Source organism: Salmo trutta, chromosome 28 (assembly GCF_901001165.1).
Source record: "Salmo trutta chromosome 28, fSalTru1.1, whole genome shotgun sequence".
In the NCBI taxonomy this organism is placed as follows: Eukaryota; Metazoa; Chordata; class Actinopteri; order Salmoniformes; family Salmonidae; genus Salmo; species Salmo trutta.
Window position 1 is genome coordinate 14,921,294 of NC_042984.1, and position 144,179 is coordinate 15,065,472.

General features: G+C 42.3%; 3 protein-coding genes across 7 annotated transcripts; all 3 read right to left on the bottom strand.

The window, feature by feature from the left end:
• Positions 1-26,228: 26,228 nt before the first annotated feature.
• Positions 26,229-82,356, bottom strand: LOC115165591 (nuclear factor of activated T-cells, cytoplasmic 2). 4 transcript variants are annotated; one of them, XM_029718799.1, is made up of 10 exons: positions 76,445-76,938; positions 74,871-75,804; positions 74,488-74,656; positions 63,878-64,080; positions 63,361-63,533; positions 59,704-59,844; positions 47,521-47,576; positions 47,136-47,268; positions 46,216-46,932; positions 26,229-26,760 (listed from the first exon to the last, which is right to left on the bottom strand). In XM_029718799.1, exons 1-10 carry the CDS (start codon positions 76,587-76,589, stop codon positions 26,705-26,707), a joined length of 2,727 nt encoding a protein of 908 aa, XP_029574659.1. In that variant the 5' UTR covers positions 76,590-76,938; the 3' UTR covers positions 26,229-26,704. The 4 variants fall into 4 exon arrangements, with proteins under 4 accessions (XP_029574659.1, XP_029574660.1, XP_029574658.1 ...); XM_029718800.1 differs by lacking the exon at positions 76,445-76,938 and adding an exon at positions 82,117-82,356 and having other exon boundaries at positions 26,694-26,760; positions 46,210-46,932; XM_029718798.1 differs by having other exon boundaries at positions 26,694-26,760; positions 46,210-46,932; positions 74,871-75,801; positions 76,445-76,939.
• A 10,335-nt stretch (positions 82,357-92,691) lies between these two features.
• Positions 92,692-132,217, bottom strand: LOC115165593 (probable phospholipid-transporting ATPase IIA). Its single transcript, XM_029718801.1, has 28 exons — positions 132,030-132,217; positions 125,254-125,398; positions 123,323-123,436; positions 123,076-123,184; positions 121,111-121,169; positions 119,341-119,392; positions 118,320-118,414; positions 118,067-118,147; positions 117,827-117,902; positions 117,254-117,330; positions 116,791-116,951; positions 116,408-116,550; positions 115,584-115,696; positions 114,519-114,728; positions 112,195-112,356; positions 111,411-111,503; positions 111,133-111,216; positions 109,889-110,059; positions 109,525-109,623; positions 108,132-108,221; positions 107,639-107,783; positions 107,178-107,242; positions 106,464-106,619; positions 103,044-103,108; positions 102,544-102,652; positions 102,252-102,309; positions 100,979-101,182; positions 92,692-94,951 (listed from the first exon to the last, which is right to left on the bottom strand). Exons 1-28 carry the CDS (start codon positions 132,095-132,097, stop codon positions 94,815-94,817), a joined length of 3,141 nt encoding a protein of 1,046 aa, XP_029574661.1. The 5' UTR covers positions 132,098-132,217; the 3' UTR covers positions 92,692-94,814.
• Positions 132,218-133,043: 826 nt separating this feature from the next.
• Positions 133,044-141,241, bottom strand: LOC115165594 (sal-like protein 4). Of its 2 annotated transcripts, none has more exons than XM_029718802.1 (4): positions 140,983-141,241; positions 136,004-138,553; positions 135,567-135,877; positions 133,044-135,369 (listed from the first exon to the last, which is right to left on the bottom strand). In XM_029718802.1, the coding sequence occupies exons 1-4, from the start codon at positions 141,047-141,049 to the stop codon at positions 134,950-134,952; spliced, it is 3,348 nt and encodes a 1,115-aa protein (XP_029574662.1). In that variant the 5' UTR covers positions 141,050-141,241; the 3' UTR covers positions 133,044-134,949. The 2 variants fall into 2 exon arrangements, with proteins under 2 accessions (XP_029574662.1, XP_029574663.1); XM_029718803.1 differs by lacking the exon at positions 140,983-141,241 and adding an exon at positions 139,765-139,935.
• Between the last annotated feature and the right edge of the window lie 2,938 nt (positions 141,242-144,179).

The window sequence follows — 144,179 nt, forward strand, 5'->3', positions numbered from 1 at the left end:
GAAGAACGAGAGGCAGCACCCCAAAAACATTTTGGGGGGGCACACGGGTAGTTTGGCTGGACCAGGGGTGAGGCCTGAGTCAACTACCCGTGCTTTTTTGCGGTAAGCAGGTGCCTGCCTCTCTCTTTCTCCAGTGCGCCTGCCCAGCCCAGTACGTCCTGTGCCTGCTCCCAGAGCCAGGCCTCTTGCATGTCCCCCCAGTCTGGGGAGTACTGTGCCTGCTCCCAGAGCCAGGCCTCCTGCATGTCTCCCCAGCCTGGTGAATCCTGTGCCTGCGCCCAGAGCCAGGCCTACTGCAAGGCCCGCCAGTCCGGAGCCGCCAGAGCCGACCGCCAGTCCGGAGCCGCCAGAGCCGCCCGCCTGTCCGGCACAGCCAGAGCCGCCCGCCTGTCCGGCGCAGCCAGAGCCGCCCGCCTGTCCGGCGCAGCTAGAGCCGCCCGCCTGTCCAGGGCCCGCGGCGAGGGTCCCCATTCCGGGGTCGGTGGTGAGGGACCCCGCTCTAGAGGCGCCACCAAAGTGGGGCGAGCCAGCGGTGGAGCGGGGTCTGCGTCCCGCCCCTGAGCCGCCACCACGGATAGATGCCCACCCGGACCCTTCCCTACAGGTTTAGGTTTTGTGGCCAGAGTCCGCACCTTTGGGGGGGGGTACTGTCACGCCCTGGCCATAGAGGGTTTTATTCTCTATTTTGGTTAGGCCAGGGTGTGACTAGGGTGGGCATTCTATGTCCTTTTTGCTATGTTTTTGTATTTCTTTGTTTTGGCCTGGTATGGCTCTCAATCAGGGACAGCTGTACATCGTTGTCGCTGATTGGGTGCCATACTTAGGCAGCCTGTTTTCCTTTGGGGTTTTGTGGGTAGTTTTCTGTCTTGTGTTTTTCACCTGACAGAACTGTTGGCTTTCGTTTTTGTTTCTTTGTTTTAGTGTTTCGTCATTTATAATAAATTATGACCACTAACCACGCTGCATCTTGGTCCCCTCTTTCAGATGATCGTTACATCAGGTCAGTACACAGACGGGGATCAGGTCAGTATACAGACGGGGATCAGGTCAGTATACAGACGGGGATCAGGTCAGTATACAGACGGGGATCAGGTCAGTATACAGACGGGGATCAGGTCAGTATACAAAGGGGGATCGGTTCAGTATACAAAGGGGGATCAGGTCAGTTCACAGAGGGGAATCAGGTCAGTATACAGAGGGGGATCAGGTCAGTGTAGCACACAACATGCCAGTAAACAGAGTGGGATCAGGTCAGCGCGGTTCATATCAAGGTACTTCAGGCGCCTCAACCGCCCCTTCAGGTGGGCGAAGGACCTCTCTATTGTGCACCTTGTGGTTTGGAGTGAGGTGTTGAATCTTTTTTGAAGTCCTGATAGGTGGTCGTTTTCTTTGAAGGGAACCAGGAGCCATGGTTGTGGAGGGTATGCTGGATCCCCCAGGATGTGGATATGTTTGGGCACCATAGACTGCGGATCAGCAGTAATCATCTGATGCAGGTCTGAGTTCCGATACACCCTTGCATCATGCACTGAGCCAGGATAGGCACCAAATACACTGGTGAAAAGCATTTTGTCATCGCAGGCGGCCTGGAGGTGCATAGAATGGAATGACTTTCGGTTGACATATGTCTCAGGGTATTCTCAGGGGGCCTTGATGGGAATGTATGTTGCCTTTGTTAAGCCACTGATGACCTCTTGTACTCTGGCCCCTGTTGGCCAGACAATGACTCGTGCAGACAGATTAGATACTGCTTCGATCACCATCTGGAAGCAGGCATTGACCGTAGATTTAGAGACATCGAACCTGTCGCCGATTCCCCAGCACAAAGGAATATGATATTATATAGACGACCAATTCTTATAGCTTTTAGCCGTACCCTCATACTTATTCTTCTCTGCTCCTCTGGGGATGTAGAGGTGAATCCAGGCCCTGCAGTGCCTGGCTCCACTCCTACTCCCCAGGCGCTCTCTTTGGATGACTTCTGTAACCGTAATAGCCTTGGTTTCATGCATGTTAACATTAGAAGCCTCCTCCCTAAGTTTGTTTTATTCACTGCTTTAGCACACTCTGCCAACCCGGATGTCCTAGCTGTGTCTGAATCTTGGCTTAGGAAGTCCACCAAAAACTGTGAAATCATCATCCCTAACTACAACGTTTTCAGACAAGATAGAACGACCAAAGGGGGCGGTGTTGCAATCTACTGCAGAGATAGCCTGCAGAGTTCTGTCCTGCTATCCAGGTCTGTACCCAAACAATTTGAAATCCATCTCTCCAAAAACAAGTCTCTCACCGTTGCCGCCTGCTATAGACCCCCCTCGGCCCCTAGCTGTGCTCTGGACACCATATGTGAACTGATTGCCCCCCATCTATCTTCAGAGCTCGTGCTACTAGGCGACCTAAACTGGGACATGCTTAACACCCCAGCCATTCTACAATCCAAGCTTGATGCCCTCAATCTCACACAAATTATTAATGAACCCACCAGGTACAACCCCAAAGCCGCAAACTCTGGCACCCTCATAGATATCATCCTAACCAATGTGCCCTCTAATTACACCTCTGCTGTTTTCAACCAAGATCTCAGCGATCACTGCCTCATTGCCTGCACCCGTAATGGGTCAGCGGTCAAACGACCTCCACTCATCACTGTCAAACGCTCCCTGAAACATTTCAACGAGCAAGCCTTTCTAATCGACCTGGCCCTGGTATCCTGGAAGGATATTGACCTCATCCCGTCAGTAGAGGATGCCTGGTTATATTTTAAAAATGCCTTCCTCTCCATCTTAAATAAGCATGCCCCTTTCAAGAAATTTAGAACCAGGAACAGATATAGCCCTTGGTTCTCCCCAGACCTGACTTCCCTTAACCAACACAAAAATATCCTGTGGCGTTCTGCATTAACATCGAACTGCCCCCGCGATATGCAACTTTTTAGGGAAGTTAGAAACCAATACACACAGGCAGTTAGAAACGCCAAGGCTAGCTTTTTCAAACAAAAATTTGCTTCGTGCAACTCCAACTCTAAAAAGTTCTGGGACAATGTAAAGTCCATGGAGAATAAGAACACCTCCTCCCAACTGCCCACTGCACTGAGGATAGGAAACTCTGTCACCACCGATAAGCCCACTATAATTGAGAATTTCAATAAGCATTTTTCTACGGCTGGCCATGCTTTCCACCTAACTACCCCTACTGCATTCAACAGCACTGCACCCCCCACAGCTACTCGCCCAAACCTCCCCCATTTCTCCTTCTCCCAAATCCATTCAGCTGATGTTCTGAAAGAGCTGCAAAATCTGGACCCCTACAAATCAGCTGGGCTTGACAATCTGGACCCTTTCTTTCTAAAATTATCTGCCGAAATTATTGCAACCCCTATTACTAGCCTGTTCAACCTCTCTTTTGTGTCGTCTGAGATTCCCATAGATTGGAAAGCAGCTGCTGTCATCCCCCTCTTCAAAGGAGGTGACACTCTTGACCCAAATTGCTACAGACCTATATCCATCCTACCCTGCCTTTCTAAGGTCTTCGAAAGCCAAGTCAACAAACAGATTACCGACTATTTCGAATCCCACCGCACCCTCTCCGCTATGCAATCTGGTTTCAGAGCTGGTCATGGGTGCACCTCAGCCACGCTCAAGGTCCTAAATGACATCGTAACCGCCATCGATAAGAAACAATACTGTGCTGCCGTATTCATTGACCTGGCCAAAGCTTTTGACTCTGTTAATCACCACATCCTCATCGGCAGACTTAGTAGCCTTGGTTTCTCAAACGATTGCGTCGCCTGGTTCACCAACTACTTCTCTGACAGAGTTCAGTGTGTCAAATCGGAGGGCCTACTGTCTGGACCTCTGGCAGTCTCTATGGGGGTACCACAGGGTTCAATTCTTGGGCCAACTCTTTTCTCTGTATACATAAATGATGTCGCTCTTGCTGCTGGTGAATCTCTGATCCACCTCTACGCAGACGACACCATTCTGTATACTTCTGGCCCTTCTTTGGACACTGTGTTAACAACCCTCCAGATGAGCTTCAATGCCATTCAACTCTCCTTCCGTGGCCTCCAACTGCTCCTAAACACAAGTAAAACTAAATGCATGCTCTTCAACCGATCGCTGCCTGCACCTGCCCGCCCATCCAGCATAACTTCTCTGGACGGTTCTAACTTAGAATTTGTGGACAACTACAAATACCTAGGTGTCTGGTTAGACTGTAAACTCTCCTTCCAGACTCACATCAATCATCTCCAATCCAAAGTGAAATCTAGAATTGGCTTCCTATTTCGCAACAAAGCATCCTTCACTCATGCTGCCAAACATACCCTCGTAAAACTGACCATCCTACCAATCCTCGACTTCGGCGATGTCATTTACAAAATAGCCTCCAATACCCTACTCAACAAGCTGGATGCAGTCTATCACAGTGCCATCCGTTTTGTCACCAAAGCCCCATATACAAACCCACCACTGCGATCTGTATGCTCTCGTTGGCTGGCCTTCACTTCATAATTGTCGCCAAACACATTGGCTCCAGGTCATCTACAAGACCCTGCTAGGTAAAGTCCCCCCTTATCTCCGCTCACTGGTCACCATAGCAGCACCCACCTGTAGCACGCGCTCCAGCAGGTATATCTCTCTGGTCACCCCTAAAGCCAACTCCTCCTTTGGTTGTCTCTCCTTCCAGTTCTCTGCTGCCAACGACTGGAACGAACTACAAAAATCTCTGAAATTGGAAACACTTATCTCCCTCACTAGCTTTAAGCACCAGCTGTCAGAGCAGCTCACAGATCACTGCACCTGTACATAGCCCATCTATAATTTAGCCCAAACTACTACCTCTTCCCCTACTGTATTTATTTATTTTATTTATTTTGCTCCTTTGCACCATATTATTTATATTTGAACTTTGAACTTTCTTCAAACTACAAATCTACCATTCCAGTGTTTTTCTTGCTATACTTTATTTACTTTGCCACCATGGCATTTTTTTGCTTTTACCTCCCTTATCTCACCTCATTTGCTCACATTGTATATAGTCTTGTTTTTTTTTTTCTTTATTTTTTCTTTTTTTTCTACTGTATTATTGACTGTATGTTGTTTACTCCATGTGTAACTCTGTGTTGTTGTATGTTGTCGAACTGCTTTGCTTTATCTTGGCCAGGTCGCAATTGTAAATGAGAACTTGTTCTCAACTTGCCTACCTGGTTAAATAAAGGTGAAATAAATAAAATAAATAAATATACATTATGATATACATTTATAGCACTACTCTGAACCTAAGTTCACTCTTTGCCAACTAGGCCTATCAGTCATGATTCGGGATCAAATCCAAATGATGCTGCAGTAACATGCAGTTCATCATTACCACCACAAGGTGTCAGCTAACATGTGCCTTTTGATATAGTACTTTATGACAGTTGAAAGGTCATGTCAATATCATGTAAACAAAACCGATTGATCATTTAGCAGGATGGATTTCTAGTGAGTTTTATTGTAGATCGCTTGCTCTTTTATTTTATATCTTTTGAAATGTAGTGTCATACTCCTAAAAGAAACAAATAAAATACATTGTACTGTAGCAAGTTAGCTATCTTGCCATGAATAGCCTGCTATGTTACTAAGTCAGTTCCGTTATACTACTCAAGCTATTGCCATTCCAGCTGACAATCAGCAGATTGCACTTGCCAACGTTAGCTAGCTTGATGTTACAGTAGCTAAAAAGAAGGGTAGTGACACACTGACAAGCCAAATGCATTTTGCAAGGCCAATGTGTTAATCTTACTGTCCTCATCACTGTCGCTGTCAACCAGTCTCAAAAATGGATGAAACATTGTTCACTACCCAAAAGAGAGCAGTCACGCCTTCTCTGTTTTCGGCAATTTTTATTTGAACAGTTTTATCGTTCGGAAATTTGTCTTTATCAAGCGCTCTAGGATGCTTGAACCAGAGCGCTCGCATTTCAGAGCAGAGCGTCCAGAGTGAATTTCAGAATGCACCCCATATTAGAATTTTTAAAAAAAATGTTATCGTAAATTATGTATTATGTGAGATATGCCTGTGGAGATTTGTTCCTACATGATTAACTATAAGAGTGATGCTTTTGGAGAGTTCATCCTAAATGATTGACTGTATGAGTGATGCCCAATTAAAGAACACTAGTTTTTCTGACAAAAGAGATACACATACAGTACATTTTGTTTTACGTTTGAAGCAGTTTCTATGGATACAGCATTGTTGCTATGTGACAGATTTGATATGTGACATGAAGTGGGAAGTGTATGTGTTTTCCATGTATGGTGTACATGTGAATGATTGGATATTTGACCATTTTCTGTGGTTAATGGAATAACGGAAGTCACGGCCATCACTCATACCCTATTGGTAATAGCCACAGTCCCTCATGGTGCAAATTACATTTTAGACTCAACATGGCATGGAAGATGAAACCAAACAAGAGGCCTTTGGTGACTGGCTTCTTTCAACTTGTCAGATTGAATGTTTTTCTTTTTAATAAGCTCAGGATCAGAGATAATATGGACTCTCAAGGCATAGCCAATTTGGCATTAGTCTGGATATTTGAAAATGAGTAAAGCCCATGGAGTCAAAACAACAATGAACAAACCAAAGACTGCACGCAGTAGCATACTTTTGCATGGTTTACACGTTCTTCTGCTTTTTCACCTCAGGTGTTGCGCTCTACTTACGATTCAAATCTCTTGAGGGGGTTAACCTTGATTACTTGGATCAGGAGGTGTATAATTAAGGTTCCCTCTCAATTTGGCCTAATCAGTGTCCTTTGCTACATAAGTGATAGAGATTTCTACAGGAACAAGGTTCAAGGGCATGTTGAGGTTTGGTCACAATGGGTAATTATAGCAGAGTAGGGCAGTAGATAACTGCTTGGTGGGTTTAGTTAGGTTAGCTAGGTGTCATTCAAATAAGGTTTGAGCAGGTACCGAATCTGTCTAACCCTAGCTTTATGCCCACATCCTTGCTCAACTCTAGCCTCAACTCCAACCCTAGCCCTACTGTAGCTTCATGTCCACATCCAGGTTCCATCCTAACCCTAGACTCAACCCTAACCCAGGTTCGTATCCTTTTCCCACCCCTAACTCTAACCCTACTCCTAACCTTAACCTCACCCCATCCCTAACCCTAACCCCATCCCCATCCCCAACCTCATCCCTAACCCCAACCCCATCCCCACCCCATCCCCACCCCATCAACCCTAACCCCAACCCTAGCGTCACGTCCAAATCCTGACTCAACCCCAACTCTAACCGTAACACCAACCCTACCATCAACCCGAGTCCCAACCCTAATGTCACGTACACATCCAGGCTCAACCTCAACTCTAACCCTAACCCTAACCCCAACCCTACCATCAACCCTAACCTCAACCCTAACCTCAACCCTAACCTCAAGCCTACCATCATCCTAACCCCAACCCTAATTTAACCCTAACCCCAACCCTAGCGTCGCGTCCACATCCAGGCTCAACCTCAACCCTAACCCTAACCCCAACCCTACCATCAACCCTAACCTCAACCCTAACATCAATCCTAACCTCAAGCCTACCATCATCCTAACCCCAACCCTACCTTTAACCCTAACCCCAACCCTAGCGTCGCGTCCACATCCTGGCTCAACCTCAACTCTAACCCTAACCCCAACCCTAACCTCAACCCTACCTTTAACCCTAACCCCAACCCTATCATCAAGCCTAACCCCAACCCTACCATCAAACCTAACCCCAACCCTATCATCAAGCCTAACCCCAACCATAGTATCATCCCTAACCCCAAACCTAGCATCACGTCCACATCCTGGCTCAACCCAACTCTAACCGTAACCCCAACCCTACCATCACCCCTAACCCCAACCATAGCATCACGTCCACATCCTGGCTCAACCTCAACCCCAACTCTAACCCCAACTCTACCATCAACCCTAACCCCAAACCTAGCATCACGTCCACATCCTGGCTCAACCCCAACCCTAAACCCTACCATCATCCTAACCCCAACCCTACCATCAACCCTAACCAAAAACCTAGCGTCACGTTCTCATCCTGACTCAACCCCAACCCTAACCGTGACTCCAACCCTAACATCAACGCTAACACCAACCCTAATATCATGTCCACATCCTGGCTCAACCCTAACCCCAACCCTAACCTCAACCCTAGTGTCACATCCACATCCGGGCTCAACCCCAACCCTAACCGTAACCCCAACCCTACCATCAACCCTAACCCCAACCTTAGCATCACGTCCAAATTCTGGCTCAACTCCAACCCTAACCGCAATCCTACCCTTAACCCTAACCCCAACACTACCATTATGTATAGATCCTGTGGCTATTACCTGACCCCCTTGTCTAAACTGTAACCACTCCTGAGCTCTAACCCTAACCTCTCTGACGCCCATGCCTAACTTTAACTACTCCGGAGGCCCGAATCCTAATCCTAAATCCTTGGACTCATATGCCTAATGTTAACCATTCTTGAGACTTAATCTTAACCGTCTTGACTTTCAGGTCTAATCCTAACCATCCCCAAGGCCGGAATTCTAACTCTAACCTCTTTGATCCCCATGCTTAACCTTAATTAACCACTTTAGAGCCTTAACCTTAACCTCTCTGACTTCTAGGTCTAACCCTAACCATTCCTGAGGTCTGAACCCTAACCTTAACCTTTCTGACCCTCATGCCTAATCTTAACCATCCCTGAGACCTAACCCTAACCTTTCTGATCTCCATGCCTAACCTTAACCATTCCCGAGGCCTGAACCCAAATCTTAACCTCTCCGATCCCCATGTCTAACCCTAACCACCCTTGAGACCTAACCTTAACCTTTCTGACCCTTATGTTCAACCCTAACCATTCCCGAGGCCTGAATCCTAACCTTAACCTCTCAGACCCCCATGCCTAACCCTAACCACCCTTGAGCCCTAATCTTAACTTTTCTGACCTCTATGTTTAACCCTAACCATTCCCGAGGTCTGAATTCTAACCCTAACCTTTCTGACCCCTAGGTCTAACCTTAACCACTTTGGAATATACCTAAACATAAATCCTCTCCTTCTTTCCCCCCTCTTCTTTTATTACTTCCCCTGTTGGGGACCCAATTGTAATGTCTTGTCTCTCCTGTTTTTTCCCTCCACACCCCCCTTCTTCATTTTTTTATCATGTTTTTTGATTTCATTAAAATATATTGGAGGAGATATATATAGCCCCTGTGCTCGTGCACACTTAACACCTATTCGGTATTAAGAATTTGTCCCCAACCTAACCCCAACCCTAGCGTCACGTCCACATCCTGACTCAACCCCAACCCTAACCGTAACCCCAACCCTACCATCAACCCTAACCCCAACCCTAGCACCACGTCCACATCCTGGCCCAACCGTAACCGTAACCCTAACTCTACCATCAACCCTAATCCTGACCCTAGCATCACGTCCACATCCTGACTCAACCCCAACCCTAACCGTAACCCCAACCCTACCTTCAACTCTAACCTAAACCATAGCATCACGTCCACATCCTGGCTCAACCCCAACCCTAACCGCAACCCTTCCATCGACCCTAACCCCAACCCTACCACCAATCCTAACCCCAACCCTAGCGTCATGTCCACATCCTGGCTCAACTCCAACTCCAACCCTAACCCTAACCCCAACCCTACCATCAACCCTAACCCCAACCCTAGCGTCACGTCCACATCCTGGCTCAACCCCAACCCTAACCCCAACCCTACCATCAACCCTAACCCTAGCACCACATCCACATCCTGGCTCAACCCCAACCCTTGTATTCCTTTACAGCTGTGGACTATATTATAAACTTAAGAATGTGTAAGAGTATATAAACTTTTCATAAGCTTTTCTTCAGGTTGTTTAATTAAATTAAACAGGAAAGGAATAATACACATGACACCACCAGAAGCACGTCACCACCAGGAGCACGACACCACCAGGAGCATGACACCACCAGGAGCATGACACCACAAGAAGCATGACACCATCAGAAGCATGACATCACCAGGAGCATGACACCACCAACAGTAGTAAAACCAAGGGAAATGGAAATGTTGTTTACGTAGGAGTAAATGGGCTTCTCACTAATTGGACCGTCCTGTCTTCCCCTATCAACAGAACACAGCCGAGAATTTTGTCAACACATATTTTATTTTGTTCAGAGTCAGTCAACTGAGAAATTACAAATTGTCAAAACATCCACTATCAACCACTAATGAATCTTCTTTTTTGATGTTTAGCTAACAGCATCTGGATATGCATATTAATTGTATATTTGAGTATGCATAGAGTTCAATAAACTACATTGCATGATGATTTCACAGAACAAAGGAGAAAACTAAGTATGTGGACGTAGACAATGGCCATCATTACCTGTTAGCTGGGAAGCACGTGGCTGGAATAGAAGATCCAAATCAAATCAACATGTATTTGTCACATGCGCCGAATACAACATTTCACAGTGAAAGGCTTACTTACAAGCGCTTAACCAACAATGTAGAAAATATTTACTAAATAAACTAAAGTAAAAAATGTAAAGTAACACAATAAAATGACATAACAATAATGAGGCTATACGCAGGGGGTACCGGTACCGAGTCAATGTGCGGGGCTACAGGGTAGTCAAGGTAGTTTGTACATGTACATAGCGGAAGGGTGCAGAGAAAACAGTCAATGACTTGGGTGACTGGAGTCTTTGACAATTATTTGGGCCATCCTCTGACACCGCCTGGTATATAGGTCCTGAATGGCAGGAAACTTGGCCCCAGTGATGCTGAGCAGTTGCCATACCAGGCGGTGATGCAACTGGTCAGGATGCTTTCGATGGTGCAGCAGTCACTGTTGTTGTCACCATTTCCCAGAAAATACAGATCTCTCTCTCTCTCTCTCTCTCTCTCTCTCTCTCTCTCTCTCTCTCTCTCTCTCTCTCTGTAGCCACAGATATCAATCATTCAGCCGACAGTGGAATACTACACCATGCTGTCTATCTGTCTATCTGTCGATCTGTGTAGTAAAAGCCAGCAGTGTTATCTCTTCATTTCTTTCTCATTTCCTCTTTTCCTCTCTGTTAGAAACCCTAACCAGAGGATCTCTGCTCTGGCTAAAAGCCATTAGTCACAACAACAAATCAGTTGTTTTCAGTTGACCCTATTACAAATTACAAAAGGAGTGAGGAGTTAGCGAGTTGATATGCAACCGTGTGTTCTACAGCAGTGCAACATGTACACAACAAACAGTTGACTCCGAGTAGTATTCGACTGAAACTCAGGCAGTAAAGCATGAGTAGTGATCTTAGATGAGGGACCTACTGTATGGAACTGGAAGAATCAGGTTATTACTCTATATAGGGCTTTATATGGCAGTACCGAGCAGAAAGGTCATCCTGACCTACACTCACAAAAGGCCTATAGAGACCCATTATCTCTGGGCAGACCCGGGCTGTGAAACATTGTGCAGGAAGATCCATCTCTAGTGCATAATGGATCTAGCATAATGGTGATATAATTCACCTTTGTCATGAACAAACTGTTCTGTCCATTCTCATTGACAATGGGTCTCCTTTTGGTAATTTCCACCATTAAAAAATGGCACGAGTTTCTCTTTTGTTTGATGTTATTCAATTGTTACCATGCAATTGAAACAAGATAGCTCAGATGTGCTAGTGCCTTTTAGAATTTTGAAACATTACAGAATAGGAAAGACTTCACTGAAATATGCTATTGTACATAAACTACAGGGTCATATGGTACAGAGAGCCTCTTGAAAACTGTATAGCTTCTGAGATCTGAGAAGACGGGAGTAACAATATTGACATCCAATTGGTATTTAAGTTTCTCCCACACAGAAAAAGTCAGAATGTTGTCAAAACTATGCTCCCAAACCATATTATCAGTCACATGGCTGTAGAGGTATACTGAAAGAGCACGATGGAAGCATTATGCTAAACATGGATGCAAGTCTTACAGCAGGAGCAGGGGACTACAGTATAGAAATTAACTCCAATCTCCAAGTTACATGGGAGTCAGGAATATTTACAGTGGAAGTATCATGGAAGTTCTACTTTATACTGTAGCTCGTTTGAAATTTAAGGCCATGTTCCCTCGTATACGGAGACGGTCAACGCTGCATATGTCGACTCAATCGGAAATTACTTTTACATTTTAACACAGAAACTACTTGCCTGGCTACCCAAACTCATTGCGCCGGACAAACGCCACGCCCACAAACGTTTCTTCTCCGCAATGAGTATGGATTTGAGTACCTTCTTGAAATTTATGGAACGCAAAGACATTTGAACCGTTCTAATTGGTCCTAGGAACTGTCGTGTCTTTGGCTATGCCGGATTAAGTGATATGACATGCTATTCTATAAAATGTTTTTTTTCTGTAATTAATATTTTAAGCTAATCAGGTAGATAATTAACTAGAAGGTCGGGGCACCACGAAATAATGTTTATAGAGCTGTTATCTTCCGAATAAACTCTTAAAGACCTAGTAATCTTTTACATCAGTAGCAGTCAATATTTAATCCTCACCTTATTTAGTCTCATCTGAAAGTTGTAAATTCTTGGTTATCTCCACGAACCCTGGCTAACAACTTGAATCAGCAATACAACATTTGGTTTAATTATTTATTTACTAAATACCTAACTAATCACACAGGAGCCGACATGACGGCTGGTTACACAAAGGAAAGGGGGTTGGGTTTGAGTGAAAGAGCGGGAAGACTGAGTAACAAAGGGAGAAGCTATGCTATCGTAAATACAGTATCTTATGCATTCTAAATTACCATTTCAAAAAGGAGAATACAATAAATTTTTACTCTGAGCTGCGCTTCGGTAGATTGGTCATAGATCGTAGGCCGGGTTGTCCAGCATTGATCTCTGGTCCTCTGAAGACTGTTTAGTGGTGAACTGGAGCGTGGTAGGATGGATACTCTGTCCGTCCTCTCCTAGCCCACGTTTAGCGGGTGGAGGGGATGGCACTTCTTTAGTGAATAAGAGTTCAAAGTTCATGCTATATGCTCATGCTATATTCTGGCTGGTATAGGCGAAATTCATCTTTCCGGCATGTAGGTTGTCACCTTCACATTGAAATTCGATGCTAATTTCGTTAGGTTCTCTAAGGTTAGCTTAGTTCTGTAGGTGGTCTTTGTCCTTTCAACGTGGGGACCTCAAGTCCACACGTCCTTGGAACAGGAAGTTACATTTTCGTCAAGGGGCTTATATAGGGGGGGAGAGAAGGGCATGTTTCATAGTTTATAACCAATGTCTGTTCACATGGGCAGGGCCACTGAGTTGAGCATAGTTCACTCATGAAAACCCAAATCTCTCATTTGGAAGCTAAAATTGCATTTAATCTTTTCACAAATAGTTTCATATTTAAAGATTTAAATTGCACAACAATTCCATGTGAAAAAGAATGTGTAGACTTTCCAAGATACAGTTTATGTCGTCCTATCATCAGTAATAATGTCTCAGACGCATATTTTCAGCTGGTTGGATTACCGAAATATGGTTCCGTTCCCATTTTTTGATGTCACCAGACTCTCTATGTTAACAAAGGGATTTTCAATAGTCACATCGGTAGAGTAGAGAGAGGAAAAAGGGGAAAGGTATTTATGGGGGTCATAAACCTCCCCCACTCAGGCCAACTTCATGACAGAACTGATGGGTTGGGCTAGAGCCAGGACAGACGTGGGTAAAGCAGCGTTTTTAAAATGTTCTTTGTCATTTACTTTGATACTCTGATTGGCTAGAGACGATCCAAATGCCGATGACTTTGTTTTTTACACCACCCCTCATTTTGACATCACCACAAACGACTTCAACGATGGCAGTCTTAGACTGAAGTATGCAGCGGGCATAGAGCAGCGGAAGAGTTCAGTTTGAGTTGTCAGGCAACAATATTTCCACGATAATAATGAACCATTCTAACAGCCGACCTACAGTACAGTAATGAAACAGTACAGTAATAAAGCACATAGATAGGACCAATAGATAAGACAAATTAAATAACTCAAAGGAAAATAATTGTGTGACATTGTGTTCACTCTTCTGTATGCTTATATACACAACTGTGGCCATGGACAGATAAGGCAAATGCAATAGTTTAAATACAGGGGAGAAATTGTGTGTCATTGTGTATGTGGTTATTCTTCCGATAATGTTTGTTTGTGTATGTGGAGGTTGCACATACACTGAGTATACCAAGCATTAAGAACACCTTCCTAAAATTAAGTTGCACCCCCCCCCCCCCTTTTGCCCTCAGAACAGTCTCAATTCGTCAGGGCATAGGCTCTACAAGGTGTCGAAAGAATTCCACAGGGATGCTGGCCCATGTTACTTGCCACCACAGTTGTGTCATGTTGGCTGCATGTCCTTTGCGTGGTGGACCATTCTTGGAACATACGGGAAATTGTTGAGTGTGAGAAACCCAGCAGCGTTGCAGTTCTTGACACACTCAAACCGGTGTGTCTGGCACCTACTACCATACCCTGTTCAAAGGCACTTTGTCTTGTCAATTCACTCTCTGAATGGCATACATACACAATCCATGTCTCAATTTTCTCAAGGCTTAACAATACTTCTTTAACCTGTCTCCTCCCCTTCATCTACACTGACTGAAGTGGATTTAACAAGTTACATAAATAAGGGATCATAGCTTTCACCTGGATTCACCTGGTCAATCTATATAATGGAAAGGGCAGGTGTTCTTAATGTTTTGTATACTCAGTGTGCATTTTCATTTTCAGGTATGAGTTTCCATTGTTAAGGCTGGGCAGCATCTCCTACTGGACAGTTGATTTATCTACAGTACACTGTACAAATGGGGCATCTGTGAAGGGTTTTAGCATTTGAATAGGCCTACTTATTCTTGACCGACAGATTATACAGTGCAAGTGTATGTTCTCATGCAACGTTCATCATTTCTTCATCAGAGAAAATGTTCATGTAATTACATTTTGCAACTTGCAGAATTCCATTCAGACAGATAAAAGATCTGGAATATGCTACAAAAAAAGAAGACGAACAAGACAAGAGCATATTACAACAGGACATCACACAAATAATGTCACCTGGCAATCCCTTTTCTATGTTTATTCCATAGAAATGAATGACTTGCATATGGGAGAGGCTATAAGGACACTGGTGACCTGCAAAACGACTAACTAAATTCTAAAACTGACCCTTAACCCTAACCTTAACCAAACCCTTAACCCTGACCTTAACCCTGACCATAACCCTAACTTTAACCAATTCTGAAATGAGATATTGGTTTGCAGGTCAGGAGTGTCCTAAAGCCTTTTCTTGTGCATACAGCCCTGTTGTACAAGTTAACATCTCCCTCTACTGGGCATGTTCAGAGTATCAGGCCTCATGTTAGTCTTCTCTTTATTCGACACTATTAGTCGCTGTAACTAAAACAAGGTACAAACGTGTGCAAAGCTGTCATCAAAGGTGGCAACTTTGAAGAATCTCAAATATAAAATATATTTTGATTTGATAATTACTTTTTTGGTTATTACATGATTCCATATGTGTTATTTCAAAGTTTTGATGTCTACACTAGTTTTCTACAATGTAGAAAAAGAAAAATCCTTTATTTATACACTACTGTTCAAAAGTTTGGGGTCACATAGAAATGTCCTTGTGTTTGAAATAAAAAACATTTTTTGTCCATTAAAATAGCATCAAATTGATCAGAAATACAGTGTAGACATTGTTAATGTTGTAAATGTTGTAGCTGGAAACGGCAGATTTTTAATGGAATGTCTACATAGGCGTACAGAGGCCCATTATCAGCAACCATCACTCCTGTGTTCCAATGTCACATTGTGTTAGCTAATCCAAGTTTATCAATTTAAAAGCTAATTGATCATTAGAAAACCATTTTGCAATTATGTTAGCACATCTGAAAACTGTTGTCCTGATTAAAGAAGCAATAAAACTGGCCTTCAGTTTCTTGGCAATTTCTTGCATGGAATAGCCTTCATTTCTCAGTACAAGAATAGACTGACGAGTTTCAGAATAAAGTGCTTTGTTTCTGGCCATTTTGAGCCTGTGATCGAACCCACAAATGCTGATGCTCCAGATACTCAACTATTCTAATGAAGGTCAGTTTTATTGCTTCTTTAATCAGAACAGTTTCCAGCTGTGCTAACATAATTGCAAAATGGTTTTCTAATGATCAATTAGCCTTTTAAAATGATAAACTTGGATTAGCTAACACAACGTGCCATTGGAACACAGGAGTGATGGTTGCTGATAATGGGCCTCTGTATGCCTATGCATATATTACATTACAAGTTTGCCGTTTCTACCTACAATAGTCATTTACAACATTAACAATGTCTACACTGTATTTCTGATCAATTTTATGTTATTTTAATGGACATAAATGTGCTTTTCTTTCAAAAACAAGGACATTTCTATGTGACCCCAAACTTTTGAACGGTAGTGTATATATATTACCATCTTATTCAAGGGGAATGTAAGTATTCATCAGTGGTGGGAAAAGTAACCAATTGTCATAATTAAAGTAAAGATACCTTAATAGAAAATGACTCAAGTAAAAGTGAAAGTCACTCAATAAAATACTACTTAAGTAAAATTCTAAAAGTATTTGATTTTAAATATACTTACGTATCAAAAGTAAATGTATAAATCATATCTAATTCCTTATATTAAGCAAACCAGACGGCACCATTTTCTAGTTTGTATTTAATTACGGACAACCAGGGGCACACTCAGACATAATTTACACACGAAGTGTGTGTGTTTTTTTGTGAGTCCCCCAGATCAGAGGCAGTAGGGATGACCAGGGATGTTCCCCTTGATGAGTGTGTGAATTGGACCATTTTCCTGTCCTGCTATGTATTCAAAATGTAGGAATATAGTGAAGTGAAAGTATTTTGTCAAAAATATATAGTAGTCAAGTAAAGTACAAATACCCCCCCAAAACTACTTAAGTAGTACTTCAAAGTATTTTTACTGAATTACTTTACACCGCTGGTATTCATAAGGGATAATTTGTGTGAATTAAATCATTTGTAAAGGCTAACTTGTCCACAGTTTAGTGTTGTATATGTACACATCTTACATGCGCGTGTATGGCTGTAAGCCCGGCAGGAAACTGACTAACGTCTCTGAGGGAGAACAGGATGCAGGTTTGTGAGGAGTGCATTTGCCACTGGACAACAATCACAACATTACACCACAGGCCATCACTGTTGGTCAAGGGCCCTGCCATTTTTATAGACAGAAATTCTGGCCTCTGAGGTGGTCTGAGTAGTAACTTACCTGACCCGTCGTACCTGACCAAGCTCAGATAAGAACTGAAAATGTACTATTGATTGCCATTGACTATCAAGTAATTTAAAAACAAAAGTTTATATCTTAATTACTTACATTTCTATTACATTTACTGTATCATACCAGGCACACTAATCAGATACATATTTTCTTAAACATTTGATTTGCACTGAAAGTGTCATTGATACTCATATGGAAAGGTATACAGGAATTTAACAAAATTCAATATAAAATTCAATCTACGTATGCCATCAAATACTTAGAAGATTCATAGATTATTTTAGTGTCTGACTTATATGGGTGGGTAACATTGTATTATATAAAAAACATACATAAGACATGTAAATTAAGCCTTGCATGCCACTGTCTGACGTCATTGACACAGGCAATGTGTCACTTATTGAAAAAATAAGGAAAGTCTGCCAGTGAGGAGGAGAAGGGGGGAATGCAGGAGGAGGAGAGGAAGGAGGAGAGGAAGGAGGAGGACAGGAAGAGGATGATGAGGAGGAGAGGAGGAGGAAGGGGAGGAGGAAGAGGAGGTTGAGGAATGACTGATAGCAGCAGTGGATCTATTTAGTGGAGATCTCTCAACAATCATTCTCACGATATGGCTGACCCTGTAAAACAACACGTCACTGCGCCTATCCGGTGACATTAATAAAACATTGTATTATATCATTTTTATTATAAACTTGGTGGTTCGAGCTCTGATTGCTGATTGGCTGACTGACGTGGTGTATCAGACCGTATACCACAGGTATGACAAAACATTTATTTTTACATCTCTAATTACATTTATAATAGCAATAAGGCACCTCAGGGGGTTGTGATATATGGTGTGGCAGACCAGGGGGTTTGGTCAAGACGTTTACATGGATCAGACACGGACAGAGTAGGATTAGCTCGGTTTCAAGGGTGTTTATTTAAATAATAAATAAAAAAGAAAAGGTCTCCCCCATGAGACCCTCTCCGGGGTAGCGTCTTCTGGGCTCCGGGTCTTGCTGTATCCTGTCAGGATCAAAACTGCACTCACTCCTGTTACCTCTGTAATCATCCCCAACTATACAGGAGTCCTTTCTTTTCTCTCCTCTCCTCTCCTCCTCCTCTCCTCCTCCTCTCTCCTCTCCTCTCCTCTCCTCTCCTCTCCTCCTCCTCTCCTCTCCTCTCCTCTCCTCTCCTCTCCTCTCCTCTCCTCTCTCCTCTCCTCTCCTCTCCTCTCCTCTCCTCTCCTCTCCTCTCCTCTCCTCCCCCCCACCACTCTCCCTGTGTGCTGCACTTCTGGCAGCTTTATGAGCCTTGCACAGCTGGTGAGCAATCAGCCCTTGATTACTCACAAACTCCCAATCAGCCCCAATTAGTCCTGGCCGGAGAACCCGTCGAGACCTGGCACGTCCAACAGATGGAGCCATCGCCTCGTGATGTATACACCGTCTGTCACCAGGCCTCGACTAGTCTCCCCCTGGTGGCTGACCTGCTGTACCTCTACAATGGCCAATATACCATGGCTAAGGGCTGTGTCCAGGCACAGGCTGGGCTTGGTTAAAACCCTGGATGGGAGACAAAGGCATAGCTGTAGATTAATCAACTGTTCAGTAGGAGGTGCTGCCCAGCCTTAACCATGGAAACTCATACCTGAATATGAAAATGCACACTGAGTATACAAAACATTAAGAACACCAGCTCTTTCCATGACATAGACTGACAAGGACAATCTTATTGATGTTAAATCCACTTCTATCATTGTAGATGAAGGGGAGGAGACAGGTTAAAGAAGGATTTGTGAGCCTTGAGACAATTGAGACATGGATTATGTATTGTGCCATTCGGAGGGTGAATGGGCAAGACAAAAGATTTAAGTGCTTTTGAACATGGTGCCAGGCGCACATGTTTGTGTCAAGAAATACAACGCTGCTGGGGTTTTAATGCTCAACAGTTTCCCGTGTGTAACAAGAATGGTCCACCACCCAAAGGACATCCAGCCAACTTGACACAACTGTGGGAAGCATTGAAGCCAACATGGGCCAGCATCCCTGTGGAGCGCTTTTGACACCTTGTAGTGCCCATGCCACGACAAATTGAGGGGGGTGGGAGGGGGGGGTGCAACTCAATATTAGGAAAGTATTCTTAATGTTTGGTACACTCAGTGTATACAGTGCCTTCGGAAAGTATTCAGACCCCTTGACTTTTTCCTCATTTTGTAATGTTACAACCTTATTCTAAAACAAATTAAATCGTTTTTTCCTCTCATCAATCTACACACAATACCCCATAATGACAAAACAAAAACAGACATTTAAATAAGTATTCAGGCCCGCTACACAGTACTTTGTTGAAGCACCTTTGGCAGCGATTACAGCATCGAGTCTTCTTGGGTATGACGCTACAAGCTTGGCAAACCTGTATTTGGGGAGTTTCTCTAATTCTTCTCTGCAGATCCTCTCAAGCTCTGTCAGGTTGGATGGGGAGCGTTGCTGCACAGCTATTTTCAGGTCTCTCCAGAGATGTTTGATCAGGTTCAAGTCCGGGCTCTGGCTGGGCCACTCAAGGACATTCAGAGACTTGTCCCAAAGCCACTCCGGCTGTGTGCTTAGGGTCGTTGCCCTGTTGGAAGGTGAACATTTACCCCAGTCTGAGGTCCTGAGCGCTCTGGAGCAGGTTTTCATCAAGTATCTCTCTGTACTTTGCACTGTTCATCTTTGCCTCGATCCTGACTAGTCTCCCAGTCCCTGCTGCTGATTAACATCCCCACAGCTTGAGGCTGCCACCACCATGCTTCACCGTAGGGATGGTGCCAAGTTTCCTCCAGACGTGACGCTTGGTTTTCAGGCCAAAGAGTTAAATCTTTGTTTCATCAGACCAGATAATCTTGTTTCTCATGGTCTGACAGTCTTTAGGTGCCTTTTGGCAAACTCCAAATGGGCTGTCATGTGCCTTTTACTGAGGAGTAGCTTCAGTCTGGCCACTCTACCATAAAGACCTGATTGGTGGAGTGCTGCAGAGATGGTTGTCCTTCTGGAAGGTTCTCCCATTTCCACAGAGGAACTCTAGAGCTGTCAGAATGGCCATTGAGTTCTTGGTCACCTCCCTGACCAAGGCCCTTTTCCCCGATTGCTCAGTTTGGCCGGGCGGCTAGCTCTAGGAAGAGTCTTGGTGGTTCCAAACTTCTTTCATTTAAGTATGATGGAGGCCACTGTGTTCTTGGGGACCTTCAATGCTAGAGACCTTCAATGCTGTACCCTTCCACAGATCTGTACCTCGACACAATCCTGTCTCGGAGCTCTACGGACAATTCCTTTGACCTCATGGCTTGGTTTTTGCTCTGACATGCACTGTCAACTGTGGGACCTTATAATTGACAAGTGTGTGCCTTTACAAATCATGTCCGATCAATTGAATTTGCCGCAGGTGGACTCCAATCAAATTGTAGAAACATCTCAAGGATGATAAATGGAAACAATGTGCACCTGAGATCAATTTCGAGTCTCATAGCAAAGGGTCTGAACACTTATGGTAATAAGGTATTTCTGTTTTTTTTATATTTAATACACTTGCAACAATTTCTAAAAACCTATTTTCACTTCGTCATTATGCGGTATTGTATGTAGATTGCTGAGATTTTTTTATTATTTAATGAATATTACAATAAGGCTGTAACGTAACAGATTGTGGAAAAAGTCAAGGGGTCTGAATACTTTCCGAAGGCACTGCATACAAATATTGTATTTTTTTTATAGTATACAAATACACCCGACATGTAATGAAAAACATACAAAATCTTACCAGATCCTTATTAGATTTTTGTCCAAATCTTCTTCTACCATACAAGATTCGTATTTGATTTTCATGATTCTTTTCCTTGTGGGTAATGGTGATGTATTTACAATTTTGCGTAAGGCTAACTCAATAATATTATAGTCTACGGAGTCAAGTAATGACATCAGAGTGTAATGAATTAAATTCCAATCACTCTAAGGCTCTCATGATATTTTTGCTCTGGGTCAATCTTACGTAGTCAATCAGTACTATAGCGGTCTGATCTCATTATTGACCCATTTGGAAAGAAAGGGCGCATGAGTCACAGGCCACGGCATGTCTCTAAGAGTGGGGGTGAAAAACACTCATCCAGCTAGCGAGCCCATCTAGTCCACATGCTGTGTTTTCTCACACGTGTTATGATGTCATAGGCAGAGTCTTCCTGAATACAGGGTGCATTTACAGAGTCCTCCTCCAGCGAGTCCTGCCACCAAAATTAGGCTCCAAACATGCTGTCTCCTTGCAACGGGGCTTACAGGGCTATAGTGAACCCCTTTGTTGTTATTTGTTTCAGGGAAGGGTGGGGTTGTGTGTGTGTGTGTGTGTGTGTGTGTGTGTGTGTGTGTGTGTGTGTGTGTTTAACTATAGTTTTTTGGAATAGTAAACAAACCAAAATTTAACCAGGTCAAATGCTATTTCTAGGGGGTTTAGGGTTAAGGTTAGAATGAATGATAGGGTTAGAATTACATGGAACCCAAACCGGCTGCGCTCGTGCGCAAATGTACTTTGTCGATCACGACACGCAGGTTAAAATATTAAAACAAAATCTGAACCAATTATATTAATTTGGGGACAGGTCAAAAAGCATTAAACATTTATGGCAATTTAGCTAGCTAGCTTGCACTTGCTAGCTAATTTATCCTATTTAGCTAGCTTGCTGTTGCTAGCTAATTTGTCCTGGGATATAAACATTGAGTTGTTATTTTACCTGAAATGCACAAGGTCCTCTACTCCAACAATTAATCCACACATAAAACGGTCAATCGAATCGTTTCTAGTCATCTCTCATCCTTCCAGGCATTTTCTTCTCTTGACTTTATATTGCGATTGGCAACTTTCATAAATTAGGTGCATTACCGCCACTGACCTCGTTCATCTTCAGCTACCCACGTGGGTATAACCAATGAGGAGATGGCACGTGGGTACCTGCTTCTATAAACCAATGAGGAGATGGGAGAGGCAGGACTTGCAGCGCGATCTGCGTCAGAAATAGAACTGACTTCTATTTTACACCAAACCCAAACCGGCTGCTCGCGTGCGCAATCATGCATAAATGTATTTTGTCCCCCCACACCAAACGCGGTCACGGCACGCACGTTAAAATATCAAAACAAACTCTGAACCAATTATATTTATTTGGGGACAGGTCAAAAAGCATTAAACATTTATGGCAAGCTAGCTAGCTTGCACTTGCTAGCTAATTTGTCCTTTTTAGCTAGCTTGCTGTTGCTAGCTAATTTGTCCTGGGATATAAACATTGAGTTGTTATTTTACCTGAAATGTACAAGGTCCTCTACTCCGCCAATTAATCCACACATAAAACAGTCAACCGAATCGTTTCTAGTCATCTCTCCTCCTTCCAGGCTTTTTCTTCTCTTGACTTTATATTGTGATTGGCAAATTTCATAAATTAGGTGCATTGCCACTGACCTCATTCATCTTTCAATCACCCACGTGGGTATAACCAATGAGGAGATGGCACGTGGGTACCTGCTTCTATAAACCAATGAGGAGATGGGAAAGGCAGGACTTGCAGCGCGATCTGCGTCAGAAAAAGTACTGACTTCTATTTTAGCGTTGGCAACGTAGACACAGTGTGGGTGCAATAATTGAATAATATAGATTTCAAAATGTATTTTGTAACACTCGCGTTGCAAGCGCGAGCGTCACAAAATAAATGTTGTGTAGTCAGCCTGTTAGCCCTTGGCAACGCAGACGCTCGTTGGCGTGCGCGAGCAGTGTGGGTGCAATAATTGAATAATATAGATTGCAAAATGTATTTTGCAACGCGAGTGGTGTAGTCAGCCTTTTAGGCTTAAGGTTAGATTTTCGGGTTAAGGTTAAGGGTTAGGGAAAATAGGATTCTGAATGGGACTGAATTGTGTGTCCTCACAAGGTTAGTTAAACAAGAATGTGTGTGCGAGGTGTCACTGAGTTTGTCTGTAATAGGTGAAGCTGTGGTAAAAATGTACACGAAGAAAGGATAACAGATATGGTCACCTCATTGATGAGTTAGGCAGGAGGAGGGGGGGTGAGAGAGGGTTGGGGTACTGTAGCCTAGGTTAAGATATTTCTTTAACCTACTGTAGTATGAGTCACGGACTCTTAGGGTCTGCTGATTTCTATTTTCCCATCACAGTCTAAAGAGAGGCATCAGTGACTATTACCTACTGTAGCTAGCCAACAACCAATAGAGGAAGCAAACATAATAAAAATCATGAAACTGATTTAAACTGATGTTCTAGATAAGGATGACTGAGGTACTGAAATGTACCTTCTGTATGTCAAATGAATTGGAGAAAAACTGTACACAAAAGACAATAACTGTAGAATTATTTGTTTATGATTCATTGCTAGTTTTAAAATACAAGTTTTGCCTGGAAAAATAGAGATGAAAATGCCACAGTTTTAAGGAAACAGAAAACGTACAATGGATCGTCAAGCAGCATAAAGACTATGGGGAATATGACTGCGTTCATTCAAGATGCACAGCTTTGTTTATAAACCTTGTAAGACATCTGAAACTAAAATATAATCTGTTTCTCTAAAGCAAACTTTATTTCAACATCACTTTTAATATAAACGTTTTGACAGCGATATATGGCTTATTACTAAGACACTGGATTAACAAAAATAATGAAAAAGCCAGAAAACAACTGATGCAGTTCATAAAACATACTTTTCTACTATACGCTATAACTACCAATAAAAAAAGAGGACTACCAGAACCATTTATACAGTTGTAAGCAATTATCTATTTACAGTTAAGGGGGGGAAAGCTGTAAAGTTTACATTCAGGATATTTCAAACATACTGTTTGCTGTACATTGAGAGAATGGCTCAATTAAAAAAGTCAGATATATTAGCTATTACTATCTATATCTTTTCATAGCACATAAAAACTGATATAAAATATATCATATGAAATTAGTCAAAATGACATAATGAACAGGCAGATTCAGTCTGGATCATTAACTTTGAAATCTTTGTACAATCATAGCAATGGCATATGACTTGGCAATGGTCAGGCATACACTTTTTAAACTATTTGTAAAGAGATTTTTTTTGGGGGGGGGCAGGGGATCTGCTTAAAACATTGAACATCTTTTATTTGATATGTAACAAAACACCTACTTTCTGCACCAATCTCAGCTATCCCTTCTTATAATATAAAAGCACTTTGAGCACTTGCTAGGCCATATACATGCAGTAAATCATATAGATTATTATGCAACACCAATCATTTTGCTCCAAACAGCCTTTTCATGTTTGAATGTAGATCAAATACACGTATAATGACAGTGACACTGAACAAGGAAAGCATAGCTCATCTTAGAAATGTGGGATGATCTTGGAAATGTAAGGCACAGTATTACAGTGCAGGTAAGAATACCTGGGATGTTTTGTATAGGCAGGCACTTATTAGCACTGAATATACAGCATGTTGTTCATTGTCATTACAAAAAAACTCAAAATTATATTAATTACACAAAATTGAAATAGGTAGGCTATAATATATGTTATACACATATTAACATTTTGCTCTGTTACAACCAAACATGCAACAGATTTGGATAAATGTTACAATCATATAGGCTACTAATAAATTGGGCACCCATTAGCAAGCATAGAAAGACTATCCCTTTAAGACCTGAATGTAGTCAGATGCATTGTAGACAGCAAACACTCAAAACATTGCCTGCTTAGACAGCTTCAGAAGCTGCTAATTTTGTAATTGCATTTCCCCCTGATCTTTACCTGTGTAAGGATTTAGCATATCATTCTTTGAATATAAGCCCTTTGAGACTACTTCAATATCCAATAATTCATTGAGAAAGGTGAAATACTTTTCTCTAAGCAGTATCATCACTGGCCCAGATGAGGCATCTGGCAAATCCACTGCTTATACTGTAATAAACATTTGAGTTACATTAAGTTCATCACATGACCCAAACACAATGAGGAAAACATTTAAACTATGGAATAAAGACAACACACCATGTAAGAATACACATACACAAAGATTCCCCTACTAAACAGTGCATATAACGTTCAAATTATTTCCTGGGAGGGAACTTCATGTGTTGTGCCGAATTGGTACATAACAACATAGAACACAAAAACATGTAGGGAAGAAAATAAAAAATATGGAGAGGTGAAATTACAAGCCAATATTTATTTGGTTATTAGCATGGCAGTGTTCGTCTCCTTTATAGTAGCGAGATGATCAAAGAAAGCTCAAATTGTATAACACAATACACATATCACAGAGAAATGTTGACATGGCATATTTTATGAATGGTGTCATTGGTAGAATTGTCAACAAGATGGGTAAGAGAGTTACAATTATTTTAAAGGTTTGCATATAGGCAGCGGCGCAAAGTAGTTAAGTAAACATACTTTAAAGTACTACTTAAGTAGTTTTTTGGGGGGTATCTGTACTTTACTATTTATATTTTTGACAACTGACTTTTACTTCACTACATTTCTAAAGAAAATAATGTACTTTTAATTACATATATTTTCCAAGACACCCAAAAGTACTCGTTACATTTTGAATGCTTAACAGGACAGGAAAATGGTCCTATTCACATACTTATAAAGAGACTCACTAAATACACATGCTTCTTTTGTAAATTATGTCTGGATATCCGTAAATAAAATAAAAAACAAGAAAATTGTTACGTCTGGATTGCTCAACATAAGTATTTTTTAATTATTATTTATACTTTTATTTTAGATACTGAAGTACATTTTACCAATTACATTTACTTTTGATACTGTATTTAAAACCAAATAATGGTTTACTTTTACTCAAGTAGTATTTTACTGGGTGACTTTCACTTTAACTTGAGTCATTTTCTATTAACGTACAGTATCTTTACTTTTACTCAAGTATGACAATTGGGTACTTTTCCACCACTGCATATTGGTTTAACAACCAGTACTGTTACAACGACTGCCATGATTGTGACTTGTTTAGGAATGTTCACCCTCTCTTATTTATTGTACAGAAAAACATCCATTTGAATCCGATAAACCTAAGTAGTAATAAAACAAGGCACAATCTAGTTTCTTTTGGGCCTGAAAACTAAGAAAATTGTCTTTGGCAGAACATTCTTTGGCGTTGGGTAAAAGGCAGAGAATATTTTAGCTGAGAAACAGTTATTTGAAGGAAACGGGCAGAGCAGCCAAACTGCTGGTGGCTGGGGTTGATATACTGTAGGGTTGATATGGAGATGGGCACACAGGGAAGAAGAGGTTCTCATGGCGACGAAGAGTGAGCTGCAGCTGTCCACTTCCTGTTTTCTGTCGTCTATGTCTGACCTCTGGCCTGCACGCCGGTCAGATCCTTCCTTATGATCTCATTTACTGCAGGGAGGAGAAGAGAAACAAATACAGGTTGTTAGTTAGTCAGAGCATCCAAGGTGTTTGATGTAATACTGTGTTTGATGTGTACTGTCATCTGTTCTTCCCAGGCAGCATTTCACAGCTCCAGGGAGGGCAATTTTCATTCCTGGCCTTTTCATATCTCCCTTTCTCTTTCAACAAACACTTACAAAAGGTAAAGTATATTACACAGTAGAAAAGGGCATAACATCTTGACAAAAACATACTGATCCTACAGTAAAACATCACCAAGGGGAACATAACACTAAGTACTACTGATTACTCTGTGTGCAAGTTGGCTGTGGTAGCGATACCAGAAGATGTCACTACAGTGAGCTGCATTGGCACAGTGTGTCCACTAGGAGGACCATAGTGTTCCATTTTACCGCTCTTTTTTATTCCCCATCATTTCCTGTTGTTCTGCTGACAGCCAGGTGACACAGCACAGCGAGTATAAATGGAAACTTCAGCGTTCTAAAAATAGACTCAGTCAAGTTGTGTGGAGTGCTTACACAGTGTACTCACCACGCCATGTATAAGGTGGGGGAAACACATTTGACACACTTTGCGATGAGATTAAACCTGTCCAAAGTTCAAATGTCAAGGGGTTCTTGTCTGGGAGGTCCGTGATAAGGCTAAATATAGACATCTGTATTAAATTCAAATTGCCATCATGAAGTCATTCAGATATTTTACTATTTGAAAAGTCTTCAAACATTGAATGTAGGATATCCTTTTTAGCTTGCCATGACCTGTGTTTTAATGTATAGGGACTATAACAACATATTTATAGGCCTATTGTGAATGACAAAAAAATATGCCTATACTGTGGCTATAATGGCAAGGTGTCAAACGGAATAATGCGTCTCATTCATAACTAGAACTAGAAGTTCACATGAAAATGAAGAGTGATTATGACCTCACAAAAGCAATGAGAGTGCTACTGTAGCCGTAACTTACACTGCAGCAGTGTTTGGTTCACATTGACAATGGGGGAAACCTGCAGTAAAGTTAAAGGACTGTCCAGTATGTTGAACATGTACTGTAGTGGAGTCTGTCCAGATAGGCCACATCTTCCGTACTGCAGTCGGTCTGTCTTTATTAGTAACTAACAGCTCCAACAGGCCTGGAAGCACACTGTGTGTACTGGCACTATGACATAAGAACCTGATGCCATGGCTTCTTGTTTTGACTTTTAGGGAACACATACATTTTAAGACATGTCCAAAATGGAGGGGAAAAAAGTTAGTATGACAGTGACATCATTTGTGCCAAAATGCATTTTATTCATTGATGTAGTATATAAAAGCTGACCATATTCATGTTTACCTGCTGTATACTATATTAGCATGTTTTAAACATTCACAGGGAGGTTGTGTCTCACTTAATACAATAGTTTAATAGAGCAAACTCTGCTAATATGAAGCGTCCTAAGATATATAAAAATATGATCAATCTTTTTCACTTCAAAGGGATGAATGAGATAATATAGAGTGAGTAAGATTGTAAGCAGCACCATATTATGTATTGTGCGTTGTTTTAGAGTCGGGTTTAGGAGGCCTATTTAAAGGTTGTGATTGTTTTAAATTAAAATGGTTAAAAATATTTAAGAAATTGCTCTTTGCTAAGAAGCTATTTCTCAAGCAAGAATTTGGCAACGACAGTACGGGAGTGGTGTGACTTGGGAGGGCAAAACTGAAAACTTGCTATTTTATCTTTATTTAGCTAGGCAAGACGGTTAAGAACAAATTCTTATTTTCAATGACGGTCTAGGAACAGTGGGTTAACTGCCTTGTTCAGGGGCAGAATGACAGATTTTTACCTTGTCAGCTCGGGGATTCAATCTTGCAACCTTTCGGTTACTAGTCCAACACTCTAACCACTAGGCTACCTGCCGCCCAGCTGTTGTTGGCAGAGAGCTTTGGAACTCTTTCTTATCGGTCTATTAACAAATTTATTTCACCAGGCAGCCTAAAACTCCATCCCACCGAAACAAGCCAAAATTTCAGGCGGTCTTTTCAAACAACTCTCACGCTAAAAGGGCATTATCATAATTTTCACAATTTCACAGTATTATTCCAACCTCATAGCGTGGAAATATATATAAAACACAGGAACATCAAGTTTTGACTGCACTGGGCCTTTAAAGCAGTGATCTATATAGTGGGACAAGGGAAATGGTGTCATCTTTAAACAGCAAGTTAAGCGAACAGACACACTGATCCCTGGCTGAGCATTAGTGTGTACCAAAGTAACCCCCTCAAAGATAAACATAACAGCCCTCACCCCAAACAACTTCAGTTCAACAGATACCACGATGCTGAGGGATACTCAGTGAAACTGGTATCCACTAATACTGGCACCCTGTTTTTTTATGTACAGTTGGAATGAGATAAAACATTCTAAGTTATTGCAAGTCACGGAGTTATTTATCAGATGTGGGAGTTAGAAAGTATTTTGCCTGACAAACAACCCATAAGCTGAGCTAAACCATTGGCAGCTCAGCAAGCTGCAGACCTTCTTATATCATTAAGAGTAGCAGCAAATCTATCCTCCTCCTCCTTTTGACTCCCTCTGTCTCTGATCATCTGCAGATGTGAAAGAGAAATAAACCTTGGCCTTTTATAACAGCTCAACACTAAGCACACTTTATAGAGCAGAGCAGAGCTGCATCTGAAACAGGGAGAGAGGCAAACCAACTAGTGGCCAAACCGGCCCGGGTGCTCCAGCTCTCTCTGCTGTCATCACAACCACAACCTAAACGTCCATGTTTATTTTAGTCTCTAGTGGAATTCCCTTTGACACCTAATGCCTTAAATAAACTTTAATCTCCCCAATGGGGCCACAGGATTTTCCTGAGTATAAAAAGGGGGTTTAGAGAGGCGAGTGGTGCTCCAGAGAAGTTACACAGTAGAGAGCTTTAACGGCGCCTCATGAAGGGTTGGCATGGCCATTTGAGGCTGGCCCAGGGAACACTCAGACTTAACCATACAATAGATGAGTGTCTGGCTTTAGCGTCCTGCGCCAATGAACGTGTTTGTTTACCAACCAGAGGTGGGAGAGAGACACACACAGTACAGTACTGTAGCTGACTCAGTCACTTCACATTGCCTACTGTGAGGTGGGGGAGCGTGTGTGTGTGTGTGTGTCTGAGAGGGTTGCCTGGGGGACTTTGTTGGCAACATGAGAAAAATCAACCCACAGAACAAGTGGCATGGGTAGACAGACAGACACCAGACCTGACCACCAGAACTTCTACCTTCAACTGCCAGAGAGCAAATAAGGTGTATTATGTTACACAAGTTTCCATTACACTTGAGTATCAATCATAGCCATTCAGAAGTTAAATTCTCAGAATACAGTATGCTATAACACAGTTTAGTTTCTTAACTCTGGTTCTCTGTATTAGTGTGGGTATGTTGCGATTGTTGTCTTTCCTCTGCCCGCTGGTAAGTGGGACATCAGTGACCTGAAACTAATGTGTGTTCACCAAGCTGTTTTCCTGTGTGCTTTATCTCTGAACGGTAGCTCTCTCTCCCTCTCCTTCTGCACATTGGAATAATTTCACCTGCTCCACTGCCTTCACCTGCTCCACTGCCTCTGGGGTTAATTCCAGTCAGATTCACTACAGCTACAACATGGAAAGATGCAGGTACTAAAGTGTGTCCCAACTCCCATCCAGGTTGTGGACAGCATCCTTACAGTATAAGAACGTTGTAGGCCTATATACACACACACAAAGCCCCTAGCTTCTGATAAAGGCATTTTGAGTACAGTATGAACTGTGAAGTTCATTCCATGTTTTGATTTTACTCATAGTGAAATACATCACTTTCTTCTGTTGTCCTTGACCTCTGTGACAACACAGAGCAGCGCTACCCCGATGACACAGTTCTAGAATCTAAACCACTGAGTCATGATGCGACAGAGTTGAACACTTTCAAAATGAGCAAGGTGTGAAAGACACTCAAGAGTGACTCATTTGAAAATTGTATTTCTCAGAAAACATCTTTGTGACGTTCAAATAAATGAATGTTTTGGGCATAAAACACAACTTGACATCTTAGTAGAGAAAGACCAACGGGGCTTTCTGCATTGCCCTGTCTTCCTGTGCTGTGTTTGAACTTTGAAGGGAAGGTTTGAAGGTGAGGCGAGGGAGGCACATGTCCTATTCCATTTCTACAGCTACTGTACATAACTACCACTTGTATTGGGTGGGTGGATTCATACCCTATACAACATAACTGACGGATGTTTCTGAGTAAAAAGATTCTTCCGATGCTCTGTCTCAGAGCGCACCTATAGTTGTACCTTTTTGAAATATTATATAAAAGGTGTCCTCCCACTCTGCCTAGAGCGGGTGAAAATGCGCTACGGTGAGAAAATGTCATTACCTTATGTTATAAAATACATTTTACCAAGACACATATGATTCTTCATGTTCTGAATCATTCAGTGGGGTCTTTCTCTAACATATCATTAACATTATATCCATAAGTCAGATTTCGTAACCTAATGCATCTGATAATAACCACCGAGCTCTGTTGACATAACGATGCAGGTTTCTCCTAACAATGTTTGAGGATTTTACATTTTGTGGTCGTCGTCCTAAAAGTTGTTTCCGTGGGTCGCAAAAAGCTACATTAGCATGACACGAGCTGAATTAAATGTAAAATGTTTTGAAAATATACGCTCAGTGCTCCGTTGACATTTCACAGGGATACGCTTGTTTTTTTAGAGAAATCTTCTAAAAAGAACAGGAATTTGAAATTAATTCAAAAACTATATACTAAAATATGAAAATACATGTCTCAAAATCAATATCCATCTTAACTTTCTATTGTTTTATGTCCTGCGGATTTGAGAAGAAAGAGGACGAGTTCAACGGGAAAGTAATCCTGTCAGGTAGCCAGTAGCCTTAATTCCAGCACAGAATCCAGCCTAAATGACCCGAGAATCCAGCCTAACTGACCCGATGCAATTTTCCAGATTTTTGACCCCTCTTTTTCTCTGGCCTGCATTGATTTAGTCACCCTAATTCTGTCCATCCTACAAGGGTAAACACTCCAATAACCTTTGAACCAATTATGATAGAGACATGAGGGTTGGACCATTGGTTTTCTTAGGGTATTGTCTAAACAATTACAATTATTTTACCCATTGGTCAAAATATACATTTTTTGATTAGACACCCTATATTATATCAATGATTCAAATTAAATCACATTTTATTCGTCACACGCGCCGAATACAACAGATGTAGACCTTACCATGAAATGCTTACTTACAAGCCCTTAACCAACAATGCAGTTTTAAGAAAAATAAGAGTTAAGAAAGGTATTATGTACATGTAGGTAGGGGTAAGGCGGAGTAGTTGCCATACCAGGTGGTGATGCAACCACTTAGAATGCTCTTGATGGTGCAGCTTTAGAACTTTATGAGGATATGAGGACCCATGCCAAATCTTTTCAGTCTCCTGTGAAGGGAATAGGCATTGTCGTGCCCTCTTCACGACTGTTGTTGGTGATGTGGACACCAAGGAACTTGAAACTCTCAACCTGCTCCACTACAGCCCCATCGATGAGAATGGGGGTGTTCCTTAGCCCTCCTTTTCCTGTAGTCCAGGATCATCTCCTTTGTCTTGATCACGTTGAGGGAGAGGTTGTTGTCCTGGCACCACACTTCTTGGTCTCTAACCTCCTCCCTATAGGCTGTCTCATTGTTGTCAGTGATCAGGCCTACCACTGTTGTGTCATTGGCAAACTTAATGGGTGAACAGAGAGTACAGGAGGGGACTAAGCACACACCCCTGAAGGGACCCCGTGGCAGATGTGCTGTTGCCTACCCTACCACCTGGGAGCGGTCCATCAGGAAGTCCAGGATCCAGTTGCAGAGGGAGGTGTTTAGTCCCAGGGTCCTTAGCTTAGTGATGAGCTTTGAGGGCACTATGGTGTTGACTACAGCTCAGCGTTCAATGAACAGCATTCTCACGTAGGTGTTCCTTTTGTCCAGGTGGGAAAAGGCAGTGTTGAGTGCAATAGAGATTGCGTCATCTGTGCATCTGTTGGGGCGGTATGCAGATTGGATTGGGTCTAAGGTTTCTGGAATGATGGTGTTGTGAGCCATGACCAGCCTTTCAAAGCACTTTATTTGCTACAAACGTGAGTGCTACGGGTCGGTAGTCAGTTAGGCAGGTTACCTTGGTGTTCTTGGGCACAGGGACTTTGATGGTCTGCTTGAAACACAGGTATTACAGCCTCGGCCAGGGACAGGTTGAAAATGTCAGTGAAGACACTTGTCAGTTGGTCAGTGCATGCTTGGAGTACACGTCCTGGTAATCCATCTGGCCCTGCCGCCTTCTGAATGTCGACCTTTTTTAAAGGGCTTACTCACTTACTCACTACGAGTAAGTGTCCAGAACAGTGCTCTCATGCATGCTTCAGTGTTGCTTGCCTCGAATTGTGTATAGAAGTTATTTAGCTCATCTGGTAGGCTTGTGTCACTGGATAGGATTCAATCTTAGTCCTGTATTTATGCTTTGCCTGTTCGATGGTTCAACTGAGGGCATAGAGGGCTTTCTTATAAGTTTTCGGGTTTGAGTCCCGCTCCTTGAAAGCGGCAGCTCTACCTTTTAGCTCATTGCGGATGTTAACTGTAATCCGTGGCTTCTAGTCTAGTTGGGGTATGTACGTACGGTCACTGTGGGGACAACGTCATCGATGCACTTATTGATGAAGCCAGTGACTGATGTGGTATACTCCTCAATGCCATTGGAACATATTCCAGTCTATGCTAGCAAAACAGTCCCGTAGTTTAGCATCTGCGTAATCTGACCACTTCCGTATTGAGCGAGTTACTGGTACTTCCTGCTTTAGTTTTTGCTTGTGAGCAGGAATCAGGAGGATAGAATTATGGTCAGATTTGCCAAATGGAGGGCAAGGGAGAGCTTTGTACGCATCTCTGTGTGTGGAGTAAAGGTGGTCTAGATTTCTTACCCCTCTTGTTGCACATGTAACATGCTGGTAGAACGGATTTAAGTTGCCTTGCATTAAAGTCCCCAGCCACTAGGAGTGCCACCTCTGGATGAGCATTTTCTTGTTTGCTTATGGCTTTATACAGCTCGTTGAGTGCGGAATTAGTGCCAGCATCGGATTGTGTTAAATAGACAGCTACAAAAAAATATAGATGATAACTCTCTTGGTAAATAGTGTGGTCTACAGCTTATCATGAGATACTCGACCTCAGGCGAGCAAAACCTTGATACTTACTTAATATTAGATTTTTCCACCAGCTGTTATTGACAAATAGACACAGACCACCACCCCTTGTCTTACCGGAGGCAGCTGTTCTGTCTTGCCGATGCATGGAAAAATCAGCCAACTCTATATTTTCCATGTCGTCGTTCAGCCACGACTCGGTGAAACATAAGATACTACAGTTTTTAATGTCCCATTGGTAGGATAGTCTTGAACAGAGCTCATCCAGTTTATTCTCCAATGATTGGACAATAAGAAGGATGGTAGAGGTGGGTTACCCACTCACCGAAGAATTCTCACAGGGCACTCAGACCTGCGTCCCCTGTATCTGTCTTCTCTTCACGCGAATGACAGGGATTTGGGCCTGGTCGGGTATCTGGAGTAAGTCCAGTTTGAGGTGAGTAATCGATGTTCTGATATCCAGAAACTCTTTTCGGTCATAAGAGACGGTGGCAGAAACATTATGTACAAAATAAGTTACAAATAAAGCAAAAAAAGCACAATTGGTTAGGAGCCATTATTATGTTGTCTTTATTGCTTTAGAAGCTTTACATAATGTGTTCTGAATGTATTATTTACAATGCTTTGGGATTAAAGAGGGCACTTAAATGTAGTACTTGTGAATTCCCCAATTAATATTTTTTATGAGATTTCCAGGAAGATGGTGAATTGTTCTAGTAGCTAACAGAATAGAGGGAAGGCATTACATGGAGAGATCTTGGTAGGGAGCTCTGAGATCAACACCTTGATGTTAGGGAGGAGGATCAAACAGTCCAACCAGTATGACTCTCCCAGTTACTCTGTGTTAACCTGTCTGGGCTAGGGGGCAGTATTTTCACGGCCGGATGAAAAACGTACCCAATTTAAACAGGTTACTACTCTGGCCCAGAAACTAGAATATGCATATTATTAGTAGATTTGGATAGAAAACACTGAAGTTTCTAAAACTGTTTGAATGGTGTCTGAGTATAACAGAACTCATATGGCAGGCAAAAACCTGAGAAGATTCCAAGCAGGAAGTGGAAAGTCTGAGAATTGTAGTTCTTCTTTTGATTCTCTATCAAAACTACACTGTCTGTGGGGAACGTTGCACTTCCTAAGGCTTCCATTGGCTGTCTAAAGCCTTCAGAATGTGGTTTGAGCATTTTCCTGTCACTGGGCAGATAATAGGAGCTCAGTTTCTGAGTGGACTGCCTGGCAACAAAGGGATTGGATATGCACGGTCACGCGAGCGCACCATTCCTTTTTCTTCTTGAATGAATACGCTATTGTCCGGTTGGAATATTATCGCAATTTTACGTAAAAAATACCATAGATTGATTTTAAACAGCGTTTGACATGCTTCTAAGTACGGTAATGGAACATTGACTTTTCGTCTCTCATTCCGCGCTCGCGCGTTATGCCTTTGGATAAGTGATCTGTATGCACGAACAAAACAGAGGTATTTGTACATAAATATGGATTATTTCGAACAAAAACAACATTTCTTGTGGAAGTAGCATTCCTGGGAGTGCATTCTGACGAAGATCAGCAAAGGTAAGAGCATATTTCTAATACTAATTCTGAGTTTAGGTGTCTGAATAGCTCACCGTGATGGCTGAGCTATGTACTCAGAATATTGAAAAATGTGCTTTCTCCGTAAAGCCATTTTAAAATCTGACACAGCAGTTGCATCCAGGAGTAGTCTATCTATAATTCTTAAAATAATTGTTATATATTTTGTCAACGTTTATGATGAGTATTTTTGTAAATTGATGTGCACATTCACCGGACGTTTTGGTGGGAATACATTTTCTGAACATCACGTGCCAATGTAAAATGCTGTTTTTGGATATAAATATGAACTTTATCGAACAAAACATACATGTATTGTGTAACATAATGTCCTAGGAGTGTCATCTGATGAAGATCGTCAAAGGCTAGTGCTTCATTTAGCTGCGTTTTGGGTTTTATTGACACATGTCCTTGCTTGGAAAATGGCTGTGTGATTACTTTTGTCTATGTACTCTCCTAACATAATCTAATGTTTTGCTTTCGCTGTAAAGCCTTTTTGAAATTGGACAATGTGGTTAGATTTACGAGACGTTTCTTTAAAATGGTGTAAAGTAGTTGTATGTTTGAGAAAGTTGAATTATGACAGCTGTTTTTGAATTTTCCGCCCTGATATTTCACTGGCTGTGTCCCGCAGGTGGGACGGTGGCGTCCCACCTAGGCCATAGAAGTTAATTCAGAAACAGTAAATGCTGTTGCTGTTTACTGAGAGAAACACTATTAGGCCATCCAAAACTAAATTCCACTCCTGTACCCTTTATTTCAGTTATATTTTTTCCATCCGAACTCGGTCCCTTCCCTCTTCCTGCTGCTGCCTTTCTCCCGACTCCCACACTTAGAGCTATCTTACGGAGATCAGGCTGGATTTTATGGAAGAGAGCAGCTGCGAATAGGAATTTATTGTGCCAGATTGGCAGAATCCCGGGCAGGAGATGGAAAAAAGCAAATCCTCCAGTGGGTTCCCCCACAGAATTGAGGGGTGTGGGGCCAAGGAGAAACCCTGGCCAAGTACAACAAACAAAGAGGCTTTCCCCGGATCTCCGAGGCAGCCCGTTCCACTGTTTGACAATGGTTGCCATGGCACTTGTTTTTCAGATCATAACAGTGTCAACATCTCCAGGCGATTGGTCAGGAGAGCTGGCTGCTGCCTTTTTCCTTTTTTAGTGTAATTTGACAGTTGTGGCTGCTTTGTGTGATATGTTGTCTCTACCTTGCCCTTTGTGCTGTTGTCTGTGCCCAATAATGTTTGTACCATGTTGTGTGTTGCTACCATGTTGTTGTTATGTTGTGTTGCTACCATGCTGTGTTGTCATGTGTTGCTGCCTTGCTATGTTGTTGTCTTAGGTCTCTCTTTATGTAGTGTTGTGTTGTCTCTCTTGTCGTGATGTGTGTTTAGTCCTATATTAATGGGTTGTTTTTTTTTTATCCCAGGCCCCCGTCCCCGCAGGAGGCCTTTTGCCTTTTGGTAGGCTGTCATTGTAAATAGGAATTTGTTCTTAACTGACTTGCCTAGTTAAATAAATAAAATACATTTAATGATATGTGGCGATGCCAGAGAAACCCATCTCTCTCTCTGACAGGGTTGTGGTGAACTGAACCACAGGGTTGTCAGGTCCTTCAGACCACAGATCACCAGGGTTACAACCCTTCAACATGGTCTGGGAGCTGCCCTGAGACTGACGAGGACTAGCCACCTACCTCACCATCCCAACCAGAGGTTTAAAAGGTCAACATCATCATCAGGTCTGGCGATCACACTGTAACAACATGTTGTTTGGATTGGAAGGGGCACAACATAATGAATGAGACCATGACTTCTTGATGTGGTCTGTTATTCTGATCTCACAGGGTAATAATATTAATAATGAGGCTGACATGGGTTAAGTATAAATATATGACTCATAATCGATGTTATTTCCACCTTGAGGAACATACGTAACTACATTTCCTGTCCATTTCCTATTGAGGGGGCGGGGTTGAAAAGAAAATCACCTTTATAATAAAACATTTGCAGGTTAACAATAAGATACATTTCCTAATGTGATGAGTAGCCAAGATTCGAGACAAGGTTAGGTAACGTTAGTCACTGCAGTCTAAGTTAATTTAACTCATGACTGTTTACAAAACAAAATAGACTGCTGTGGACAGAACAGCGCACATTTCTTTGTAGGTTACTACATAACCATGTGTGTGTGAGAAAGAGAGAGAAAACGAGAGGGGTGTTGAAATGTAATTAGTAAACACAAGATTGTGCCTATTAAAACTGAGCACAAATGGACAGCTATGTGAGCCATCGCAAAGAAAAGATCTCAATCCAGCACCAGTAGGTAGAAAGCGCATCTGCCACTCGAAGGGCCGCACCCAATACTGTGTTGCTTGCTAGATAGTGGGCTAGTATGCATACATGTTTGACACGGGCAGGAGCAGGCCTGCGAGTCAAGGGCGAGAGAATGCCATGTTCCTTATTTAATATTGTTTTCATTCTCTTTTCGACATCTTTAGAACTGTAAACTAATAGAAATAGGAAGTGATATACTATTTGAGAGCACTTCTCCAGATCATTTGATATTCACCACATTAGTCAAAAGAGGAATATTTTACATATGGCTAGTAATTAACAAGGAAATTATCTCAGAAAAATGTCCTCATGTCTCCTACCTATATCCCCCCCAACAGAATCCCCATACTTTAACGATGACAGCTTCTCCATCCTAGAGGGGGAGATCAACCATTTCCAGGCCCAGGGTCATGTACTAGGCTGTGGCGACCTAAATGCCAGAACTGGACAAGAACCTGACACTCTCAGCACACAGGGGGACAAACACCTACCTGGAGGTTACAGTATTCCCTCCCTAATATGCCCCCCTAGACAACTATGACAAAACAACCAACAAAAACAGGTCACAAGTCCTGCAGCTCTGTCACACGCTGGGTCTGTACATAGTCCACAGCTCATCCCTTGGCAGTAGTACTGTAGATTACTTTATCACTAACCTCAACCCAGAGTCTCTCAGAGCGTTCACAGTCAGCCCACTGACACCCTTATCAGTATACTTGAACAGAGCAATATTCAACTATGAGGCATCAAAGACAAAGTAACTGAACAATACTAAAACATGCTACAGAAGGAAAGTAGTGTAGAAACCTTCCAAAAAAAACTATTAGGCAACAAATTCAATCCCTTTTAGACAACTTCCTGGACAAAACATTTCACTGTAATAGTGAAGCTGTAAACTTGGCAGTAGAAAACCTAAACAGTATATTTAACCTTTCAGCTTCCCTATCAAATCAAAAAAAATATCAAGCAGACAACCTAAGAACATTTTAAACAATGACAAATGGTTTGATGAAAAATTCAAAAACCTAAGAAGAAATTAAGAAACCAAAAACATAAAGACACCTTCACTATTGTGAATCACTAAAATAATACAAAAATACACTACGGAAAAAGAAAGAACAGCATTTCAGAAATCAGCTCAATGTAATTTAATAATCCATAGAATCTAACCACTTCTGGGAAAATTGGAACACACTAAACAAACAACATGAAGAGTTATCTATCAAAAACAGAGATGTATGGATAAACCACTTCTCCATTCTTTGGCTCTAAAAAAAAACAACAGCAAAAACAAATGATCAATAACAAGTCTTAAAATCAGCTATCAAGGACTTCCAGAACCCACTGGATTTTCCAATTATATTGAATGAACTACAGGACAAAATACAAACCTTCCAATCCAAAAAGGCCTGTGGCGTTGATGTTATCCTAAATGAAATGATGAAATATACAGACCACAAATTCCAATTGGCTACACTTAAACATCATCCTTAGCTCTGGCATCTCCCCCAATACTTGGAACCAAGGACTGATCCCTCCAATCCACAAAAGTAGAGACAAATTTAACCCTAATAACTTCGGTGGGATATGTGTCAACAGCAACCTTGGGAAAATCCTCTGCATTATCATTGACAGCAAACTCGTACATTTCCTCAGTGAAATCAATGTACTGAGCAAATGTCAAATAGGCTTTTTACCAAATTACTATACGACAGACCACGTATTCACCCTGCACACCCTAATTGGCAAAAAACAAAGGCAAAGTCTTCTCATGCTTTGTTGATTTCAAAAAAGCTTTTGACTCAATTTGGCATGAGGGTCTGCAATACAAATTGATGGAAAGTGGTTTTGGGGGAAAAACATATGACATTCTAAAATCTAACAAGTGTGCAGTTAAAATGGGCAATAAACACACATATTTCTTACCACTGGGCCGTGGGTGAGACAGGGATGTAGCTTGAGCCCAACCCTCTTCAACATATGTATCAACGAATTGGCGAGGGCACTAGAACAGCCTGCAGCTCCCGGCCTCACCCTACTAGAATCTGAAGTCAAATGTCTACTGTTTGCTGATGATATGGTGCTTCTCTCCAGTATCTTCTGCACAGATTCTGCCAGACCCGGGCCCTGACAGTAAATCTCAGTAAGACAAAAAATAATGGTGTTCTGAAAAAGGTCCAGTTGCCATGGACCACAAATACAAATTCCATCTAGACACCGTTGCTCTGGAGCACACAAACAACTATACCTACCTTGGCCTAAACATCAGCACCACAAGTAACTTCCACAAAGCTGTGAATGATCTGAGAGACAAGGCAAGAACGGCTTTCTACGCCATCAAAAGGAACATAAAATTCAAAATCCCAATTAGGATCAGTTACTTGAATAAATTATAGAAACCATTGCCCTTCATGGTTAGTATCCAAGATGGCGTAGCAGTCAGACGTCTTTGTCCTTCGTCTTGTCGTCTCCCGTGTGTGTGTGTGTGTGTGTGTGTGTGTGTGTGTGTGTGTGTGTGTGTGTGTGTGTGTGTGTGTGTGTGTGTGTGTATATGTATGTATGTATGTATGTATGTATGTATGTATGTATGTATGTATGTATGTATGTATGTATGTATGTATGTATGTATGTATGTATGTATATATATATATATATTTACTTACATCTTTTCTTCGCATATCTTTTTATATATTTTTTTCTAAAAACTCAACCTCAAAACACTCTCCTGCATCCCGCCTTACCAATTTAAAAAAAAGAAAGTATTATTTACCTCAAATCTGAAATCCACAACAGAAGCTAGCCAGCGGTTAGCCAGTGGCCAGTTCACTGGGGCGGTGTTGCAATCTACTGCAGAGAGAGCCTGCAGAGTTGTGTCCTACTCTCCAGGTCTGTACCCAAACAATTTGAAATTATACTTTTATCAATCCATCTCTCTAAAAACAAGTTTCTCACCGTTGCCGCCTGCTATAGACCACCCTCTGCCCCCAGCTGTGCTCTGGACACCATATGTGAACTGATTGCCCCCCATATATCTTCAGAGCTGGTGCTGCTAGGTGACCTAAACTGGGACATGCTTAACACCCCAGCCATCCTACAATCTAAGCTTGATGCCCTCAATCTCACACAAATGATCAATGAACCTACCAGGTACCAGCCCAAAGCCGTAAACACGGGCACCCTCATAGATATCATCCTAACCAACTTGCCCTCTAAATACACCTCTGCTGTTTTCAACAAAGATCTCAGCGATCACTACCTCATTGTCTGCATCCGTAATGGGTCAGAGGTCAAATGACCTCCACTCATCACTGTCAAACGCTCCCTGAAACATTTCAGCGAGCAAGCCTTTCTAATCGACCTGGCCCGGGTATCCTGGAAGGATATTGACCTCATCCCGTCAATAGAGGATGCCTGGTTATTTTTTTTATTATTATTTTTTCTAAATGCCTTCCTCACAATCTTAAATAAGCATGCCCCATTCAAGAAATGTAGAACCAGGAACAGATATAGCCCTTGGTTCTCTCCAGACCTGACTGCCCTTAACCAACACAAAAACATCCTGTGGTGTTCTGCATTAGCATCGAACAGCCCCCGTGATATGCAACTTTTCAGGGAAGTTAGAAACCAATATACACAGGCAGTTAGAAAAGCCAAGGCTAGCTTTTTCAAGCAGAAATTTGCTTCCTGCAACACAAACTCAAAAGTTCAGGGACACTAAAGTCCATGGAGAATAAGAACACCTCCTCCCAGCTGCCCACTGCACTGAGGATAGGAAACTCTGTCACCTCCGATAAATCCACTATAATTGAGAATTTCAATAAGCATTTTTTCTACGGCTGGCCATGCTTTCCACCTGGCTACCCCTACCGCGGTCAACAGCATTGCACCCCCCACAGCTACTCGCCCAAGCCTTCCCCATTTCTCCTTCTCCCAAATCCAGTCAGCTGATGTTCTGAAAGAGCTGCAAAATCTGGACCCCTACAAATCAGCCGGGCTAGACAATCTGGACCCTTTCTTTCTAAAATTATCTGCCGAAATTGTTGCAACCCCTATTACTAGCCTGTTCAACCTCTTTCTTGTCGTCTTAGATTCCAAAAGATTGGAAAGAAACTGCTGTCATCCCCTCTTCAAAGGAGGGGATACTCTTGACCCAAACTGCTACAGACCTATATCTATCCTACCCTGCCTTTCTAAGGTCTTCGAAAGCCAAGTCAACAAACAGACTACTGACCATTTCGAATCCCACCGCACCTTCTCTGCTATGCAATCTGTTTCAGAGCTGGTCATGGGTGCACCTCAGCCATGCTCAAGGTCCTAAACGATATCGTAACCGCCATCGATAAGAAACAATACTGTGCTGCCGTATTCATTGACCTGGCCAAGGCTTTCGACTCTGTCAATCACCACATCCTAATCGGCAGACTCAATAGCCTTGGTTTCTCAAATGATTGCCTCGCCTGGTTCACCAACTACTTCTCTGAGTTCAATGTGTCAAATCGGATGGCCTGTTGTCTGGGCCTCTGCTAGTCTCTATGGGGGTGCCACAGGGTTCAATTCTTGGGCCAACTCTTTTCTCTGTATACATGAATGATGTCGCTCTTGCTGCTGGTGATTCTCTGATCCACCTCTACGCAGATGACACCATTCTGTATACTTCTGGCCCTTCTTTGGACACTTAACAACCTTCCAGACGAGCTTCAATGCCATACAACTCTCCTTCCGTGGCCTCCAACTGCTCTTAAATACAAGTAAAACTAAATGCATGCTCTTCAACCGATCGCTGCCCGCACCTGCCCGCCCATCCAGCATCACTTCTCTGGACGGTTCTGACTTAGAATATGTGGACAACTACAAATACCTAGGTGTCTGGTTAGACTGTAAGCTCTCCTTCCAGACTCACATCAAACATCTCCAATCCAAAGTTAAATCTAGAATTGGCTTCCTATTTCGCAACAAAGCATCCTTCACTCATGTTGCCAAACATACCATCGTAAAACTGTGATGTCATTTACAAAATAGCCTCCAATACCCTACTCAATAAACTGGATGCAGTCTATCACAGTGCCATCTGTTTTGTCACCAAAGCCCCATATACTACCCACCACTGCGACCTGTACGCTCTCGTTGGCTGGCCCTCGCTTCATACTCGTCGCCAAACCCACTGGCTCCAGGTCATCTACAAGACCCTGCTAGTTAAAGTCCCCCCTTATCTCAGCTCACTGGTCACCATAGCAGCACCCACCTGTAGCACGCGCTCCAGCAGGCATATCTCTCTGGTCACCCCCAAAGCCAATTCCTCCTTCGGCCGTCTCTCCTATCAGTTCTCTGCTGCCAATGACTGGAACGAACTACAAAAATCTCTGAAACTGGAAACACTTATCTCCCTCACTAGCTTTAAGCACCAACTGTCAGAGCAGCTCACAGATCACTGCACCTGTACATAGCCCATCTATAATTTAGCCCAAACAACTACCTCTTCCCCTACTGTATTTATTTATTTTGCTCCTTTGCACCCCATTATTTCTATTTTGCACTTTCTTCCACTACAAATCTACCATTCCAGTGTTTTACTTGCTATATTGTACTTATTACTTTGCCACCTTGGCCTTTTTTGCCTTTACCTCCCTTATCTCACCTCATTTGCTCACATTGTATATAGACTTATTTTTGTACTGTATTATTGACTGTTTGTTTTACTCCATGTGTAACTCTGTGTTGTATGTGTCAAACTGCTTTGCTTTATCTTGGCCAGGTCGCAATTGTAAATGAGAACTTGTTCTCAACTTGCCTACCTGGTTAAATAAAGGTGAAATAAATAAAATAAAAAATAAAATGGTCTGGGGTTTACTCACCAACCAAGAAGCCGTTAAATTCTACAACCACCTAAAAGGAAGCGATTCCCAAACGTTCCATAACAAAGCCATCACCTACAGAGAGATTAACCTAGAGAAGAGTCCCCTAAGCAAGCTGGTCCTGGGGCTCCGTTCACAAACACAAATAGACCCCACAAAGTCCCAGGACAGAAACACAATTACACACAAAAAAAAAAAAAAGAATTACTTGACACATTGAAAATAATTTACCAAAAAACAGAGCAAACTGGAATGCTATTTGGCCCTAAGTAGAGAGTACACAGTGGAAGAATACCTGACCACTGTGACTGACCCAAAATTAAGGAACGCTTTGAATATGTACAGACTCAGTGAGCATAGCCTTGCTATTGAGAGAGCCGCCGTAGGCAGACTTGCTCTCAAGAGAAGACAGGCTATGTGCACACTGCCCACAAAATGAGGTGGAAACTGAGCTGCACTTCCTAACCTCCTGCCAGATGTATAACCATACTATAGAAACACATTTCCCTCAGATTACACAGACCCACAAAGAATTTGAAAACAAATCCAATTTTGATAAACTCCCATATCTATTGGGTGAAATACCACAGTGTGCCATCACAGTAGCAAGATGTGTGACCTGTTGCCACAAGTTAAGGACAACCAGTGAAGAACAAACACCATTGTCAATACAACCCATATTTATGCTTATTTATTTTCCCTTTTGTACTTTATCTATTTGCACATCGTTACAACACTGTACAAAGCCATAAAATATGACATTTGATATGTCTCTATTTCTCTGAAACTTAGTGATCGTAATGTTTACTGTTAATTTTTGATTGTTTATTTCACTTTTGTTTATTATCTATTTCACTTGCTTTGGCAATGTTAACATATGTTTGCTATGCCAATAAAGCCCTCAATTGAATTAAATGTAATTGAGAGAGGCAGTGTGGCGTGTCCAAAAGTAAAAAACTGAATTGAATTAAATTGCCTCAATTATGTAATTACTCCTGCCTATACAATCATTCAAAATAGGCTAGTACACCAGCAAACATGATTTGGCCCCAGATCATTTGCTTCAAGAAATGTTTTAAATCACAAGCATATAGCCTACAGTTGGAAGGCCCACAATTTGGGCAGAACTCGTGGCAAATACCAAACAAATGATTGTTGAGTTGTGACTGTCAGTGAAAAGCTGCTAATATAGGCCCATGCATATCACAATAATTAAAATACAATCGCGGGAAAACATTGTTTGCAAAGCAATACTAATCTGTCTTCTAGTTATCAAAATTCTCAAATTTGAGTATCTTAGCATCTTATTAACACCAGTGGAGAGCATCGTCTTCAGCCCCAGTGAGTGAGCATATTCACTCTTCATCATTGGGCTAGTGAGTGCCATTTGAAACTTCGTATTTGGACAATAATTTCCTCCTCCAGGTTAAACGTCATATTGTACAATTATCGTCTCCCTTTTAGTAGACCTAGATTAGATGGTTGCATACAAGGCATAGCTGCAAGAATTTGTTTTGAGCAGGGGGTACTGACCAATCACCTTTATAATAAAGCAATGCATGCATCTATGCAGAATAACAAAATCCAATTCCTAATGTGATGACTAGCATAGGACAAGATTTGGTAACAGTATTACTGCAGCCTCATGGCTGTTTGCAAAAAAATGTTGTGCTACTGCAGGAGAGAAATTTGATATTATTCCTATTCCCGTTCACCAAGTTTAGATATGTAAACGAATAGAAAATAGTCAATGTCATATATATTTTAATATCCTGTTTTTTTCTCTCTTCTACCCCTAATTTAATCAAAATAAAACATAGTTTGGAAAGAAAATTGCTATTGCTGTAAAGAGAAGACAATAAAAAGACTAATCTGTCTTTTACAGTACTTATCATAATCTGCAACTTGAGCGAATAGTCTTATTGGCACCAGCGTAGCACTTTGGCCATATCCCCTGTGAGTGCCTTGTGCACGTATTCACTTTTTAGAATTAGGTCAGTTCCACTTGAAACTTTGTTTTGGACGATCATTTCCTCCTCCAGGTTAAATGGACTTCATATTGTACAATTTGTCAGTGTTAGCAATATAGGCCTATAGTACCCTGTCATTTTTGTCGTATTAAAAAATATTCTGCTAATGTCTCTAGACAGAAGGTGTAGTAGAATTGCATGAAATGTGTTTATAAACACAAAAAGAAAGAAGATATGGATCTGATATAGCCTTTAGCCTAGGCCTACTCTATGCCACTACATGCTCAGCCATGCATTGAACACTGCAGTCTTTTTTGCGAACAGTGATTATTATTTGCCTAAATTATGACTATCCAATGCTGTTGTGATTCAGACAATAAAATAAAAAACATGGATGTTACACCACCATGCATCATTCAAGAGCATTAATTCTATTGATGTATAAAACCCTGGCACTAACTTACACTCACCGTCATCAAGGTACATCTGATCCAGGTTCTCCTCCTTGACCGTGACCTGTCCTCCAGGGAGGCTGGCTCTCTGCTCCTCTCTAGGGGGGCATCTCTGGGCTTCCATCCCTCCAGGAGAAGACCTACCCTTGGGCACCACCTTGGGCACGTAGGGCTGCTGCTGGATCACCGTGGTGGGGTAATGCTGGGGGGAGTGGGCCGGGACAGGGGAGTGAGCTTGGGCTCCAGCCTGCTGAGGGAAGCCATCACAGTAGATGATATGCTGCTGGTTGTCAGGCTGGAGAGGTGGAGGGTCGCCTCCCCTGAGCAGGTGTTGGTTGGTTGGGGAGAACTGGATGATGGAGGGGTGTTGGCCCTGGCCCCCTCCGTGTTGCTGCTGGACTGGGGAGCCTGTGTGGACCAGGACAGAGCGGTGTGGGTCGGGCATCATCCCCATCCCTTCAGTCTGCTGGTAGAGCCCTTCGGGGCTGCCGCTCAGACTCTTGCCCCCGCGGGTGTACACAATGGCTGGGCTCTGTTGCTGGAAGCGGGGGTCTGGGCCGGGGGTGGGGAGGCCGGATCGGACCTGCTGGCATGAGGCCATGCTGGAGACCAGGCTGTTGTCTGGATGAATGATCCCCACAGGACTGTGGTGGTAGTAGGACTGCGGGGAAACACCCAGGATCTGGGGCATGGCGAAAGGATAGTCATCCACAGGCTCTGTTTTAATGGAGGGAACTGTGGGAGAGACGGAAGACAACAGAGATATGAGTCATATTGCTTAAAGTAACTACAGCCTACTACACCAAGCATATCAATGTGACATACTAATGACATGGAATAACATTTGACTTGATATCATTCCTACATCATTATATTGTTCTTTCAGAGCACTTAAAGGGGCTCAGAGCCTCCTTATTGCTGATGCTTATGGTACCTACCTGCCAATGGGGTGAATGTGAAGTGCTGTGGCTGGCTGCGCTTCCTCTTCCCGTTGATAACATAGAAGTTCACTTTGGCAGGATGGCAGATAGATGGGTCACGATAGGAAGGGATCTCAACGAACAGCAGACTCTACAAAATTACATCATTTTCAGTTCATATTAATCTGTCACATTTTTATTGATTATAATTGTTTTCAGTTCATAATAATCTGTCACATTATTATTTAAGATTATAATCAGAGTTGATAAAGTAGGACATTATTTTAAATCAAATTAGGAAAAGAAACTAAGACGATCAATCCACACAGTATAATCAGTGACTGGTTTGACCACTGTTTCAGACATGGAGAAGTGGGCCATCTATGAAAGGACTGGTACTCACAGGCTGACATTTATCTTTGTCTACTGTTGTCTCCATCTCCCAAATCTGCTGTCCATCTGCAGAGACAGATAAGGGAAGGGTTGTTTCAGGTCAAATCAATAATTCAGGGTATATTTCAACACCCTATTGGACACAGAAAATACAGGAACACTGAACAAGGAGAGGTAAAAAAAATAAACAATGGTCAAATAATGTGTGCTACTGGTACTATGCTTAAGTTGCTGACCAATGAAAAATGTACTCTAAACAATAACAAATGAACTATTACAGCTGTATCTCTATTGTCTCTTCAACAGATTGTGACAGCATGGGAGGGGATTCTCCACCTGTCTCAGAACACAACGCCTAGTTTAACCCATCACATCACTGTCTTCCTGCCACTAACCCATAGGCCATATGATTAACATGGAGTTAGAGAAGGCTCTTTGTGTCACATAGATTATCTCTCTTTCCTAACCACTTACCCTTCCACCATTCTGCTCACCTACAGCCAAAGACAGCTATATACAATGCCTTTGGAAAGTATTCAGACCCCTTGACTTTTTCCACATTGTTAGGTTACAGCCTTATTCTGAAATTGATTAAATAGTTTTTTCATCAATCTACATACAACACCCCCCAATGGAAAAGAAAAAATGTTAGCAAATATATTTAAAAATAAAAAAAACATAAATATCACATTTACATAAGTATTCAGACCCTTTACCCAGTACTTTGTGGAAGCACCTTTGCCAGTGATTACAGCCTCGAGTCTTCTTGGGTATGACATTATAAGCTTGACACACATGTATTTGGGGAGTTTCTTAATTTATTCTCTGTAGATCCTCTTAAGCTCTGTCAGGTTGGATGGGGAGCACTGCTGCACAGCTATTTTCAGGTCTCTCCAGAGATGTTCGATCGGGTTCAAGTCCGGGCTCTCACTGGGCTACTCAAAGACATATCCCGAAGCCACTCCAACTTTGTCTTGAATGTGTGCTTAGGGTCATTGTCCTGTTGGAAGGTGAACTTTTGCCCCAGTCTGAGGTCCTGAGCGCTCTGGAGCAGGTTTTTTAAAGGATCTCTGTACTTTGCTCTGTTCATCTTTGCCTCGATCCTGACTAGTCTCCCGGTCCCTCCCATTGAAAAACATCCCCACAGCAAGATGTCACCACCATGCTTCACCGTAGGGATGGTGCCAGGTTTCCTCCAGGCGTGACACTTGGCATTTAAGCCAAAGAGTTCAATCTTGGTTTCATCAGACCATGGAATATTGTTTCTCATGGTCTGAGAGTCTTTAGGTGCCTTTTGGCAAACTCAGAGTGGGCTTTCATGTGCCTTTTACCGAGGAGTGGTTTCTGTCTGGCCACTCTACCATAAAGGCCTGATTGGTGGAGTGCTGCAGAGATGGTTGTCCTTCTGGAATGTTCTCTCATCACCACAGAGGGATGCTGGAGACCTGTCAGAGTGACCATCGGGTTCTTGGTCACCTCCCTGACCAAGGCCCTTCTCCCCAGATTGCTCAGTTTGCCCGGGCAGCCAACTCTAGGAAGAGTCTTGGTGGTTCCAAACTTCTTCCATTTAAGAATGACGGAGGCTACTGTTTTCTTGGGGACCTTCAAATCTGCAGACCTTTTTGGGTACCCTTCCCCAGATCTGTATCTTGACACAATCCTGTCTCGGAGCTCTATGGACAATTCCTTTGACCTCATGGCTTGGTTTTTGCTCTGACATACACTGTCAACTGTGGGACCTTATATAATCAAGTTGTAGAAACATCTCAAGGATGATCAATGGAAACAGGATGCACCTGACCTCAATTTCATGTCTCATAGCAAAGGGTCTGAATACTTATGTAAGTAAGGTATGTTTTTTATTTTTAATACATTTGCCAAAAATGTCTAAAAACCTGTTGTTTTCAGCTTGTCATTATGGGGTATTGTGTGTAGATCGCAGAGGATTTTTTTTTAATCAATTTTAGAATAAGGCTCTAACGTAACTTTCTGAAGGCACTGGATTTACCATGAAGTGAAACCATTACCTGACCGTACATTTACCATAACATAGTATGAAATCATACATACAATCACATATGTACTGTGTGTCAAGCAATATTGGTAATATTTTAAAAGTAAAGAAAAGTATATTCTATAAAGAAAGTGTGATGGAGAACATTGGTCCAATGGTTGATACACACTACTGATCAAATTCAGGCCAAACCTGTCTTTAATATCTGAGGCAGTGACTAGGGTCTGGTTTCAATGATGGACTCTTTTTGCATAGATGAACTACGTCACTGCCTACGTTGATAGGGGGAGGGGGGGGTTCCAGGGACTCTCCGAACAAAACACAAGGCAGACATGCCAGAACGTCATGATTCAGAACCAATGTTTGCAGGCAAAACCTATGCAGTGGCTTTAGCTGATGCAAACTAGCCACTTGTGAAATGCACTCATTAAAAATAACTTCCGTGATCTCCATCTTGCTAGCTACTATTTTGTATTTTATTCAAGCGGATAAGGTAGTGACATACACAGTGACGCAGTTCCTCTATGCCAAAGGAGTTCATCACTGAAACCAGACCCTAGTCACTGTGTTTCCTAGGGTCAGGTTTTTGAGACTAAAAACCTGTCTGGGTATGAAGAGATTTTAGAGGAGATACTAACCCACTTGTTTTACACCATGTTTTATGTATTCCAATACTCTGATATTGTTGATTTTGACAACTGTCATACTGTAAGGCATTGCTTGAAACTCAAGGTTAGGTTTTGCTCAGCAATGTAACATTTATGTGCTGAACATATTTAATGTGCTGGGAACCTCCCATCGTAGGTGTTGTTGCTGTTATCTGCATTTAGCTGTTGGTGTCATTTTATTTTCTTATATTATATTGCAGTAATTTAAAACTGGAAAAGTTGAAAGGTCAACAACTTGTTGGAAATGACGCTGATGAGTTCATGTCACTAGGCAGGTTTCCATTGACTCAGGTTTATTCGACAAAAGCAAAGTTGCAAAAAAAATGATTGTGACGTGGAATGGAAACGGCAGATACAGTGGCTTGCGAAAGTATTCACCCCCCTGGCATTTTTCCTATTTCATTGATGTCATGACTTCCGCCGTAGTTGGTGCCTCTCCTTGTTCAGGCGGCGTTCGGCGGTCATCGTCACCGGCTTTCTAGCTATCACCGATTCATGTTTCTTTGTCCATTTGTTATGTCTTGATTGTTCACACCTGATTCCCATCTCGTTATGATTATTTCCCTATTTAAACCCTCTGGTTCTCATGATGTTTTGTGCGTTATTGTTCTCGTTTGTCGTGTTAGTTGTGTTTTGTCAAGATTGTTTATCCCTGCGTGGATTTTTACTTTAGAAAAACTCATAAGTCAATTACGTTATTTTACTCATTTCTGTGTCCTGCGCTTGACTCTTTTCCTCACCTCCATTATACTGACACCGACAATTGCCTTACAACCTTGAATTAAAATAGATTTTTGGGGGGTTTGTATCACTTGATTTAGACAACATGCCTACCACTTTGAAGATGCAAAATATTTTCTGTGAAACAAGCAAGTAATAAGACAAAAAAAAACTGAACTTGAGCGTGCGTAACTATTCCCCCCCCAAAAGTCAATACTTTGTAGAGCCACCTTTTGCAGCAATTACAGCTGCAAGTCTCTTGGGGTGTGTCTCTATAAGCTTGGCACATCTAGCCACTGGGATTTTTGCCCATTCTTCAAGGCAAAACTGCTCCAGCTCCTTCAAGTTGGATGGGTTCCGCTGGTGTACAGTAATTTTTAAGTCATACCACAGATTCTCAATTGGATTGAGGTCTGGGATTTGACTAGGCCATTCCAAGACATTTAAATGTTTCCCCTTAAAACCACTCGAGTGTTGCTTTAGCAGTATGCTTAGGGTCTTTGTTCTGCTGGAAGGTGAACCTCCTTCCAAGTCTCAAATCTCTGGAAGACTGAATCAGGGTTCCCTCAACAATTTATATGTATTTAGCGCCATTCATCATTCCTTCAATTCTGACCAGTTTCCCAGTCCCTGCCGATGAAAAACATCCCCACAGCATGATGCTGCCACCACCATCCTTCACTGTGGGGATGGTGTTCTCGGGCGATGAGAGGTATTGTGTTTGCGCCAGACATAATGTTTTCCTTGATGGGCAAAAAAACTCAATTTTAGTCTCATCTGACCAGAGTACCTTCTTCCATATGTTTGGGGAGTCTCCTACATGCCTTTTGGCAAACACCAAACGTGTTTTCTTATTTTTTTCTTTAAGCAATGGCTCTTTCTGGCCACTCTTCCAGTAATACCCAGCTCTGTGGAGTGTACGACTTAAAGTGGTCCTATGGACAGATACTCCAATCTCCGCTGTGGAGCTTTGCAGCTCCTTCAGGGTTATCTTTGGTCTCTTTGTTGCCTCTTTGTTGCCTCTCTGGTCAGTGAGTTTTGGTGGGCTGCCCTCTCTTGGCAGGTTTGTGGTGCCATATTCTTTCCATTTTTCAATAATGGATTTAATGGTGCTCTGTGGGATGTTCAAGATTTTGGATATTTTTTTATAACCCAACCCAACTTCTCCACAACTTTGTCCCTGACCTGTTTGGAGAGCTCCTTGGTCTTCATGGTGCCCCTTGCTTAGTGGTGTTGCAGACTCTGGGGCATTTCAGAGCTGGTGTACAGTTGAAGTCGGAGGTTTACATACACTTAGTTTGGAGTCATCATACACTCATTTTCAACCACTCCACACATTTCTTGTTAACAAACTATATTTTTGGCAAGTCGGTTAGGACATCTACTTTGTACATGACAAGTAATTTTTCCAACAATTGTTTACAGACAGACTTTTTCACTTATCATTTAATGTATCACAATTCCAGTGGGTCAGAAGTTTACATACACTAAGTTGACTGTGCCTTTAAACAGCTTAGAAAATTCCAGAAAATGATGCCATGGCTTTAGAAGCTTCTGATAGGCTAAATGACATAATTTGAGTCAATTGGAGGTGTAGCTGTGGAAGTATTTCAAGGCCTACCTTCAAACTCAGTGCCTCTTTGCTTGACATCATGGGAAAATCAAAAGAAATCAGCCAAGACCTCAGAAAACAATTGTAGGCCTCCACATATCTGGTTCATCCTTGGGAGCAATTTCCAAACACCTGAAGGTACTACGTTCATCTGTACAAACAATAGTACGCAAGTATAAACACCATGGGACCACGCAGCCGTCATACCGCTCAGGAAGGAGACGCATTCTGTCTCCTAGAGATGAACGTACTTGGGTGCGAAAAGTGCAAATCAATCCCAGAACAACAGCAAAGAACCTTGTGAAGATGCTGGAGGAAACAGGTACAAAACTACCTATATCCACAGTAAAATAAGTCCTATATTGACATAATCTGAAAGGCTGCTCAGCACGGAAGAAGCCATTGCTCCAAAACCGCCATAAAAAAGCCTACGGTTTGCAGACTACGGTTTACAACAAAGATCGTACTTTTTGGAGAAATGTCCTCTGGTCTGATGAAACAAAAAGAGAACTGTTTGGCCATAATGACCATTGTTATGTTTGGAGGAAAAAGGGTGGGGCTTTCAAGCCGAAGAACACCATCCCAACCGTGAAACACGGGGGTGGCAGCATCATGTTGTGGGGGTGCGTCGCTGCAGAAGGGACTGGTGCGCTTCACAAAATAGATGGCATCATGAGGAAATAAAATTATGTGGATGTATTGAAGCAACATCTCAAGACATCAGTCAGGAAGTTAAAGCTTGGTCGCAAATGGGTCTTCCAAATGGACAATGACCCCAAGCATACTTCCAAAGTTGTGGCAAAATGGCTTAAGGACAACAAAGTCAAGGTATTGGAGTGGCCATCAAAGTCCTGACCTCAATCCTATAGAAAATGTGTGGGCAGAACTGAAAAAGCGTGTGCGAGCAAGGAGGCCTACATCCTGACTCAGTTACACCAGCTCTGTCAAGAGGAATGGGCCAAAATTCACCAAACTTATTGTGGGAAGCTTGTGTAAGGCTCTACAAAATGTTTGACCCAAGTTAAATAATGTAAAGGCAATGCTACTAAAATCTAATTGAGTGTATGTAAACTTCTGACACACTGGGAATGTGATGAAAATAATAAAAGCTGAAATAAATCATTCTATTATTATTATTTCACATTTTTTAAATAAAATTGGTGATCCTAACTGACCTAAGACAGGGAATTTTTACTAGGATTAAATGTCAGGAATTGTGAAAAACTGAGTTTAAATGCATTTGGCTAAGGTGTATGTAAACTTACAACTTCAACTGTATATACATGTATCCTGAGATCATGTGACAGATCTTGTCACATATTGCACACAGGTGGACTTTATTTAACTAATTATGTGACTTCTGAAGGTAATTTGTTCCGCCAGATCTTATTTAGGGGCTTCTTAGCAAAGGGGATGAATACATATGCACCCACCACTTTTCCGTTTATTTTTCGAATTTTCTGAAACAATTTATTTTTTTCATTTCACTTCACCAATTTGGACTATTTTGTGTATGTCCATTACATGAAATCCAAATAAAAATCAATTTAAATTAAAAGGAACAAAATAGGAAAAACGGCAAGGGGAATTAATACTTTTGCAAGGCACTGTACAGGAGATATTTTTTTAAAGATCAAATACATTTTTATCCGTTTGACAGGGGTGGAATTTTCTTTTGTTTTCCTTTCTGTATTGCGACAAATGATTATGGAAATTGCGTTTTTTGAATAAATTATGATTGCTGAATACTGTAATTTTGAAGGTACGCGGGGCATGTGATGTTATCAACTATAAAGCTCCACTCCACATTTAATTCTAAATACCTACTACTTGCAAAAACCATTTATTCAACAATAAAGATAATGTTTCTTTGCAGCACAAAGATTGTCTTGACTTTGAAGAATACCTGAATTGCTTCACATTGGAATTTGAAGTTTCACCATCAAATTGTTTCAGATCATCGGCCTACGTGAGTGCAAGTTATACTATGGCACGGACCGTGGTAATAAGTAGGCACAAGAGAATTATTAGAATATGGCAAATATGAGTAAATTCTTCCATTCTATCCATGCTGGCTTTTGCAGGCTACCTGAGACATGAAACATAAGTTGTGTTCTACTAGGGCACCTATGTTTCAAGATTAATTCCTCCCCAAAACATACAAATAACCAACAAAAATAACTGTTGTTTTCAATTCTTTTACATTTAAACTAGATTGACCACCTTTTCAAAATAAAACAGCCTACCTATTTTCTCAAATGGAAAGAAATCCAGTATTCACCGGCCTGATATCATTTTAATGCTGTGTGGGGAAACCCCATGTCAGACCACAAATGAAAGGCACATATGCTGAATTTAGTCAGCAGAACAAAGGTGGATTCCGTGAATCTTGCCAAGATTTCTTTATTTTATTTTTTCTCTTGCTTTATGGTTAACTCGCCCCGTTTCAGTACACAGTAACGACAGATGATGACTGCTGCTGTCTTGGTGTTTATATTTGTTTGTGTTTTGTTCTAAAACTACTCTACTGGATACCTGTAGAATGTTCGTGTATCTCTGGTAATTAGGAATGGAGGCAGTCAGAAAGATTTGAGCAGGCCCAGCTTGACTTCTGTCTGTGTGTGTGTGTGTGTGTGTGTGTGTGTGTGTGTGTGTGTGTGTCCTGGAGCCAGAGAAGGCCCCAGACAGAGCCAGTTTTGTCCCATTCAAAGGGATTTCATTGGCTCACTGTTCCAGAACTCTGTCATATGGAGAACATCTACAGCACAATGGCAATCCCTCTTCTACGTAGATATACTTTTTTTCTTCATTTTTCTTTCTGTCTCCAATACTATACATTACTGCAGTGTGTTGTAAACCAGCAGCAGGGAAGCCCAGTGAAAAAAAGTGTAGAGAAGAAATCCAAGTTTTAGCTAAAGCAGTCCACAGAGAGCCCACATCTCATAGCTCCCCACACTCGGCCCACAGAGAGCCCACATCTCATAGCTCCCCACACTCGGCCCACAGAGAGCCCACATCTCATAGCTCCCCACACTCGGTCCACAGAGAGCCCACATCTCATAGCTCCCCACACTCGGCCCACAGAGAGCCCACATCTCATAGCTCCCCACACTCGGCCCACAGAGAGCCCACATCTCATAGCTCCCCACACTCGGTCCACAGAGAGCCCACAACTCATAGCTCCCCACACTCGGTCCACAGAGAGCCCACATCTCATAGCTCCCCACACTCGGCCCACAGAGAGCCCACATCTCATAGCTCCCCACACTCGGTCCACAGAGAGCCCACAACTCATAGCTCCCCACACTCGGCCCACAGAGAGCCCACATCTCATAGCTCCCCACACTCGGCCCACATCTCATAGCTCCCCACACTCGGCCCACATCTCATAGCTCCCCACACTCGGCCCACATCTCATAGCTCCCCACACTCGGCCCACATCTCATAGCTCCCCACACTCGGCCCACATCTCATAGCTCCCCACACTCGGCCCACAGAGAGCCCACATCTCATTGCTCCCCACACTCGGCCCACAGAGAGCCCACATCTCATAGCTCCCCACACTCGGCCCACAGAGAGCCCACATCTCATAGCTCCCCACACTCGGCCCACATCTCATAGCTCCCCACACTCGGTCCACAGAGAGCCCACATCTCATAGCTCCCCACACTCGGTCCCCAGAGAGCCCACATCTCATAGCTCCCCACAGAGAGCCCACATCTCATAGCTCCCCACAGGGAGCCCATGTCTCATAGCTCCCCACAGGGAGCCCATGTCTCATAGCTCCCCACACTCGGCCCACAAACAACCAGATGTAATGAGACACAACCATATGCTAAGACTAATAACAGACAAAGCATCTAAAAACTAGGCTACTCCATAGCCGTCATAGGACTTTGTCTAAGACTGCTGAGGGCCATAAACAACAACCTCTAGAGGAAAACTATTGTGAACCACAAATAAAAACGTAGATGTGATTTATGGAAGATGATTAACAAATCCTGGAAGGCCAAGCTATGTACAGTATAACAAAACCTAGACAACATAACACACCACCTAACAAGGAATAAAAAGCTACATTAAAACAGTCCCTAGGTTATGCATCTGGTTTAATAAGAGCTGATGTTATGTTCAGTGTTTGGGTGACGACTGCCAAGATGAACCAAGTAGCTGCCGTAAGTGCTGTAGATGGATCAATAAGGCTCTTCCCTGTGGACTCAGTATTGAGAATATTGAGGTGCAATTAGGGGACATAAACTGTATATCCCTTTCTACACAGTGGCTGCGTTTACACAGGCAGCCACGTTCTTATATTTTGCCAAATTATTGGCAAAACATCTGATCTGATTGGTCAAAAGACCAATTAGTGGCTAAATAATCATCTGCCTGTGTAAATGCATCTAGACAGTCTGTACTGAGAGTGGAAACAGAGAGCAGCACAACAAAGACTGTCCCGAAAACTGTAACTGACAACTTCCTAGGGCTGCAGGTAGCCAAGCGGTTAGAGCTTTGGGCCAATAGCTGAAAAGTTGCTGGTTCAAATACCCGAGCCGACAAGGTGAAAAGTCTGTCAATGTTCCCTTGAGCAAGCCACTTAACCCTAATTTGCTCCAGGGGCGGCATATTTACAGTTGAAGTCGGAAGTTTACATACACCTTAGCCAAATACATTTAAACTCAGTTTTTCACAATTCCTGACATTTAATCCTAGTAAAAATTCCAAATCTTAGGTCAGTTAGGATCACCGCTTTATTTTAAGAATGTAAAATGTCAGAATAATAGAAATAATTATTTATTTCAGCTTTTATTTCTGTCATCACATTCCCAGTGGGTCAGAAGTTTACATACTACACTCAATTAATTTTTGGTAGCATTGCCTTTACATTGTTTAACTTGGGTCAAACGTTTTAGGTAGCCTTCCACAAGCTTCCCACAATAAGTTGGGTGAATTCTGGCCCATTCCTCCTGACAGAGCTGGTGTAACTGAGTCAGGTTTGTAGGCCTCCTTGCTCACACACGCTTTTTCAGTTCTACCCACACATTTTCTATAGGATTGAGGTCAGTGCTTTATGATGGCCACTCCAATACCTTAACTTTGTTGTCCATAAGCCATTTTGCCACAACTTTGGAAATATGCTTGGGGTCATTGTCCATTTGGAAGACCCATTTGCTTTAACTTTAACTTCCTGACTGATGTCTTGAGATGTTGCACTCGTTTTACTGTGGATATTGATAGTTTTGTACCCGTTTCCTCCAGCAACTTCACAAGGTCCTTTGCTGGTGTTCTGGGATTGATTTGCACTTTTCTCACCAAAGTACGTTCATCTCTAGGAGACAGAATGCGTCTCCTTCCTGAGCGGAATGACGGCTGAGTGGTCCCATAGTGTTTATACTTGCGTACTATTGTTTGTACAGATGAACGTGGTACCTTCAGGCGTTTGGAAATTGCTCCCAAGGATGAACCAAACTTGTTGAGGTCTACAATTTTTTTTCTGAGGTCTTGGCTGATTTCTTTTGATTTTCCCATGATGTCAAACAAAGAGGCACTGAGTTTGAAGGTAGGCCTTGAAATACATCCACAGGTACACCTCCAATTGACTCAAATGATGTCATTTAACCTATCAGAAGCTCCTAAAGCCATGACATCATTTTCTGGAATTTTCCAAGCTCTTTAAATGCACAGTCAACTTAGTGTATGTAAACTTCTGACCCACTGGAATTGTGATACAGTGAATAACAAGTGAAATAATCTGTCTGTAAATAATTGTAGGGAAAATGGCTTGTGTTATGCACAAAGTAGATGTCCTAACCGACTTGCCAAAAATATAGTTTGTTAACAAGAAATTTGTGGAGTGGTTGAAAAACAAGTTTTAATGACTCCAACCTAAGTGTACGTAAACTTCCGACTTCAACTGTATATGGCTGACCCTGTAAACCAGCACAGGTCACTGCATATATATATATTTTTTTATTTTCTTACTATGACAAAGTACATCTCTTAAGTACAGTGTACAATCCTGTAAGCTGTCAATGAAGCACATGAACAATCTGCACTCGATACTAATACTGTCAGCTTGTTGAATAATTGGGTGAAGTCTAAAATAAACCTACAACAAAACCTTGCTGTGATAAGCTTCTTATCCGAAAAAGGACTCCACTGTTTAGTATCAGGAGGAATCTGAATGCAAATATCTGAGCGGTGAGTGAGGAGGAAAGGTCAGGATTCAAATGACAGAGAGCACGCTGGCCTTTGTCACTATTACTCAGTCACATTGATTCATACAGCAATATCTGACACCATCTGTTTTGTAATGGTGATTCTGCCATTCCGTTGTACAAGTTAAGAGCTTTAAATAGTTGTCACAAGACCTAACTAACACTGGATTGAGCAGACCAATAATGCAGTAATATAATTCTGGTACTGTGATGTCACAAGCAATTATTTTCCTAATGTACTGAGGTATTTGAAGCTTGTCTACAGGTGTGTGTACAACATGCAACAGAGGTCCTATTCCATGCACAACAAAATAAACAGCATAAAGATAACATAACACATAAATAACAAGCGGGGAGGAGAGGGCACAGGAGAGTGAGGCTTCTGCCTTATCTGATGGATCATGCAAACTATTCATAGGTTAAACGAAGCATGGCATTAGCTATACAATAGTTTCAAAGTGGTGCTGGGGAAGTGCGTTTTAAAACTGTGTAGCTGAATTTGTGAAGGCATGAACAAAATGAGAGCAGGGATGGGGTCAATTCCATTTCAATTCCAGTCAATTCAGGAAGTACACTGATATTCCAATTCTGTTCAATGCTTTTCAATTTGGAAAATGTTAAATTGGAATTGGGTTTACTTCCTGAATTAAATGGAATTGACCCCAACCCTGCAAGAGAGTAAAGTAATAATAAATGACTGTGGTGTTAAAAGCATGGGTAATAACTGTAAGTCTGATTATCATGGCTGGTTTATGAGGGTAAATACTTTTGCAACCCTTCTGGCACATAATGCAAAAGGTTTTTTGCAACAGAATCTGGCAACTGTTAGAAGAATACTGCCAAACATTTTCCTGGATCAAAATAACCAGAACATTTGAAATAGATGAGGCGGCACATCATACAGCATTTGGACCATGCCATTATCTTTTCCTCCCTCCCCCAGAGGTGTTGGCTGAATACTCACCATGGGTTTTTTCCATAAAGATGACTTTGGAGTCAGAGCTGAAGTTCTGTCCAGTCAAGATCATCTGCTGACCTCCCAGGACAGAGCAGCTTTCCATGTCTTGTTTCTCCACCATTGGTAGCTCATGGGCCGACCGCTGGGCTGTGGGATGGAAGAGAGAACATGACGTTACACATTCTGTGGTACTGACAGGTCATGTTGGCGTAGTGGGTAGAGAACTGGCCGCTGGGCTGCAGGACAGCAGACGGAGCATGGTATTATTATGACTTGACATTACACACTCTGTGGTAGGTCAGTTTGATCTCAGGTTGATATTTGCTTTGAACTCAAGGTAATTGTTGACAGATTTCAATGAATGATGCTTGTACCGACACATTTCAAAACCATACTTCCTCATTGTGTATTTCAAATATTAGATTTGTGTAAACATTAATATAGGCCAATGACTTGGTACAGTGCAGTACATTTAGTGCAGTGGGAGGATATGAATGAAGGTTGTAATGTAAATTGCGGCTACACGCTAGAGGCCTGGACACACAGAGCACATCATGGAAGTGGGACTCTGTCTAGTGGAAACAAATGACAGTGTGCAGTAACCTACAGTACAGAAAGGGGCAGAGGGGAGGAGGAAGAAGGAATATGGAGGATGGACCTCTCCAACACTATCATCATTACGCAATGGAGCGCATGTTGGCATATGTTCAACAAACCCTGTGACCTGTATGTGAAGTAGACAATGAACGGCTACTGTAGTGTATTCTCTCCTGGAACGGTAGGTTTCCTGGACTGATAGCTTAATCAGGAAGCTACGGCCACAGAGACAGCCATAGAAATAGAATAGAGGCAGCCATAGAAATATAATTACTAGAATGGGAAAAGCTCCTCAGACTATGGCAATTCAACTGGAACACTCATGGGTACATTCAATATGGTTACCTGTGCATAAACCCATCAACTTGAATGGGAATTTTGGATCTAGTCATTCTTTTTGTAATATTTATTTAACCAAGAAAGTCAGCTAAGAACAAATTCTTATTTACAATGACAGCCTATCCTGGTCAAATCCGGACGACACTGGGCCAATTGTGAGCCGCCCTATGGGACTCCCAATCACAGCCAGATGTGATACAGCCTTGATTCGAACCAGGGACTTTAGTGACACCTCTTGCACTGAGATGCAGTGCCTTAGACTGCTGCGCCACTCTCGGGCCCCATAGGGAGGCATCCAGGGTTGGGGAACCATTACGTTACAGCATTAAATGACTCAGCACTTCTCTTGCTATCTATAGTGACTGACCTTATTCCTTTGGATCAACTGTCAGCAGTCTGAAGTTGATTCATGCCAGGTAGCATGCTTGAGTTACAAAGGGACCAAATTAATCACTTGTAATGAATGAGAAGGGCAGTTGCCCTCGCTTTAGCTGTTTCATGTTTACTTCTAGAGTAGTCTGTGTGGCAATTAAAATTTGAAAACATTTAGTACACATGAACGGTGTAGTTACTTCCTCAAGCTTATTGTCATCGTCCTGCCTTAATTACTGAAATTCTGAGGCTGTGAGTACACTGAGGATGATACCTGGAGGCTAGTCTCTTCATCCACATCACCGACGGACAGTTTTGCTTGCTTATCGGCCATTTTGACAGATATGCTGGGGGTGTTATAGTACGATTGTGCAAATACAACTTTGCACCTGATTTTTGGGGGGGTTCGGTGATGCCAGCACTACATAATCATAAAAACACACACACACTTTTGAGGGTTGAGAGAACCAAATCAAATTTGTCACATGCGCCAAATTGTCACATGCGCCAAATACAACAAGGTGATACCTAGTCAGTTGAACAAATGAATGCGTTCAACCAAAATGTGTTTTCTGCATTTAACCCAACCCCTCTGAATCAGACCGCTGCTGGTGCTTCCTTAATCAACATCATAAGGCACCCAGGGAGCAGTTTTTGGGGGTTAACTGCCTTGACTGCTCAGGGATTCGAACCAGCAACCTTTCAGTTAATGGCCCAAATCGCTTAACTACCCAACGCTCCTAACCACTATGCTACCTGCCACCCAAAAGGTTTAGACATTAATGTGAAATGCCTACTTATACAAGCCCTTTCCCAACAATGCAGAGTTCAAAAGTAAGAAAAATTGGTAAAAAATAAAAATTAATAGTAACAACAAAACAGTAATGAGGCTATATACCGGTACCGATTCCCACGGGGGGCCAGCACAGAAAAAAAAAAAAAAAATGTATGAAATGTATGCATTCACTACTGTAAGTTGCTCTGGATAAGAGCGTCTGCTAAATGACGTAAATGTAGATAATAAAGAGAGTAGCAGCTGTGTGTGTGTGTGTGTGTGTGTGTGTGTGTGTGTGTGTATAGAGTCCCTTGAGTGTGCATAGAGTCAGTGCAAATAAAAAGGCTGTCAAGCCTAATCATAAGAGGCTTTGTGAGCCTGGACCATCAGTACTACTCCCAGCTCATTTAAATATAGTCCCGCTTACTATGTGTGTTACCTCTGGTTAATGTCAGTCCAATGAAAACAGGCAAGAAGAAACATAACTGGAAATATACTGCACTGTGTAAAATCAACATACATGCACATGCTAAACCAACCTTTAGGACACATCTATAGAAGGCATAGACAGAATTATACATAAAATCATACAATCATAGGTTTATGACACATAGAATGACATGGCCCTTCTCTGGACACTGTGTTAACTAACCTCCAAATGAGCTTCAATGCCATACAACACTCCTTCCGTGTCCTCCAACTGCTCTTAAACGCTAGTAAAACCAAATGCATGCTTTTCAACCGTTCGCTGCCCGCACCCGGCCGCCCGACTAGCATCACTACTCTGGACGGTTCTGACCTAGCATATGTGGACAACTACAAATACCTAGGTGTCTGGCTAGACTGTAAACTCTCCTTCCAGACTCATATTACAAATCTCCAATCCAAAATCAAATCTAGAATTGGATTTCTATTTCACAAGAAAGCCTCCTTCACTCACGCCGCCAAACTTACCCTAGTAAAACTGACTATCCTACCGATCCTCAACTTCAGCGATGTCATCTACAAAATAGCTTCCAATACTCTACTCAGCAAACTGGATGCAGTCTATCACAGTGCCATCCGTTTTGTTACCAAAGCCCCTTATACCACCCACCACTGCGACCTGTATGCTGGAGACTTACATTTCCCTCACTAACCGAGCAGCTAACCGATCACTGCAGCTGTACATAGCCCATCTGTAAATAGCCCACCCAATCTACTTACCTCATTCCAATATTGTTTTTATTTACTTTCTGCTCTTTGGCACATCAGTATTTCTACTTGCACATCATCATCTGCTCATCTATCACTCCAGTGTTAATTTGCTAAATTATAATTACTTCGCTACTATGGCCTATTTATTGCCTTACCTCCTCACGCCATTTGCACACTCTGTATATAGACTTTCTTTTTTTTGTATTGTGTTATTGACTGTACCCTTGTTTATTCCATGTGGAACTCTGTGTTGTTGTTTGTGTTGCACTGCTTTATCTTGGCCAGGTCGCAGTTGTAAATGAGAACTTGTTCTCAACTAGCTTACCTGGTTAAATAAAGGTGAAATAAAAAAATAAAAAATGTGTTGAATTTATAGTACTTACAGCACTCGATTGGATGGGAGGAAACTTGCAGTGAGATGTGTTGCCCATTGGGTTGGGGTATGTGGACACGGAACACTAGACGCACACGAGTGTTCTTCCGTCCGATGTCCGTCTCGCCCTTCCTTAGCTCAATGTCAGCATTCCTGAGCTTCAGGATCCCAGCACAGTCGATTCTGTGAGAAACACACCAATATGAGATCTACAGTAAATCCTGTACCGGTACACAAATGTTGCATTATGATTACAACCGATATGGCTAATTACATCAGACCTGTGTTCAATTAGTTTGTTATTTTTCATTCAAATCCTTGATTGAGCTTGCCTGGCACAATGGAACCAATAGAATAGTTTTATCAGTGCAAATCCATCATGCCCATCTTGTGGCACTGGAGACAGGCTGAGTAAAAATGCTCAAAAAGATTAGAAGAAAACAAATACTATTTGAACCCAGTTCTGCAAAGGACACTGCTCTGTACGGGTGGTGTATGGCATGTGTCACTACTCTAGCTACTCTCACATAGCTTTCATGTTGTTCTTGGGCTCCAGAGGGATCTCCAGGACTTTGGTGGAGTTGATGATCTTCTCGTAGCTGGTGGTGGTGACCGTCTTGCCCGTGATGCGGTGGACCTGGTAGAAGGCGTGAGGCTTCAGGATCCTGTCGTCTGCAGTCCCGATGAAGATCTGAAGGCCTAGGGGCTCCTTACCCCTGTAGCCATGCAACTGGAAGAAACACCAGAGGAAACTCCAATAAAACAAAGACAAGATGTTCACACTTTTTATAATGTGTCATTTTAAAATGTAAAGAACATTTCTACTCTACCTGTTCTTTTTCACTCCTTATATACACTGCACAAACACTGTGTTTATTACATAGTTGAATTTATATAATGATTGTTTTTTCTCATTATTTTGCCAATAACTATATGTATTTTTTGCTGCTAACAGTTTAGGCTGAACATAAAGCTTACACCCTGGTAGACACACACACTGCTGGAAACATTAGTATTTTCCAGTCCTCGACATTAGCATTCAGTCGTCTCAATTTACTGTTGAGAGTCAGAATAGTAGAATACACAAGGTGCAATTTCAAAACTTTGTTGCAGCAGTTTGTCTTGATACATGCTGACAGTCCCTCAATTAGCCCATGTCAGTTCAAATAATTTTGATTGGTAAATTCGTCTAAATTAGTCTAGCCAGCTTTCTACACTTGTAGAAATCATGGCCGAATTACCGACCGGCCCCCACTGATTTTGTTAGTCACTCTCACTCAGATATCATATTATGTAAGCAAGACAAAGGAGATGATCGTGGACTATAGGAAAAGGCGGGCCCGAACATGCTCCCATTAACGGCGCGGGTCAAGAGGGGGCTGTAGTGGAGCGGGTCGAGAGTTTCAAGTTCATTGGTGTCCACATCACCAACGAACTATCATGGTCCAAACACACCAAGACAGTCATGAAGAGGGCACAATAAAACCTTTTCCCCCCCAGGAGACTGAAAAGATTTGGCATGGGTCCTCAGATCCTCAAAAGGTTCTACAGCTGCACCATCGAGAGCATCCTGACCGGTTAAATCACCGCCTAGTATGGCAACTGCTCGGCATCTGAACGTAAGGTGCTACAGAGGGTAGTGTGTACGGCCCAGTACATCACTGGGGCCAAGCTTCCTGCCATCCAGAACCTATATAATAGGCGGTGTCAGACGAAAGCCCATAAAATTGTCAGAGATTCCAGTCACCCAAGTTATAGACTGTTTTCTCTGCTACTGCACGGCAAGCAGTACTGGAGCACCAAGTCTAGGACCAAAAGGCTCCTCAACAGCTTCTACCCCCAAGCCATAAGACTGCTGAACAATTAATAAAATCGCCACCGGACTATTTACATTGACCCCCCCTCCCCATTTGTTTTGTACACTGCTTCTACTCGCTGTTTATTATCTATGCATAGTCACTTCACCCCTACCTACATGTACAAATTACCTCAACTAACCTGTACACTGACTCGGTACCGCATGTATATAGCCTCGTTATTGTTATTGTGTTACTTTTTATTATTCTTTTTTACTTCAGTCTATTTGGTCAATATTTTCTTAACTCTTCTTGAACTGCACTCTTGGTTAAGTGCTTGTAAGTAAGCATTTCACGGTAAAGTCTACACTTCTTGTATTCAGCGCATGTGACAAATAAAGTTTGATTTGATATTGACCGGTGATGAAAATGTGATGAATTGCAGGAAATTTGCTATAAAACTTTTTTTTAATAGTTCTACAAAGCAAACATATATGTTTACCTTTTGTTAACAAAATACTTTTTCTGCTAACAGATCCCCCAGTATGTATTAAATTAGAGTTTTAATCCCAGTGCTGAGTTAATGTAAATTGTAAAGGGGTGCGTAACTGGTGGCAGGGAAGTCAGACGCAGGAGAGCAGAACTAGGTAGTAGCCGGAGCAGTTTAATCCAAAAACCAAAGGCATAAAATTTCAACAGAATATCGGTACAAACAACCCGACGCGCACCAGTAAACAAGTGCACAAGCACTTACAACAAACAATCCCACACAAAGACATGGGGGGAACAGAGGGTTAAATACACAACAAATAATGAGGGAAATGGAAACCAGGTGTGAAGGAAAACAAGACAAAACAAATAGAAAATTAAAAAGTGGATCGACGATGGCTAGAAGACCGGTGACGCCGACCGCCGAACGCCGCCCGAACAAGGAGAGGAAACGACTTCGGTGGAAGTCGTGACATAAATCTTATTTGATAAAATATAGAATTTGACCTTTAAATGCTATTCTATGGACTATTGTAGTAATAACACATTCACAAATGGCAAAAATACAGTCAATAAATGTATCATAAGGAATACGGTTTTTAAGTGTTTGTCCTATATCTAGGAGATAAGAAAACTCAGTAAATATTTGTGCTTTTTTTGGACACAAATTTAACCCCTTATTTTTGTTGCCACAGAATTACCTTCATACTTCCATTAGTTTGTTTGGGTTACCTTCAGACAAGTCCTGTGACACTGATGGGGGTCGTAGAGCAAAACAGAGAACACCATCATGTTTGTGAGAGTCTCCCCTTTCCATAGAGTGGTGACAACCATTCGGACACTACAAATGTTTTCGTGAGAAGACCGATTTTCTTTTTGTCATGGTCTGACAAACACCGCTGTAGCTCTGCCACCTTCCACCGCAGATGCAGAAGGCCGACATAGGCGGATATCTCTAGCTTAAACTGACGGAATTGGTATTTTTTTATTATCTTACTTAGATTGATGCATGGGTGCGTTAATAATCTCTTAAGGATTAATGTGTAGCGGCTAATTGTATAGCTAATAGTAAATGAGCTTGAACTTTAAATTCAAAAATAAATTTGACGGCCCCGTCGGAGGATGGTTTCTGTTTATCCTAAAGTAAATGGAATTCAAAAGAGCTACGTAGGAATAACTATGATTCACTGGAATACTTGTTAGATGAGAAAATTAGACTGCCAAAGCCTTAGCTTTACCCCATGAGCCAATGTTCCACGGACACTTTCAAGACAAAAGAAAGAAGGCAAGGTCTACGTTCATTCCAGTACTTCTCAAGTTTCTATACAGTGGAGAGATCTGGTGAATTGGAGGAGGCCACATAGAAAATACATGTTTATAACATGATGTAAAACTCTGTCACGTCCTGACCATAGAAAGCTGTTATTTTCTATGGTAGAGTAGGTCAGGGTGTGACCGGGGGGTTTTGTAGTTTATTTTTTCTATTTTGTTACGTTCTAGTATTGTATTTCTATGTTGGGTTTTGTTTGGGATGATCTCCAATTCGAGGCAGCTGGTCCTCGTTGTCTCTAATTGGAGATCATACTTAAGTAGGGGGTTTTTTCACCTGGGTTTGTGGGAGATTGTTTCTGAGTTAGTACATTTTTCTACTCTGCGTCACGTTTTGTTCGTTCAGTTTATTGTGTATGTATTGCAAAGTTTCACAGTGAAAATAAAATATGGAACGACACAAGCTGCACTTTGGTCCGCTCCTTCCTACGACAACCGTGACAAACTCCTAATCATAAATGTTTATCAAAGTCATTACATAAAATTGTAAATAAGCTGTAGGCCTAGTTGTCGACAATATTGAGCTAAATAAAGTCTGCTTGCAACACCACTAAACCCCCTACGTCTCTGTCTCACACACACGCACAAACAGTGTCAAGCTCATGACTTTTTAGACAGATACTTTTAGTTGCAAGTTCACGCTTTGTGGTTTTTGCATGCTTCCTTCCAAGGTAGTTGCTGGTCTCTCCACTAATCTGCATCTGTGTGTGTGCGCGCATGTGTGTGTGTGTGTGTGTGTGTGTGTGTGTGTGTGTGTGTGTGTGTGTGTGTGTGTGTGTGTGTGTGTGTGTGTGTGTGTGTATGTATGTATGTATATATATATATATATACATACATATACACACACTGAGTGTACAAAACATTCCTAATACTAAGTTGCACCCCCTTTTGCCCTCAGAACAACCTCAATTCATCGGGGCATTGACTCTACAAGGTGTCGGAAACTATTGAGCATGAAAAAACTAGCAGTGTTGCAGCTCGACACTAAAACTGGTGCACCTACTACCATACCCAGTTCAAAGGCACTTAAATCTTTTGTCTTGCCCATTCACCTTCTAAATGGCACACACAGAATGCTATATTATTGGATGTAATGTATTTGTATTTTGTATTGTTTTAGTGAGTATGTGTATTGTGGCCTTGTAATTGTCCTTAGCTGCCTGGGAACTACAGTGCAAATTAGCTTTTGGCTAACCCCGGCACATTTACATGAATTTTGCATTATTGTAATATTGACGTTGATTTATGTGCATTGTCCCCTATAAATCAGTAAATACACAATCCATGTCTCAAGGCTTAAACAAGCTTATTTAACCTGTCTCCTCCCTTTCATCTACACCAGGTATTCCTAAACTGGGGTACGCGTAACGCCGTCAGGGGTACGCCAAATAAAAATGTGATTCACATGAAAAGAAATATAGAATTTTGAATTTCTTCACATTTTCAAACAGTCCATTTATATTTACAAATGGGGCTATAGATTTGTGTGAGATTTTTTTCTCGCCTGAGTAGCCTTGTTTCACTGCCAAAAATAAAATTGAACCATCTAGTGTTCAGCGAAATAACAACACAATGTTAAATACAGGTAAACACAATGTCAAATACAGGTAGCCTAGACAAATAATTAACATCCAATCACATTAACCATTACTCTCCGTGGGAAACCTTCACTCTTGCGCAGACATTGAGAAACATGACAATTTCAAAAGATAAGCCACGGGAGTGTTTTGAACGAGAATAAAGAACTTTCGAGAAGTAAGACATGTATTAAAGCAACAGATACCATTAATAAGAAGGGGCTAGAAGCATCTTATATGGTGAGCTACCGAGTGGCTAGGAAAGGCAAGCCCCATACTATTGTGGAGGACTTTACTCTTCTTGCTGCCGCAGATATGGCTGGGACAATGCTGGGGGAAAAGGCAAAAAAAAAATTATACAGACAATGACTCCATCAAACAACACTGCTTCACGACGCATCAGTGACATGGCAGGAGATGTTTTGAAACAATTACTGCTTCGCATACAAGCCAGTGAATTCTATGCATTACAGCTGGATGAGTCAGACTTGGCGGGCCTGGCAAGGCTCCTGGTATATGTCTGTTATGTTTATGGGGGGTCAATTAAAGAAGACATCCTCTTTTGCAAACCACTGGAAACCAGGAGAGAATATTTTTTAAGTACTGGACAGCTTTGTGACATCAAATGGACTTTGGTGGCCAAGATGTGTTGGTATGGTTAACTTTGTTAAAGCAAGGCCCCTGAACTCTCGTGTATTTTCTGCATTATGCAATGATATGGGCAGTGACCATGTAACACTTAACACATACAGGAGTTCACTGGTTATCAAGGGGCAAAGTATTGACACGTTTTTTGGAATTGAGAGACGAGCTTAAAGTTTTCTTTACTGACCATAATTTTCACTTGTCTGACCGCTTGCATGATGACGAGTTTCTCACAAGACTATCTGGATGATGTTTTTTCCTCGCCTGAATGATCTGAATCTAGGATACATGGACTCTCCACAACTACATTCAATGTGCGGGACAAAATTAAGGCTATGATGAAGAAGTTGGAGCTCTTTTCTTTCTGTATTAACCAGGACAACACACAGGTCTTTCCATCATTCTGTGATTTGTGTACAAATGAGCTCAAGCTTACGGACAATGTCAAACGTGATATAGCGAAGCACCTGAGTGAGCAATTACGCAGGTAGTTTCCCGAAACGGATGACACAAACAACTGGATTCGTTATCCCTTTCATGCCCTGCCTCCAGTCCACTTATCGATATCTGAACAAGAGAGCCTCATCTAAATTGCAACAAGCGGTTCTGTGAAAATTTTATTTAATCATAAGCCACAGCCAGATTTCCGAATAGGGCTGCGCTCAGAGTTTCTTGCCTTGGCAAATCGCGCTGTTAAGACACTGATGCCCTTTGCAGCAACATACCTATGTGAGAGTGGATTCTCGGTCCTCAATAGCATGAAAACTAAATACAGGCACAGACTGTGTATGGAAAATGATTTAAGACAGACTCTCCAATACAACCAACAATGCAGAGTTATGTGCATCCTTTCAAGCCCACCATCCTCATTAACCTGTGGAGAGTTATTCACAATTTTTGATGAACAAATAAGGTTTTACATGTAAGATGGCTAAATAAAGAGAAAAATGATTGATTATTATGATTATTATGATTATTAGTGCCCTGGTCCTATAAGAGCTCTTTGTCACTTCCCACGAGCCGGGTTGTGATAAAAACCTCACACTCATTCTTATGTTTAATAAATGTATCGTATAGTGTGTGTGGCAGGCTTACAATGACGGCAAAAAGCAACATTTGAGACTAGCACCAGGGTCAGCGCAGAGGGGGTACGCAGCTGGAGGTTAAATATTTGAATGGGTACGGGACTATAAAAAGTTTGTGAACCACTGATCTACACTGATTGAAGTGGATTTAACAAGTGACATCATTAAGGGATCATAGCTTTCACATGGATTGGTGGCCCCTTCACACACTGGTCTCATGACAGTGTTTCAGGAGACAGGAGTGATGAGATTTTAGTCAGGCATACTCATATGAAAAAAATGAAAAGCAAAAATGTAACGTTTTGTTACCTTTTGACACAATTTATACATGCTGTATAGAGTTAGCAGCACTTCTTTACATGTTCAATGTAAGCTGAACTTAAAGCACAACTGGCAAGAAACAACTTCCCTGAGAGAAAATGGCCTATGTGGTATCGATATTTGTTCAGAAAGTTATTTGAGTGTCAAAATTGACTACAAAGTGTAACTAGGATAATTTTGGTCAGTCAGTCTCGTTCAAAACTGAGTTTTGTAAACGAGTTCATCATGACTTGAGTTTGGTTTTGATTTCAACAATGCTCACTTGCCCACTAACACGGGATACACATCTGCAGCGATTGCACTCTATCCAATCCTACAGCAGAACACACAGACAGTGAGACAGACTGCCCAGCAGCGCAGCGGATCAGACTTTATTAACAGCTTTATTCTAAAATGGATTAAATATTTTTTTCCCTCATCAATCTACAAACAATACCCCATAATAACAAAGTGAAGACAGGTTTTTAGAAAAGTTTGCAAATTTTTGCAATTGACATTTACATAAGTGTTCAGACCCTTTGCTATGAGACTCGAAATTGAGCTCAGGTGCATCCTGTTTCCATTGATCATCCTTGAGATGTTTCTATAACTTGGAGTCCACCTGTGTTAAATTCAATTGATTGGACATGATTGGGAAAGGCACACACCTGTCTATATAAGGTGCTACAGATGACAATGCATGTCAGAGCAAAAAGCAAGCCATGAGGTTCATGGAATTGTCAGTAGAGCGCCAAGACAGGATTGTATTGAGGCACAGATCTGGGGCAGGGTACCAAAACATTTCTGCAGCATTGAAAGTCCCCAAGAACATAGTGACCTCCATAATTCTTAAATGAAAGAAGTTTGGAACCACCAAGACTCTTCCTACAGCTGGCTGCCTGGCCAAACAGAGCAATCGGGGAAAAGGACCTTGGTCATGGAGGTGACCAAGAACCCGATGGTCACTCTGACAGAGCTCCAGAGTTCCTCTGTGGAGATGGGAGAACCTTCCAGAAGGACAACCATCTCTGCAGCACTCCACCAATCAGGCCTTTATGGTAGTGGTCAGATGGAAGCCACTCCTCAGTAAAAGGAACATGACAGCTTGGAGTGTGACAAAAGGAACCTAAAGGACTGTCATACCTTGAGAAACAAGATTCTCTGGTCTGATGAAACCAAGATTGAACTCTTGGGCCTGAATGCCAAGTGTCACGTCTGGAGGAAACCTGGCACCAACCCTACGGTGAAGCATGGTGGTGGCAGCATCATGCTGTGGGGATGTTTTTCAGTGACTGGGAGACTAGTTAGGATCGATGGAAAGATTAACGGAGAAAAATACAGAGATCCTAGATGAAAACCTGCTCCAGAGCGCTCGCGACTTCAGACTGGGGCGAAGGTTCACCTTCCAACAGGACAACGACCCTAAGCACACAGCCAATCCTGCGTTGTCTTAGCTTCGGGACAAGTCTCTGAATGTCCTTGAGTGACCCAGCCAGAGCCCGGACATGAACCCGATCAAACATGCCTGGAGAGACCCAAAAATAGCTGTGCAGCAACACTCTCCATCCAACCCGACATAGCTTGAGAGGATCTGCAGAGAAGAATAGGAGAAACTCCCCAAATACAAGTGTGCCAAGCATGTAGCACCATACCCAAGAAGACTCAAGGCTGTAATGCTGCCAAAGTACTGAGTAAAGGGTCTGAATACTTATGTAAATATGATATTTAATTTTAATAAATTTGCAAACATTTCAAAAAACAGTTTTTGCTATGTCATTATGGGGTATTGTGTGCAGAGTGATTTTAGAATAAGGCAGTAACGTAACAAAATGTGGAAAAAGTCAAGAGGTCTGAATAATTTTCCAAATGCACTGTACCTAAGACAACATATCTCACATTTAACTTGATAAATACTGCATCAGACACCTTAGCTAGATGTAAAATTGTGCTACTAAACCTCCTCTACAAAAACGTCTCAATTAATGACAGATTTATTGAGTTATCTTAGATTCATTCTGACTATTTTGAGGAAGTGATACTGGCTTTGTTCCTATGGTGTCTCATGGGGGACAAACATCAGTAACTGACACCAAACTACACCCCAAGACAAATATATTGTTTTCTTAGTGAGCAACAGAAAAATACATGTGGAATCAGTGCGTTCAGACGCTCTTTAATAGAAGACATTTCCACATGTTGACGGTCGTCTGTATATTTTAAGCACGGCCTATAATTTTCAGTTCATATTTTAACGTTTCCACGGCAACGTAATGAAAGCTTCCTTGCGGTTGTTGACTGTCAGAACCTGGCCGAGCGGAAATTAAGCATTTCTCACTTTCTATTTTCTGTCTCTCACGGTCAGTGAGTTGTGCCTGGTGTCATCCAATCATGTGGCTGGCTAGGCACGTCCAAACTCCCTCCCAGTCCCAGACTGAACTCTCTTCACTTTACTTTTCCCAGTCCCCCTTGTTCTGACTCACTCACTGCAACCATGGCAACCGGCTTCTCAAATGGCCTGTTTAGTATTTGCAGCAGTAGACTATTTTACTCACTGTGTCAGACTCAGCTACCTTTGTTCAACACCACGTATTCATGTCACTTTATGACCAAAATGTTCTTATTTACACTTTGTAGTAAATGTGATACTAGAATAAATGTTTCTGAACAATATCGATGCCACAAAGGCCATTTTCTCTTCAGTTGCACTTTAAGTTCAGCTTACATTTCTGTTTTTCATATGAGAACGCCTGACTAAAAGTTCACTACTCCTGTCTCCTGAGACCACTGTCATGAGACCATTGTGTAAAGGGGTCACCAAGGACCAAATAAACAGAAACCTGCTTGTGGTTCAAAACATGTGGCTGTGAGGGGTACCGCAGTGCTGTGTTTTTTAGCAAGAAGTCAAATCTTTTCATGATACTTGGTGTGAAATAATTCACAACACAAAATACACTGACTGTACAAAATATTAACAACACCTGCTCTTTCCATGACATAGACTGACCAGGTGAATCAAGGTGAAAGCTATGATCCCTTATTGATGTCACTTGTTAAATCCACTTCAAATCAGTGTAGATGAAAGTGAGGGGCCAGGTTAATGAAGGATTTGTAAACCTTGAGACAATTGAGACATGGATTGTCTATGTGTGCCATTCAGAGGGTGAATGGGCAAGACAAAAGATTTAAGTGCCTTTGAATGGGGTATGGTAGTAGGTGCCAGGTGCACCAGTTTGAGTGTTTAAAGAACTGTAATGCTGCTGGGTTTTTCACACTCAACAGTTTCCTGTGTGTATCAAGAATGGTTCACCACTTGACAACGGTGGGAAGCATTGGAGTCAACATGGGTCAGCATCTCTGTGGAACGTCTAGAAAGGTTTTACTGTAGTAAGTATGGGAGTTGGTGGGAGGATACAGTAGCTGCCATGTATAAGATATCAGTGCAAGATATAACTAATTTCAGTGAGTGTGGCAGGCTGCTAGGAAGAAAAGAGAGGAGTGAGAGATAGAGGGAGAGATAGAGGGAGAGATAGAGAGAGAAAAGATGAGGTAAAGGATGACAGATAGAACGTACACGGTAACACACAGTAGTCATTTTCATAAGCCAGGCCCTGGGGCAGTAGTACCACATGCTGTAATGATGACTAGGAAATACCATTACACGCAACAGGCCTTCCTATTCAGACTGTCCTACATTAAAATGGGCTACCTAGAACCATACAGGGTCCTTCGCCTGTCCCTCTTTGGTTCTAGGATATGTTTTAACTTTTTGCTGCAAGGTACTGTAGATTCCTTTCACCAAATGGTTCCTAAAGGGTTCTTGATGGTTCTTCATTGGGTGAAAACGTTCTACATGGAACCAAAAAAGGTTCCCAAAAGCACCTCCTTTTCTAAGAGTGATACAGAGCCAGCAGCGTACCTGGACGACAGGATGACCTCCAGTGGGGGCTTTGACCGCTCCCCTGCTCCCCTCTGTCTCATAGTGGGCTCGGTGATGAGGCTTGGGCTGCACGTCAACATGGAGCTCATACTGGTCTGTATGGCTGGGGACAGGCCATTCCAGAGGGGGCAGAGAAGAAAGTGGGATGCTACAGGAAATAAGAGATGGAAAAAGGGTTAATTGTCTGTGATTAGGCTTCCTAAAGTGTGGCTCCTAATGTAGTCATATAACTGATACAATGTAATAGACACTAAATCTGATTCATAATATGGGTGTGTCCCTGGTTAGGCAGAAAGTATTCCAGTACTAGCCTACTAACTGCACCCTTTACCTATACAGTACAGGCTTCCTACACCATTCACCTGCAAAGGTTGGGGACCAGCTGCTTGGTCCAGATGGGAGGGATCACAAAGAAGGACTCCGCCCCAGTTTTACTCTTAACGTCTTGCTCACAGGACACCAGGTAGTTGACCTCCCTGTGGTTCTCTGGGTAGAGGGCGTATGCCTGGTTGGCCGTCTTCACTACCTTGGTGGGGACCAGACCAGGCTGGACGGTGCCGTAGCCGTTCATGGCCTCAGCCATACTGTTGGGGGTCCCGTAATGGGCACTTGCGTTCTGTTGGGAGTGCTCCCCGTGGCCCCCGTGTGGGGAGGGACTGCGGGAACGGATCCCAGTGACCAGGCTGGGATTCCTGTACATGTCGTAGGTGCGCTTGCCCTGTGGCGAGGTGGAGCGGGATCCTGGCCTGATGGATGGGGAGGGTGAACGGGGGCCGAGGCAGCCCTCCTCAGTGCGGGGGGAAGTGCCTGGGGATGTGCGGGGGGAGCCGGTGTGGATGTTCTGGAAGCGGGGGCAGAGGTCTCCGGCCCCGGTCTGGCCACTACTTGGGGACACGCAAGGGGAGGCCCAGGGGGAATAGCTCTCTGAGTGCCAGCTGGTGGAGGAGTTGCTGCTGGCTGGGCTCAGGCACTGGGGCTCGCGGTATACCAGGCTGTCGTGGCCCGGGACGGTCAGAGTGGGCCGGGGACTGATGTTCAGAGGGTGGTTCTGAAGGGAGTCTCGTCCATGGCTGTAGAGCTCACGTGACGGGGTGATCTCGATCCTGGGGCTCAGGGCGATACCCCCAGGCCTGGTGTGGTCCAGGTAGTTTTTAGCCTCCAGGTGTTCATAACCAGAAAGGCTCTCTGGGTTGTGCTCGCTGCACTTGATGTTGTAGGGGGAAGTCTCCTCCAGGGGGTAGGCCAGATGGGATGCAGCACTGAGGACTCTCTGTGAGGAGAGATTTGGCTCATCTACTGAGAGGTAGGTAGGGAACAAGGAAGAGAAATGATCAGAAGAAAATATAATATCAAATTACTGAAGATATTACATTTTCTCAGAAATCACACATCTTACAAAACTTTGGATCCATGTTTGCAATACACATGAGAGCCACAAACAGAAATTGTATGTTCTTTGAATTCAACAAACAACCATTTCAAATAATAATGTTGTCAATCATTTTTATTCAATCCCTTTGATCAACAATTATAGAAAACAAAAGGTTTAGTCGTGGAAACTATTCACATCATCAAATGGGGCCCCTTGGGACTGTTAGAATATTTGTAAACATTAAAGCATGCACATAAAACAAATGACAGATGACGTTGTCCAGTTAGAAAGTGTGTTGAAACAAGCTAGACATGATTATACAATGTATACAGACATGCATAGCAAATGCAGGATCAATTGTATCATTTTTGTGGGAAAAAATGTATTTCCTTTTAGTAATGTTTACTAGAACTAGAAGTTGAAGGGAAAAAATTCTGTCAAAATCACATCGCTGTTTATTTGTTTTCAATGACGCCACTGCATTTAACGTTTTACGTTGAAAAGTAATATAAGCATCTAAACGGTGAAAAGCGCACGGGAGACTTGACAAGCCATTGGACAAACCTTGATCTTCCCCGGGAAAGTTGTTGCAAGGTGGTTCATATTCAAACAGGTAATCAAACTCCAACTCATCTTGGCAGTTTACTTGACTCAGTTCCTCTTCCAGCCCTAACTCACTAGGGTCTTTTCTGTCGTAAAACGAGCTCATCTGTCTTATTGAATCAATCTACTTATAATAAAAACTAAAGGAAGCAGATATTTTGTATAATCAATGATGTTACTCTGGCTGTTCTCTTCATCCACGAAGGCCTTGCGATGTCAGAGGCCTTGACGGAGGTGGATAGGCTATGATAGAATCTTCACTTGCTCAATTGAAGCGATAATGCGCCACTGACGCCTCAGTAAAAAAAAAACTGCGAAAAGAACGAGCAGCGAGTGCAACGTAATAGCAGCTAAACTTCCTCTTTCAAACTAAACCTCATATAGAGATAAGGCGTGTCTATTTTCATATAGAAGCCCTAAATAAATACGGTGCAAGGTGTCAAAGGCGGAGTGATCACGCCTCCCTATGATCATTGACAGAACAGCTGCAGGTGCAGAACTTCATAGTGATGAGTTGCATCAGCAGTACAGTTGATGTGCTGCTGCCCCCGGGTGTCTGGCACCAAGCAATTACGCATGGCATATAGGGCTATCTTACTGTAACTTGTAATACAAACTGTAAAGATATGCCCAATTACAGTCGCCTATATAGCCTACAGTATGAAAGGATGTCTAGACTGGCTTACTGGATGAGCATTCGAGCATTTTCATCCATTTTCACCCATCATCCCAGATGCTTTATCAATGAGTCAATAAATATTGAAATTATGAATAATTACAACAACAAAAAATAAGTTCACTGGTATGGTCTATGTTCTAATGAATGTATTACTAATAAACGTTTATACCAGACCCTTTATAAACTAAATTTGACAAAGGCATTTCTAAAGCTGGCATTGGTTCATTACATGTAAATCCAATGGAAACGGCTTCAGGATTCGACTGTTTAGGTGGAAATGTTTGTAACACTCTAAAAAGAAAAGGTTCCTGGAGTATATTTTCGGGGTTCTTCAAATTGAAACTGTGAGGGAACACCTATAAGTTCTTCAAAGAACCCCTTTTAATGGATCCTCAAAGAACCTTTTATTATTATTAATAATAATACGCATAACAATAACACAATCTTTTAGTTGTCAGTGTTTATTAGGATTTTAGTGGCATAGCAGAATAAAAAAATAAACTCCCAGCAGAGCCCTATGGGTATATCCTCTGGAGTGTTGATGTCTATGTGTTGATGTTCTCTGTATCCTCTGGAGTGTTGATGTCTATGTGTTGATGTTCTCTGTATCCTCTGGAGTGTTGATGTTAATGTGTTGATGTTCTCTGTATCCTCTGGAGTGTTGATGTCTATGTGTTGATGTTCTCCGTATCCTCTGGAGTGTTGATGTCTATGTGTTGATGTTCTCCGTATCCTCTGGAGTGTTGATGTCTATGTGTTGATGTTCTCTGTATCCTCTGGAGTGTTGATGTCTATGTGTTGATGTTCTCTGTATCCTCTGGAGTGTTGATGTCTATGTGTTGATGTTCTCTGTATCCTCTGGAGTGTTGATGTCTATGTGTTGTTGTTCTCTGTATCCTCTGGAGTGTTGATGTCTATGTGTTGATGTTCTCTGTATCCTCTGGAGTGTTGATGTCTATGTGTTGTTGTTCTCTGTATCCTCTGGAGTGTTGATGTCTATGTGCTGATGTTCTCCGTATCCATAGCCAGAATGATTTTGCAGTGCATGGTGATCGAACAGGCTTCCTGTTATATTCATCAGAGGTGTAGGGAGGGTGAAGTCTGTGAATCCAAAAAATAGTCATTATAAAGATGTTTAACAAAACCTGCACATGACAGTATTCATACGTTGGTGTTTGTGGTAAACATACACATACCTTGTCCATAATGTAGATGAGGATGGTACATGTGATCTGCATAACATACCAATACGACTTGACATACCTTTGTGTGCCTCCTTGTCTGTATACCTTCAGACACAAAAGTGAGCAGTTCAGTCATCTGCACCCAATACAGCTAGCCTTCAACATATTCTTATAGCCTACATATTCTTACCTCTTTGATGATTGATATCCATTGAATTGTGTCCATTTTCTGTTTTAGAAAGATTTGCAAAAATTTGAAAAAATAGATGGTATCATCATAAAACAATATCAATTTAGATCATATAGGGGACAAACCTTACCTTAAATTGAGGAGATCTTTACATTGTTCAGTTAAGTGCCTGCACCTGCTGTCCTTTCAAATTTAAAATCAAATATTTTAGTTGGGCAGTTAGGTTCCTGCAAGAACCCCCACCAACTAAGGAGGTTCCTCGATAAACCCCACCTCTTATGGGGTTCTTGGAATAACCTTTTGGGGGTCATTTTCCGTGCCAAGAACGCTAAGTTTCTTCTAAGGACTTTGAGGATCTTAGAAGAACCCTTGTTGAACCGCCCATGTTTTGAGTGAAGGCAGTACTGTAGACTAGGTTGAAGATACCCAGGTCAGGACAACCTAATAATTCCATGAGGAAGCTTTTGAAAATAAACAGATTCATGGGACCAATGTCGTTGCTAACCAGCATCGTTGGTCCCATTGTTTAGAATTCTTCCTAATGTATGCAAAGAGTTATGGGATATTAGAATCCTCTTGTAGACAGGCCCACACCAGCTATACATAACCAAGACGACACTTAGTGGGTTGTACTCATGAAACAGCACAGAATGTACCTCTGTTCAAACTGCTCATAGGAATGGCAACTCCCAGGGTGCAATGTGCTCAGTCAGATCGTACTAAAAAACAACATTATGTGGCCCAAAACCAGGGCCCGCATTCATAAAGGATCTCAGATTAGGAGTGCTGATCTAGAATCAGTTTAGCATTTTAGATTATAATAAATATGATTACAAGGACAATGGGAACTGATCCTAGATCAGCACTCCTTCTCTGAGACGTTTTATGAATACGAGCCCTGATTTACATTGAATTGAGAGAGCCTGACTGCTGATCCCAGATCTGTTTGTGCTGTGGTATGACAATGACCATAGGAGTTGATTAAACAGCACATACATATCTAGGATCAGGCTAGAGAAAGTTGACAGATTATTGTAATTTAAACCCCAGCCTGCGCTCCTTGGTGTCTAAACATGTTTTTTAATAGGATACATAATATTTGTGATAAACCTGACAGTGGAACAACACCATTTGTAGTTATTACACCTGCAAACCCTAAAGTATCAGCTATTACAGTACAACCATTGTTATAGCATTGTAATAACGTCTTGTAATAACACCATACCGCAATAGCTATATTGTAAAAGTTTACAGCAGAAGTCTGAAATATGTGTGGGTCCTAGTCCTAATTGCTCCTAGCAACAATAACTGAAAAAGAGTCCCATGCTAAAATTAGGTGCAGCCTAATAATACCTTGATAGCAAAAATGTGTGAAATGGCTTATTACTGAAATACAATTTTTTTATAATTTGTTACATTTATTAATCCCAAACCAAACTGTTAAATAGCCACACATACCTTACCTGAAAGTCTCTTGCCTTGGCATTGTCATCATACTGAACTCCCAAAGACGGTCAACATACTGAACTCCCAAAGACGGTCAACATACTGAACTCCCAAGGAGGTTAACATACTGAACTCCCAAGGAGATCAACATACTGAACTCCCAAGGAAGGTCATCATACTGAACTCCCAAGGAGGTCAACATACTGAACTCCCAAGGAAGGTCATCATACTGAACTCCCAAGGAGGAGGTTAACATACTGAACTCCCAAGGAGGCCAACATACTGAACTCCCAAGGAGGTCAACATACTGAACTCCCAAGGAGGCCAACACACTGAACTCCCAAGGAGGAGGTTAACATACTGAACTCCCAAGGAGATCAACATACTGAACTCCCAAGGAAGGTCATCATACTGAACTCCCAAGGAGGTCAACATACTGAACTCCCAAGGAAGGTCATCATACTGAACTCCCAAGGAGGAGGTTAACATACTGAACTCCCAAGGAGGCCAACATACTGAACTCCCAAGGAGGCCAACACACTGAACTCCCAAGGAGGAGGTTAACATACTGAACTCCCAAGGAGATCAACATACTGAACTCCCAAGGAAGGTCATCATACTGAACTCCCAAGGAGGTCAACATACTGAACTCCCAAGGAAGGTCATCATACTGAACTCCCAAGGAGGAGGTTAACATACTGAACTCCCAAGGAGGCCAACATACTGAACTCCCAAGGAGGTCAACATACTGAACTCCCAAGGAGGTTAACATACTGAACTCCCAAGGAAGGTCATCATACTGAACTCCCAAGGAGGTTAACATACTGAACTCCCAAGGAGGTTAACATACTGAATCCCAAGGAGGTCAACATACTGAACTCCCAAGGAGGTTAACATACTGAACTCCCAAGGAAGGTCATCATACTGAACTTCCAAGGAGGTCACCATACTGAACTCCCAAGGAAGGTCATCATACTGAACTCCCAAGGAGCTCAACATACTGAACTCCCAAGGAGGCCAACATACTGAACTTCCAAGGAGGTCACCATACTGAACTCCCAAGGAAGGTCATCATACTGAACTCCCAAGGAGGTTAACATACTGAACTCCCAAGGATGTCAACATACTGAACTCCCAAGGAGGTCAACATACTGAACTCCCAAGGAGGTCAACATACTGAACTCCCAAGGAGGTCAACATACTGAACTCCCAAGGAGGTCAACATACTGAACTCCCAAGGAAGGTCATCATACTGAACTCCCAAGGAGGTCAACATACTGAACTCCCAAGGAGGTTAACATACTGAATCCCAAGGAGGTCAACATACTGAACTCCCAAGGAGGTCACCATACTGAACTCCCAAGGAAGGTCATCATACTGAACTCCCAAGGAGGTCACCATACTGAACTCCCAAGGAAGGTCATCATACTGAACTCCCAAGGAGCTCAACATACTGAACTCCCAAGGAGGTCACCATACTGAACTCCCAAGGAGGTCAACATACTGAACTCCCAAGGAAGGTCATCATACTGAACTCCCAAGGAGATCAACATAGTGAACTCCCAGCTTACCCCAACATACTGAACTCACAATTAATAATGCAAATGAAATCATGTCCCATCCCACAGGCTTTAGGTAACAGCTAACAATGCCTATTATACATCTTTACCATTATAGTATTATTATGAATTTTGATACATTACTGCCCATTATAGAGTCATTAATGTTATTTTAAGTATGATGTTAGCCTACTGGTAATACATGTAAACTATTAGAATTATAACCTGAAGCGTCATATTTATGTGACTACAAATACGTATATCCACTACAGTAGCCTACCTTACACGGCGCTATAGTGTTCCCCAATGGCTGTCCTTGGGGCATGTAATAGCGAATCGCCGTGGTAGGCTATAGGCTGATCAACTCATGGGCGTCAGTTATTTCCCAAACCACTAACTGTCCAGATATACCACATACGTTAGACAACTAACGAGTCCATAAACCCTATTTTGTCGAATATACAATGTAAAATTACATATACACAGACGTCCAGGACTAGGCTATTAGGCTACTCGAAAATCAATAGGGTTGATAAATTACCAGATTATCACAATTCAGCACGCGGCATCCATACCTTGATCCATCGACCTCATGTTGTGGTACTGTGCCAATCTCCAAGATTCTCTAAACATTTGGAATACAGTAAAAAATCTAATTAAAAAATATTATCTTATCATAGCAATAGAAATCCACTCGCGTAAAAGGCAAAACAAAAATGAAGTATTAGACGTCCAATAGTCGTTTATAAATTGAGAAACATGGAGCTAAAATAGACTCCAGCAAGCTATAGTTGAACTTCTTTTCCTTGCTCTGAGGATTACTTGAGTATCAAGAGCGGGTTCCTTCCCTGCTCTGGGTGTTTATAATGGTCCAATGCTGTAAAATAACGGGATTCCCTCAGTGTTTCCTCCTGTTTATGCACTTCGCCATGGAAACCTGGAGCGGCTCCATCTCTCGGAGACTCAGGGCTTTCCTGCAAAGCCCACGCTCAGGAATCCATGACGTCTCCGGCTCATGCGCCAAGGCATTTCTGCGGCTTCTTGCAGACAGTGGCACACAATAACTTCATTGTAGAGATGTGAAAAAATGACTGTAGGACAGAGGCAAAAAAATGAAAACAGTACGTATACTATATACAGTACATAAATGTTTTAGGCTACACAATTTTAATAGTTGATGGTCACGTTACTGTAACTTGTACCTTTTAATTGAGTTGTAAAAATCAGAAGTAGTCATATAGGCTTTTCTCTTAATTACAGTCTGGTTTTGAACCTGTGGGATATGTTGCTGGAAATAAAATGAGGCATTTGGTTGGCTTGCTTGTCATGTCAAACATGTAATCTTTTTGAGGAATTCTCAGTTTCCACCAATACAATTTTCTATTGGAAACTTCTAATATAAGATGAAAAAAAGTTAAATTGACACTAGCAAAAATTTGCATTGCAAATACATGTGGCATATATTACCATTAGACATACATATTTCGCAGGGAAGTATCTAACAAAAAAATGGAAGATTCTTTAGGCCTTTTTTTCATCTTACATGTGGAATGATCTCCAATGGACTTCAAATTTGGAGGAATTGGTGCTTCTGGGACATTTCAGATGGCTGTTAGGGGACCTTTTTACTGAAGAATGTGTCTGTTTTTTATGATTGTGTTTTGCTTTTCTGTCACACCCTGATCTGTTTCACCTGTCTTTGTGATTGTCTCCACCACCCTCCAGGTATTTCCCATCATGCCCTCTGTATTTATACCGGTGTTCTCTGTTTGTCTGTTGCCAGTTCGTCTTGTTTGTCAAGTCAACCAGTGTTTTGTATCACCTCCTGGTTGTGACCCTTGCCTGTCCTGACCCTGAGCCTGCCCGCCCGCCTGACCACTCTGCCTGACCCTGAGCCTGCCTGCCGTCCTGTACCTTTGCCCCATCTCTGGATTACCGACCTCTGCCTGATCTGACCCTGAGCCTGCCTGCCATCCTGTACCTTTGCCCCTGTTGTTGTAATAAACATTGTTACTTCGACTCGGTCTGCAACTGGGTCTTACCTTATCCTGATAGTACGAACTGGCCTTGACTGACCCAGTAGACCCGGGCCAGCTGCGCAACGCCATCTCCTCCCAAGGAGCCAGCATCAGGAGGCACGAGGAACTGCTTCGTGGCCTTATGGAGGGGGTCCGAACATTGGCTGGATGCCATGACCGGGCATGGAACAGTTTGCTGGAGCAATTCTGCGGGTTGTCTGGGAGGCAGCCTACCACGGTGGTAACCCCGCAGCCCCTCAGTAACCCAGCTGCTCGCAGCGCCATCTCATCGGCCATTCCACCTTCTTGGGAGCCCCGTTTACCCCCCCCCCCCCCGGAATGCTTCAATGGAGAGTCGAGCACCTGTCGGGCGTTTCTAGCTCAGAGTGCCCTCATTTTCGAGCTTCAGCTCTCCTCCTTCCCCTCGGATCGCTCCAAGGTAGCCTATCTCATCACGCTGATGTCCGGGAGGGCTCTAACCTGGGCTACTGCTGTATGGGAACAACAGCCGGCCATATGCGTTAATCTGAAGGGGTTCGTGGGAGAGGTGAAGAAGGTTTTTTACGCCCCATTCTCCGGGAGAGAAGCGGGAGTTAATCCAGCTTTGGCAGCACTCCTGCAGTGTGGCTGACTATGTGTTGGATTTCCACATGTTGGCAGCGGAGAGTGCTTGGAACCAGGAAGCACTGTTGGATATGTTCTTGCACGGCGTCTCGGAGGAGGTCTAGGATGAGCTTGCTGGTTGGGAGTTACCTACGGATCTCGATTCCCTCATTGCTTTGACCATCTGAATCGATGGGTGACTACGGGAATGACAGAGGGAGAGGAAATTCGACTTTGCTCGCACGTCCAGGGATTCCACCTTGCCTCCGAGTCATTCCGGAAGTCCCAGATGATCCCGTTGCCGAGAGAACCCAAGGCCTCCCTACCTTCCCAGAGAGTCACCAGAGATGGCTGAGTCACCGATTCCTGATCCTATGCAACTAGGAACGTCAATACAGGATCAACACGATCAGGCTAACTGGTAGGAGCGAGTACTCTGGTGGGCCATATGGAGAACTTTTCTTCTTCCCTTGCTCGCATCCCTGTTCATGCCATTCTGCTGTGGGATAGCCAGTCTAAATCTCTCCGGGTCCTCATTGACTCTGGGGCCAATGAGAGTTTTTTGGACGCTACCCTGGCTTCCGAGTTGAACATCCCCACTTAGCCTCTCTCCACTCCCATGGATGTTAGAGCGCTGGATGGGCGCTCTGTAGGCCGGGTCACTCATATTACCACTCCCATCAACCTACAGGTGTCAGGGAATCACAGTGAGACTATTCAATTCCTGCTCATCAAGTTTCCTCTGATTCCCGTGGTATTGGGATTCTCCTAGCTCCAGCGACACAATCCCCTCATCAACTGGTCTACTGGTGCCATCATGGGCTAGAGTCCGTTCTGCCACGCCCAATGTCTGAAGTCAGTGCAACCTGCCCCGGGATGTATTCCTGGGGGCTCGGAAGGTGGCTCGGACATCTCCGCCATTCCTGCGGAGTACCAGGACCTTCGAGAGGTGTTCAACAAGGTCCGGGCCACTTCGCTTGCGCCGCACTGACCATATGACTGCGGAATTGACCTTCTCCCTAGCACCACTCCGCCCCGGGGACGACCGGAGACCAAGGCTATGGACACCTACATTGGGGACTCCCTAGCTGCAGGATTTATGCGTCCTTTGTCCTCTCCCGCCGGTGCAGGGTTCTTCTTTGTGGAGAAGAAGGACAAGACCCTGCGCCCATGCATCGACTACTGGGGACTCAATGACATATCGGTGAAGAACCGTTACCCACTACCACTCATCTCCTCAGCCTTTGAGCCGCTCCAGGGGGCCACTGTGTTTTCCAAGCTGGATCTACGGAACGCCTACCACCTGGTGCGGATACGGGAAGGGGATGAGTGGAAAACCCGATAACCAGATGTTCATGCCTGACACGGTCCGCTACGCTGTCCTGGAGTGGGCCCACTCCTCCAGACTGGCCTGCCACCCGGGGTCCTGCTGGATCCTGGCATTTGTGCAACAATGCTTTTGGTGGCCCACCATGGTCCCTGACGTCTCCGCATTTGTCGCCGCTTGCACAGTGTGTGCTCAGAAGAAGACTCCTCAGCAAGCTCTGGCTGGCCTTCTGCAACCTCTACCTGTTCCTCACCATCCCTGGTCCCACATATCCCTGGATTTCATCACGGGTCTCCCCCTATCTGAGGGCAACACTGCCATCCTGACTGTGGTCGACCGGTTTTCCAAGACCGCCCACTTCAGTCCTCTGCCCAAACTACCCTCGACCAAGGAGACGGCCCAGCTCATGGTGCAGCACGTCTTCCTGATCCATGGACTGCCCATGGACATGGTCTCCGACCAGGGTCCTCAGTTCTCGTCCCAGTTCTGGAAGGCGTTCTGCACCCTCATTGGGTCGTCGGCCAGCCTGTCCTCTGGGTTCCACCCCCAGTCCAATGGCCAGTCAGAGCAAGCCAACCAAGACCTTGAGACAACTCTGCGCTGCCTGGTCTCCGCCAACCCCACTACCTGGAGCCAGCATCTTGTGTGGTGGAATACGCATGCAACACCCTTCGCCCTTTGAATGTTCCCTGGGGTATCAGTCCCCGCTCTTCCTGAGCAGGAGGAAGAGGTTGGCGTACCTTCTGCCCAGATGTTTGTCTCTCGCTGTCATCGTACCTGGAGGAAAGACCGGTCGCCCCTCCTCAAGACCACCTCCAGATATCAACGACAAGCGGATCGCCATCGGACCGCAGCTCCCTAGTATAATATCGGGCAGAAGGTATGGCTATCCACCCGGGATCTGCCCCTCTGGCTGGAATCCCGCAAACTCTCCCCCTGGTTTATTGGCCCGTTTCCCATCTCTAAAATGATTAGTCCCTCTGCTGTTCGTCTTCTGTTGCCCTGTACCCTTCATATACACCCCACCTTTCACGTGTCCTGTGTTAAACCCGTGTCTCACAGTTTTCTGTTTCCAGGCCCTACCCTCCTCCTTCGGCGTACACGGTGATAAGCCTCCTGAGTGTTCGACCACGGGGCAGGGTTTTTCAGTACCTGATTGACTGGGAGGGTTTTGGCCCGGAGGAGAGGTGCTGGGTCCCCGCTAGTGACATCCTGGACCTAGCCCTCATCGCCCCTAGGGGGAGGGGGGGGGGGGGGGTGCTGTCACACCCTGATCTGTTTCATCTGTCTTTGTGATTGTCTCCACCCCCCCTCCAGGTGTCGCCCATCTTCCCCATTTCCCCATTATCCCCTGTGTATTTATACCGGTGTTCTCTGTTTGTCTGTTACCAGTTCGTCTTGTTTGTCAAGTCAACCAGCGTTCTTGTATCAGCTCCTTTGACCCTTGCCTGTCCTGACCCTGAGCCCGCCCGCCCGCCCGCCTGACAACTCTGCCTGCCCCTGACCCTGCCTGCCGTCCTGTACCTTTGCCCCGTCTCTGGATTATTGACCTCTGTATGAAGGCACAAGGCGAGACCCAAATGCAGACACAGGAGGCAGATGGTTGGAGTCTTACAATGTTTATTAATCGAAAGGGGTAGGCAAGAGAATGGTCGTGGACAGGCAAAAAGGTCAAAACCAGATCAGAGTCCAGGACATACAGAGTTGCAGACAGGCTCATGGTCAGGGCAGGCAGAATGGTCAGGCAGGCGGGTACAAAGTCCAGAACAGGCAAGGGTCAAAACCGGGAGGACTAGAAAAAGGAGAATCCAAAAAGCAGGAGAACGGGAAAAACGCTGGTTGACTTGGAAACATACAAGACGAACTGGCACAGAGAGACAGGAAACACAGGGATAAATACACTAGGGAAAATAAGTGACACCTGGAGGGGGTGGAGACAATCACAAGGACAGGTGAAACAGATCAGGGCGTGACACTCTGCCTGATCTGACCCTGAGCCTGCCTGCCTGCCATCCTGTACCTTTGCCCCTGTTGCTGTAATAAACATTGTTACTTCGACACAGTCTGCCTCTGGGTCTTATCTTATCCTGATATTTTCATGTATTGTTGTGTATAATAACGTATATTTTTATGTGTATATGGTTGTGTAGTTTAATGTGTGTATTGTATTCTGACGTGTATTGTGGTGCTAAACATGGCTCATCTGGAAAAAAGACCTTGGTCTCAGCATTGACTCCCTGTCAAATAAAGGTTAAATAAAAACTTGACAGATCAGTACATATTACATTAATTTAACTTTTCATAATATGAACAAGGTCCCACTATCCTGGTTTCTATGCTAATGGGCAACAATGACATGTCATTGTTTGGATTGCATTTTGGCAACACAGTCAGCTCTTGGGGCTTATGCATCATCCTTTTATGGACTTTTATTATGTACATTTGCTACTGTAAATCTATTCACACGTAATACACACACTAGCAATTAAACACTCAAGGTCTACCTGAAGCATTTATCTTGGAAAGGTCTTTTTAAATCATGGGACCGGGTAACCCAAACCAATAAATGTTTCAAGAAAGCCTAATTCAGCACATTAACAAGTTCAGTGTGGTGCCCAGAGGAGGAAGCAGTGGAATTGGACATACAGAGAAGCCAAGGTAAACTAAACAGACATTAGTTCCAACACCATGCAGGCCTATATCAGGCCTTACTCTCTTACACCCATTTTGTGGATTGGCTTCTTATGCTACGTAATACAAAGATAGATGATTAGACATTTTAATACCTTGTAGCAGGATGCATCCCAGAGTATGTGGAACTTGTGAATGGATCAAGTACTGGATATGCAACCATTTTGTTTAAGTAAGAGGACATTTCCCACCATTAATATATAATGACTTGTGAGGACTTATGGAGGCATTCACAAAACTTTTCAAGTTGTTGTTCATTTAAAGTGGAAGAACCTTTATACCCATTGTCGTACATTGTACATTGTAGAAAATTAGGACACTGATATGTGTGCTGACATCAAATTGAACCTCATTTTATTTGTCACATGCTTTGTAAACATGTGTAGACTAACAGTGAAATACTTACTTTTCCAACAATGCTGAGTTAAATATTTAAAATAATGTATAAAATATAAACAAAATAATACAATAAGAATAATATAAAATAAAATAAAAGTCAATGACGTGAGCAGCAGAACTTTCCATAGGAAAATATGTGTACTTTAAGGGGCATAATCAGGGATCTGATTCGAGTTCTGACATGGTTTTGGGTGCTAGATCCAGACTATCGAACTAAGTGACTGCAGTCAGTGACTGTGCAGAAAATCACACAATTCAGAGTATACATTTTAGGGTTAGCCTAATTCTCTGACCGTCTGAGTTAAATCCATTGCCTACCAGATGTAAATTCCTCCACTGTGACGTTACTCTTGTGCAACGCAAATGATGAATGATAAAATTAATATGGCACAAGTTTGAGAAGAGAAACCTGACTGCGCCTGTCCAGAAGGCCGAGTTTGTATTTCCGTTTTTTTGCTAGAGGAACCCACTTTTTCAAAATTCATGCAGGATTCTTTCTTCACTGTAAAACAGCTAATTTAGGGAGCATTATCTGGGTTATAGCATTACACCATTTGAGTTTTTCAATTGTAACATCCGTGTTTGAGTTTTGAAACCAGTGAAGCAGTGGAACTTTGATGTGGAAATGCCTGGCACATTATATCATGTCTCATGGAAAGCTTTCGAAGGAAATTCAGACAGATAAAGGTATGCGTAGACATTTGGATCCATTTGAGTTTCTCCTTAAGAAATCCATGCAATTGTATTATTTAAGGTAGACTCAGCAATATGACATCATCATCAGCGGTGAGACTTCTTCCTTACAGTAGTCAACAACAACCAAATTAAAATCTGCCAAGACTGTAAGCACCGGTTGTTCACAATTTATATCCGCCCCTTACAGGGACACCTGCATTTGTAAAAGCAAAAATTGGAATTGTGTTGTTATTGATTTCTGTAAGCAGGAAGTCACCACTCATTTGATGTCACATTGTGGAGTCTACCTTTAATGTGGCACTGCTGTCTTGATTTGAGCGTCATTATTGACATAGTTGTGTGTAGCACATTACAATGTACACCAGATGTTTTAAGTACTAACCGATCGAGAAGCAACTTGTCAAAAATCCACATTCCTACTGTATTTAGATTTCAGTTTGGACTTCCTGTTCATTGTTTCAGCCAGTGTTTAAAACTTAATTCCTAAAATAAAGTTCTATAAAACCATTTTAAGTTCTTAAAGTTGTTGCTTTAAAACTGGACAGAACAGTAGTTAATGGAACTGAACTGAAATGCTTGGATAGTAGAACCAGGCGGTATATTATGATGTGTAATTAGGGATCATGTTCTTCTTTTGCCACTTGTCATCTTTGGAAAACATTTCCTTCCTTCTTTTTCCAACTGAATGAACTAATACGTTCCATATCAGTATGGAAACTATATGAACTAATACGTTCCATATCAGTATGGAAACTATATGAACTAATACGTTCCATATCAGTATGGAAACTATATGAACTAATACGTTCCATATCAGTATGGAAACTATATGAACTAATACGTTCCATATCAGTATGGAAACTATATGAACTAATACGTTCCATATCAGTATGGAAACTATATGAACTAATACGTTCCATATCAGTATGGAAACTATATATGTCCACATTGGATGAAACAACCCCCGTAGCTATGTAATAGGAGTTTGATCGATACTTTAATGTTGGTATAACATTAATTTCTCTGCTTTAGTCCACTGGAAAATAAAGTTACATAGCTCATGGATTCTCCCCTTTTGAGCACAGTAGGTGTTCTGAAATCCCATGAAACAATATCCCCCAGAAGACACTCTTCGGTGTTGTAGTACCAAGTTTCCGATCCTAACTTATAACTCTGACATCCTTCTATCCCTTTTATTCCTATTTGTTTCCACGGTAGCCAAGAGGTGGGGAGTTCAACGGTGAAACTTCTTTATTCAGCAGTACATGGTAGAGAATAAGCAGCCAGAAACCAACCTTTCAGTCACCCCTGTGCTGTGCCACTCCTGCCTTCTCAGGCTAACACCCATGGGAGACGTCTAACACTATGACTGTCTATTCACTCAGCAACTCAATAACAATAACCTCTGACCCCTATAGGAAGAGCTGCATCTCCTACTTGTACTACAGTATCACAGCTAATACCACTACTAAAACTACTACTCAGTGGTGCAAAGTACTTAAGTAAAAATGCTTCAAAGTACTACTTAAGTAGTTTTTTGGGGTATCTTTACTTTACTATTAACTTTTACTTCACGACATTCCTAAAGAAAAATAATGTATTTTTTACTCCATACATTTTACCTGAGACACAAAAGTACTTGTAACATTTTGAATGCATTCCTACTGCCTCTAAATTGGCAGACTCACTGAACACACATGCTTTGTTTGTAAATGAGTGTTGGAGTGTGCCACTTGATATCTGTAAAAAAAAAAATGGTGTCGTCTGGATTGCTTAATATAAGGAATTATTTATACGTTTACTTTTAAAGCTTAAGTATTTTTTAGCAATTACATTTACTTTAGATACTTAAGTATATTTAAAACCAAATACTTTTAGACTCAAGTAGTACTTTACTGGGTGACTTTGACTTGAGTCATTTTCTTATTAAGGTATCTTTACTTTTACTCAAGTATGACAACTGGATACTTTTTCCCACCACTGCTACCTCTACAACAACTACTACAAATACAAGTACAACCATTCCCTTAACAGATAGCTCCTCCTCTTCTAATGATGCAATGGGAAAAAAACATTAACTGACAGTTACTGTATATCATCTGAATCGTCTCCCTACGATACTGTTTTAACAGCACCATACTTCACTCTCCCTCACTAGGTGTTATAGAGGATTACAGTAGGAGGGGAAATATTTCAGCGACCTTTCCTTCGCAATAGTAGTAGGTGCTAAGACCAATCGAAGCGTTCCAGTCCTGCCAGGTTATAAATAGCTGTTGAGGAGGGTGTGTGCATGCTCAGCACCTTTTCCTATGAGGAGCCTACCTGTCATCACCAAAATCCTTTGTTTACAGTGGGCATAATAGAATGTGTAACAGATTGAATTATATTGACTGTTTTTTTGTATTGATCTGTCACTTTTGATTTATCCAAACAGTACAGCGAATAGGGTTTGACATTTTCTATTTGACAAAATAATGTTATTAAAATCATGATTGTTTTTCCGTAAGGGTACATTTTTCCCCCCGTGAGAGTACAATTGACCCTAACAAGCTGTCTTTCTCTATTGAGGACTCCCTGACATCAGAATGAGTCTTCAGCCATACTGCGTACTCTATATCTCTCCTCTTTTGATTGAATTGTAGGTTTGGCAATGCTGCAACCAGGGGCTCTGTTGAACACTTGAAGCTCAGAGGAAAGAGTTTAAACATTAAGGTTAGGGGTCATTGCTGTTGATTCTGGGGTGGAATTTCAGTTTTCATTGGGCTGATTAACTTAAATGGGTTCTTTTATTGGTATAACCTACGCATTCGGGCAAAAAAACAAAAAAAACATTGGATGGAGAAGCAGGATTTTATTATGAACACAGTAGTGTGGGGTTTGACTCCATGTTTTACAGATTGGGCTGAGGCTTGGTTCCAACTAAAATCATTTCTGGGACGAATGCAAAATCTTGGGAGATTCAATACATTTTAACTTGTGCATGTTCTAACTTGGTGTGAGATTAAATTATTATTTGCGAAGATTATGGTGTAAAATGTATTTTATACCAACTGAATTTTATCAGATGAACTAACTCCCATTTAGTTCCCTATCATGTTAAAATCCCTATCTGACATTACATGGTCAAAGTGACAGGGCATAGACTGACCCTTCCACAGTGAAGGCTACAGGATCTGCTTGTCGGAAAGTGTGGCTGACTGTAGAGGAGAGAAGCCTGTGTTGAGAGTCAGGGACTCCCTCCTCTGGTGAAAATGAGACACACTGATTTACATAAGGAAGATTTCCACTACAGGACAGCCTGTCTTATAGTTTTACTTGAGGAAAAAAACAAAACATACTCACACAAAGCTAAACATATATATTTTAAAATACTTTAAAAAATGATTTCAGAGTAATGACAATGAAGGTTCAGTGACTCTAAAGGAAAAAACATGAGATTTATTTGATCACCACTGATATCCACAATTCAACACTATCCTCCCTTTTTGTTCTGCTGATTAGAGTGCAATTTTACCAACACAAAATTATCAAGGTTAATAAATAAAAACAGGTTATTTACAATTATGCAGTGTCATTCTACCACAATTGATGGTTTGAAACCTCCAAAGTCCACATTATACAAAATAAATTAGTTGTCAGTGCTAACAAAATTCTGTGCAAAAAGGCATGTCAAAATTCAAAGGGTTTCAATAATGTTTGAAACGTCAACTAAAATAAGGAGATGTACAGTAGGTTACACAATACAAAATGCCTGTAATTCCAACACACTGGGCACACACTGGTTCAATCAATGTTGTTTTCATGTCATTTCAATGAAATGTACATCTGTGTACTGTGGGAACTGTACACTAAGAGCAGTGAATTAGTAGTTATGCCACACTGTATGCATTCGTTGACTCAAATAATTCACACATTTTAACAGTAACATGGTAATAGGCTACATCTTTATAATGCGTCAAATTAGCTAAAATAATATAAATGGAGATAATACAACACAATGTCATTAGTACCAGTCTCTGAATTTACTGAATGGTAGGAATTGGGAGGAACAGTATGGGAGGAATTTATTCATTTTTTTTCTTCAAATGTGTACTAATACATATTGAACATCAACACATTCTCCTGGGCCATCCACTCTGAGCAGGTGAAGTGTTATTTTCTATTCCAGACATGTCTGTGTCTGTGGGGAGAAGCAGTGGGAATTGTGGGGGTAGGCTCTGGGTGAGGTGAGGGGTCAGCCGGACAGTGGTCAGAGTATTTTCAGCTATGGCTTGAATTGGCTTCATGTCACAGCTAAAGTGAATCATGCAATGATACTGTGTGGCCAGAACTGGCGTCAGGAGTGGGCAGTGGCCACATGACAGGGTAGCCTACGGACTCCCTGGCCTAGAGGACACAGCTAATCCGGGGGCCAAAGTGGAATATACGTCTTGGCTACAAATAGCATCCTGTTAGTGGCTGAATATTGACCATGCTCTTCAGTTTGGACAAACTGTTTTACCATTCGCCGCCCCGACGTACAAAATGACAGACACACACACGTTGACATCTGAGCCTGTGGGTTATCATGCTATATTGAACCACCAAGCCACCTCCACTTGGCTGGGTTGTAGTCGTTAAGTGACGCACAAACACATACACAAACAGAACTGATCAGTTCACTCATCCATCTTTAAACCCCAGACTGTTTTTAACATCAAATTGCATAAAGTCCTTGAGAAATGCTACTTCAATACCAATGTTATCCATTAACAGATTGTGCCGTAAAGGTTTTTGAATCTGTAATGTAACCATGTCATAATTTTAGGGGGAATATAAAATAATTACATTTCACATTATATTTCCAATGTAACTACAACAATTACTTTTAAGAAATATGTGCAATTAAAACATAATTACCAATTCAATGCATTTTAGACTGACAAGCATGTATTCTTTTTTTATGCAAGTATGTAAGTCAAATCCAAGCAGGTGTTCCTTGTTACAGTTTTATAGGCCTGATGTTTAGATACCAAACAGGATTTCTATATTCCCTAAAAATTGTTAATGAATCATTCCATGATTAAGAGGCACACATAGCCCTCTGTTAGTACATTATGGAATGTATTTCCTGATGGTATTCACACATTTCTAGACATGTTACCATGACAAAACACAGAATTCCGGTTCCAGCTTCAGTCTACATGGTATGGAATTCCCAACCAGCGATAGTCAATCCAACCACCAATCCAATCAGCCTGGAAACATACTCAGTCTCTACATCTAAACAAGGGAAGTATTGTAGACTTGCACAACTTTCTCTCTTCTCAAATCAAACTTTTTTTCTTCCCACACCATCTCTTCCAATTACACAATAACCTTTAAGAATAAATGAAAGGGGAAGGGAACCCTTTAGGTCCTAATAAAGATATGCTCTGTTAGATGAGAGAGGTAGGGAGGAGTGAAAGCAGAGACCTCTCTCCCAGTGCACAGAATCAGGGATGGAGGTACTATATGGTGATGGTGGTGGCGGCGGGGACAGCTGCCTCCTCGTCCCTCTCTAAGTGGTGAGCTTGGAGTAGTTGGGAGGCGAGAAGCGTCTGCGCAGGTACTTGAGGATGTAGAGGGGCAGACAGCTCACCAGGGTGATAACCGTCACCTTCCACAGGAACGACATCGTGGCAATGAAATATACATCTAGAAACAGTACAGGAAACAGAGGGCAGGATGGTGGGTCATTCAAACAGAAATGTTTATACAGTGCCCTCCGTAATTATTGGGACAGTGACATTTTGTTTTTTATTTTGGCTCTGTACTCCAGCACTTTTGTATTTGAAATGATACAATGACTATGGAGGATAAAGTGCTGACTGTCAGCGCTAATTTGAGGGTATTTTCATTCATATCGGGTGAACCGTACCCCCATTTTAGGCGACCAAAAGTACTTTGATAAATTAACTTATATGTGTATTAAAGTAGTAAAAGGTTTAGCATTTGGTCCCAAATTCCTAGCATGCAATGATTACACCAAGCTTGTGACTCCACAAACTTGTTGGATGCATTTGCTTTTTTTAAATTTATTCTTTTACTTTAAGTGAATACTTTTGGTCCCCTAAAAGAAAAATGGGGGGACTACGTACAAAAAGTGCCGTTATTTCCAAATGGTTTAACCGATATGGATGAAAATACCCTCAAATTAAAGAGGACAGTCTGCACTTCAACCTCATCATCATTGTATAATTTCAAATCTAAAGTGCTGGAGTACAGAGCCAAAATAAGAAAAAAATGTTTCACAGTCCCAATAATTACAGAGGGCACTGTATATGAGGAAATTAGTAAGTATAACTGAATGTAACCAGACTAGTATGACTACTGTTTGTGTTTCAGTTGCCACTACTCAGGTCATTTAGTGACTTAAACGGTTATGTTAGATGCAGCCAATTTTATCTCAATATCAAATCATTTCTGGGTAACAATATGAAATGTCCTCTCCCTGTCAAATGCGTTTATTTTCAGCAAACTTAACATGTGTAAATATTTGTATGAACATAACAAGGTTCAACAACTGAGACATAAACTGAACAAGTTCCACAGACATGCGACTAACAGAAATTGAATAATGTGTCCCTGAACAAAGGGGGGTCAAAACCAAAAGTTACAGTCAGTATCTGGTGTGGCCACCAGCTGCATTAATTACTGCAGTGCATCTCCTCCTCATGGACTGCACCAGATTTGCCAGTTCTTGCTGTGAGATGTTAACCCACTCTTCCACCAAGGCACCTGCAAGATCCAGGAAATTTCTGGGGGGAATGGCCCTAGCCCTCACCCTCCGATCCAACAGGTCCCAGACGTGCTCAATGGGATTGAGATCCGGGCTCTTCGCTGGCCATGGCAGAACACTGACATTTCTGTCTTGCAGGAAATCATGCACAGAACGAGCAGTATGGCTGGTGGAATTGTCATGCTGGAGGGTCATGTCAGGATGAGTCTGCAGGAAGGGTCACACGAGGGAGGAGGATGTCTTCCCTGTAACACACAGCGTTGAGATTGCCTGCAATGACAACAAGCTCAGTCCGATGATGCTGTGACACACCGCCCCAGACCATGACGAACACTCCACCTCCAAATCGATCCCACTCCAGAGTACAGGCCTCTGTGTAACGCTCATTCCTTTGACGATATACGCGAATCCGACCATCACCCCTGGTGAGACAAAACCACGACTCGTCAGTGAAGAGCACTTTTCGCCAGTCCTGTCTTGTCCAGCGACGGTGGGTTTGTGCCCGTTGTTGCCGGTGATGTCTGGTGAGGACCTGCCTTACAACAGGCCTACAAGTCCTCAGTCTAGCCTCTCTCAGCCTATTGCGGACAGTCTGAGCACTGATGGAGGGATTGTGCGTTCCTGGTGTAACTCGGGCAGTTGTTGCCATCCTGTACCTGTCCCGCAGTTGTGATGTTCAGATGTACCGATCCTGTGCAGGTGTTGTTACACGTGGTCTGCCACTGCGAGGACGATCAGCTGTCCGTCCTGTCTCCCTGTAGCACTGTCTTAGGTGTCTCACAGTACAGACATTGCAATTTATTGCCCTGGCCACATCTGCAGTCCTCATGCCTCCTTGCAGCATGCCAAAGGCGCGTTCACGCAGATGAGCAGGGACCCTGAGCATCTTCTTTTGGTGTTTTTCCAGTCAGTAGAAAGGCCTCTTTAGTGTCCTAAGTTTTCATAACTGTGACCTTAATTGTCTACCGTCTGTAAGCTGTTAGTGTCTTAACGACGTTTCCACAGGTGCATGTTCATTAATTGTTTATGGTTCATTGAACAAGCATGGGAAACCCTTTACAATGAAGATCTGTGAAGTTATTTGGATTTTTACTAATTATCTTTGAAAGTCAGGGTCCTGAAAAGGGGATGTTTCTTTTTTTGTTGAGTTTAGTACATTACTGTGATTGTTTATTTTTGACTATTTTAATAGAAAACAAACATAGCTTCTTAGCAAAGAGCAATTTCTCAGTGGCGAGTGGAAAACTGAAAACTAGCTGTTATTTGCAGAGAGGTTTAGACCTCTTTGTATTATTGATCTATTAACTAATTTACCGCATGGTGATGTCACCAGGCAGGCCAAAACTCCATTCCACTAAAACAGACGGTCTTTTCAATCATCTTAAACTAAAAAGGGCATTACCATCATTTCACAGTATTATTCCAACCTCATAGTATGGAAATACATAACACACAGGAAAATCACGTTTTTGACTGCACTGGGCCTTTGAAAAACAGGAGATTAGGGAGACCTAGCATGTTGCCAATACAGCAGATGAGTGAAATGGATTACCATGTAATGGACTTGGATTCAAGCTGTTCCATTCAGGGACATTATGTACCCTTTGTGTTACTTGTGTCGTTAAATGTTAAAATTACCTCTTTTAAGAAAGAGAAGAATGAGAAGGGCACTTTTGACCACGTTCAGGTCATAATGCTGTGGTCTGAAAATGGACCTCCACACCCCACATAAAGGCCTAAAATAACAGTTGGAAAACGCAACTAGAGACTGAAGTAACTGATCGGAATATATGCAACTAGTCAATTTGTCACATTTCTCGCTTTACTTGGGCTTTTTAAGTGACAAATGTCTGCAGCCTACCACTGTCTATATTTCATACACTACATAATACAGCCGACATAAAATTCCATAACAAACATCAGCAGCAGTGTGTGAGGTTCTACATGTGGTACAATCGTTTCTAAACTACAGCAGGCTGTTTAGTCATAAACACAAAGACCTTGGCCAGCGTGTGTGTGGTAGCGGGAGCAGGAAACTAACACGAGGCTTTGGCATTTCCACTCCAACACTCTTGCATGCCGGTGGCTGGCTGCACTCCTCTGGTACTATTTGTTACTTTATTCACCTTTCGCAGGACTTCCTACAGTCAGTAACCTCCAGGTCTCAGACAGCCCAGCCTTCCTACAGTCAGTAACCTCCAGGTCTCAGACAGCCCAGCCTTCCTACAGTCAGTAACCTCCAGGTCTCAGACAGCCCAGCCTTCCTACAGTCAGTAACCTCCAGGTCTCAGACAGCCCAGCCTTCCTACAGTCAGTAACCTCCAGGTCTCAGACAGCCCAGCCTTCCTACAGTCAGTAACCTCCAGGTCTCAGACAGCCCAGCCTTCCTACAGTCAGTAACCTCCAGGTCTCAGACAGCCCAGCCTTCCTACAGTCAGTAACCTCCAGGTCTCAGACAGCCCAGCCTTCCTACAGTCAGTAACCTCCAGGTCTCAGACAGCCCAGCCTTCCTACAGTCAGTAACCTCCAGGTCTCAGACAGCCCAGCCTTCCTACAGTCAGTAACCTCCAGGTCTCAGACAGCCCAGCCTTCCTACAGTCAGTAACCTCCAGGTCTCAGACAGCCCAGCCTTCCTACAGTCAGTAACCTCCAGGTCTCAGACAGCCCAGCCTTCCTACAGTCAGTAACCTCCAGGTCTCAGACAGCCCAGCCTTCCTACAGTCAGTAACCTCCAGGTCTCAGACAGCCCAGCCTTCCTACAGTCAGTAACCTCCAGGTCTCAGACAGCCCAGCCTTCCTACAGTCAGTAACCTCCAGGTCTCAGACAGCCCAGCCTTCCTACAGTCAGTAACCTCCAGGTCTCAGACAGCCCAGCCTTCCTACAGTCAGTAACCTCCAGGTCTCAGACAGCCCAGCCTTCCTACAGTCAGTAACCTCCAGGTCTCAGACAGCCCAGCCTTCCTACAGTCAGTAACCTCCAGGTCTCAGACAGCCCAGCCTTCCTACAGTCAGTAACCTCCAGGTCTCAGACAGCCCAGCCTTCCTACAGTCAGTAACCTCCAGGTCTCAGACAGCCCAGCCTTCCTACAGTCAGTAACCTCCAGGTCTCAGACAGCCCAGCCTTCCTACAGTCAGTAACCTCCAGGTCTCAGACAGCCCAGCCTTCCTACAGTCAGTAACCTCCAGGTCTCAGACAGCCCAGCCTTCCTACAGTCAGTAACCTCCAGGTCTCAGACAGCCCAGCCTTCCTACAGTCAGTAACCTCCAGGTCTCAGACAGCCCAGCCTTCCTACAGTCAGTAACCTCCAGGTCTCAGACAGCCCAGCCTTCCTACAGTCAGTAACCTCCAGGTCTCAGACAGCCCAGCCTTCCTACAGTCAGTAACCTCCAGGTCTCAGACAGCCCAGCCTTCCTACAGTCAGTAACCTCCAGGTCTCAGACAGCCCAGCCTTCCTACAGTCAGTAACCTCCAGGTCTCAGACAGCCCAGCCTTCCTACAGTCAGTAACCTCCAGGTCTCAGACAGCCCAGCCTTCCTACAGTCAGTAACCTCCAGGTCTCAGACAGCCCAGCCTTCCTACAGTCAGTAACCTCCAGGTCTCAGACAGCCCAGCCTTCCTACAGTCAGTAACCTCCAGGTCTCAGACAGCCCAGCCTTCCTACAGTCAGTAACCTCCAGGTCTCAGACAGCCCAGCCTTCCTACAGTCAGTAACCTCCAGGTCTCAGACAGCCCAGCCTTCCTACAGTCAGTAACCTCCAGGTCTCAGACAGCCCAGCCTTCCTACAGTCAGTAACCTCCAGGTCTCAGACAGCCCAGCCTTCCTACAGTCAGTAACCTCCAGGTCTCAGACAGCCCAGCCTTCCTACAGTCAGTAACCTCCAGGTCTCAGACAGCCCAGCCTTCCTACAGTCAGTAACCTCCAGGTCTCAGACAGCCCAGCCTTCCTACAGTCAGTAACCTCCAGGTCTCAGACAGCCCAGCCTTCCTACAGTCAGTAACCTCCAGGTCTCAGACAGCCCAGCCTTCCTACAGTCAGTAACCTCCAGGTCTCAGACAGCCCAGCCTTCCTACAGTCAGTAACCTCCAGGTCTCAGACAGCCCAGCCTTCCTACAGTCAGTAACCTCCAGGTCTCAGACAGCCCAGCCTTCCTACAGTCAGTAACCTCCAGGTCTCAGACAGCCCAGCCTTCCTACAGTCAGTAACCTCCAGGTCTCAGACAGCCCAGCCTTCCTACAGTCAGTAACCTCCAGGTCTCAGACAGCCCAGCCTTCCTACAGTCAGTAACCTCCAGGTCTCAGACAGCCCAGCCTTCCTACAGTCAGTAACCTCCAGGTCTCAGACAGCCCAGCCTTCCTACAGTCAGTAACCTCCAGGTCTCAGACAGCCCAGCCTTCCTACAGTCAGTAACCTCCAGGTCTCAGACAGCCCAGCCTTCCTACAGTCAGTAACCTCCAGGTCTCAGACAGCCCAGCCTTCCTACAGTCAGTAACCTCCAGGTCTCAGACAGCCCAGCCTTCCTACAGTCAGTAACCTCCAGGTCTCAGACAGCCCAGCCTTCCTACAGTCAGTAACCTCCAGGTCTCAGACAGCCCAGCCTTCCTACAGTCAGTAACCTCCAGGTCTCAGACAGCCCAGCCTTCCTACAGTCAGTAACCTCCAGGTCTCAGACAGCCCAGCCTTCCTACAGTCAGTAACCTCCAGGTCTCAGACAGCCCAGGGGCACAGTATGAATGGAGAAGAGCCTGTCATCACTGAATGCTGACGTACAACTCCAAGGGCAGTGAAAGCCCATTACTATCAATCTATCACTGTGTACAGGTTAATACAATTGTTGATACATTATTATTTGTCTCATCTGTATCAAAATTCCTGGCATCGGAATTCCTTGGCCAGAAACATGTCATCAAATGTGTGTGGGTGTTAAGTATGTGTTTTACCCACCTATGAACTCGTGGAGGAAGACGAGCGAGGCGATGTAGCAGGCCAGACTGAGTAGCTCGGCTACGATCATGAGCCAGTGCCATGTCTGGATGGTGAGCGCCACCATCAACAGCTCCGTGAGGATCAAAGAGGTGAAGGAGATGGCCACAATGTGGACAAACTCTGACTCAAACAGCAGCATCGCCCCATACATGATGATACTGCCTGAGAAGCACAGAGAATAGGTTAGCACAATGTCAAAAGCACTGCTACTGCTTGTATGGATGTGCATGTGCTTTTATTTTCAATCAACAGACATCTCTATGGTGCCGTTTAAATGCATGACTGGCAAACTTTAATGCTCAACCTGAACCTTGGCTCTAACTGTTCTGTTATACACCAGTTATTCCAACGCTACAATCAGAGGAATGGACTACAGAAATACAATGAAGAGAGTGTGAAGTCAGTACAGTACAGCCACAGCTATATCTTTTGCATAAAAAAATAAGGGCATCGATGTCAGGATTTGTAGCTGTGACGGGAAGAGGAAGTGTAACACTTCTCCATGTTATTGTGACCTTAAAACGGAACGTAAAAATACACTTCCTGCGATTGAAAATGTAATTAATACCAACAGATCTGACATGGGACAGTTATGTATAAAATACAGCAACATTGTACTTCACATTGTTGGGATAAACCAGATGTACATTTTCCGTTGGACATTTGGTACATTGGACAATAAAATTATATTATTCATATAAAAGCATACAAAACATTGCTTCCATGGACAACTGTTATGAAATCGATACCAAACAATCCACCAATGTCCTTAAACACAGAAACCAAAGCCTACTCAATAGCAAATAAGGATAAAAAGGATAACGGCAAAGGAAATATCAGAATATTCTGCCACATCTGTTTTGAGAGGGAGAGGTGGGAGGTAGGGGTTGAGCGCTGAGCTGTAGACTAAAGGTTTAGGGTGTAGCTTTGGATGATTCTGGCAACGCCTTTGCAATACCAATAGTCCTTGTTATTTAACATTTACAAACCACAGACATAAATAAACTCCACTACTAGCAATTAAGAAGAAAGTGTGTGGGCCGGTGGGGAGCATCATGGATCCTACACCACAGAGCAGGGCAGTTTCTAAACTACTATCTGAGTGAGAGAGGCCTAAAGGAATTAACAAAAAAACATAAATTCCTAAGAATCTATAGGAATGCCTATCAATAGCTACTCAAGCGTTTATTTCCACTTATTTCCATTACACACTGCATCAATGTCTTCTTACCTTGGTAGATACTTATTAGGACCCATATCAGAAAGGTCTTAAAGGATAGAGGTCGACCCTGAGAGAGGAATAGAAAAATAACACATTTCATTTAATACAATATAATTATTTATAAATACACTCAGGATAACAATGAAAGCTGAATAGAGTTCAAAATAAATGTGTGTGTATACTGTAGATATACTACTCTGAAGGTTATGGAGGTTTATGCAGTTCATCATTTTGAAATAATGCATATTATACTGCCATATTCGATAGCCAATAAAGTAACATAATGAAGACAGTGTGTTACCTTTAGGAGATCCTTATATAACTCAGGATAGAGCATAGCTACTTCTGACTTCACATCTTTATCCAACACGAGGGAGAACACAGGGAACATGGTGTAGATGGTGGAGTAGCTAGAATAAAGAACATAAACTATTTAATTGAAATTGATCAATGATTTATGTAAGAAATTAAACACAAAAATTATGTTTTATCTGAGAAGTTATCCAGATAAATGTAAAAAAATACAGTTATTACATTTTTCCCCAAATGATTGAACATTTCAGGCATCTAATTTCCTGACATTACGCTAAATCGATTTGAGCTCCATTCTAAGGATGAAAAGAGGGTCTTTTGATGAGGTTTTGATGACTAAGCAGGGTTAAAGTAATTTCATTTTTTTCTCTACATTCAACCCAATGCAACAATACATCAACACAATCTCAATGTCATAGCAATCCGACTAACAGTTGAAATGCCATCCTGATAAGCCACCGCTATTGAGAAAAGATCAGCTCAGCTCACCCAATAATAAGAAATCCTTGGTAGAGGGGGACAGACGCAAAGTAGAAGACAGAGGAGAAGACAGCCTGGGGGAAGAAGAGATCATGAATGAGTCATCATCATAGCAAAATGGTATTATACTGTGAAAGAGTTCATCTGTGTATATCGGAGGGTTAGAGTTAATATCAGAATAAATGGTGGATTGGCTGCTGTGGGTGAAAATCCAGCACTTGCAGAAAGAGGAAATTAGAAATACAGTGCATTCGGGAAAGTGTTCAGCCCCCTTGACTTTTTCCCAAATTGTTTTGTTACAGCCTTATTCTAAAATGTCTTAAATAGTTTTTCCCCCTCATCAATCTACACACAATACCCCATAATGACAAAGCAAAAACAGGTTCAGAAAATTTGACAAATTTGTATTTAAAAAAACCCCTGAAATATGACATTATTCAGACCGTTTACTCAGTACTTTGTTGAAGCACCTTCGGCAGTGATTACAGCCTCAAGTTTTCTGGGGTATGACGCTACGAGCTTGGCACACATCTATTTGGGGAGTTTCTCCCATTCTTCTCTGAAGATCCTCTCAAGCTCTGTCAGGTTGGATGGGGAGCGTCGCTGTACTGCTATTGCAGGTCTCTCCAGAGATGATCGATTGGGTTTAAGTTCGGGCTCTGGCTGGGCCACTCATGGACATTCAGAGACTTGCCCCGAAGCCACTCCTGCGTTGTCTTGGCTGTGTGCTTTGGGTCGTTTTCCTGTTGGAAGGTGAACCTTCGCCCGAGACTGAGGTCCTATGCGCTCTGGAGCAGGTTTTCATCAAGGATCTCTCTGTACTTTGCTCCGTTCATCTTTCCCTCAATCCTGACTAGTCTTCCAGCCCCTGCTGCTGAAAAACATTGCCACAGCATGATGCTGCCACCACCACCATGCTTCACCATCACAGGATGGTGCCTGGTTTCCTCCAAATGTGACGCTTGGCATTCAGGCCAAAGAGTTCAATCTTGGTTTCATCAGACCAAAGAATCTTGTTTCTCATGGTCTGAGAGTCCTTAGGTGCCTTTTGGCAAACTCCAAGCGGGGTGTCATGTGCCACTGTGTTCTTGGGGACCTTCAATACTGCAGAAATGTTTTTGGTACCCTTCCCCAGATCTGTCCCTCGACACAATCCTGTCTTGAAGCCCTACGGACAATTCCTTTGAACTCATGGCTTGGTTTTTGCTCTGACATGCACTGTCAACAGTGGGACCTTATAGAGACAGGTGTGTGCCTTTCCAAATCATGTCCAATCAATTGAATTTACCACAGGTGGACTCCAAATCAAGTTGTAGAAACATCTCAAGGATGACCAATGGAAACAGGATAAACCTGAGCTCAATTTCGAGTCTCACAGCAAAGGGTCTGAATACTTATGTAAATAAGTTTACTTTTTTTTTTTTTTTTTATACATTTGCAAAAATGTCTACAAACCAGCTTTCCATTTGTCTTTATGGGGTACTGTGTGTAGATTGATGAGGGGAAAAAATTATTTAAGACATTTTAGAATATGGCTGTAACGTAACAAAATGTGGAAAAAGGGAAGACGTACTGTTGTCCGGTAGTTTCACCAAATCAGGGGAGGGGGTAGTAGGGTTGGGGGGTGAGGGGAGGACAAAAAAAAGGTTTTAAAAAATGGTAAGGGGGATTACAAATGCAATCAATTAAATTAATAGAACCCCAAATCTATCTGCAACATTGAAGCTGAAGTGTTTCATTTCATATTGAGAACTGTAATACACTAGTACAAATCATAATTGACATTTTCAAAACTGAATATTTACAACTTTCATTTAAATATTGGTTAGTAATCTGAGTAATAGCTCCAAGAATTGATTATAAAAGTGAAATAATAAAGCTATTATTATCATTCTGGCAAGGCACTACTTCTGCTACGTAGTTTAACCCATTACAGTCTAAGCCATGTCTAAGCCGGGGGGGCCTTCAATTTGGCCTTACTGCTATTAACCCATACAAATGTATTGAATAACAGATTCACTACACAGAACAACAGATAGTCCCCCCCCAAAAAATCTAAAGGAAGTTTGTTCTGAAGTTTCTGTCCTACAGTACCAGTCAAAGGTTTGGACACACCTACTCATTCAAGTTCTTTTTTTTGGTACTATTTTCTACATTGTAGAATAATAGTGAAGACATCAACTTTTAACAAGGCACACCTGTTAATTGAAATGCATTCCTGGTGGCTACCTCATGAAGCTGGTTGAGAGAATGCCAAGAGTGTGCAAAGCTGTCATCAAGGCAAAGAGTGGCTTCTATGAAGAATTTAAAATATATTTTGATTTGTTTAACACTTTTTTGGTGACTACATGATTTCATATGTGTTATTTCATAGTTTTGATGTCTTCATTATTATTCTACAATGTAGAAAATAGTAAAAATAAAGAAAAACCCTGGAATGAGTAGATGTCCAAACTTTTGACTGGCACTGTATATCTGAGAGATATAAGAAAGATCATGATTTAAAACATTTTTTACATGTATTGAACCCCTTATTTGTGGCATTAAACAGTCCCCATTTATACTTCCATTCATTTTTTGAACTTGTACCGGGGGACCTTCAGATGAGTCTTATGAGGCCTGTGGGCGTCCTAGAGCAAAACAACTGACATACGTGTTTGTGAGTATCTCACCTTTCCACAGAGGGGTCATATTAGTGTGTAGCTACAGACAGAAGTTGGCAGATCGGCTGTACCAACTTCAGACAATTCCTAAGATGCTTGTGGGGGGCATAGAGCAAAACAGAGAACAGCATCGTGTCTTTCCATAGAGGGGTCATAATAGTTTCTAGGCCAAACCACAAGGACGCTACAGACGATTTTGTGAGAAGACAAATTTTGGGGATTTCTCATGGTCTGACAAACATCGCTCTAGCTCTGTCACCTTTCACAGCAGATGCGGAAGTGCGACAAAAAACCCTGCATATCTCTATCTTAAAATGACAGATTTTTATGGGGATTGTTTTATTATGCTAATTAGATTTCTGCTGGGGAGCGGACATCGACTCTATGGGGTTAACAGCTGTGGTTGTGGGCAGTGTTAATCCAAGACACATTCGAGGCCTCCCAAACTAGTCTATGGCCTGGTCTGAGAGACTAGAGAGCTGAAGAGCTGGCTGTGTACTCACTAGGGCTGGGGGGGGGGGGCTGAAGAGCTCCTGGGGTCCCTTGCTCTGACTCATTCCCCACCCTGCTCCACCGCTCTATGCCTGGCCCAAGGTACTCTCACTACCCACTGGCTCTGGGGCTGGTGCCGCATGGTGTCTAGGCTTCCAGGGAAGCTGCTGGCACTCCCTGTCCTGACACTCCCTATCCTGTTTCACCATTTGTGACCCTAGTCCTGACTCACTCCCCACCCCGTTCCACCATTTGGTACCCTGGTCCTGCCTACCTGCATGGTGCTGATGCACAGGCTCCGGTGGATGACGAACTGGGAGAGGCCGGCAGATCTCTTGTAGCTGTTCCGCCCGTGGACCATGAGGAGTCTGCCCAAGTGCTTGAACTGAGTCACAGAGAAGTCCGCAGCCAGCGATGCCTGTTTCCCTTCCTGTCAACCAACAACATGGTGGTGGAATTTTTAAGACATTCTGAGATACATTTAGAAAAGGTTAGCAAAGGTCTTTGGTAACCAGAATAACACTTTTTACGAGTGTATATAAAGAAAAGTTTAGAGGAAAAGTTTAAACTACTGACACTTTGAGTAAACAAGTTCCCTATTTCTGCCACAGTTAAATCAATATTTACCAACTATTGAGTTGATGTGGAGCTCTGGTCCATAGTTGCTGAAGGAGCAAGGTGTCCATAAAGTAAGAACTCTACATGGTTGCCCTGTCAGCACTACAGTTCAAGCAGTCCCAATCAGAACACATGACAATACCACATTGTCAGAAGACAACGTCACATTCATTTCCTTTACACCCACGACCTGTTTTCACACAGTCAAAAAGGAATCATCTGTGCATGATATGACATAGTGACAAATGTATGTTAAAAGGTGCTCTGGCCAGAGGGGAGCCAGCTCTCAGGAAACACACGACACAGACAGCAGCGACAGTGTGTGTGTGAAAGCAGAGCAACAGGGCGACAGGGACAGAGAGGTTCTTACTTTGCCCTCCACTCCCACGCCACAGTCGGCTTCCTGGATCATGCTGACATCGTTTCCTCCGTCCCCTAAGAGAAAACAAACAGACATCGGTGGAAGTGTCAGGAGGAACATGTCTGTTAATGTGACTCACAGCAGAGAGGGCTTTGTGTGTGTATGTGTGTGTATGTTCGTGTGTCTGTCTGTGTCTGCTTGCCCGTTTGTGTGTGCGTGCGACTCCCTCAAATCAGACCTCAATCATTACCATAAGAAAATACTATGATGCAAACTGTTTATCAAGTTTATATCATGAAAACAATACCATCCAATATCTTAAAATGTACAGGTCAGTAACCCTGCAGTTAACTGTAATTGGAGAGTTTTAGTGAGCTGAATTGAGAGTAGGCTATTTGTTAACTCTGTAACTCTGTATACTGTAATGTCCCAATAGAGAAAGGCTTGGGGCTGACGCTGGGCAGACTCACCTACAGCACAGGTGAGTTTGCCAGTGCGCTCCTGCAGCAGGCGGACTATCTGGGCCTTCTGGGTCGGAGCACAGCGACAACACACCACGGCAGGACACTGACACGCCAGCTCCATAAACTCATACTCATAGAACTTCAGACACACCTGCAGGAGAAGCAGAGTATGACAGACGAGGGTTGAACAACCACCTTGGCCAACGACCAACTGTGGTTTATGTCTGGATCTTTATCATTGATATAGACTCCTTCCTTAACGTCTGTTACATTTATCTAGGCAGTTGTCAATTGAGACTCAAAACAATGCAGCACTGTGAATGGATAAGACTCAACACCGGCTGACGTTTCTCAAGTGTCTCAGTTAGACTTTAACCAATGTTAGACTGACTATTACCAATACCACAGCTACCACCAAAGGCCTCTTCAGTAACAGTGCTTTTGTTTGGTTTACACAGATAAGGTAAAGTATTCAGAGTGAGGACGGTGCTCAGCTTACCTCCAGTGAGTCCCCTGATATGACCAGAGCACAGTCGTGTTTCCTCCTGAAAGCGTTGAGCTCCAGATGGGCCTCTCCTCGCGTCGTCACCTAGGACCACAGACAGTACATGGCTTACCATCATGTCAGAGACACACAGATAGCCATCTAACCCACAGCAGCAGGAGTAGCTGCTCTCCTGACTGCAACTGTCAACCACACTCTAGATTAGCATCAGGGTGAACTGATCAACTGCCAAATGTTGAACATATGTAAGGTATGAAACCATAAGGACGACCAGGACATGAACCCACTAATACATGGCTGATTTTGTGGATTTATATAGACTACTATTTCTAATGAAATATGGAGGTTGATTGTGTGGACATTACAATAGGTCAAATTGTCTAACCTAAGGTCCATATTATGAAGAAAACATCCCATAGTTTCTGCAACTGTGTCAAACTTATATGTGGACTCGGAATTCCAAAAATGTGGAACTGGAAATGACAACAAGACATCAATCTGTCAACCAATGTTATGCACTGGTATGTCTATTTTACTCTCCTATTGCGTGTTCATACGTCAAGTCGTCAACCCAGTGCCATTTGTGTCGAACCAGGAAGCCAATAGCAGATGCCTTGGCTATTGGACCACTCAACAGTCACAGCCCCTGCCTGCCCTCCTCTGCTGGGAGAAGCTAAGGGATTGTTTTCATGCTGTGCCAGCCATTGTTATCCTCTTCCAGTAACAACTGTTGTACGCAAGTCCTAACCTTCCTACGGCAGGCAAGCTTTTCTGCAGCTGGATGAAGGCCAAAAGGGAAGTCAACAGACTATCAAAGCAATTGTGCTGTTTGAGAGCTAAGCCTGCAAAACAAATTAGAAAGTTAGGTTCTCTGTCTGTGTTCCCTCAGGAAGTGGTTCAGCTGGTACTCACAGGCCTGTTTCCAGACCTGGGGTCAAATAGCATTTAAAATCATTCAAATATATGTACTATAAGTGTTTGTTTTAGACTGCCTGTAGTGCTAGTCAAGCACAGCTTAAGTATTTGAAACAATATCAAATAGTATTTGAACCCAGGTCTGGAAGGCTCTGGTCTGGTTGACACTGGCTTGAATGCATATTCTTGTGAGAGGTGATTTATTGTTGGGCCAGCCAAATAGCCAGCGGATCCAGGCTGGGCTGGGCTGGGTTACATGGCTGGGGGACTACATAAGCACAGCTATGGGCCTTCACCACACAGAGGATGGATGTCCGCATGAGGTCAGTGTAGACGACAGGAAACTGTGGATGATCCGATGAACTAGGAATGACCCCTTATGCTAAAGCTATTTATTCCAATTCACAATAAACATTATATTGAAAGTGCAGTGGTTGAACAGAAAAATGCCCTCTACTGCTTCTCCACTCACCGAATTAAAGATGTGGATTTCCTGGTTGCGGGTCACCAGATGAGCGTTCTTAGCCGTGCACGTGGCTGTTTCCAGTTTATCTCCAGTTAACATCCACACCTACACAGGTAAAACAATTTTAAAATTACTTTTCTGTGTGATTAACACATTTTACATTTCTTATCCACATTCAAACAATGACACAACACATAACAGTTTCAGAGGGCATAAAGCCCAGGCATAAATAAAGTGTATTGAAAAAAAGTATGAAAATGTATGCACTCTGGATAAGAGCGTCTGCTAAATGACTAAAACGTCAATGTAAAATGTATTGAAGTGAATTGTTGCTGAGGCCGTCTACCCCCCTGTCCCGGTGACCCCTGACCTTGATGCCTGCATTACGTAGGATCTCCAGGGTAGGCCGTACGTCAGCCTGCAGTTGGTCCTCCACCCCTGTCAAACACAGCAGCTCCATCTCCATCTCCAGGCTCTCGATCACCGTGGCAACCTTCAGAGACCGGTCGTGCACACTCAGCTTGGCCTGGACATATCGGGCCTGTGGAGAAAGTAACGAGAGAAATGTGGTGAATATATTTGGATTGTAAGACATTATCTGAATATAGCATATTGGAGTTTAGCTAGTTTGATTTATTAACTGTCAAACATACAAAATCGTCAAATGTAACATGTTTTGGATGAGAAGGATTTAAAAGGAGCAAGTAAATGTCCAGCAGTCTCCAGCTCAGAGGAGATCGTTTTTTGCTCTATCTGAGTGACTCACTCAGGAACACAAGATCTGTGTGTGAGTCACCACCGCCCACCAGCCAGCTCTCACAATTATACACTCAGGCAATGGGCCTGGTGGGGCTGCAGGGGAGACACTGCCCATCTGCCAGCCCTCCCACCCTGCATTGAGAATGGGAGTGTGTGTGTGTGTGTGTGTGTGTGTGTGTGTGTGAGAGAGGGATATCCGAGTATCAAACAACACACTTGACATCTTAAGAACAATGGTGCGTATCTGTGGAAACTATTTTGTTTTTGTATTTGTTGTTGTTGGCAGGTAGGCTACCTAGCAGATATAAAAGACTTGAGAGAACATGACAACTCCAAGACAACACCTGGAAAGAGTGTATTTTGTGTAGGACGATAAACAAATTAGTGCTACATTGTCATCCAACACAAATGTACATTTCTTTAATCTCATAAGGAGTGGCACTAATAATAATAATACACTGGTAAAGTAAAAACAACACATGCAGAGGGAGGTGCAGCAACTAGTAAATTCATGTTATTGTAAGAATATTACCACACCTGGTTTCACATGTCATACCCAGACGCTGATCAAAAGGAATTTCCCTTCTATTTATGACACTATGTGGATGTGCTCAAACCAAGATGGATACCCTAAGCTACAGCCTCACTAATGAGTTTGCCAAATGGCTATGACACACTGAAATGTCAAGGTCGCCAACGGTGGGCTTGGTTACTCAGGACAGTCAATTCCTTCTCCATCTAAACATCCTCCTCCTTCTGTTGGCTTGGGTTACTGCACAGTCCCATACTCTATGGAACAATGTGACGACAGTCACATTGAAGCTCGACCAAAGACAGAGAGGGCATGCTACTAACCTCAAAGTCTTGGTACTGTTCCTCTGTTAGAGACTTTTTGGAAACGACCAAGACCCTCAGGCCTTCCCTGGCCATATTTCCACACTGGAAGAAAGAGCAAAAGTAACACCAAAACATTAATATCAGAATGTTCAAACATACACAAGGATTGAACCTTCCCAAGAAAGGGAAAATTGACAGCAACACCCTAAAGATGACCACAACACGCTATAATCAATTCATGGTGGTCGTTTATTAAAACTAAAATGACGTGTTTTAATAGAGGAAACCAAAAATACCTCTTCTTCCAGCCAATCATTATACTGGACGATGCCTGCCATCACTACGTCTGCACCCTTCATGTAGAAGGTCATTTCTCCCGTAGACTCATCCTGTAAAACAGACCATTCACTGTCATTACCTTAATTCAATGCTTGACAAACAAAATTGAAGAAAAACATTCACATCAATCAATAAGGTGGACTCAGGGGTTTCCCCTCCTACTCTCAGCACCTGTGTAGAGAGGCACATAAAGGATTAGTTTATTATTGTTGGTTGGTTGGTTGGTTGCTTAGAAAGGGAAACTTATTTTGGTGTTAAAATGTTCACAAGGGGTCTCAAACATGTTTGAAAATATTTTCTTGAGGAAGCCAAGTTTAATCCCAACCTTCCTGAAGTAGAGTTATACCAGGTCTATCCAAGCCAACAACAATAGTTAGTCATGCAGACAACACAGAGACTTAGTCATCGGAGTTCATAGCAGGGTAAAGTCTGTCTTAGATCAGCCTATGTCTTGATAGATAAATGGATCAATGCCCAGGATCAAAAGCCATAAAATGAATCTTAAAAAAAGAGCAATTGGTCCCAAACAGTTGGCCCTACTGATATCAGCTATACAATGGATCTTTCAAAAGAGTAGTTACATCAAAACACAGACAGTTGGCCGGCAATCTAGCAAAATACAAATTATCTTCCACAATACATTAGATCAGCTGAGGAAAGCATACACCTCTGGCAACTGTGAAGGGTTGACTCAAATTAGAATTTTCAAATCAAATTCATATCCTAGTCAGCAGCACTCACTCGAACTATGATTCCCATTCGCTTGCTCTCGTAGGTGAAAGGGAATATCTGCAGGATGGTGAAGTTCAGGATCTGTCCAGTAGGGGTCCTCAGCTGCATGGAGTTCTGGTCCCGTCCGACCAGGGTCAGACCCACACTCTCTGTCCACTGCACCAGCGAAACCTAGCAACAGTTTGGTGAATGGGTGGTTATAAAAATACATCAATTTGATGAGGTAAAAGGAGAATGGACCATTTTAGCATGATGATAATCTTGGTTAACCAAGAACTAAAGTATTGCGTAATTGGTCAGATAGTCAATGAAGTTCTGGGTCCATAGTGTTAAGAGAACAGATAGAATGAGCGGATCCAGAATGAAGAGCTCCAACCCCTCTCTTTGCAATTTACAGGCAAGTCTTTGGGCCAAATGTCCCCTCTCCTTCCAAAATTCGAAAGATGCTAACACCTGCAAAATCATGATTTGTCCAAATAACCAGTGACGAAAAACCCAAGCACTGGAACTAAGGCTGCTGATCTCACACATCCCGTTTTATCATGACAGATCTACAGCACCATTTATGTTTACGTAGTCTTTTCATGAGAGATTAACATGATGTACCTTTTCACAGGACAAATGAAAGAACAGGAAATATAAATCTGAGAAGCACATCAAAGAGCACAGCTCTATTTCAGCTCAAATCAATAATAAAAGCATTTTCTGCACTCAGAGTATTGATTGACAAACTAGGAAGACAATTTTAAAAGACAATGCCACATGTTCTTTCTGGTCTCTTTTGAAGGGCACATGAGGATAATGCCAAACAGACGACATTTGGAATGATTGAAAGAATCACTTTTTTGGGGGGGGGGGGGGGGTCAGAAGTTATTTTTCCCAATAACTTCCAGAAAACCAGCACAAGATCAAAAACACAATTCATCCCTCAAGCCTACACTGACCGGTCTCTAATTTCAATCTCTTATTTTGTCTACCATGGCTAGAAGAAGAAATCTCAGTGACTTTGAAAGAGGGGTGATTGTTGGGGCAAGTTTGGCAGGAGCTTCAGTGACAAAGATTGCTCAACTTGCTGATGTTTCACGATATGCCATAACCGTCTCAGTCTCCAGATCTCAACCCAATTGAACACTTATGGCCGATTCTTCATGAGACAAGTGTTTTCCACCACTATTAACAAAACATCAAATTATGGAATGTCTTGTTGAAGAATGGCATTTCATACCTCCAATAGTGTTCCAGACACTTGTAGAATCTATGCCAAAGTGCATTGAAGCTGTTCTGGTGGCTCTAACGCCCTATCAAGACACTCAGTTGGTATTTCCTTTATTTTGGCAGTTACCTGTATCACATCCAACAAAGCAAGTTAGATAAATGGCTTAAGATTGGACTGCTATAAACCATGCATGCAACTGCCACTGCCATTGTGACCACTACCACCAGCTGCCAACAGTCAACACCATATCTATATATAGACTTCCTGAGAAGCCATAGGAGAGCAAACTGAATTTGAGCCAAGATCATATCAAGCTGATACAATATACCTATTTTAACAACTGCAAAAACATTCAATCGAGAAAGGAAATAGCATCACATTGACTTATATTGTAACCTGTGAGAAATCTTGGAACAGGACAGGAGTTTCAAGACTCATAAACATATTTGCAAGAAAATTAAAAAAAATGCTTGTATTGCATGAAGTTGAGAATACAATAAGCCACAGCTCACCATAAAACAAAAGTTGTGGGCCATATCAAAGTATCTAATACTAAGGTAGGAGATTCAAAGAGGGAATAGGTTAGCTGAAATCCAATAGACTGGGGAGCACATTAAGGAAATGTGTATTTACACTACGGGAAATGGATCAAGCTGAATTCCTCCTCAGCCTTCTTCCTGGACTTCAAATGATTCATAGCGATCAATGACATAGCTAGGTACACGTGTCATTTGTCTCCTCAAGGTTTCCTTCAAAGGCAGCAGACAGCAGGTAGTCCACTGCAACAACCGCTAAAGGTTCAAACTTCAAAATCACTTGAAGTGACCCTCTCCATCATTTAACTTGGACTCTATTATTCTACTGTCGCAATACCTACTGTAATGGGCCTAGTGACAATTCCATTTAACCTTCCTGGGGGTGTTGAGTAAACAACTCACATTTTCCCCAGGCAATTTTTGTATATGTTGGTCTACTGTATCTTTAACAAAAAACAATATTATAACCTCGCAGAGCAAATGTCAACTGTTAATTAATTACTTGTATAAAACACTAACAAACCCTGGTTGCTATATTTTTGGACAGCTATGTCTAGTAGTTAGGGTGAGCCGTTGTGTACCTCGTCTGGGCTGGCAGCCTGGTAAACCCTGCAGGTGTCCTCATAATGCTGCTCTGCCTCGGCCTGGTCCGTCACGCCGTTGGCCTCGTACGCGGGCGTCACACAGTGCACCAGGGCGATGGCCTTCACCGCCTCATGCACACGGCTGTTGATGGTCTTACGAACCTTAGTGGCCGCCGGAACTCTGGATGCTGGGAGGTCATGAGAGGGCTGTGGGGAGGAAGGTGCAGAAAAGAAAAGTTAGCCGACTGAGTTGGAGCATCTGTCTACCTGCAAGGTTTTCAATAATTAGTAGAGCGTTTTTTTAATAATAAACATTTTTTTTCTCAGCCATTGATTGAAAAACAGTCATCACATAAATAAATGAATTGTGGGGAATATATACAGTACATGTACCTGTGAGCTGCCTTATTCAGTAACTATGGCAACAAAGTATATGGAATATATGCGTTTTGTAATGTTAAAACATAACACTTCTCTGAACTTACTCAGTTCTAAAATGACTACTAACCAAGTCATTTAACTAATCCTACCCTATTCATTCATACCATCCACAGGAAGTAAACACAACCAGGTGTGTAACAAAATAAGAAATATGAACAATTAGCTTTAGCATCTTGCTGCTGCTATTTTTAAGCTGGGGGTTGTGTTTCCACAGGGGTTAATGGTGGAGTCATTAAACTAGGGCAGGTCAGTGCTAGTGGGCTCTGGGGCTAGTGGCTAATCCGGTTTCCTTCTCCACTAACCTCTGGTGTCAAAGGGACAAAGAATGTCATTAGGGGTCAGGAAGCATTCAGCCAAACAATAATCACATAGCTGATATGCTGTCCAAAAGATATGCCCTAAAGACAAGGGTTGTTATTGGTTTTCACACAGAATTATTTTGAGTTTCCAAGCATTGACTGTCTCACCAATTAGTAATACATTCGTTGCCCACAGCCCATATGGACTGATGCAGAGCCACAGGTCTACATAGAGAGTTTGGCCATTGTCGTTTCTGTCATTGACGCTCTATGTGCGCTACAACTATTTCAATATGGCTCGATGGTGATGGTTATTGTTTACCTGTGTGTAGGCACTGAACACGTGGCTCTGCACCTCGTCCATGGAGTCCATTCCATAGGCCACCGTTCCAAGATGGAGGCGACGGAACACCATCTCATTCTGGGTAAGAGTCCCTGCATCAAACACACAACCACAATTTATACTATTTGTAACATTTCTATTGATCGTGGGGTTATATGCACTGGTGTTAGAAGTGTTGGAAGCGAGATGGTAGTGTTGGTGTTAAAATTATTATCATAACTTAAACATAGTGATTTTTAAACAGACTATAGTACAGTCACACTATGATCTACAAGTCAAGTATCTTTCCATGCAGTCAGTGTCCTGACTGTCCTCACACTTTAAAAGCCCCTCTCTGTAGCTAGTATTTCAGGATGACCTGAGAAGCCCCTACATTAGACTGACCTTTGACCCCTAGGCCCCATCGCCCTGATCATGGACAGGCTTGCCCTAGCACTATCACAATGAACATAACCTTAGCAAATCTTCAACACTATCAACTCTCATACGACAGACTGACATGTTGGGGCAATGTCCTCTTCTGACTACTGAAGCAAGATACATGCATTTGGCATTGTCTTATAATGTAACACTAGCCACTACTCGTCCTGTGCACTACAACATTTAGCAGTTTTATGCAAACCTTATACTTTACTGTCATGTTTCATTACCATAGTTACATCTTATGTGAATTGACTAAGCTGACAGTTTATGGAGGCACTCTCACCTCTTAAGCTCAATACAGAGTCCACAGCCACACAGCCGTGATAGTCTGGCGGTCAATAATTACATATTTATGTCTATAAACGACAAAAGTAGCAGACCTGTTTTGTCAGTGAGCAGGTAGGAGATGCGTCCCAGTTGTTCAGGTATAGTGCTGGCCCTGACCACTGTACCAGGGATCTTAGAGTCTCTTCTGATCATCCAGCTGAACACCATCTTACCCATGTCCAGGTTCACACGCAAGCTGGACACAAAGTTCACATTTTATTAATTTAATAAAATGTGGATATTAATGGGTTTAGGTTGTCCATCAAACATGCACATAAGGATATGTAGAAACAATTAAGCAAGGATAGATTTTATGTAAATGTAGGCCTCAACTGAAAATACCAACTTTTGGTCTTAAACATGCTGTTAAATGTTGTTAAATATGGATTTCTTAATTGCTAATTTAAATTAAATAGAAAGTGTGTTAAACTCCTACCTGATGGGGACAATGTTGTAGAAAAGCAGCAGGAAGCGGAAGATCTGCAGATACCAACGGCCGGCAAAGTGTTGGAGGGCCACCATGACCAGAGACACCACCACCAAAGCCCCAAACAGGATCTTGGTTAAACAGTTCACTTCCAGGTCAAATAGGCCAACCTACAAGAGATGATAAATGAGAATGACATCAGGCAGTACACGTCAAAACACTCTAAACACAATATTATGGAACAACTGTTGAAATTATATGATTATTTGAGTATTGGTAGCGGTTTATTTTACAATACATAAATTGACCAGGGTATTTTCTTTTTTTAAGACCTTGAAAAACGGTAACAACACAGTAATAAACTATTAATTACCATGGAAACAGTACCGTAAAATAAAGTGCTACCAGAATATTTGCATGACTTTATGTACTAAAGGAAAGCGTCATGGCAGGGTGTTTAACATTAATATACCTTGTGCCTTGGGTCTGAGGTGTTCATCACACTCCGGAGTTCCTTGCCTGTGTAAATAACTACTCCTACCACAGTGCCTACAGAGACAGAACATTCAAGTAACGGACTGAAACTTTTAAACTGACAAGTCTCGAATCATAAACCATACCATATAATAAAGCATGTAGAAGACTTCCCTTGATGTGAATGCATGTTTTGAAATGTATAACGACAGTAGTACATGAGAGTTAGCCAATTTGCCAAATGACTACCATATGCTATATACAGTAGGTTAGACTCTGAAATCTCTATGTAGTGTTTTTTCCCTTTAGGGAAACGTTGTCTCTTATGGTTAACTACCCCTGAACTAGTTTTAAATGACCAAATGTCTGATTGCGCCGGTGTGTGTGTGTGTAGGAGGACAAATCATCAGCACATCGAGCGTGGAGGGAGTAATGCCTCATCACGGCTCTAGGGATGGAGGGAGGGAGAGAGGGATGGAGGAAGGGCTGGTACTGGTTCCTTCCATGTTATTAGCTGCTTCAGTGGAGAGAGAGAGAAAAAGAGCAAACCACTGGGGGAGTTGGTATTTACCAGAGGCGATGACAGTGCTGGCCCAAAGGGTATTCTCAATACTGAGACTCTCATTGACTGGAGGGTCTCCATCCTCCTAAAGCACAGCACATAGGACACAAAACACAGACAGAGTATGGAACATTACTACATGAAAACAGAAAGTCTTTCATCAAAGTTCACTATATATGGTGGCAATTATCTTTATGCAAGTCTTAAACAAGAAAAGTAAAATATAATTGTCCAGGCACTAACACTCACCCTGGTGAAAGTGCCAATAAAGTTGTGGATGTCAATGTTTGGTTCCTCCGCATACACATAGGATCTGATCTGGAGAATATCCTGGAGGAGCAATCACAACATGGTCGCTTATCAATAAGCGATAACAATTCCAAGAACATCCCCCAAAAACATGAGATGTGGCATTACTTTACTAAATCTTTCTGCAGTCAGTGCAGTGCAAACATCGGTGTTCTACTAAAAGATAGATCAGCCATCTGGTCTGGTGACTCACAGCAGCAGTGGGCAGTCTCTGAGTACAGGCCACTGGGTGGCGTAGTTTCCAGTCCGTCTCTCCGTCCAGTTGGTCAGTACGCAGGAAGCAGGAGCCTAGAACAGGGCAGAAGTGAGGAAAATAACTGATCCAGAATGGAGTCACAGACACCTCTAGGGGGAACCGTTGTGTAGGCTTTAGAGATTGCAGAAGCATTCAGTTATAGGGCCTCCATGGTACAAATAACTACATTCTGTCCATCTAAAAAACGAAATGTGTTACCCTATGTGTTACCCTGCCTGCCTGTCTATAGCTGAGAACACTGGGCCTAGCTAGCCTCTTCATAATTGACCTAATGGCCTCCATGTGTCAGAGATAACCAACTAACCACTCTTTCCAGTAAAATAAGCATGTTGTTTTTCCTCCCCCCACAGGAAAGCACAACCACAACCAAGCATGCTTCATCTAGTTTGTGTTACTCCAAATCAAGATTATAAAAGTGTAAGGTTGTCGTACTCCAAATGTTTTATCGCACATTTCCGATGGAGCCTAACAGCTGCTAGTTATCGAGGGGGTGGTGGTGTACTTGTTTAGAAAACAAGCCTGTTGGAGATGGCATTGTTTTGCATGGGAGCAATTCATTCTGTTTCTGTCACCACTCTTTCAAATCTCATCCAATTCCACATTTGTTTATTCAGATCAGGCTCAGTCTTTGTACCTTGGTTCCCCCGTTTTCTATGTTCTTTCTATTCTACACTTTGCCTGTCTTGGTGATTTTCCTTAGGAACTAACTTGCAATTTAAAAGACAAAAATGGTCAGGGGAAATGAATGGACCATGCTTCTTCTGTCTTCTACCACAACCCGTCCCCCCCAACCACCACTTTGAACGATAGCCTACTGGACCCAATTACAATTTAGACATTGTTACACTTCCTGTCCTGGCTCTAGGCTAATCCCTTCACCTCACCACCCTTTTTAAACATGCCATTACCCTAACTATCCTGTTTTGGAGATTTGAATGAATGACCAGCAGATGTTTACCATTTCTTTCAGAGGTCCTTAAGAAGATCATGTCAGCAGGAACTCGCTGGTTCTACAAAGAAAAGACAGAAATAAAGAAAAACACGACTTCAACTTGCATCCTGTTCTTCTAACCCCCCCTCTATAACTGTAGACGTTCAGACTTTTGCTTTAATGTGCTACATTACCTGCATTCAGCTAGTCACAATAATAATCCCTGCAGCAAATCATCCAGCCTTACCCTGAATAGGAGCCTGACCAGGCTTTACACTCTGTTTGACCCAGACTCCACTGTGACTGAGTCCTGGTCAGAGTAATTGGAAGATGAATTCTCAACACTATTTAAGTTGACAGATTTCAAAACATTGAGTTGGACATTGATTATTTTAAGTGGTCGATGGGTTTAATAAAGATTCACTGTGGCACTTCAGATCCATGGGGTGGTACACATATTGAACGTTATTTTAAAAAAATGTTTTAACAAATTTCAAAATCAGAAGATCATAACAATTCGAGTTCGATATACTTTCAATGTCTCCTCAGTCATGGATAAAAAATATCAAATGTATAAAGAGAACAACATGTGTGACCTATCCTTCAAAGACTCCCAGAATCCACTCTTTCTACAGTAGCCAGTAAAAAATACTGTTAGGAGTTGGAATGTCTATTAGAATTACTTAAGATACTTTTAACAACATAGTGGCGGCAGGTAGCCTAGCGGTTAGAGCATTGGGCCAATAACCGAAAGGTCGCTAACTCGAATCCCCAAGCTACAAGGTGAAAAATCTTTTGAAGTGCCCTTGAGCAAGGCACTTAACCCTAATTGCTCCAAGGTCCCTGTTGATAATGGCTGACCCTGGCCATGACCCCACTCTCAGGGGGAGTTGGAATATGCAACAAATATTTCAATTTCACACGTGTATAATACATACTTGTACATGTGTGAAATAGGACAAATATAACCTAACAAATTATAATTTATTATAATGTTACCAATGTTGATGCCATTTGTGACGCTAATTTGAATGACACAATTGATTGCCTTGTTTTAACTTTCCCACATGGATATGCCAACTTAATGGCGTTTTAAGTTAACTATCTGGTAAGAATGCATTGGTATTTTCTGGGTGGTCTATATCCAACTAATCTCGGCTAACCCAGAACTTTAATCTTGCGTAATTGGTCAGATGCTCAATTAAGTTCTGGGTCCATACGTGTTAAGAGATAGAAAACAACGAGTAGAACCGGAATTAAGAGCTCCACCCTCTCTCTTTGCAAGTTACGGGCAAGTCTTTGGGCCAAATGTCCCCTCTCCTTCCAAAATTCGAAAGATGCTAACACCTGCAAAATCGTGATTTGTCCAAATAACCAGTGATGAACAACCCAAGCACGGGAACTAATGCTGCCGATCTCACACATCCCGTTTTATCATGACAGATCTCCAGTACCATTTATGTAGCCTGTCCACGAGAGATTAATATCCTACAAGTGTTGCCTTCAATTTTTTGTCAATGTCATCAATAATCCAAATGTCAAATGTTTGGTTTTCTGATCCAATTAAGTTCATTTAAAGTTTGTGTCAGTTACATCTGCATTGAGCTTGACAGACTCAAGCTCAGAAACATTGATCACAAGATTACAAAATCTTTAACTCCTTTCACCTCAAGTCACCAGTCTAGCAGATTAACAGACCAATCATTATTTGTCATATTTGGCAACTTTGCTATCCTGGTATGTAGTATGCCTAATTCATTGATGCAGTCAAGGCGAAATCTACAAAGTGATTCAAACCTTTTCCACGATTATAAGGTCTCCAACTTGAATGCCACTACTTTTCACCTTCACAGTGCCTGAAATAAAAACAAACGTAAAATGCATATTCAATAAGTGTTTTCAGATTGCAGAATGTTGAGTTGACTAAATTCAGTGTGAAAATCATAATGGTATTGTGGTTAGATCAGAAATTAAGAATGAATGTTGTTTTATGGACATTCCATGCCTCTTAGGAGGGGAAGAATAGAGTAAAACAACCCAAACAAGTAAAAATCTCTAAAACATCCATGTAAACATTCACATGGCTCACACAGGTTTTTTATGGAAGTGCGACATCCTGGTACCATTAACATCATTCAAAGACACTGTTAAAGCCCTAGGCTTCATTCTCCCTACTTCTCTTCTCATGGTCCATACATACAGAAACACTATTCAGCTCACGGTTTACGCCAAACTGTCTCCTCCAGGTTACCTTGCAAATGTAGACAACTGTTGTTATAGATTTCCTTCCACTAAATGTGGAGGGAAAGTAATTTTCCATGTAGGCCTTCAGATCTGAAAGAATGTTTGGAGGGTTGGGGGAGTTGAGCCTTTTCTCTCATTCCATTTGGAATGAACAGGCAAAATTGTTTGGAGTGGGTCACTCACCCTTGACCTTTGCTGTGACCTCAGGCTTTTGCATATGTAATACATTAATATTGCTATGCATTTAGGTTTATTGGGCTTGAAAACCCATTCTGTTTCACTTAGTTTTATTATCCGAGTTTAGTCTACTTTATACACAAATCTGCTAACACAAACTAAACTTTCCCAATAAGCTTCAGAAATAATTGGTAAAAAGTCAAAATACTGAGGAGAAAGAAACTACTTTAAAATGATGAATCATACATTCCTACAGGATGACACAAAAATCCTTGGTGGACAACTGACATCAAAACATAAACTAACAGCATGATGTTTTGCTCTTGATAAAGTAGCTACTTTCTCAAAGCAAAACAATCTACAGGCATTTAATGCTATTATCTCTCTCACCCTGTGCAACAAGACAAGCCACTGGGGCCACTATCATGGAAGCAACCATTTATTGTGTTTATTGATAAAACAAGGTGCCAGATCAAAGAGGAAAAGTGATGGAAACCGCAAGAGGTCTCCAGGTTTTTATTGCTAGTAGCACTTTATTCCAAGCCCTCTTATGTGTACACTTTTACATCCCTGCTTTGAATTAGCCATCACTCCCCTCCCACCCAGAACCCACTCCCCTCCCACCCAGGACCCACTCCCCTGTCAGCTTAAACAGGACCGGACCAAGCTCATACAGTTAACTGGACTGGAGACCAGGGTTGGGGTTAATTCCACAAATTAAATTCAATTCCCTCTCCCAGGGAATTCCATTTCATTCAAATTCCAGGTCAGTCTTTGCATTCAGAGATAATTCAATTCCTCTCAATTTCAATGTTAGGTAAATTCCAATAATTAAATTCCCAATTCAATATTATCGCCAACAATTCCAATTAGAATTAAATTCCCTCTGGCTTTCAAGCTGATCATGTCACTGTTCACACTGCCTCACTATACAGGAAATATAGAAATACAAGTTAAAATAAATCTTGCAATCAACTTTTGATTCTAAATGCGTTAATTCCATTCTCTGGGAAATCCAATTCAAGTCAATTCCAAAGATTAAATGTGTTTACAATTCCAATTCAAACAGTCTAAACCCAATACAATTTCAATTCCATAACATGAAGATTGTTGAAATTCGAATTCAAGAATTTAACTGGGATTTCAAATTAAATTTGAATAGACCCCAACTCTATTGGAGACACCCACTATTCAGGTACTTGTATTATACTGAATAGACGCATCAGAAAACTACTGTAGGTCATTAATTGGTTGGAGTGGTTACTTTGGATGTGTTTATAAGCATATTTCTGTTGTTGTTTATTTTTTCTTATTGGGTACCAACTGCAAACAAACCCTTACCTCTTATTGACAGCTTGCTATATATCTGTGAATTCACTTCTTTGTCTCGACAATAACATCTGATCTCTTCAACTGCTTCTCTCATGATGGTAATAATCAAAACAATTCCCTGAAATACAAAAATATAAGACAAACCTAAATGTGTAAAATGACAAATTATAACAAGTATCTTGTTTTTAGAAAGTGATTGGTGGATCATGTGAATACTTGACGCTACATTACTTTGACAAAATGCTACACTGCTTACCAAAGGAACCCAGTAGGTGTACAGAGCACCTAGCCTGAGATCATTGACAAACTGAGAACAGGCCAGGAGCAGAAAGTACAAGTTGAAGAAGTACTTGAACTGATTAAACAGCACCTGAGAAAACAAAACAGAACAATATGATTTCACATAAATCAGCCAACCACAAATATGTACGTACATTAGGGGCATTGTAATATATGCACGTGACAAGACATTGATCACTTAGGGTTCAGTTGAGACAAAAATAAGCTTATAGTTTCAGACATATCCACACACAAACACACATTCTAATATACAGTACCAGTCAAAGGTTTGGACACACCTACTCATTCAAGGGTTTTTATTTATTTTTTACTATTTTCTACATAATTCTATATTTGAGGTTCTTCAAAGTAGCCAACCTTTGCCTTGATGACAGCTTTGCACACTCTTGGCATTCTCTCAAACAGCTTCATGAGGAATACTTTTCCAACAGTCTTGAAGGAGTTCCCACATATGCTGAGCACTTGTTGGCTGCACTCTGCGGTCCAACTCATCCAAAACCATCTCAATTGGGTTGAGGTCGTGTGATTGTGGAGGCCAGGTCATCTGATGCCAGCTCTGTTACTTGAACTTTGTGAAGCATTTATGTGGGCTGCAATCTGAGTTGCAGTTAACTCTATTGAACTTATCCTCTGCAGCAGAGGTAACTCTGGGTCTTCCTTTCCTGTGGCGGTCCTCAAGAGAGCCAGTTTCATCATAGCGCAAGATGGTTTTTGCAACTGCACTTGAAGAAACTCTCAAAGTCCTTGACATTTTCTGCATTGACTGACCATCATGTCTTAAAGTAATGATGGACTGTCGTTTCTCTTTGCTTATTTCAGATGTTCTTGCCATAATATGGACTTGGTCTTTTACCAAATAGGGCTATCTTCTGTATACCACCCCTACCTTGTCACAACACAACTGATTGGCTCACACGCATTAAGAAGGAAAGAAATTCCACAACTTTTAACAATGCACACCTGTTAATTTAAATGCATTCCAGGTGACTACCTCATGAAGCTGGTTGAGAGAATGCCAAGAGTGTGCAAAATTGTCATCAAGACAATTAGTGGCTACTTTGAAGAATTTGTTTAACACTTTTTTTGGTTACTTCATGATTCCATATGTGTTATTTCATAGTTTTGATGTCTTCACTATTATTCTACAATGTAGAAAATAGTAAAAATAAAGAAACCGGGAATGAGTAGGTGTGTCCAAACATTTGACTGGTACCGTATACATGATATATCTCAACACAGACGGACATCAACTTTTCCAGTGCCACCCACAGTCAAGTATAGATTTAACAGTCACACATAGCTGAATTTCATTACCACCAATGTGCAAGATTACTACAAAGGGAAAGTTTGTGTTCTCTCATTGCTACTGTGAGTAATTTCCTCAACTACTGACAGGTGACAGTGAACACTGACACAACAAGAATAATGTGTTGATTTGAGAATGTGTGAATTTGCAATGCAAAAAAGGACTGGTCTTCTTGTTTTTCCTACTTTTAATGCATGACTTAATATCCAAAAAAGGCACAATGTTTAAGACTAGATAATGTCTGAAATCCAAATTCATATTAAAATTAGGCTCAGAAAATCAGAAAGTAAAAAAACAAATCCTTACTATTCTTGCCGTGGTTTAGCTTTAATTAAAGACTCAACAACTACAGTAGAGGCACACTAGTCTATACGGCACAGGCTAACATGAGTGCTCATTTGATTAGAATCAGTGTCCACCAACTAACGATTCGAATCTATGGGGTCAGCTCTACTGCTCACTCTCCACTTTGCCACTAAACCAATAACTCCACTTTGCCACTAAACTAATTCTGTCTTGTTGTGTTGTGAATGAGGAGCAGATGACGATTGTTTGGTTGGCCCGGAGTACCTGTCACTCACCCCTGGGAGGAAGGTGAAGAAGTTGTACTTCTGGTTGTTAATGAAGTTCCGGGGGTACCTCTGCTCCCTCTTCTCTGGGTGGCCCAGCCACACCGTCCGCGGCCGGAAATCCCCCATGCCGCAGCACCTCGACCACGGGCAGCACCTGAGGAACACCAGTGTAGTTCATCATTAGGGCTGGTTTCCTGGACGCAGGTTAAGCTCACTCCTAGACCTGTACATCACAAAGAGTCTCAGGGTAGTGCAGATATAGGATCAGTTTTGCCTTTTTAATCATAATGAGTATATGGACAGGGGGGGACAGATCAACACTCCTACTCTGAGATGCTTTTGAACACTGGCCCTAGACTAAAAATAAAATGGTATTTAGTCCATGACTAGGCCTAATCTGTGTCCGGGAAACTGGCCCTTTTAGAGTTTTCCTCTCACTGAAATGCCACCACAATAATATGGAAATACTACAGTTGAAGTCAGAAGTTTACATACACCTTAGCCAAATACATTTAAAACTCAGTTTTTCACAACTCCTGACATTTAATCCTTGTAAAAAGTCACTGCCTTAGGTCAGTCAGGATCACCACTTTATTTTAAGAATGTGAAATGTCAGAATAATAATAAGATAATTATTTATTTCAGCTTTTATTTCTTTCATCACATTCCCAGTGGGTCAGAAGTTTACATACACTCAATTAGTATTTGGTAGCATTGCCTTTAAATTGTTTAACTTATGTCAAACATTTCGGGTAGCCTTCCACAAGCTTCCCACAATGAGTTGGGTGAATTTTGGCCCATTCCTCCTGACAGAGCTGGTGTAACTGAGTCAGGTTTGTAGGCCTCCTTGCTCGCACATGCTTTTTCAGTTCTGCCCAAAAATGTTCTATAGGATTGTGGTCAGGGCTTTGTGATGGCCAGTCCAATACCTTGACTTTGTTGTCCTTAAGCCATTTGCCACAACTTTGGAAGTATGCTTGGGGTCATTGTCCATTTGGAAGACCCATTTGCAACCAAGCTTTAACTTCCTGACTGATGTCTTGAGATGTTGCTTTAATATATCCACATACGTTTTCTTTTTCATGATGCCATCTATTTTGTGAAGTGCACCAGTCCCTCCTGCAGCAATGCACCCCCACAACATGATACTCCCACCCTGTGCTTCACAGTTGGGATGGTGTTCTTTGGGTTGCAAGCCTCCCCCTTTTTCCTCCAAACATAACGATGGTCATTATGGCCAAACAGTTCTATTTTTGTTTCATCAGACCAGAGGACATTTATCCAAAAAGTAAGATCTTTGTCCCCATGTGCAGTTGCAAACCGTAGTCTGGCTTTTTTTATGGTGGTTTTGGAGCAGTGGCTTCTTCCTTGCTGAGCGGCCTTTCAGGTTATGTCGATATAGGACTCATTTTACTGGGGATATAGATACTTTTGTACCCGTTTCCTCCAGCATCTTCACAAGGTCCTTTGCTGTTGTTCTGGGATAGAACGCGTCTCCTTCCTGAGCGGTATGACAGCTGCGTGGTCCCATGGTGTTCATACTTGTGTACTATTGTTTGTACAGATGAACGTGGTACCATCAGGCATTTGTAAATTGCTCCAAAAGATTAACCATACTTGGAGGTCTACAATTTTTTTTCTGAGGTCTTGGCTGATTTCTTTTGATTTTCCCATGGTGTCAAGCAAAGAGGCACTGAGTTTGAAGGCCTTGAAATACATCCACAGCTACACCTCCAACGGACTCAAATGATGTCAATTAGCCTATCAGAAGCTTTTAAAGCCATGACATCATTTTCTGGAATTTCCAAGCTGTTTAAAGGCACAGTCAATTTAGTGAACATAAACTTCTGACCCACTGGAATTGTGATACAGTGAATGATAAGTGAAATAATCTGTCTGTAAACAATTGTTGGAAAAATTACTTGTGTCATGCACACTAACCTAACCGACTTGCCAAAACTATAGTTTGTTAACAAGAAATTTGTGGAGTGGTTGAAAAACCAGTTTTAATGACTCCAACCTAACTAAGTAAACTTCCAACTTCAACTGTATGTTTCCTACGGTGGTGTGGATGGCTTCAGTCAAGCAATAGGGCCATAGAGGTGGGTCCTGACTCACCATAGAGGTGGGTCCTGAGTCAGTAAATATTGGCATTATGTGTTAGGCAGCAAGGCCCTAGTTTCATACACCCTTCTCAAACTAAATATTCCACTTCATCTAAGCAAGCTGCCAGCAGGTAACCTAACCTTATGGCTTGCCATGTGTCATAATGTTCAGATCAAATATTGTATATATTATATACATATTCTAGATACTAATTACATGGATAATGAATCACTGACTGTGGATGAAGTGAGAAATGTAACCCCTTCAATTCCCAAAATAGGAAGCTGTGTTCAAACTAGGGCTGACTGCTTGCTACAAATTGGATGAATGCAGCACCTAATTTTTCAAGATATCCAGTAAAATGAAGTTACCTTTTCAGATGCGCGAGACAACAACTTCAGAAAAGTCCCCTCTGTATTGGAGTTAGGTGAAAGCACGCATGCCAAATTGATTCATATTGAAATAAAATAAGACATACTGCTCACTTTCACAAAAGATGGAATATGTGAACCAATGAGGTTTACATTAAGAAGTCAAGCTACAGTAGGCCTACTTTATTTCACAAAGGAAATATTACATTTCAAGAACACATATGGAGGCTCCTCCAAGGAAAGGGAGAACCATCCCCCTTAGTGAATTTCATAAAATAAAAAGTGAAACATTAAAAAGTTATCCTTTTTAGATAAAACTATACTAAATATAGTCACGTCACCAAATGATTGATTAAAACACACTGTTTTGCAATGAAGGTCTACAGCAGCCTCAACAGCACTCTGTAGTGTAGCACCATGGTGTAGCCAGAGGACAAATAGTTTCCGTCCTAGCTCTGGGTACACTGACTTTAATACAAAATCTAGGAGGCTTTGTGGTTCTCACCCCTTACCAGACTTACACAGTACTTATGACAACTTCCGGAGAACGCCCTCCAACCTATCAGAGCTCTTGCAGCATGAACTGACATGTTGTCCACCCAATCAAATGATCAGAGAATGAATCTAGTACTGAAAGCATAAGCTACAGGTAGCTAGCACTGCAGTGCATAAAATGTGGTGAGTAATTTAATCAAAGAGAGAGACAATAGTTGAATTTTTTTTTACAAGTTCATTTCTTCAAAAATGAAGAAGAAGCAAGAGAGAAAGAGAGCTAGCTATATTTAGTTGTATCTTTATTAACTTTCACGAATGCAGCCAGCTAGTTCAGCCTACTCAAACACCTGGCTCAAACAGAGGGATGCTATGTTAGCTAGCTGGCTAACTAACACAGGAACTCTTCCAAATCGAGGTAAGCTTTTAGTTTTATTCATTTATTGCCACGGGGGGCCGCCGGTGTAAATCAAATCAAATTTGATTTGTCACATGCGCCGAATACAACAGGTGTAGACCTTACAGTGAAATGCTTACTTACAAGCCCTTAACCAACAATGCAGTTTTAAGAAAATACCTAAAAAAAGCAGCAGTAAAATAACAATAGCGAGGCTATATACAGGGGGTACCAGTACAGAGTCAATGTGCGGGGGGACCGGTTAGTTGAGGTAATATGTACATGTAGGTAGAGTTATTAAAATGAATATGCATAGATAATCAGCAGCGTGGGGGGGGTCAATGCAAATAGTCTGGGTAGCCACTTGATTTTGGATGTTCAGGAGTCTTACGGCTTCGGGGTAGAAGCTGTTTAGTAGACTCTTGGACCTAGACTTGGCGCTCCGGTACCGCTTGCAGTACGGTAGCAGAGAGACCAGTCTATGACTAGGGTGGCTGGAGTCTTTGACCATTTTTAGGGCCTTCCTCTGACACCGCCTGGTATAGAGGTCCTGGATGGCAGGAAGCTTTGCCCCAGTGATGTACTGGGCCGTACGCACTACCCTCTGTGGTGCCTTGCGGTGGGAGGCCGAGCAGTTGCCATACCAGGCAGTGATGCAACCCGTCAGGATGCTCTCGATGGTGCAGCTGTAGAACCTTTTGAGGATCTGAGGACCCATGCCAAATATTTTCAGTCTCCTGAGGGGGAATAGATTTTGTCGTGTCCTCTTCACGACAGTCTAGGTGTGCTTGGACCATGTTAGTTTGTTGGTCGCCAAGGAACTTGAAGCTCTCAACCTGCTCCACTACAGCCCAGACGACGAGAATGGGGGCATTCTCTGTCCTCATTTTCCTGTAGTCCACAATCATCTCCTTGTCTTGATCACATTGAGGGAGAGGTTGTTGTCCTTGCACCACATGGTCAGGTCATTGACCTCCTCCCTATAGGTTGTCTCGTCGTTGTCGGTGATCAAGCCTACCTCTGTTGTGTCATCGGCAAACGTAATGATGGTGTTGGAGTCGTGCCTGGCCATGCAGTCATAAGTGAATAGGGAGTACAGGAGGGGACTGAGCACGCACCCCTGAGGGACCCCCGTGCTGAGGATCAGCGTGGCGGATGTGTTGTTACCTACCCTTACCAACTGCTTGCTGCTGACTGTTCACTGTACTGCATGACTGTAGTGGGTTTACTAATGTGTTTGTTCTAATAAGGCTGTAATGTAACAAAACCTGAAAAAGTCAAGGGGAAATGAAGGCTATTCCATGCGAGAAATTGCCAAGAAACTGAAGATCGCTACTCCTTTCTACTCCCTTCACAGGAGTAGTACACAGCATTGTATGAGATCTTCAGTTTCTTGGCAATTTCTCGCATGGAATAGCCTTCATTTCTCAGAACAAGAATAGACTGACGAGTTTCAGAAGAAAGATCTTTGTTTCTGGCCATTTTGAGCCTGTATTTGAACCCAAAAATGGGCCTCTGTATGCCTATGTAGATATACGATAAAAAAATCTGCAGTTTCCAGCTACAATAGTCATTTACAACATTAACAATGTCTACACTGTATTTCTGATCAGTTTAATGTTATTTTAATGGCCAAAAAAAGTTACTTTTCTTTCAAAAACAAGGACATTTCTAAGTGACCCCTTTGAACAGTAGTATATATATATATCTCTCTCTCACACACACACACACAACAGTAAGAACACCTGCTCTTTCCATGACAGACTGACCAGGTGAATCCAGGTGAAAGCTATGATCCCTTAGTGATGTCACTTGTTAAATCCACTTCAATCAGTGTCGATGAAGGGGAGGAGACAGGGTAAAGAATGATTTATAAGCCTTGAGACATGGATTGTGTATGTGTGCCATTCAGAGAGTGAATGGGAAAGACAAAATATTTAAGTGCCTTTCAATGGGGTATAGGTGCCAGGCTCACCGGTTTGTGTCAAGAACTGTAACGTTGCTGGTTTTTCTACACTCAACAGTTTCCCATATGTATCAAGAATGGTCCACCACCCAAAGGACATCCAGCCAACTTGACACAACTGTGGGAAGCATTGGAGGCAACATGGGCCAGCATTCCTGTGGAAAACTTTTTACACCTGGAAGAGTCCAAGCCCCAACAAATTGAGGCAGTTCTGAGGGCAAAAGGGAGGTGGGTACACTCAATATTAGCAAGGTGTTCTTAATGTTTTGTATACTCTGTGTACACTGAACAAAAATATAAACAACAATTTCAACAATTTTACTGAGTTACAGTTCATAAGGAAATCAGTCAATTGAAATAAATGCATTAAGGGGGGTGGGGTGTAACTCAGTATTAGGTGTTCCTAATGTTTGGTATACTTAGTGTATATTGTTGCTTATCTTAACATAGCCAACTCATTTGCAATTCATTTAAATCTTAACATTGAAATACTCTGACAAGCACCATCTCTGAGATTGACTCTTCCTTCAAATCAAATTGTTTTGGTCACACACACGTTTAGCAGATGTTATTGCGGGTGTAGCGAAAGGCTTCCTGCCTGAGGGGATGATGGGTACATGAGAGGTGAATAGGGGATGCCCAGACAGGTGTGTAGCCTAGACTTGGGTGACCTGCATTAGGTTTTACTTTAACATTTGTGCAATTTTATGAGGGCAATATTATCATTGCATATCATATCAGGAAATAGGAGTTACAATTATTATTATATATAATATGCACTGTGTAATAATAAGTCACATCATCCATATTATGTGCCTAAACCATGGTTTCCCAAACTCGGTTCTGGGGCCCCCCATGGGTGAATGTTTTGTTTTTTTGCCTTAGCACTACACAGCTGATTCAAATAACCAACTCATCATCAAGTTTAGATTATTTGAATCAGCTGTGTAGTGCTTGGGCAAAAAAACTAAACGTGCCCCAGGGCCGAGTTTGGGAAACCCTTCCCTAAACAAGTGCTGATTCTTATAGTAAGGCCTGCCTTATCTGGGCTGGTTCAACGCAATGACACAAAGAATGTCAGTCAACCATGATACGTTACCCCACCTTATTTTGAAGCATAATGCGGAGGGTGTTTTTTTTTATCGGTCTATATGCCAATCTAGTCCCATGGATACTTAACAAACAATAGGCGATTAATATTGTACTAGCATCGACAGGACGGAAAGCACCCGGAACAAGGATGGATGATACATATTTCCCTAAACAAGCCCGTCAATTGTTCATTTAGAAAATAGGTTCGTTTCATCTTGAACGTTTAGAATATACGGTTACAATGGAGATATTCGTCTGCGGGTTTTGAAAACAATTAGTGTTTTCAGCCATCGAGCAAAATAACAGCCTAACGTCGTCGTTCTTAAATTTACAGTGTATACAACGTATTTTTTGTTCTTACCCATTCCTGTTTTTATTGTCGTGTCTTTTTTTGTCTCTCACTGGTTGCAAAGCAATATTGTCCGTCATTCCTGCAGCCCCAGTTGACGGTGACGTCAGGCGAAGTCCATCTCGCTGTCTCTGTGTTCTGGGCGGTGGCTTTTCTGTGTGTCAGTGGCTGCTTTGGGCTTGATTCAGCTGGTGTCTTGGCTCTTCTCCATCATAGCTGATTCCATTTCGCTTTATCAAATAGGTTAGAATTGGTGTGATGAAATAGTATTTAAAAATATGAACCTATAGGTTATGGCCTATAACATACAAATCTCCAATGGCTTAACATTTATTTTTCTCTTCATTCCAACAGGCCTAGCGGCTTGTCCAAAGTAATGCACTGATCAGATAACTTTAAGCCAGTAGCCTATGTATGCTCCATCTTGCTCTCCATTTCAAGAGACACAAATTCGAATAGGATATTTTAAGATTAGGTCTATACCTGCAACACCTGATGGGCCCCGTTTTGGTTGATAATTGTCTTAGTGGTTCGATAAACTGTTATTACGCTGATTTCATTTAACTAACCATTCGAAGACCGCTCTAGGCCTTGATCGGTCACAAAAACAGATTGTTAGATTTCATTGTTGGGGGGGGGACATTTTTGAATAGACTGCTAGTTGGATGGAGATGCAAATTAATTTAGTTGATGCAAATTTACTTGGGCGCAAACATTCATTCCTGGGACAAGTGAGATCAGCAACCAAACCAACAACTCCAAGTGTGTGATCAGAAGGAGACGAGATGGAAATCAGGGGTGTGCACGATGCAAATGGAAGAAAAGTAGCAAGAACAGACCCACGTAATCCACAAAGTGCATGCCCTGACCCGAACAGATAGCATTTTGTTGGCAGGATTGTAACGAACTCTTCATTGACAGATCTAATGAGATCAACTTCATACAATGAAACAAAAACTGCAACATAACATGGTTTTCAGAATAATTCATGGCATGATGGGGACAGAAAACAGAATGCAAACCAAAGTTGGAACAGTCACCCTGATTTTTATTTTCACAAGACCAGAACGTAACATTTACGTGACAAGGAAACAAGACATTTAAATTGTAAACAAGCCTAAACAAGCTCAACATTTCTTCAATTGTAGAGACAACCTCAAAGCAGTTCTGACATGAGATTTTTTAAAGGAGGCACAACTTGGTAAATGCATTTTAATGGGGAATGTACAACAGTATTCTAGAGTTCTTCTGAGCATTCAGAGTTGTGCAAAGAGTCCAGTGATACATTCATTACGTACAACTCAGATGAGGAATGAAAGCATATTACTGCTTACTCAGAATGTATCAGAGAGCAAATATACCTTTGAAGGTAGGTGGAGGAAAAACAAATATCTAAATGAGGTAGTCTCATCCCCCAAAAGCTCTGGCATGACACGCAATATAAATTAACAAAAAGTTTAAGATTCAACAGTTGATAAAATAATGTATAGTAGATTTGCACATTCAATCAATCAATGGAGAGAAGTATTGAAATATGTCACTTAACAAGGTTGGCAATTGAGTGAAATATTGAGTCAAATTCTGAAGTCAACATTTCCAAGTCCTCAAACAAAGTAAGAAAAGATGACAAATCAGTGATGTGCCCTCTCTAATATGACCAACAAGGTAAACAAAGTCAAGCTGGATGGTTTTGAAATGTAGCCATCAAAATAAGCTTACCAAAATGTGAAGAAATTTAAAGTGCAGGTATGATTGAGAGAACTCTGCTTTATATGGTTGTCTCCCAAATTGCATCATATTACACATATGGTGCACTACTTTCAGCCAGGGCAAAAGTAGTGCACTAGGGAATACCGTGTCATTTAAAACACACCCATATCCTTCAGAAAACAACCCACCGAAAGACGCAGAAGCTCTGCTGGTCGACAAAGGTTAATGGAAGCAAAAACAACAAAAACAATAATGAACAGATCTTTGTAAATGTGAGTGGGGGGAAAAAAAGCACATCCAGAAACAGCGCAATATGCTACATGGACAAACAGTATCAGTCAAAACAGACAACCATTACAATCTTGTGGTGCTTAAAAAAAAAAAGACAATAGAGCAACAATTCCAATTCTAGCTAGGCACTTGGCGTGAGGTTTTTCAGTTTTAGAAAGGCAAAGAAATTACTTTGTAATTACATGTGTAACGTATCTGGAAAAATTATTAACCTCCAAAATGGACAACTGAGCAAATCAGTAGGCCTATCTGGCTCAAACAAAAGTACATGACACCTGACAGAACTCTCAGACCACCTCCAAACAATTCCCTCAAACATCAGGAGAAATTGTTGGCCATTACATAAACTTCCTAAAATGTATTTCACACAATAGGAGTGCCAAATAGTTATGTACTGTGCAGAGGAATCAGAATAACTACTTGTTTATCTGCACTAAAACAATGGTGTACACAGTCATAGAAAATCTTCAGTTTAACACTAGACAAAATCATTCAGTACAGGTTCTTCCATCTGGGAGGGAGACATTCTGAATCAAAGCAGTTTCAGGTAAGCCAGACATTCAACTTCTGGATACAAGACTAAAAAGGTCACTCAGAAATACCCGCATATATTGAGAGAGAAATATTAAACAAAAACAGTAAATACAACTACAGTAGTTATATCTAGTTCAACTAAATATAACAATTATGGGAAGAATTGTTCAAATGAAAGGTTAGGGAAGAGCTGCATCATTTAATTTACTGAGAGTTCCAAATAGGCTTTGCAAAAAACAGAAATGTTCAGCAAGGGTTAAGGACTATCTCCTAAGTGTTGGAATAGCACATGTTTATTGTACCTGGACCTAGTGGCAAATTCTAGCCAACATTGCTACTATGAACATTCAAAAATCTGGACACAATCAATGAGAAACTGCCTTCTTCCATTTCAAAACTAGTTCACTGCAATTTTCCCTTCCTCCATGAAATGTGGGAACTGAGATTTGGCCACGCTCTCTGAGCCATTCTTCTCCATCTCTGCCATGGTGGCAGGCAGGCCAGAGTGGGACCCATCCATTTCCATCAGGCCTCCAGTCGAGCGGAACAGAGGACCACCGGCCAGGCTACCAGGCATACCACCATTTTGGATCACAGAGATCTCGTTAGTCTTCATGGACAAGCCGTTGGTGAAAGCAGCAGCATACTGGTTCCACAGAGACTGGTCGAAGTTCATTGGCTGAGGATCCAGTTCCTTGGGAGGTGGCATAATGTTGCCAGACTCTGAGCTCATGGCCATCAGGGCCATGGGGTTGTCCAGAGAGAGGCGCTGGCCACGCCTCACAGAGCTGTTCCACATGTGAGTTGTAACGTGCACCTAAAACAAATATACATTAGAATACAAATCAAGAAATGTGTCAATGTTCATAAAAGCATGATCCATAATGGATTACTACAGAAAATTACTTAATACCTCCTTTTTGTTGCATATACATTACAAAAGTATCATACCAGACCAGAGTCCATGAAAGATGAAGGCTTTTATAGCATTTCTCTTCTATGAAAGAACCTTACCTTGAGGTTGCCTCTAGTGGTGAAGGCCCTGCCACAGACGGTGCAGCCGAAGGGCTTCTCTCCAGTGTGGGTCCTCTCGTGGATCTGCAGGGCACTGGCGGAGGAGAAGTTTTTGCCACAGGAGTTACACAGGTGCTGCTTGCTGGATCTACGGGGAGCATTTGAGCTGTCCCGTGGCTGCCCTCCCGCTCCCTGGGGCATCTGGGAGCCAAATAGAGAGCTCATGCCCATGGAGCTCTCTGGGGGAATCTGCATCTCCAGTTGGACCAGACTGGAGGGCACCCTCATGAAAGGAGGCAAATGGCTGGGAGCTGTTGAGAAGGAGAAGATTCCAGTTAATAAACAATACTCCCAGTCAACCTACACTTAAAACCCTAAAGAGAATGCCATTGATTTATAATGCAGCACACACTAAACAAAGTTGTTTAAACACTTACCATACTCTCCATTAGTGAAGTACAGGCCAGGCTCTTCTTTTATGGTTTTTGGGGTGAAGCCGTGTGCCGTCAGGTCCAGAGCGCCATTGGACTCACTGGCATCCTGAGAGCCGCCGTCAGAGTCTGGTCTAGGCCTGTTCCAGGTGTAATCCTCAGGGAAGGCTAACTCGGGGGACTTTGACTTGCTGCTGCCCACATGGCTGTTGACTGGGGATGAGGAGTGGAAGGAGACAGAGTCTGAGACGGTGGGGCTGCGGCCGCTCTGGTACTCTTGTTCCCGGAGGCTCTCGGAGGCTGAAGTGGACTCTTTGGGGGCCACTCCATCGCTCTCTGAGGCGGTGCTGCTTTGGCGCTGCAGGTTGAGAGCTGAGGTGAGGTTCTTCATGTGGTTCTCCAGTGCCGCTATGCTGGAAAACACAGAGGATGGAGGGGCCTGATGGGGTTGGTGCGGTTCCTCAGATGCAGATGGTGGGAGAGAATCTGAGGTTTCGCTTGGCTTCTCCTGAGACTCAAGCTCTGTGTATTGGTCTTCCATGCTCTCAAAGCCGTTGAAGTCCATGGACTTCTCGTCGGGCAGAGGAGGGTTCATTTCTTCAGAGGCCTCTAACTGAGTCTCTGGCATGGGGGTGTTGGGGATCTGGCCTCCCATGTGCATGCGGATGTGCTGCTGGAGAACCACAGCATTGGTGAACTTCTTCTGGCAGATGGGGCAGGAGTGTTGCATCTTGAGGGGCGTGTTGGCCCGATGGACACTGTAATGAGCTTTGAGGTTGCCCTTGGTGGAGAAGGCACGGCCGCAGATCTTACACTTGTAGGGCCGCTCACCCGTGTGTGTACGGTAATGCATCTTCAGGGAGCTTTGGCAGCTGAGCACTCGGTGGCAGATGTAGCACTCGTTTGGGTCATTGGTCCTCTTCTCCAGCCCATCCACCATCTGCTGTAATTTGGCCGTTTCAGAGCCTTCATGGTCACCGGGAAGGTCTTTGCCGTTCATGTGATGCAGCTCTCCAATTAGCTCGTTAGATACCTGGTGGTGCTGATCAGAGCCCATTTCGTGATTGAACGCGTTTGAGGAAATTGATGCTCCGTCACTTCCTGATGATGCCGGTCTTTGGGAGAACGGGTCGCTCCTGAAACCCTCAAACGAAGGCTTGAACCCTTGCAATGCTGATGGATGGAAGCCTGGAGATGGGATGCCAAGCATTGGCTTCATGTCCACCATGTTGGATTCTTCAATTGGCATTGACATGCCATACGGGATGCCACTGCTGGTGGGAATGTTGTCAAGGTGTTCTGGCACAGGGTGTGGGTTCATCCTGATGTGAGGGTACTTCTCCTTGTGTCTCTGGAAATGCACTTTAAGGTTTCCTTTGGTTGTGAAGCGGTTTCCGCAGATGTTACATTTAAATGGTCTTTCTCCAGTGTGCGAGCGCAAATGGATCTGGAGCCCGCTGTCGTTCCCAAAGGTTTTCCCACAGTACTTACACTTGTGCTTGTACATGCTGTCGCCACCAGACCCGTTTTTAGACTCAGGCATGTTTGGGATCTTGCTCTTTACTTTTTTAGAGGGATCCATCCCTGACGAGAGGCCAGCGAAAGGACTTTGAAAGGCCTTGGAGCCTGGTGATTGAGGCAGTAACACTGGTAGGTGGTTGGCCAGGTCTGGGAGCCCCTTCAACATATCGGCTTTGGAGGGCATTGGTCCCAGGCCTCCAGCCAGTGAGGTGGGGTTGCTGTTGGACTGGGGTAGTTTGCCCTGTTTGAGGGACTCTATCGAGAGACTCTGGCGGCTAGTCCTCTTACTGATCAGGGCTGCTGCAGCAGAGAGCTGCTGGGAGAGGTGAGCTCCTAGGGCTTTAAGAGGGTCAACTGCTGCCCCTTTGGCCGAGTGGAGGCTCTGTGGAGCCATCATGGCCACCTGGTTACGGATCTGCTCAGTCAGATGGATCTGTTGGATCTGCTGCTGCTGGAGAGCCACCAGCTGTTCCAGGATCATGGGGATGGCTTGCAAGGCCTCCTGGGAGGTCTGTGCAGACCTGCGGTTGTTCAAACCAACGTTCGATGAATGCTGAGTGACGGCCACTTTGGTGCCAGGCATGGACACCAAGGTGACATTTGAATCTTGGAGTTTGGATGAGGTCTGGCTCTGATGGTGACTCATTTCAGGCCTGGGACTGTCAGAGATCTCTACCTGGTCTTGTTTGGGTGGTTGTTCCGCACAGTTTATTTTAGGTTCTTCCTCATCCTCCATCCTTTCCATAGACTCGGCATTGGACTTTGATAGAGAATTACTTCTGGGCTGGCAGTACCTGTGGTCATTCTGGAAGTCACCAGGGGAGTGTCCTTGTGAGAACTCTCCTGGTACTTCTCTCCCCTCTCCATCTTTCATGATGACTGCCTCGTGACTTTTAGTGCAATTATTCTGATGTTCGAGAAATTCAGCCTCATTGAAGAATTCAGCACAGAATTTGGTGCAGACCTTCGCTGTGTCCATTCGAAACCGCTTCGCCTCATTTCCAACCTCTTCAGTTTGACCATCTTGTAGAACCCCTGTAATGAAAATAAGCAGGGAAATCTCAGGTTAAAACCATTAAATAACAACCAACTAAAGTCAAAGTATAAATTCATTACAGTCAGGATATAATTTAAGTCTTACAGTCTGTATATCTGCGTATAATTTAAAGTCTGTATATAATTTAAATTCAATCAATTATTTATATACTTTAATTTCAGGTCACACACACACTTTAAATATACTAAAGGTTACATTCAAATACTGCAATAACTAATGGGCCTCATCTACAATAGTAAGTCTGCTTTTGGTGGGCAAAGCTTGAATCAAAGTTTTACATTCGTGAAAAGCATTTCATCAGATTTCCAGTCAATGCATTGCGAACATGAGGGTTTAGTGCAATTTGGGCTCAGTGCACAACTGGCCCAGCAGAGGGCAACATCTGACTTGAGACAAAAACCGGGGCAACCTGGCTTTACTGAAACACATTTCCATGTAGAAACTGAAATGCATTTCTATAGCAATTATACTTTATTTATAAGGATTGGCTAACATGTGAACCCATATCATATTGTTTGGGCCTGTAATAGCCAACCCGAATTTGAAACAATAATGAAAGTATCGGAAGTAAGGTATGAACTGCCCCAGAATCTGTTTTCAGCGTTAAAAAGAGACACGTTATAGTTCCACTCATCGTCGACATCGCTGACGCACTGACACAGGGGCAGGTCAGGTGTGAACTATTAAACAATAGTCTACATAACCGGCACTTAAATGTAATTCACAAATTCTATATAAACGACATATGCTTATGCCCAGTAAGGGCAATGTCTTCACACCAATTGAATTGTCTAACTTTCACACCCAGAAAAGATCAGGGGAAATTGCCCGCATATCAACATCTCATTTACATGCAGTGTAAATTCGAGCAACTTCTAGCAAAATGGAACACGTGAACCGGTATCAATCCTAAAGTGATAATTTTAAGTGTGTCTGCCCACCCGAGGCACTTTAACAACCAGTCGCATACTCAAATGCTAATGTACTCGACTGAGGGAGGGGAAGGGACGGGGGCAGACCGCCTGTCTGCATTCTTCCAACGCAATTGTTCCTTGATTTGCTAATCGCTCAGTGGGGAGGGTGAAAAAGTTGCAAATGGCATTGTAGGTAGACTATTCAGAATCCGTTCATTGTCAAAGAAGTTGCCAATGTTGCAGTGCATAATAACGCAGCGGGAGGAGAACGTTACCTTATCAATCACTATGCAAAAGTGGTCGATTATGACAAGCAGCAATGAACCCTCAACCCGCAAATTAGGGGAAAACAAGTTTGAAAAAAAAACGTTCGATTTAAGTCGGGATATGAAATTATTTCAAACAAAACAAAGATCAGAAAATATTGACTTCACGTGTGTCCCTCTAATCACATGGCCACTTGGTGGCGCATAAATTCTATCAGGTCACCTGGTCTTATAGTTCAATACTGCACGAGGTGAAACCACAGGGGTTGCCAGTTAAAATGAGTACGTTGATACACTGTATCAAACAGAACATAACTATTCTCTGATTAAAGAACAAATGCACTCTCCCAATCAACGCGGTCTACGTGTAAGTGGCATTAGTAGGCGATAAGCATTCAAAAAAGGTGATGTTCATTACTATAGTAAACCGCACCCCCACCCCTTGCTTGCCTACAAACCTACCACTACGGGTCCGTCCATCCCCCACCTCTCCACATATGTAGGAAAGAAAACAGTCATGCGTTAAACTGGGGGATTTATTGCTTTCAGGTCAGTTTACTCCCGAGTCACATTTCATACTGTCCGACACATTAAAAAAAAAAAAACACATAACACACTACAAATATTCCATATACACCTACCTAATGATGTAAAGCTACCTACAGAGCAAGTATATTAGTAGGCTATTCAGACCCCACATGCAATACAATCTAAAACGAATGCCCTAAATGGATAGTTCAAGTAGACCTACATAAAAATAAAAATAAATCATAAAACGTGCAACTGGTTCTAAAAGATAGCCAACCAACTCATATACTCATATCTAACAATCACGTTAGTGATATTCAGCCAGATATTCCTGTTTCGTATTTCATAGGTAACATTTTGGAAAATCAACTAAAGTTAAAGAAAAGTCAAAATGCAATGTCGTTTAGAGTGGGCTTCTGGTTCACTGACAAAAACGAAATCGATTCATCAAATTGGTTAAACGTTTCCAATTAAGAAACTCATGTAGTATATTTTTGCAACAAACAAAACAAAGAGTTAAACTCGTAGGTTTATTCATGAAAAAGCGTGGTCGGTTCCAAGGGTCATGATCCAGCCAGGTCAACGTGCGAGGAAAACAATGCATCACTTTCCAATTAAAATGTTGATATCTTGCAGCATTGTATACATATAACCCTGCGCGACTCTTTCTAAAAGTACTTTATCAGTACAAAAACTCACCCTTTTCTGTCGAACCGGGCTCATCGGAATTAATTTGCTGTGGTTTAGCTTGCTTGCGCCTCGACATGGTGCAAACATCGGGAACAAACAGTAACACAATTTTCTTCCCTTCTTTACAAATTCTTCGGGTTGTAAAATTAGCTCCTCAAGTAGAAATGCGCATGTCAACGTAATTATTAGTATCAATAATGCATTGCGATGTATCATGGTCCTCTGACAGCTGATTGGCTCCAGTCCAAGTGCTTACACATTATTCAAATAGGGCCCATTGATGAGAAGAGCAGTGCCATAAGGGGGCGTGAGATGCGATACTAGTAGATAGACGGTGATGGAGGGAGGGAGGGAGGGAGGTACAGGAGATACAGATCTAAACCTACCTTATCTGCCATACTTTATCTATGGAAATATTGTCACTTGGATAATCATAATAATATCATTCAACTCCAAAAGTTTGTTTAGAGTACTCAATAGAAGAGTATATTTCATAATGTAGAACAATTTTAAATACCTTTGATAAAAAATTATTCCCATGCAGACATGTTGGTTCATATCAATCTGTCCTTTTCTTCCAACATGCAGTCAAATATATTATATCTGATCCATTAACCCTGCACACTATCCTTTGCAATGTGATCTAGTTGAGCTAAATATAAAATGATTATGAAAATGTCCCCCAAAAAATGTATTAAGATCATTCATTAAAGTATTTACATTATCATTTTTTTTCATTGATTTACCAATTACTCCCATGGGCTCCCGAGTGGCGTGGCAGTCTAAATGAAAATCAAATCAAACTTTATTTGTTACATGCGCCGAATACAACAAGTGTAGACCTTACCGTGAAATGCTTACTTACAAGCCCTTAACCAGCAGTGCAGTTCAAGAAGGCACTGCATCTCAGTGCTAGAGGCGTCACTACAGACCCTGGTTCAATTCCAGGCTGTATCACAAACGCCCGTGATTGGGAGTCCCATAGAGCGGCGCACAATTGGCACAGCATCGTCTGAGTTAGGGTTTGGCTGGGGAAGGCTGTCAATGTAAATAAGAATTTGTTCTTAACTGACTTGCCTAGTTAAATAAAGGTTAAATACATTTTTTTTAAATACCAATAACTTTAGGGAAAGTATTTCTGGTTACTGAAAATATAGTTCTTATCATTATTCATATCATTAAAATTGGTTTAAATCACATGCAAGAGAAGTACAGACAGACAACAGACTCTTCCTCAAGAGAGACACCTTTGGCCCAGAGTCCAATCACTCTGACTTTCCATCATAATAGTCAGGGTCAAGACCCATACTATCCAGAAACTGTAATATCATTGTAGGTGTGGTGAACCATACTACTATGATGACTAAAATGCTATAATACAGTATTTTTTATAGTACAGTATTTTTGGGAGAAATCTTTGAGCAGCATATACTTTGTTTGTGTGCCATATGTCAGTTCAGTGCCACAATTCAGATAGCATATAGATAGATGTACAATCCAATGAGAGGATATCCAGATCAGGCAGCTGAGGGGAGGACGGCTCATAATAATGTCTGGAACAGCGCTAATGGAATGGTAACAAACACATAGAAACCATGTTTGATACCATTCCACTAATTCCGCTCCAGCCTTTACCACGAGCCCGTCCTCCCTAATTAAAGTGCCACCAACCTCCTGTGATCCAGATGGTAAAAAAATACATGTGATCTACAATCCCCTTTCAAAAACTCAAACACATTGTCAGAGCTGCAATCCTTGAAGCTCCTTCCAACAACAAATAACCATTGACTGGAGATTTCTATGGTCTCCCTCTAATTCAAGATTCACTCTGATTTACACGTTATTTACTGTAATTCAACTTTATTATCCTTCAAGGAAAAATGCATAGCTTTGGATGTTAAATTAACATATTTCTCTTTGTCATTAGACCATGTGAGTTCTGGTAAAATGTCAAGGTGGTAAAGAATGTATTGCCCACTGAAGTCATAAAAGGATAGGCCAACCTATTTTACCTACTCAACCCCCCTTTCCACTGTCAGCCAAAAAGGGGACTGCCCTAAAATAAAATGGGATGAGGGTATTCAAAGCAAACATGCTTAAATAAGAATTGACATGAGTAAGTAACTCTGTCCCAGATTTCAGACCACCCCATTACCCTCCATATCGTTGGGTATGGTGGGAGGTGTTCAAGGTTTCCATGCACTGTGGTGCAAAGATGACAAGAAATCAAACAGCTAAAAGGCACATACAAACTTTAGCCATGGCAGAGAGAAATAGGTTAATTTTACATCCAAAGCAATGCATTTTTCCTTGAAGGATAGTAAAGTTGATTTACAGTAAATAACAATGGTAATCAGAGTGAAATTTGAATTTGAGGGAGACCATAGAAATTCACTAAGTCTATGGTTATTTGCTGTTTCGGTCACAACTTTCTGATGAACGGGAGAAAAAAAAATGTCTTTGTCGATGACTGTGAGACAAAGAAAAGTCCATACAGGTATATCCAGAAAAACCAAAGTATTTTACTTAGGGACTGACTGAAGGTGAAATAGAAGGGAGGGTTGTCTAGACGCTTTATAGCCCCAATAAGAAAACTATGCTTGAATACACTCTGTTTCTGTTGCGTTCAAATGAAACAATTCAAACTGTTGGCTTTTGTGCCATAAATCTGACAGGGTGGGAACCAAAGAGACGCTAACAAAAAATACAAAATTTCATTAGTGCCAGTATGAATTTAACAATAAACATGCATCACTAAGGCATTGCATTGCTCTCAACTGTAAGCACCGGAAGCATCAACACCATAAGAAAAGTAAAACTTTCTTTAGCTCAATATTTGATGTACTTATTTGACTAGGATATACAAAATAATGACAGCGGAAATAAATACATCTACTGAAATGACTTTAACGATTATTCTTTGACCACATTACAGTTTTGTTACTGTAAACGGTTTCATCAAGAGGTGAACCAAGTAAAGAATGTTTCCTCTTATGTTAGGAAACAATGCATTACTTGTAATTCATCTTCATTTTGTATTGTAATAAAGCGTGTTTACTTGAGGTACAATAGGGTGTTATTGACGTATGCCCATACATTTGTTGATGTATCTGTGGTATTTTAAAAATCCCACTTTATAATCAAAATGTTAATCTAGCAGCCTGCTTTATACATTTCTTTAAATAAGTTGTCTCTTTGTGTCCATA

Excerpts from the sequence above, each read along its gene's own strand:
- LOC115165591 (XM_029718797.1), bottom strand. The coding sequence starts at position 76,589 with ATGAGCTCGTTTTACGACAGAAAAGACCCTAGTGAGTTAGGGCTGGAA. Across the intron at positions 59,845-63,360 it reads CTCCCATCCAATCGAGTGCT|CCCAGCGGTCGGCCCATGAG; the intron begins GTAAGTACTATA and ends TCCATCCCACAG. Across the intron at positions 47,577-59,703 it reads CTTTATGGAAAAAACCCATG|ATGGACAGCAGATTTGGGAG; the intron begins GTGAGTATTCAG and ends CTGTCTCTGCAG.
- LOC115165593 (XM_029718801.1), bottom strand. The coding sequence starts at position 132,097 with ATGACGGACAATATTGCTTTGCAACCAGTGAGAGACAAAAAAAGACAC. Across the intron at positions 107,784-108,131 it reads TATCAGGGGACTCACTGGAG|GTGTGTCTGAAGTTCTATGA; the intron begins GTAAGCTGAGCA and ends CTTCTCCTGCAG. Across the intron at positions 101,183-102,251 it reads CCTAATAAGTATCTACCAAG|GCAGTATCATCATGTATGGG; the intron begins GTAAGAAGACAT and ends TGTGCTTCTCAG.
- LOC115165594 (XM_029718802.1), bottom strand. The coding sequence starts at position 141,049 with ATGTCGAGGCGCAAGCAAGCTAAACCACAGCAAATTAATTCCGATGAG. Across the intron at positions 138,554-140,982 it reads GCCCGGTTCGACAGAAAAGG|GGGTTCTACAAGATGGTCAA; the intron begins GTGAGTTTTTGT and ends TTTTCATTACAG. Across the intron at positions 135,878-136,003 it reads CTTCACTAATGGAGAGTATG|CTCCCAGCCATTTGCCTCCT; the intron begins GTAAGTGTTTAA and ends CCTTCTCAACAG.